The sequence below is a fragment of the Nilaparvata lugens genome, chromosome 14 (genome assembly GCF_014356525.2).
Source record: "Nilaparvata lugens isolate BPH chromosome 14, ASM1435652v1, whole genome shotgun sequence".
In the NCBI taxonomy this organism is placed as follows: Eukaryota; Metazoa; Arthropoda; class Insecta; order Hemiptera; family Delphacidae; genus Nilaparvata; species Nilaparvata lugens.
In genome coordinates this window covers 14,153,539-14,272,478 of record NC_052517.1, presented here as the reverse complement: position 1 = coordinate 14,272,478, position 118,940 = coordinate 14,153,539, and the positions used below count along the sequence as shown (strand labels likewise).

General features: G+C 33.6%; 1 protein-coding gene across 2 annotated transcripts; it reads left to right on the top strand.

The window, feature by feature from the left end:
• The first annotated feature begins 20,191 nt into the window (after positions 1–20,191).
• On the top strand, positions 20,192–108,989 carry LOC111062199 (facilitated trehalose transporter Tret1). Of its 2 annotated transcripts, XM_039440809.1 has the most exons (8): positions 20,192–21,272; positions 43,392–43,596; positions 58,994–59,201; positions 71,816–71,951; positions 87,179–87,387; positions 92,327–92,596; positions 104,897–105,147; positions 108,623–108,989. In XM_039440809.1, the coding sequence occupies exons 2-8, from the start codon at positions 43,583–43,585 to the stop codon at positions 108,972–108,974; spliced, it is 1,440 nt and encodes a 479-aa protein (XP_039296743.1). In that variant the 5' UTR covers positions 20,192–21,272; positions 43,392–43,582; the 3' UTR covers positions 108,975–108,989. The 2 variants fall into 2 exon arrangements, with proteins under 2 accessions (XP_039296743.1, XP_039296744.1); XM_039440810.1 differs by lacking the exons at positions 20,192–21,272; positions 43,392–43,596 and adding an exon at positions 54,663–54,833.
• The last annotated feature ends 9,951 nt before the right edge of the window (positions 108,990–118,940 follow it).

The following is a 118,940-nucleotide window of genomic DNA, read 5'->3' as shown; positions in this document are numbered from 1 at the left end:
TGAGCACAACTTAGTCTACCGTTTCGTTTTCTCATTTTCCCTATGTATTAACTCGTTTTTTAAGACATTCGACAAAACAACAACACCGGCTATAACAATTCCTCCGACATTTTCACGACAACTGGCTTGTCACTTGCCGCTTTTAAAACTAGCAAATCACTTTACACACGGCTAGTTTACTAGCAAGCTCGCTCAAACGCTGGCTAGTAGCGAGTAAAGTTGACCGGTCTTCTACTTTCTCTTCAGCTTTTTTACTCGCCGGCTAGTAGCCAGCGGGTCGGCTAGTATGGGTTTAGACGGGGCGAGTTTACTAGCAACTAGCCGGCGAGTAGCGAGTAAACTCGCCCCGTGTAATCGAGCCTTTAGACCTCACTTCGCTCGGTCAATAACGTGAAAATCGCGTCTCATATTATCTTCTTATGTTGCTGATAACTGTAACAAACATATGATGTTAATTCAATTTATCATCTATCTCACATACATAAACACACAACATGGGTTAGATTGGAGTGAAAAATTTAAATCACTTAAATTTACTCGAAATATTTGAAAAAAAATTGTTGATTTTGATATTATTAGCTGTGAAATTTGACAGTTTAAATACAGATAACTTTTACCGGACTTTATAAACTACGAAGGTTATTCAAAAAGTGAATAGTGGAAACTTTTAGGTTGTGTTTCATATGTTTTGTTGAATCTCTACCAAATTCATGAAGGTTGTCCAAAAAATATCGAGATTGTGTCAAGTGTTTAAAGGTTTTCTCCTAAAAGTTTCAAATTTAAATCAATTTTTTTCAAGTTGTCAAATCTTGTGAAGTTAAGTTTCAAATTAACATAATTTTTCCAAGTTTTGAAGCTGAGGTTTTGTGAGAAGCTGTAAGCCTATAACATCAACAGGGTTTGTACTTTTAAAAGAATCATAAACTCAAGTATTAATCTTGGTAATTTTGGAGACAAATAGATTTAAATTTCAATTTCCGTGTTCCATTTTTGAATCTGAACTTTTAAAATTTTTAGATATGTTTATGCTGATTCAAATTTTAGGTTTCCAAGGAATAAATCAAATACTTTTATCAAGAAGCTCAGTTTGAAACAGAATCTTATAAAAGTGAAGAATAGAAAAGTGATTTCGAGAAAATGAGATTATGTGAATTTGTTGTTGATATTAGAACAATTTGAGAATTTTTTTCTTGAGATGTTTGTAATAGGCCTACCGCAGATTCAGTGATGAGTTAATTAATCATTCATTTCATATTAGAAACTTGTTGTTTCCAAGTTTTTTCAATGAAAATATAATTTTTTAAAATTAAATTCACTATTCTACAAGATTATTTTCGAAAGAGACTTTTAAAAATCAATTCATAAGAGCCAATTGACCTTCAAATCCTTTGTTTTTATTTTTCCAAATAATTTTTGTTAAAAATATGAAGTTTTCAAGTGATCAACTATTGTATGAGGGTTATTTTAGAAGAAACTTTCAAAAATTAATTTATAAGTGCCAACTCAGCTCAAATCCTTTGTAAAGACTTTTAAAACTCAATTTATGATTGCGGACTGAATTCGAAATCCTTTTTATCTGCTTTTCTCGGTTAATTTTGATGAGAATATAAAGTTTCAAAGTGATATCTACTATTGTACGAGGGTTATTTCAAAATAGACTTTCAAAAATCAATTTATGAGTTTCAACTGAACGTCTAATGCTTTGTTTCTGAATTTATCAATAATTTTTCAATGAAAATATGAAGTTTCAAAGTGATATCAACTATTGTACAACGGTTATTTCAAAAGAAACTTTCAGAAATCAATTTATAACCCATGTAGAATGACAACCAATCCACAAACTGTAAACAACACCGATATTTCAAAAATTGGGCCTCTACAAGACAATGTTCCAGTGATAATTTTGGCGGTTTCAGCCGTCATTTTGACCGTGGTTATCTTAATCGCCGATCAACGGAGGAGGAGACGGTTAGCTGAGCGGAGATTCACTGAATCTGATAGGACACAATCCGTTATACGGAGTAGAAGGACAAGAATTAGATTCAACATGGATTAAGTTTAATCAAGGATTAAAGTCATCCGTTAAGTTCAACTTAGGAGAATGCTAGAGAACTATCCTTCATAATGAGTAGAAGAACGAGGATTAGATTCATCGATTAAGTTCAACCGAGGATTGGATTCATTGATTAAGTTTAACCGAGGATTAGAGTCATCAATTGAATTCAACCGAGGATAAGATGCCTCGGTCCAGTCTAACTGAGGATAAAAGTCATCCGTTAAGTTCAACAAGGATAAGATTTTTCAATTGTGTTCAACCAAGGATTAAAGTCATCCATCAAGTTTAACAGAGGTCAAGATTTATCAATTGTGTTCAACCAAGGGTCAAAGTCATCCGTTAAATTAAACCGATCAATCGCTCCAGTCTAACAGAGAATTAGATTCATCGATTGAGCTCAACCAAGAATTATATTCACTAGTTAAGTATTAACTGGAGATTAAATCCGTAAGTTGAGGAGTTAACTAATGTCTATTACACACAATTGACATTTGCTCTCATGCAATAATTCCATGTTCAATAGAGGATTATTATTTGATCAGTTTATACCTGTAAACTCAATAATTCTGATTAAGATACTTCTGATTTAATAACAATCAATGATAACTGTTGTTATCAATATGATAATGATAATTAAATTACGAGTTCTGATTTGTTAGCAATAAGAACAAAATACCTGAGAAATAGATTATTGAATCACATGTAATATCATAAATAAATAAATAAATGATCAGCAATAGAATTTTTGGTTGTGATAATAAACGATGTGAAGAGAATTATGACAATAAAATAAATCAAGTTTTATGATTGAAGAAACTAACCGGTACTCAGTTTTCTTATTTATTGTTGATTTATCTATTCACTAAGATATTCTAATATAATTATAAATAATTGATACAACCTATAATACGTATAATAAATGGAATGGAAGGAATTGGATTATACACGTAGGGGATAGGAAAATCATGAATGACGCATCATCACGTCTCAACAACCACTCAACTGATTTACTTGAAATTTTCCATGAAGATACTCGATTTACCAAGGATTTTTATGGGACTATTTTGAATTCTTCAAAATTTCAGTACGTCATTTTACCAGTTTGTCAAGTTATTTAATTAGAGTTATAGTGACGTCCACGTTATAATGGAAGTGTATGATTAGCAATGGTATTGCTATCCTTGTCTATCATTCAACAAAGCGGATAGTGCTATCTCTTTCTCGCTTTGTTCTGATGCCAGATCGTCTTTCTTTCAACAATGTGGGATTATCAATTAATTAACAAAATATCTCATCTTAATTATATTAAAATTCATTATGAAATTATTGAAAAATATAGTTTCTTGCTTAATAAAATATAATTGATTATTTTTTACGAAAATGAGCCGTTAATATTACAACAATAAACCTGTATCAGCTACCGTCTATAGGAGGCATTGACTGATTGACAAGACAGAGGATCGGCAACGTTGTTCTCATACCTTTCTCCACTGCCATTATAACGTTGGTCTCACTATAGCTGCTACAGTAGTATAAACATATAACAACCAAAGGAAGCTTATTAACTTCTGATTGACCGAAGCGAAGCTGAGGTCTTAGTTTCGACTCGATCAGATTTTGTCTGTTTGTTTGTTTGTTTGTACCGCAGTTACAGTCGCAGTTATTGTCCGATTTGGATGAAATTTGGTATACATGTTCTTTGAAGCAATGTGCAGAAACATATGTGTAACGATCTTCGATAAGACCTCCGGTTTTTTTTGTAATTTGAAAAACCGCAGACCAAACTCCTCCCAGAAAGTTACTTTTTCGTATCTAGCGCCGTTATTTTGCAAGATACAGCAATTTTTATTCTTTTCAAGATGGAAGATCATAACAGTTACAATATGTTAAGAGTGAATCTTGCCCAAAATAAATATAGGTAAAAAAATTGGCTCTCATTTTTTACAATAGATCTTGTGCCGCTCTAAGATGTGCTGTATTTATCAATTGTAGAAAACGTCCCACTTGACTGCACAATTTTTTCCCTTTCCAACACGAAATTTCCCTGTTTCTGGAAGAAAACTATTAGCTTTTGTTTTTCCTTTTAGTATGAGATCGGAAATGGAAACCGAGTTGTGAGCATTTAACATTCTTCGTAGCATAACAAGCCATAACATTAAAACCAGTTTTCATTAAAACCATCATTAGCAACCTCCTGTCATTGACACCAACAAGCCCATCTTATTTAGAATCATTTTCTGTCTCACTATCGCGTGTGAGACCATTCATCGTCTAGAAAATTGCCCACTGCATATTCCATTTTTAAATTATTAAAAAAGTTGTAATATAGGTTGATATTGTAAATATGGAGACGATGTGAAGGTACTACCTCGAAAGACATTATTATAAGTCCGGTGTCCCTGGAAATATTGTCACTAGCATTTTCATTGGAGAAATAATACATGACATTGCTAAATCTTCACAATATACTGTACTTTCATAAAGGTCCTTCTCAATAATTTGAAAGTTGTATTCGTGAGCGAGGTCTACTGTTCGCAGAACTACTAGTATGATATGACTGATTGAATTTTTTTTTTTGTCTAGTTGAGCTTTTTTATAGCTTGGCTTTCTTATACAGATTTGTTGAGAAGTCCGAGAATGACTTAATATCTCATACACGAAGGTAATTTGACGGTGGGTGTGATTGGGGATCCTACTCAAATTGAAAATACTACTTTACTATGACTTTAGAAATCTGGTCCACCATCTTGGATTCGCCATATCGAATACAACTTTGTTTTTCCAAATAGGAAGGTTGTCATGCGATACATGATTTCGATACAGAATTTCATGAAAAAAAGATTGGCGAAAGCCGCACATCGATACCTCAAACCGTTTAGAAGATATTCACATTATTAATCAATACCAAGCAAATCAGAAACGATACATAAGTGGTATTGATTAATAATATGAATATCTTCTAAACGGTTTGAGATATCGATGTGCGGTGTTCCCCATTCATTTTTCCTTAAAATTCCGTATTGAAATCATGTATTGCATGACGACCTTCTCATTTAAAAAAATAAAGTTGCATTCAATATGGCGGATCCAAGATGGCGGACCAGATTTTTAAAGTCATAGTAGAGTTGTATTTTCAAATTGGGTAGGATTCCCAATCACAACCACTTGGAATCACATTTTTTATGAGATACTTAGCCGTTCTTGGACTTTTTTCTCTCCTTTCTGCTTTGAATAGTATCAATCAATAATGTGAATATCTTCAAAACGGTTGGATATATGTGGCTTTCGTCAATCTTTTTTTCATAAAATTCCGTATCAAAATCATGTATCGCATGACCACCTTCTCATTTAAAAAAATAAAGTTGCATTCAATATGGCGAATTTGGATGGCGGACCAGATTTTTAAAGTCATAGTAAAGTAGTATTTCCAATTTGGGTAGGATCCCCAATCACATCCACTGTCAAATAATTACCTTTGTGTATGATATATTAAGCCGTTCTCGGACTTTTCACCCACTATGTATAAGAAAGCCAAGCTATAAAAAAGCATAACTAGACAAAAAAATTCAATCAGTGATATCATATCAGAAGTTGATAAGCTTTCTATGGTTACATGTTTATACTAGCAGCTACAGTAAGACCCACATTATAATGGCAGTTGAGAAAGGTAGGAGAACAACGTTGCCGATCCTCTGTCTGGTCAATGCCTTCTATAGACGGTAGCTTATACAGGTTTATTGATGTAGTAAATAAAATTATTGTAAAATACAAATAAATGACTGAAATTTCTATGACTGAACTTAATCGATAAGAATATTGAAAACAAAATTAAATTAGAACTGATCTTGCAATTTCCCCAGATACATGTGAAATTGATTGTACAATAATAAAGTATGGTTAAACAAACATGGCGAGTTCCTACTTTTGACTCGATTATAACTTTATTTGAATAGTAACTAATAACTCATCACTCTAATAAATTGTGAGTATGATTTTTGTTAAGTTTTAAACCATCATTCATCCAATCATTAAGAGTTACTTAATTTTCAGAAAAGTACACAGACCCCTAAATTGCAATTTCAATTTATTTATTTATACATGATATTACAACAGTAACAACAAATAATAACCCAAATATGCTTACTTAAAATAACAATAAGACACGTATATGGTTTATTCAAAACGGAAAAAAGATTCTAGAACTAATGTTTGAAAAGAAAACAATATAGACTAACATACTAAGAAAACTACTTCTAAAAAAAATTGCATGGTTGCCTGTAAAGTCGGTATATGGGCGAAAGTTTTACGTGACAACGACTTTGAGTGGTAAAATAATTTTAATGTGAATATTCATTCGTATAGTAGGAAGAAGGATGAAATAATAACTCACAATGAGAGTGAGTGAGAGGCACGCGTCCCTTCCACTCGGGCATGGTTAGCCCGCGCCCACCTAAGAGCGAGAGAGACAACCATTGACTTGACATTTTGAAGTAGTGGCACAGTCACAGGAGATTGCTTGCGGCGCCTGCGCAGGTTGACTGCTCCGTTTCACTCTCTCTCCAGGTGAATGCCTTCGGGTTCCTGGGCTTGCTGGTGCGTTGCTCGCCACTGCTCCTATTCGTGCTCTTTCCAGACGACCGTGAACCGAAACGACCGCTCTCACTCGCTCTCATTGTGAGCGCATAACGTGGGTGGGAACGTAATGCAGTTTCTTGAAGTGTCTCCCGGCAAACCAATTTATAAGACGTTGTCACGTCAAAATTTCGGCTATACATTAAATTTTACCTATTTTATTTAATTTTATACAAAATTCAAATTCTATTCGAGGTAAATCTAGAATTGAATTATTAAAATTTATCTTAAGATTGTGAAATTCACAAAATATATTGTACTATATTACATTGGATAATACAATTTTCTTTTGCTGGAATATTTTTTCGAAGTTGATTTGAGAGTCAGGTAAGATGTTTTTAGAATCCATCATATAATTAGAAAAGATATTTTACAATTTTATAGGATACTTGTAGAGTATTCTGAAGATTTTACTGAGGAATAGCAAAGCCTGTTAGATATCCAAGAATGATCAATTTGAAATCTGAAATCTATGAAAATCAAATCAAATTCATCTCCTTAAAAATTACAACAAAAATATCACCGCATATTAAGAATGATGCATTCTCAATATTCATGAATCAATTTTCACCTGATATAAGTTATAAATATCGGGGAACCGATCTCCGCTCTGGAGTACAAAAGCATATAACATTTATTACGGAAGAAAAAATTATGATATATTTATAGTTCATACAGAAAGGTTCTAATCTAATTACAATGGATTGAGGTTTATTCCCAGAGGAATGCAAAAATTTATCTCACAAAAGCATGGTAAATTTTAATCCTGATCAATTTCACGTGAACCAAATCAGAGAAGACCATTTCAAAAAGATAGCTTATCTGATTGGTTCTACTGGAATTAATCAGGATTAAAATTTAACCGGCTTTTGTACAACCGGCACTAAGTACCTGATTGAATGATTACTAAAGTTCAACAGCTGAGTCATAATTTTGTCTCATTCCCACACACATGCACTCGCTCACTCACTTCCATCATCAACAGACGACGTAATTATCAGCTGTTTTTTCAAGGATGAATAAATCCTTTTAATGTCCTTCAGCGAGTTTTCCCAGGGATGACACCTAGTGCAATCGAATTTTCATATTATAAACCTACTATGCTCTGAATTTCGTGAGAATCATTGGAGCCGTTTTCGAGATCTGGAGAAATACAAACATATAAAACATCCTGACATTTAAACATCTGAACATATAAACAGAAATTGCTCGTTCAATATTATAGGATACTACTGTATTGGTATGTAAGTTATTGAGAATTAAATACTCAATTTTATATTTGAAATCATTAGTCTCTGTTGTTCTTGTCACGTGGTGAATTAATACCACCAAATATTTTAAAATGAACCAATGAAATATAATAGAACTATAAAATTGGAAAGAAGGTTAGACCTAGTCAAAGGATGAATCAACTCAAATCAAGTATTATTAGCGATTAGGAGTAATAGCATTATCAAACAAATGATAAGAAAACATGTATAATTGTGATTTAATAATTATGAGAACCCATTGGTAAGATCAAAAAATCATAAAGCGGCTTACTTATTATTGGCGGATTATAAAAAAATAAAATGCATGAACATTGAGGTTAGAGTTACTTGTTTACATTTTGAAAAGAATTAGTCGATCTTGGATAAATCGATAATTATTAGAATCAATATTGAGCAAACCAGCTGATTATTCGATCAACCCATATGACAGGTTGAATTATATAAAATTTACTCATAAAGGATATGTTATGTATACTATAGGAAGTCGATGTGTAGAAATACGAACACCCATTATTTTTGTATAAATATTTATTATAATCTAAAAAAGCATGATAAATCAAGAGTATACAAAACTCATATAAAGACTGAATGTAGTAACATCGCATGTTAGGATTTATTTATGAAATCAATTTAAGATAAACACTCCATACATTTGTATAAGAATTCTTTTTTATTTAATTTTTTCTATTATAAAGCCGAGGAAGCCCTGATTCCCAAGGCAACCAATTGTATTGAGTCTATTAAATTGAAGGCCAATCAGAGAGTAGCTTACAGAATTATTCATGGAAGAGACAAATTTTTCTAAAAAACCTCCTTCTTCTGGCTTAAGATCCCAACCCGAGAGGATGCACATGGAGTTTAGGGTTTTTTCTTCTTCCTTTTAAAAATTTTTAATGAACTATTAAGCCAAACCCTTTTTTAAATGTAATGTATTTGTATTGAATGTTCAATTATATGTGAACTCAGTGCTGTCAAAGAGTTCGTAATTGTAATTGTTCCCTATAAATATATCTGTAATTCGGAAAGAAACTTATAAGAATCTGGATCACGCGCTAGCCCAGCAGAGACGAAAGGAGCCTACCTAATTAATTATTGGAAATAATTAATTCAATCCACGGTTCAGTGGGGTAATTATTAAGAAAAAAAAGCGCTATTCCAATTAATTTGAATTAAAATAAAAAGTCACCATGTGTTGAATAATATCACATAGTTCATAAGAACATTTATAAATTTATTTGATATATGTATGAAGCTTACTTCCATGCACAGCCCGAATTCATGCAAATCCCTGAGATCTCATGTTTGAATAATAATTTATTAAACATTAATTTTGTTAATTGAACAAAGTACATCATATCAAACTTATAGACCAAACAGGTTTTTATCTGCAGAATTTTATATTGATTGGAAGTATAAGTACCATATTAAATATAATATATTTATGAATTGGAAACTCATTATTGGGAGTATTAGCAAAGCCTGTGATAATTATTCAGATTTTAGAAATAGATTATTTAAGTGAATTATAGATATATCGAATATTTTATGCATATCTTTTTTATGGGAATATATTTTGTGTTTTTAGTCAGCATACAAATCGTAGAAATTTATTTTATCCTAGTTCATCTCGTGACATACAGTTTGAGCTGTTTTAATATCAACAAATATTCAGCAGCACTTAAAATTATTGAATCAAGTGATATTAATCTTATTCAGAGCACTCAATATTTATCATCCTTTGATGATACTCATCTCATATACCAGAATAAGTATATTAAGAAATTATATTAATAAGGTTCCAGTTATATCATATAAGGATCCAGAGAGCTTCCAGAACTGGCGTTGTAAGTTCTAAGGAATTTTGGAAGGGTATATTGGTGAATACTTTTATTCACGACGAGCGTTTTAAGAATCAACTAGAAACAACTATAGTTGGTCCTTATTATTCTCTAGTGATGCATGGTTACTGGTAATCAGTCATCAAATATTCTTTTATTTTCCGTATTGGTATTCTTCAAGAACTTCATAGAAGCAGCGGTAAGAATTACCAATCAGCGGTCACTGAACCTTATGGTGATTATTTGTATTTATAAAATTCATGTTTCTACCACTGAGCTAGAGCTGAGGTTTGAACCCAGTAATTTTGCGAGCCGGACGGCCTTAATTTTTTGTGAATTTATTCGCAAAAGAGGGAATTTAGAGACTGCTCTTATAAATATCAGAAACATCGTATTATCTGTGAAGGATTTACAATTAACAACTTCACATTCTTTAATACAAATGAATTTAATTTTAGAGAAAAGGAATCATAACTTTATTTCGTACTTTTTTAATCTTATACAGATTTGGGAGAGAATATAGTGAGCTCCACGTTATAATGGCAGAGGATAAAGATAGAACAACAGTGGTGCCGATTCTCTGACTTGCCACTACCTTCTTTGGAGGGTACCCGATATCCAAGGATACTATATACTCTATATTTATATTCTATACACTATTCTTGCCTAACACCGGTGTATCTAATGTGGTAGCAACTAATAATTCCTCTTTAAAATAACCAATTATCATTTATTCGACAAGAAAATATATTTTTCATTGACAAACTAATAAATTTTCATAATTGAGAGTAAATATTTTGTCAATCAATCATCATATTTATACATTACCTATTGAAAACCGATGTGGCAGAGCTAGTAAAGGATAGCGCTATCTGTTGTGTCGAGTAATAGACAAGAATAGCAACACCAATGTTAATCAAATACTGCAATTATAACGTGGACCTCACTATAGTTCAAGGTATCCTTAGTATTTCTCTCTCTGTCCTTCTTTGTAAAAATAAAATAAATAAATGTGATTAAATTAATTAATTGAATTGAATATATTTGATTATAATGTATTTTTAATTATTAAAATTAATTTGAACCATATGATTCGATATCATTCGATACAATTATGAAATTTTATAAGGTAATGGCCGCTCCAGTCCTCCTCTATGGTAGTGAATCATGGGTTACTACGAAGCCACTTGAAAGTAGAGTCAGAGACAAGAATAATTATAGTTATCCTACTTATCCTTCATCTATGGTAGAGTGCAGGCAGCCGAGATGAGATTTCTCCGAAGAACCAAGGGATGTGATAGAAGAGATCATTTCAGGAATAAAGATATTAGGAAAGAATTGAATATCTGCAGCATGAATGAAAGAGTTATGGAGAATCAGCATCAATGGAGGAAGCATGTTCAAAGAATGTCAGCTGAAAGAATACCATTCATAGTCTATAATTATCAGCCAGTGGACAAAAGAGATGTTGGCAGACCACGCAAGAGGTGGCAATAATAGGATTTTTATGTTTATTTGAATAATTGGCTAGATGTGAGTCGGAACAGGAAGCCCAATCCTTGTTTGTAACACGAAGAAGAAGAAGAAGAAGAAGAAGAAGAAGAAGAAGAGAAGAAGAAGAAGAAGAAGAAGAAGAAGAAGAAGAAGAAGAAGAAGAAGAAGAAGAAGAAGAAGAAGAAGAAGAAGAAGAAGAAGAGAAGAAGAAGAAGAAGAAGAGAAGAGAAGAAGAAGAAGAAGAAGAGAAGAAGAAGAGAAGAAGAAGAAGAAGAAGAAGAAGAAGAAGAAGAAGAAGAAGAAGAAGAAGAAGAAGAAGAAGAAGAAGAAGAAGACGAGCAAAGAAGGAATTTGAATTGAATTGAGTTTATTTCGCCAAATTATACATGATTACAATATTTAAAAAGGGCACAAAATGCAAGCAGCACAATGTAACAATTGTGTAAAATAAAACTTCATGACCTAAGGAGTAATACAGTAGGCTAATTATATTAAATTATAATAGTGATACATTTTATAAGAAATAATAAAGGTTGATATCTATTAATAGTGTTATAAATAGAGAGCTTTAGACTATTATAGTTTATCCTAAGATCTGAGAAAATTGCACTGCAAAGCAAATCTAAACCCTAATATTGAAATAATAATTGCTCACATAGGCCTGATGGGCCTGTTCGTGGGTCAATGAGTTCAGAACTGTATATTATTTATTATTCTACTGATAGTATTATATGTTATTTATAATAAAGACACACACACACACACACACACACACACACACACACACACACACACCCAGACACGTTGAATACGGAGCAATCGCAATGGCATGGGATATATCCATGAGAAAGGGTCTACACTTGACAGTCTGTTGACAAAGAGAGAAAGGGGGAAGAAAGAGGAAATTAGGTAGGCCAATTTAGTGTTGGTAGGCCGATTGTAGCAGCCGCTCACATTGATCTACATCCATAGTCTTCAGCCAGTTTGAGACGATTTTTTTGTATTTGGATATTTTATATATGCCAGGCTGACTAATTTCATGAGGAATATTATTCATAATGGTGTGACACAGAAATGATATATTCCTGTCGCAAACTGAGCGTAAGTTACGCGGGAGACCCGAGTGATGAAATCGCGCATGCCTAGTAAAATGAGGGTGATTGGACTCTGAATTGAAGTGTATTTTATTCTTAAACATGTACAAAAGAACTGCCTTGATGAAGAGTTGCCTAATTCTGAAAACATCAAAAGTCAGGAACAACTGATCAGATGGAAATCTTCTGCAAAGGCCAAGGCCAGCTTTTATAATTGTTTTCTGGGTGACTGATAATTCATCTAGTAAGGTTTTGGGCGCACCTCCCCATAAAACAATACCATAGGACAAGACAGACTGGACATATGCAAAATAAACGGTTCTCAGGTGATTTATACTTAAGATCCCCCTCAGCTGGCTGAACACATAAATCATCTTCCTCAACCTACTATTGAGATATCTAACATGAGTGCTCCATGTCAGTCGACTATCTATGCATATACCTAGGTATTTGTAATCATACACGGTTTCTATCACATCACAGCTGCAATCGTCACACCAATCAGCACCGCATGTATGAACCCTCAGTTTAATGTTGGTAGGAGGAGCACGGCTGTCACGTAGAAAAATAGGCAAACATTTGGTCTTTTTAGTGTTCATACTGAGTATATTTGTATTGAACCAACTTTTCAATTGCCTCAGCTCACTTGAAGCGATTCTGTAGACATGCTCCCAGCTGTCCCCCTCAAAATAGATTGCGGTGTCGTCAGCAAAAAGCATCATTTTCCCAGACATATTTTCCTGAATGATATTGATGTAAACCAGGAATAGAATCGGACCAAGGGTGCTACCTTGGACCACACCATATCTAATGTCTTGTACGTTGCTTTCTACTTCTCCAATGGATACCAATTGGCGGCGGTTCGACAGAAAACTTTTGACCCAATCATGTGCTACACCAGTAATTCCTATGGCCGTTAGTTTATTTATCAGCAAATCATGATCAATAGAGTCAAATGCCTTTGCCAGGTCAATAAATAGTAATAGGATATATTTGTTATTATTTATGCCCTGTCTCAAATAATCACTGAGCTGGAAGAAACAGTTGGAAGAGTTGCGGTCATCCCTAAACCCAAATTGGTTATCTATTAGTATGTTATTATTCTTCAGATATTTGATGAATTGCTTCTTGAAACATTTTTCAATAACCTTAGAAATGAAGCTGAGAAGGCTGATTGGTCTGAAATTATTCAAATCGTCTTTGGCACCAGATTTATAGAGTGGAATGACTTTTGCTAGCTTGAGAACGTCTGGAAAAGTACCCGTAGTGAAGCTTCTATTAATAATGTGTCGGAGGGGAACTATAATAGAGTTAATATTGTTTTTCAAAAGACTTGCTGGTATACCATCGCAGCCGGGTGAAGAACCACCACGCAGCTCTGTAATGCAATTTTCCACATCCAACTCACTTACTTGTTGCAAGACAAAAACCGAGTTGATTGGCGGGTAGTTCATATGAAGTGGGTTATTATTTTGGTTTTCATTTTTTATAACATTTGCTAGAGCTTCTCCAACTTTAGAAAAAATATATTGAATTTATTAGTTATGTCAAAGGTGGTAGAACAACTCTCTGTCTGGGGGTTCCGGTTAGCATAATTACCATTTAGCAATTTTTGAATTGGGAATGAGTTATTTTGAGGATTAATACCCGATATCTCATTAATAGTTCTCCAAAATGATATGGGTTTAGTAGCGGATAGTAATTTTTGCCTGTAGTAGCTATTTTTGGTATTTTTTAATGATCTGTTCAAGTTTTTCTATAGTTATTGTAGTATAATTTTAATTGCAAATTAAATGGTTGTCTGATAACAAGCTTACTCAATTTATTTCTTTTTTTAATGGAGTTAACAAGCGAATCGGTGATCCAGGGTTTTATTTTTTTAGATTTAACGGTTTTTGATTTGTGAGTAGTACAACTATCTTGTACTTCTTTGATTTTTCTAATAAAGGATTCAGTACATTGATTGACGCTATCTATTGTGGTTATATCATCCCAGTTTTGTCGTGAAACAGTCTCTGATAATTTCAAGTAGTCAATGGAAGCATAGAGAGGTGCAGGTCTCATGTTGGGTGAGTAGTTCTTATTTTTAATTAGTATTGATGTCGCATAATGGTCGGTAATGTCAGCACGGAAAACAGCTGGACGGAGGGCCTCCGCATCAACGTGCTTGACAAGGAGGAGAGGAAGAAGAAGAAGAGAAGAAGAAGAAGAAGAAGAAGAAGAAGAAGAAGAAGAAGAAGAGAAGAAGAAGAATTCAAACCATTCAATTTTTGAAAAGTTTGAAAAAATTTTTCAGCATTGAAAAATCTGGCTACTCTAATTGAAAATTCTCACTTTATTATATTCACTTTTAGAATATTAAGTTTGTTTTTTAGTCCTGGAAAATGATTTCTTTTTCATAATAAGTGAATATTTCCTATTTTAGTGATAATAATGTGAAATTAAAATGTTTTATTGGCAGAAATAAAAAAAAATTTCAACATCTTAGAAATGCATAATAAAAGCAATACAAATTTTACAACATGGGAGAATACTATTACAAAATAAAATGAAATGCCAATTGAGTATTTGCATCTCGAGGTACTAGACCTGTTTTGAGATGGTGATATAAAAATTGATTATTACTAGCGCTAAAAAGTAGTTACTGAGGCCGACATTTTAAATATTTCTCCTATGTTTGATCTTGAAGCATCTAAATTTAAAAATCTACTTTGTGAAAATGATTGGGGACTGAACATTTTGTGAAGTGAACAACTACAAGACTTAAGCTGGGTTTACACCAAAGTTATTAACAAATCCTTATAGATTCTATTAGATTGAACATAACTCATCATACACATGATGAACATATGTGTTTGTCAAGTTCCGTTCAATCTAATAGAATCTATAAGGATTGAGTTATTAACATTTTGTAATAACTTTGGTGTAAACCCAGCTTTAGGGTAGTAAGGACTAAATTAGGGAAAACTAAACTTATCTAAATTAGGGAGAGGAATAGCACAAGGTAACATTATTTTTTCTCCCTATATTTCTTATTATGTACTTATTGTATAAAACAATGAAGAATATGAATCAATATAAATAGTTTCCGGTCCATAGACAGAGTTAGACAATCTAGGAATCTCATAAATTATTATTCTTCGTTAATAAATAATTGTAGAATAAATTATTTTTCATCTCCACCTCATAAATTATCCAAGATATCTCCAAGGTTATAACTTGCAAAGCAACTTATAGGAAAGTACTCTAATTAAACAATGAAAGTACAACAATGAAAATATAACTGGCCGTTATGATATATTATTATACATCAGTAACTCATATAATTCAGATAGCCCAATAATTCCTATACAGTGGAATTCATTTCAAAATTTCAGCATAGGCTGGATGGGAAACTATGATTCCATTCAAGCTCTAATTCATGCAATGCTGACAATCTAATGTACATCTCACCATATTAAGTACACAATAAATCATAAAAATTGTGAATGAATTGAAAATTTATCATAATGAATTCCTTGATCAGCCGACCTACATGCCTCTAGACTCTGGATAATTTTGCTAAGTTTGTAATTTAAAAATGGAAATTGACGCATTTAGTGATAAATCATGTATCAAATGAAATGAAAGTTTTTTTTATCGAAAAACTTGCAGAATTTCTAAATGCTTTGTTATTTGTTTTAATTAAAATTGATCCGCTGTTTCTTCTTTCAAATTTCACTTTTATAATTTCTACTTTCCTTGCCCTATTACCATAGGTAAGGAAAGTATTACTTTCCGAAAAAAATTAAGGTACCCCAATTTCTAAATTTCTATACGTTTCAAGGTCCCCTGAGTCCAAAAAACTGGTTTTTGGTATTGGTATGTATGTGTTTGTGTGTGTATGAGTGTATGTGCGTCTGTGTACACGATTGTACACGATTGTACGATATCTCATCTCCCAATTAACGGAATGACTTGAAATTTGGAACTTAAGGTCCTTTCACTATAAGGATCCGACACGAACAATTTCGATCAAATGCAATTCAAGATGGCGGCTAAAATGGCGAGAATGTTGTCAAGAACAGGGTTTTTCGTGATTTTCTCGGAAACGGCTCCAACGATTTTGATCGAATTCATACCTAAAATAGTCATCGATAAGCTCTATCAACTGCCACAAGTCCCATATCTGTAAAAATTTCAGGAGCTTCGCCCCATCAATGCAGATAGATTCCCAATTATCAGGCTTCAGATACAATTGAAACGAAAAAAATCAAGTGGAGTAGATTGATCATGGAAATCTCTACAAATAATGTTCAGTAACATTTTCACCTAAAATTGAAAATAAGCTTTAAATTCGAGAAAATGTGATTATTCAATTGCAAATTATTGTTGATTCTATTAAATCATTCACTATGAAGAGATATCAGACCTCATGTGTGTCTCCAGCGTTATTGCCCTGTCACCAGCTGGCTCAAATCTTTGAATAGTGGACTTAAGATGCGCGGGAACACTAGCGTCAGGTGATCAATTTTCATAACGGCAAGGAAAGTTGTGTGAGTGCGCCACACCAGATTTTTACTCTAATATTGGCGTATGAAGGAGTTTCCTTTTTCCTTCTATATTATCCTTGAAATGCAAAATTTCCAAAAACCTTGTATATACGTTGACGCGCATTTAAAAAAGGAACATACCTGTCAAATTTCATGAAAATCTATTACCGCGTTTCGCCGTAAATGCGCAACATTTATAAGCATTCAAATATTTAAACATTAAGAGAAATGTCAAACCGTCGACTTGAATCTTAGACCTCACTTCGCTCGGTCAACAAACAAAACAAACATTTTGTTAATAACTTTAGTGTAAACGCAGCTTTAGTGTCCAGTTTCACATTAGGGAACTTTGGACTATATATAGGGCGAGTTGGACTGTATCAGATACCCTTCATAGAAGGCATTGACAAGAAAGAGGTTCGGCAACTTTTCTCTCCTATCTTTCTCCGTAGACCTCACTATAGGTTAAACTTTTCAATGGTTCAATCTTCCTGTCTGATGTAATATAGGAAACCAAAACAAAAATTTTAAGATAAAGAGCAACTCAAGTTCGATTTGATAATAGAAAAAAATGTACATATCTGGAGAATGATTCAAACTTATTCTGATAATGCGATCGAAAAAATCCGCGAGAATCTGATGTAACAGCATTAGACGATTAAAAATATCGGAGTCAAATTCAGTGTGAAATTTTAATCGCGGAATTTGTTTTCTTAATGGTCTATCTATTGAGGTCTGCTAGTAAAGATAGCAAAATTTTTCAGTCGTAAATTAAAAGTCTTATCTACCATAGACAACATTTCTTTATACTGACGACCTCTATCTTTAGAGAAATTGAAGAATTATCAATTTTTTTAGAATTTTTCGTTTTTGCACTGAACAAAGGTCGTCTATGTTGAAGTATTGGCGAGAGAGTTACATCTCTTTCTAATTTGATAAAATAGTTGGTAGAGATTTATAGATTGATAGTGCTTTATGTGTTCTCAATACTGTATTATTCATTATATTTTATCTTGATGAACATATTTTTGCTGCATTTCATTCGCTGCATTTTTCAATTAAAAATGAATAGAATAAATCACTACAATAATATGATTTTGTGTGTTTTATGTGTTCTATATACAATATTATTTACTATATTTTATCTTGATGTAGATATTTTCGCTGCATTTCATCTGCTGCGTTTTTATATTAAAAATGAATAAATAAATTACTATAATAATACTGATTTAACACTTCAATACAATTAAAAAAATGAATATAATAAATACTAATATTATTATTACAAAAATGAATATAACTTAAATTGAATTTTACTGACTAGCTGGAAACCCGTGCTTCGCAAGGGTATTTTTTGAAACTTCACGTGATGAAATCTTGAAGAATTGGAAATAGGACTATAACCATCCTCGGTTAATTAAGAATCTATTTATGCAAAAAAGTTGATCAGTTGAGTAGTTGAGACGTGATGATGCGTCAAACATTATTTTCCTTCCCCGTACTGTATAAGCCAGTTCTTTCCTTTATTATAGTATAGATTATTATAATAATGAGTGTTTAAATATTACTGATTATTGTATAGTAAGGTTCAGGTTATTCGATAAACATTGGTTTTGCTATCATTGTATATTATTCGACAGATAGCGTCACCCGTTTGTTGATTGACAAAAAAATTTAATCTCAATGATGGAAATCTATCAATTTACAACTAAGTGTAGCTGAGACGTGATAATGCATCATTCGTGAATTTCCTATCCCCTACGTGTATAAGCCGATTCTTACCTTTATTTTATTATAGATAGAGAGATTAGCCCACTATATTGAGGTCCACTTTATAATGACAGTGAAGAAAGATAGAAGAAAAACGTTGCCGATCCTTTATCTTAGCAATGCCTTCTATAGACAGTAGCTGATACAGGTTCATTGATGTAATATTAACTGTTCTTTCTCGTTTAAAAAACCAAATAACTATATTTATCAAGCAAGAAATTATATTTTTCAATTATTTTAATGAATTTTCATAATTATGATGGAAAATTTTGTTAATTAATTATTAATTCTACATTATTAGAAGACGATCTGGCAAAAGAGCAAAGCGAGAAAGAGATAACGATATCCGCTTTGTTGAATGATAGACAAGGATAGCAATACCATTTCTAATCAAACACTGCTATTATAACGTGGACCTTACTACATAAAACGTTCAAAGTGCACATAGGCCTTTTGAAGAATAGAAAAATATTTAAAACTTTGAGATCACTACCGGTACTTGATAATTTGGATATATTAAAAATTGGATTCTCTATTAGGCCTATGAATGATTCCTTGAATGACTAAATGAATTTGCTATTTCAAGGGAAATAGTTTGAATTTGAAAATTTGAATGAATGAATGAAGGACTAATGGATAAATGACTAATGAATAAATGACTATAATGACTCACTGAATCTCTAAATATCGGGGACTGAGCTTCGCTCTGGAGTACAAAAGCATAGAAAATTTATTATGAAAGAAGAAATTATAATGGTATTCATAGTTCATACAGAAATGTTCTATCTAATCACAGTAAATTGTGATTAATTTTCCCAGAGGAATGCAAAAATTTCCCTCACAAAGGCCCGGTTGCACAAAAGCTGATTAAATTTTAATCCTGATTAATTTCACGTGAACTAAATCAGAGAAGACCATTTCAAAAAGATGGATCTACTGGAATTAATCAGGATTGAAAATAACCCGACTTTTTTGCAACCGGCACTAAGTACCTGATTGAATGATTACAAAAGTTCAACAGCTGAGACATAATTTTGACACAGTCCCACACACATGAACTCGCTCACTCACTTCCATCATCAACAGACGACGAAATAATTATTATCAGTTGTTTTTCCAAGGTTGAATAATAATTATCCTTTTAATGTCCTTCAACGAGTTTTCCCAGGGATGAGACCTTGTGCAATCGAATCTTAATTATTATTAACCTACTATGTTCTGCATTTCGTGAGAATCGTTAGAGCCGTTTTCGAGATCCGGTGAAATACAAACATATAAACATCCAAACATATAAACAGAAATTGCTCTTCTAATAGTATAGGATGATTGTTTTCATCCATGAGCATCCTCTCTACACCCTCCTTACAACAACGCGTATCTTTGTGAGCTTCCTTCCTGCAACTAATCTTTCATCTTTTTGCATCCCTCGCTCCTTATCTATCCCAATAGAGATAATGAATTGATGTGGGCTTAAAATTGCAAGATCTCTTCAGTTATTCAGTTGTTAGTATACTTCTTGCAGTAGTTCAGTTCGGTCTAGCTTCAATAGTTGGTCTTAGTTTAAGTTTAGTTGACATTAGTTACAGATTTTAGGTTAACTACCGTCAAACAGTTGATCTCGGTTAACTTGTTTAACACACTGTCGTCGCAGTCTACAGAACAGTTATAACTAAGTTTAAAATTTTGAACTACGACAAGAACTCATAGTGGTTGCAAAGGGAAGATTTTTGTGTTAACCTTTTTAAATTTCTGTTGATCACGTTTTCAAGTAGTAGACAACCACCGTTAAAAAGTTGACCTCGGTTAACACATTGTCATCGCAGTCTACAGAACCGAAAACTAAGTTTAAAATTTTGAACTACGAGAAGAATTATTATTCATAGTGGTTAGTTGTAAAGGGAACATTTTTGTGTTGACTTTTTCAACATTCGTTGATCACGTTTTCAACTGAATCCACTTTTTAACTCCTCAACATATTCAGAAACGTTTAATAGTTACACAAATGTACTTTTCCACTACGAATATTTATAGTTGAACATGTTTTACTCAGTTCAACTATAATCAACTAGTTAACAACGTTTCAACTGGAATAAGTTTCAACTACCGTACTTAAAACACATTTTTCACAAAGAAATTACAGTATTTTGAAGCAACAGATCGAAGGAACTACAAATTTTCTATATTTTAAAAACTTTTAGAAGATTTTTGCAACAAAAAGTTTTAGAAAAATTTTGAATTCCGAGAGAATGTTTTAGACAAGAAATGTTTCTGTGAAAGTATTTCTACGATACAGTATTGGACCTTAGAAGAATTTTAAGTATTGACAATTTCTTGGGAAACAAACATAAAATTTTCTAAGAATATTTGGGGCAAACTTAAACGGGAAAATAATAAAATTTTATAGAAGTGAACTAGAGATTCAATAACAATTATTATAAGTGACAGTATTTTTTATGTTTTTAATAAGTGCTAATTATACAGAATATTAGTGGTTTAGGCATACATTGATGAAAATACTTTTTAAATAAATAACTCATCGATATTGTGATAAACAGGAGTAACCCGTGCTTCGCTCCATAGATCAGGTATGTTGTATTTTTTTTAGTTTTCATTATGAAGTGAAGTTATATTTGGATATATTACTTTAAAAAAATATAATTTTTACTTCTTCATTATGATGTTAAGTCACATTTTGAAAAAAATGTTTTCCCTGAGGATGAAGCCTATATATGTCCTAGGCTTGTGCGTGAGGGTAATGACAGTGATGATGATGACTATAGTGAGGTCCACGTTATAATGGCAGTGGAGGAAGATTGTAGAACAAACGTTGCCGATCCTCTGTCTTGTCAATGCCTTCTATAGACGGTAGCTGATACAGGTTTATTGATGTAATATTAACTGTCTATTCTAGTTTAAAATAATCAAATATATTTTATTAAGCGAGGAATTATATCTTTCAATAATTTAATCATGAATTTTCATAATTGAGATGAAATATTTGATTTTTAATTCTACATTTTAAAAAAACGATCTGGCAACAGAGCAAAGCGAGAAAGAGATAGCGATAGCCACTTTGTTGAATGATAGACAAGGATAGCAATACCTTTGCTAATCAAATACTGCCATTATAACAGGGACCTTCAATATAGTAGTTGTTTTTTGTAAAGCTATGTGACGCTGGTCGTCTCTCATACTGTGCCGTTCTTACACTCCCAACAAAAAAGTAATAACAGACAGTAGTCAACAGTGATCTACTGTAAATAAATGTTTTATTAAGCAAGAAGTTATAATTTTCAATAATATCATAATGAATCTTCATAATTAAGATGAAATATTTTTTTTATTTATTAATGATTCTACATTGTTACAAGACAATCTGGCAATAGAGCAAAGCGAGAGAAAGATAGCGCTATCCGCTTTGTTGAGTGATAGACAAGGATAGCAATACCATTGCTAATCAAACACTGCCATTATAACGTGCACCTCAATATAGGGATCATTCACGTTAAAAAATAGAATGGAGATGATTGGAACGCATTGTTGTCACTTTTCTGTTTTCACCGTTCTTCTGATTAAAATTATCCTGGTATATGTGATCTGATATTAATATTGAATAACAGCTATCCACTATAGAAAGCGGTAGAAGAAGAGAATTGGCAACCATGTCGTTCTATCATTTCCACATTCTTTATAACATGAAACTCACTACAGGTATATCCATTTCTCATAATCATCCATGCACAAGCCTTTGTCCCATGTGGACATCATAATCAGTAGAGGAAGATACAATATACACTTTACAATGGAAATAATTATTAATTACTTATATTATTACATTAATTGATTACTCATTATTTTATGATAATAATGTGAAATATGTGAGATGCGCATGAACACTAGCGTCAGGTGATGAATTTTCATAATGGCAAGGAAAGAAAGTTGTGTGAGTGCGCCACACCAGATTTTTTGGTTTTGAAGCATCTAAATTTGAAAATCTACTTTGTGAAAATTATTAAAGAATAAACATTTTATGAAGTAAAAGACTTTTGAAAGTGAAATTTAAGTCTTTTGAAGACTTAGGACTGGTTGTACAACAGCCGGTTAAATTTTAACCGAGATTATAATTTCACGAGAACCAATCTCAGAAGGCGTTTTTGAAAAGACGGCTTCTCTGATTGTTTCTCATGGAAATTAATCATAGATAGAATTAACCGGCTTCTGTGCAACCGGCACTTAAATTTCGGACTATAATGTAACCTTATCTAATTCGGGAGAGGGAAAGCACAAGGTTACCTTATTTTGTCTCTCACTATCATTTTTATGATGTACTTATTGTATAAATCAATAAAGAATGAATGAAAGAATTTATTATTATATTATTTTGAAGTTTTGAAAATAATCAATGGTAATTTTAAAGAAAAGCTGAATCAAATTCTTCAGAACTCGATTCACAATGACGTAAACAGCTATAGGTCAATAAACTAGATAAAATTTGACCAACATTTGCATAATGATAGCGAAAAATTGATAAAAATAGAGGAATTTCAAGGTTATGTATCAAAAAGGCATCACATTTTCTAGATTCTAATTGGTTTCTCAACTATTAAATTTTGAACGACTTTCAGAATCAACTAATGGAATGAAAACGTGTGGTATAGTAGGAGGAAGAGGAGGAGGAGGGGGATAAATTGATTGATTGAGTACTTTATTTATGTAGATTACAATATATACTGGCTTATACACTTATATACAATAGCTCACAATACAGCAAAATTAAAGATGAATTTACATAATATAGACTAAGAAAATAATTATTGAACTGTATATAATATGAAAAAGTAATTTGTAATATAATAACTATAGATAATTATATTGTTATGCATCTACATAAATTGGCGGAGCTTTGGGCATATCAATGTCCATTCTTCAGAAACAATATTAAAAATATCCTCCCCGAAGATGAGGGGAGGAGGAGGAGGAGTATGAAGAGGAGGAGGAGTAGGAGGAGGAGGAGGAGGAGGAGGAGGAGGAGGAGGAGGAGGAGAACGAAAAGGGTGAGTAGGAGAAGGAGTGGGAAGAGGAAGAGGAGGAGAAGGAGAGAGTGAATGTGGAGAAGGAGGAGGAGGAGAAGGATGAAGAAGAGGAGGAGGAGGCGGAGGAGCAGGAGGAGGAGGAAGAGTAGAAGGAGGAGATTGGAATAGGAAGGAAGGTGATTGAGAAAAAGCGGAAGACGAAGGTGTAATAGATTATAATATGAATGAATCAAGTAGAAAATAAAAAAAAGATAACGATGGAGAATAATAAAAGTAAGAGGATATGAAAAGACTAAGTGTTGAAAAAAAGATAGGTCAGGATGAAAAAGAGAATAAGAAATAGTAAATAAAGGAGAGCAATATATTCCATCATCTCAATTCTTCTAAAAATCATTTAGGGCCGGTTTCTGACCTCAAGACTTAGTTAAATTCTAGTCTTTAAACAGCTGGAGTCAGAAAATTGGCTTTCTGAAACGGGGCGTACGCGTAATCCACTTTAAAATTGAATTTCGAAAAAACTGGAAAATTGAACACAAAATAAAATAAAGTGAAAATAATGTAAAGTTTCAGCTATTTTGAATTATTTAGGAATTTTCCATTCCAAGGAAAAACGTTTCCAATTATAGAAATGAGAAAATAAAGATTATCTTAAAAATTCGACTGAGTTATTGTCAATATTGTAGAACCATTCCATAATTGAATAAAAACACAAATGTGTTGTCAAATTCTACACAGTTTTATTCAGTACACGACCAAGGTTTCGTGACCACATCGGTCACATTTTCAAGTTGACTAAAGTCTTCAAGTTGACTAGGCTAGTTACACACACATCAATTTTTGGTCGTACGATATTTTGTCGTCACTATGAATTCTATGAGATTAAACGGAACTTGGCAAACATCATATGTTTGAAATCATCTGTTCAATCTAATAGAATTTATAAGATCGGTAAAATATCGTACGACCAAAAATCGATGTGTATGTAACTACTCTACGTCTTTAGTTGACTTTGGTCAGCTTGAAAATGTAACCGGTGTGGTCATGAAACCTTGGTCGTGTACTAAATAGAACAGTGTAGAATTTGACAACAGATTTGTGTTTTTATTCAATTATCTAAGAAATGACGATTACGCCCCGTTTCGGAAAGCCAATTTTCTGACTCCAGCTGTTTTAAGTCTAAAAATTAGCTCAATCTCGAGCACGGAAACCGGCCCTAAATGATTTTTAGCATAATTGAAATGATAGAAAATATTGCTCTCCTTTTTTAACTATTTCTTATTCTATTTTTTTCTTGAACTTAGCTGAATCCCGAGCTTGGAAACTGGCCCTTTATATTGGTTAGAAGAAATACTGTACAACTAAGGAAAATAATCAATCCTAAGGAGGGGAAGATTGATTGATTGATTGATTGAGTACTTTATTTAAGTAGATTACAATAAATACTGGCTTATACACTTATATACAATAGCTTACAATACAGCAAAATTATAGATGAATTTACATAATATAGACTAAGAAAATAATTATTGAACTGTATATGATATGAAAAAGTAAAACTATATATAATTATATTGTTATGCATCTACTTAAATTGGCGGAGCTTTGGACATATCAATGTCCATTCTTCGGAAAGAATATTAAAAATATCCTCCCCACTAACTCTCCACCAAAGAAGAGGTAGATTGAAAGAAAGAATAAGAAGAAGAAGAAGAAATAAATGGTTGACGACCGTGCGTTCTATTTGCGAAAAGGAAGTGATGGTTTTAGAATGCAAATTGTTGTGAATTGTGGGAGGAGGACGATGATAAAGTGGAGGGAGAGAGAAGAAGAAGAAGAATATGTGTTAGTAGTAGTAGTAGTAGGAGGTAGAGGAGTAGGAGGAGGAGGAGGAGGAGTTGGATGAGGAGAGGAAGAAAATCAAAACAAACTGTGTAGATACCAAAGTGGATACTCAAAAATAGAACCTTCAAATTCCTTCCTCCTCCTTTTCCTTCTCTATTTCTCCGTTCCCTCATCACCCAATTCTGTCCCTTGTTTCTCTCTACTCTCTGCACCTCTTCTTCCTCCTTCACCACCTTCTTCTTCTTCATCGTAATCATCTCCACTATTCATGTGTTCTGTACTCTTCTAAAAATAGAAAGTATGTTAGTAAGATAATTTCTGTAAATAGCTTCAAAAGTCTTTCAATTTTCATATTTTCTGAATTTGATTGACTAGCGCCCATATTTATCTTTTCCAATGCATAACCAAATTTAAATTTTGTGTTGATCAAATTGCTGACTCTATAACCTAAATCTCACTAAGACATAGTGTGTACCAATGACCTTAAAGAGATATAGACCCACAATGCCTATGCCTTCCCAATGATAGCTCTTACTTGAAATTGAAGGCCGCCATTGAGGTATTTTAGCACGAGATATTATATCTTTATATATTTGTAATACTATAGATCACAAAGGCATTGGTGGCATTGGTATGTAATAATCTTATGGGTTGCCCCCTCAATGGCGGATTTCAATTCCAAGTACGACACTAGCGCTGCATGTGAGTCTATGCATCTTTAAGGTCTTTGGTGTGTACGTTCTGTATACAGTAAATTGTTCCAGTTCCAATCGTAAATTGTTCCATCACGTGACTAGTGCAAAATGTTCCCATGGAACGCCATTTTAAAATCGTTGGTTCAAGCTTTTGGCGCGCACATATGAAGTTGATTTACACTAAAATGTGTCGTTTACTAGCTGCGTGAATGGAGAAAGGCTGTTTTACAAACCTACCGTCTAGAAAAGTGTAAATTTCTTTTATTCCATTACTATCAAATTTTCTATCGAGAAAAATTCATTCAATGAATGGTTATCAAACATCATTGTTGGTTATGTATTCTATGCTATGCTATGGTGAACAAACTATCAGCGCATGCGCAGAGAAGCAAGCAGACTACAATAATCGACCAATGAGATCTCAGATAGTAGAACTGTACGAGGTCGGACAATTTACCACATTTCGACTGTGGGGCAGGATTTTGGAACTGGAACAGAATCTGTCAAAATTCCTCCCATGGAACGCGGAACTTTTTACTTGGTAAATTGTGAATGGGACAATTTACCACACTCCATGTACACAGAACGGGCTCATTGATTTCACAGCTCAATTTTTTCCTTCGTACTTTTCACTGTTTTTCATGTAAGTAGCTGAAATTTCTCCTCAAATTCCGCTCGATTTTATCATGGAGAAAAAAATAAAGAGATATCCCATGGTACAGGCCGATCATTTTTAAATTTTCAATGTTAACTCAAGCCGATAGACCTATAGTGAATGATCCCTATATTGAGCTGCACGTTATAATGGCAGTGTTTGTTTAGCGATGGTATTGCTATTCTTGTCTATCATTCATCAAAGCGGATAGCGCTATCTCTTTCTCGCTTTGCTCTGTTGCCAGATCGTCTTTTAACAATGTAGAATTCACAATCAATCAACAAAATATTTCATCTTAATTATGAAAATTCATCATGAAATTATTTAAAAATAAAATTTCCTGCTTAATTAAATGTAATTGATTATTTTAAACGATAATGAACAGGTAATTACATCAATAAACCCGTATCAGTCACCGTCTATAGAAGGCATTGACAAGACAGAGAATCGACAACGTTTTTCTCCTATCTTTATCCACTGCCATTATAACGTGGACCTCACTATAGTAGTTTGTTTCCAGTAAATCTATGTGAGGCTGGTTGTCTCTCATACTGTGCCGTTCTTACACTCCCAACAAAACAGTAGTAATTGACAGTAGCCGGTTTGAGTTAACAAAAAATCGGCATTAAATTTTGAACATAAAATGTCTATACCATGGGATATCTTCTTATGCCATCTTCTCTCTATGCTTTTATTGAATGACTTTTTTGTTTCTTCATTCTCTATCAATTCATACAATAAGTACATCATCGAAAATGATAGGGAGAGAAAAAATAAGGTAACCTTGTGCTATTCCTCTCTCAAATTTAGATAAGATTACACATAGTCCAAAATAAGTTAAGTCTTGTAGTTGTTCACCTCACAACATTTTCAGTCCTCAATTATTTTTACGAAGTAGATTTTTAAATTTAGATACTCCAAAACCAAACATTGAAGAGATATTTCACATTATTATCACAGAAATACGTAATATTCACATATCAAAGAAATAATTTCGAAGGACCAAATAACAAACTTGAAATTAATTTAAAATCACGCAGAGAATTTTAACAATAAATGTAACCAATGTATATTGTAACTCGTAGACTTGAAAACCGTTCAATATGAAATTCCTCTATCAGTAAAGACTAAAGATAAGAGTTTTCAAGAGTAAAGTTCAATATTATTAACTCTGTCATAAGCCTATAAATTCACTTTAAAGTGTCAGCATCTTTTGAGTGGTTAATTGAATAGAAATTATACTTTTATTTTGTTCACAAATAATTAAAGTGAATTTTAATATGTATACTGGAAATGAATATACTGAATATTACAGTGAATACGGAATATTATAGACTAGTGTATCTATATAATAAGAGAGAGTAGGGTTGTGTTTGTTTGTTTGTTCGCATCAAAACATGTCAACTTGTGGATTGCATACCGGAAAAACGGGAATGATTTAGATCTCCAAATTTTGCACATAGATTCTAAAAATATCAATCTCGTGCACCTGGAAGCCCAAATTTAATTTTAATTTTCCTTCTACATTTCTCAGAATTAATGTTTGAATTTCATTAATGGTACATTCAATTTCATTAAAGAAATCACCAAATCATACGGTCGAAATTAAAAAAGGAACATCTGCTTCTATATTGCTTTCTACCTGAAAAACATAGTTTTGAAACTTCGTTTTCCTGATGCAATGTTTAGGCCTACACGTGACATGGATTATTAATTTTTCAGCTAGAAAAATTTTTGGGACAAATCTATATATATAAAAGCGAAATGGCACTCACTCACTGACTGACTGACTCACTCACTCACTCACTCACTCACTCACTCACTCGCAGAACTAAAAATCTACTGGACCAAAAACGTTCAAATTTGGTAGGTATGTTCAGTTGGCCCTTTAGAGGCACACTAAGAAATCTTTTGGCAATATTTCAACTCTGAGGGTTGTTTTTAAGGGTTTAAAGTTCGTCTTTTAGCATCTATATTCTTCTTCTCCCAATCTCTTAATTATAATTGAAATTTCCATATCATATGTTACTAAAGAACTATAATCTAGATAGAAGACCTCTTCGAAACAGTTGTTAACTGGCAACTAAATTAATAATTTTGTCAGGTTGGCATTAAGTTGAGTTGACTTTGTTAGGTTGGTACTAAGTTGAAGATTTAAATGCATTTATCGCGGAAAAATTGATTGGGCACTGCTACTTCAATCCTGGGAATATTATATTACTAGCCGTCAGGCTCGCTTCGCTCGCCAGATCCGTTTAGCCAGACGTTTAGTCTGGACCCCCGACTGGATTGTCCTAACATATATGATAAAAATGTTCAAATGAAAAATGCAGGCGAGCGAAGCGAACCTGCTGATCTTATCCATGGACGATCCAGTCGGGGGTCCAGGGGGCGGAGCCCCCTGGCTAGACGGTTATGGCGAGCGAAGCGAGCCTGACGGCTAGTGCTAAATAAACGTCTACAGTTTCATCAATGCTGTATCGGCAATATGAAAACGCATGCAGTTAATATGTCTTTCAATGAAGGTGTTATTTACATGAAGAAATCATATTCTTCCATTGTTATTCAATTAAAATTTCAAAATTATTCGAGGCCTGATAGAATGACTGACTCACTGTACATAGGCCTATTTTGAATTCTTCTAGATTTCATTACGTCAAGTTTTAAGAAAAACCCTTGCGAAGCACGGGTTACCTGCTAGTACGAAATATACAGAGTGAGTCATATTTATGGGAACCCTTCAATAAATTGGAGACTGTTGTAGATATAATACTTTAACTTTCAGGATAAGTTATTGGTCAAATACTCTACCTTTTGACGTACAATTGAATTTTAACCTCTCATAACGGGGTGACTTGGAGGTTGTAACTTGAATATTTTAAATGTAAAATCCCATTGTGTGGTACATAATTTTAAAGGCCTTTTCAAAACGAGAAAGATGGCATCGACAAAAATGTTCTATGATACTTGTATCAAAAATGGCGGCTGATTAAAGTTTTAGTTTTTAAAGAAATGAGGGGTTGCAACTCAAATTTTATGAACGTAAATACCCATTGTGTGATACATCATTTCAAAGGCCTTCTCAAAACTAGAAAGATGATATAAATGAAAATTTTCTATGATACTTTTATTCAAAATGGCGGCTGATTGAAGTTTGATTATATCCAATTCTTCAAGATTTCATCACAAGTTTTCAGTTTGTCAAAGTTTTAAATAGACCCTTGCGGAGCACGGGTTACCTGCTAGTCTATAATCTAATAAAGGAAAGAGCTGGCTTATACACGTAGGGGATAGGAAATTCACGAATGATGCATCATCACGTCTCAACTACTCAACTGATTAACTTGAGATTTTGCATATAGATTATTTATTTACCGAGGATTGTTATAGGCCTATTTTCAATACTTCAAGATTTCTACAAGTCAAGTTTAAGTAGACCCTTGCGAAGCATGGGTTACTTCCTAGTTGATAATATACAAATTTCAAATGTTGAATCATAAATTAATATCCCATAAACCTTGTGTGTTCACACTACGATTAATAGCCTACCAAAGACAAATTAGTTACCTTATCCTATTATATTAAGCGAGCAATTTCTGTATTCATATAACTGGTTATTTTTATATCTGGTTATTTATGTTTAACGGATCTCGAAAACGGCTCTAACGATTTTTACGAGATTCGGAACATAGTAGGTTCATGATATAAAGATTCGATTGAACTATAGTGAGGTCCACGTTATAATGACAGTATTTGATCAACTTTGGTTTTGCTATCCTTGCTTATCATTCGACAAAGACGGTGTTACTATCCTTTTCTAGGTCCACAACGATGGCAATTATGTTTTTAACAGTGTAGAAATATAATTAATTAATTAATGCAGAGAATCGGCATCGCTATTCTTCTATCTTTATCCACTGCCATTATAACATGGACCTCACTATAGGTCTCATCCTTGAGAAAACTAGCTGAACGACATTAAAAGCATAATTCATCCTTGGCTGAAACAGCTGTGGATAGTAAAAAAGTGAGTGAGCGAGTGAGTATGTGAAAAATCAAAATATCGCATCCCCGAAATTCATAAGATGACGTATAGCCAGCTGTGAAATATAAACACGATCATTTTAGAGAATTGTGTTCTGTTTATCAATATTTATAAACAGACTTTTATAAATAAAAATAACTAGCGAAGCTCGGTGCCCCGATATTGACTTATTATTTATGTTTATGATATAAAGCAGAACTATCCTATGATATATTATCTATTTTTTTAAGAAGAAGAAAAAGAAGAAGAAGAAGAAGAAGAAGAAGAAGAACAAGAAGAACAAGAAGAAGAAGAAGAAGAAGAGAAGAAGGATGGATAGGACTAGCAGAAGGAGGAGGAGGAGAAGAAGTAGGAATGGTAGAGGGAGGAGGACAAGATGTATGGAGGAAAATAGAAAGAAGGATAAGGAGAGGAAGTAAAAGAGGAAGAAGGAAAATTGTAAGAAAAATTAGAAGAAAGAAGACTAAGAAGACGGTGAGGAGGAGGAAAAAGAACAAGAAGAAGAAGGAGAAGGAGGAGAAGAGAGAAGAAGAAGAAGGAGAAGAAGAAGTAGAAGGAGAAGAAGAAAAAGAAGAAGAAGAAGAAGAAGAAGAAGGAGAAGAAGAAAAAGAAGAAGAAGAAGGAGAAAAAGAAAAAGAAGAAGAAGAAGAATAAGAAGGTGATGATGATGAAGGGTAAAACCATATTGAGAAGACAGGAATAAGAAGATTGGAGAAGAAGGAATAGAAAAAATGGAGAAGATGAAGATGAAGAATAAAAGAAAAAATAGTGAAGAAGAAAAAAATTTTTCCTTGCACTTTCTTGTCATTATTGACAATAATGAAATATTTTGCATTGCGTGACTTATGATTGAAAGAAATGCATATTATTTTATCATTGACACTTCCATGACAGCGTGAAAATTGAGATAAAAATTTCAAACAAATAACGTTCACTATTAATATTGTTGACAAATAATGCATTTTGTCATTAAAAAGAAAATTTGATGCAGTTTTCCTAGAGGGAAAATTTTAGTTTGATTAAATTTGAAAATTAAGTTGCTCGATAAACTGATGATTGAGTAGGTCAGTTGGGTGACATTGTAGAATAAGAGGGAGAAGAAGAAGACGAAGACGAAGAAGAAGAAGGAGAAGGAATAGGAGGAAAAATTAAAATTAGAATTCGGAGAACTTGATTGAGTGGTGTTTGATAAAGTCCACGTTATAATGACAGTGGAGAAAGATATAAGAACAGCGTTGACTATTCACTGCCTTCCATAGAGAGTAGCTGATACCGGTATATCCGATGTAATATTAATTGTTCAATGTTTCAATTTAATGAGTTGAGTAGTTGAGATGTGATGATGCGTCATTCGTGAATCTCCTATCCCCTACGTGTATAAGCCAGTTATTTCCTTTATAATAATGATTAAAGACTAGAAGGTAACCCGTACTCCGCATGGGTCCATTTTGAAACTTGACAACCTGAAAACTTGACGTGTTGAAATCTTGAATAATTGAAAATAGGCCTATAACCATCCTCAGTAAATAAAGAATCTAAATGCAGAATTTCAAGTTAATCAGTTGAGTAGTTGAGACGTGATGATGCGTCAAACATAATTTTCCTATCCCGTGCATGCAGACTATAACCAGTTCTTTCCTTTATTGCAGTATAGATGAGTGAAAATTCTAACAAAGGAAGGTGGCATATACTGATCAATAGAACTGTAAATTGGAACGAAGAAGAAAAGTAATATAATATCATAGAGAAACGATAGCATTAGTAGATATCCCGTGGTATAGGGCGTTTATGTCGCAACTTTTACTGTTATCCCAAGCCGATAGTTCACTTAGTTCTTTCCTATGCAGCTGTGTGATGCTGGTAGTCTCTCAAATTGTGCCGTTCATACACTATCAACCCAACAAAACAGTGAAAATTGACAATAATCGACAGTAATCGGCTTGAGATAACAGAGAAAGTTGCGACATAAATTCCCTATACCATGGGATATCTACTTGCGCTATTGTTTCTCTATGCCAATATCCTCTTCATATGCGCTCCACATATCAGCCACAAATTTGAGTAACAGAAATATCTGTAAAAATGGGTAAATTTAGAAGTCTGCCATAGCATGACGGATAAAAGTCTTTATTTATTTTTTTAAAAGTTATCAAGAAAGATTAGATCATTGAAATGCATATTACCCGTATATCTATACTATAATAAAGAAAAGAACTGGCTTATACACGTAGGGGATAGGAAATTCACGAATGACGCATCATCACGTCTCAACTACTTAACTCATTAACTTGAAATTTCGCATATAGATTTTTAATTCACCGAGGATTGTTATAGACCTATTTTCAATTCTTCAAGATTTCATTACATCATGCTTTCAGTTTGTCAAGTTTTGAAACAGACCCTTGCGGAGCACGGGTTACCTGCTAGTGAAAAATAAATCGACCAACACGAAAATGTATTTTTTTAGCGATAGATTAGAGATTGGAATGCAAAAAGAAATTTGAACTACGCAGTTCCTTCAAACTTGAAACTACATTTTAGAAACTTTATGTTTAGTTCTAAAACTATCATTCTTCCTTTATTTTTGTCTTCTCACTCCTCTCTTTCTTTCTTTCCAATTCTTACTACCTCTTCTTCTTCTTCGGCTCTTTTTCTAAAATGCTTCCTCTCCGAACGTTTTGAAAATATTAAAACTGTGGCATGGTTTTTGTACAAGTTCCAAAACAGCAGACAATAAAACGTTTTTATTGAACTTTGTTTTTTAACAGCTACTGTCTACTTATTGTATTTTTCTTCTTCTTCTTCTTCTTCTTCTTCTTCATCTCCATCTTATTTATAGCTCAGCACATCTTTAATATTATGTTGTTTACATTCCACACAATTTGACCTCGCAGCTTCGCAGTTTTGAAAGATTTGACAATTTATATGCGCAAAAAACAACCTTGTATAGTGTCACATATGGACTAGAATATATATTTCTCATTCTCACACTTTCGTTAGTATATATTTACTCTTGGAAACACACAGTAGTGATATATATGCTTGCTAGACACATAGTAATTGAGTATATTATTTACTATCACGTAACCCGTGCTTCGCAAGGGTCTCATTAAAAACTTGACTAACTGAAAAATTGAAGTTACGAAATCGTGAAGAATTGAGAATAGGCCTATAACCATCCTTGGTAAATTAAGAATCTATATGCTAAATTATAAGTTAATTAGTTGAGTAGTTGAGACGTGATGATGCGTCATTCGTGAACTCCCTATAGTGAGGTCCACGTTATAATGACAGTATTTGATTTACTTTGGTTCTGCTATCCTTGTCATTCGACAAAGCCGGTTGTACTATCCTTTTCTAGGTGCACAACGATGTCAATTATGTTCTTGAGAATATAGAAATATAATTAATTAATGCAGAGAATCGGCATCGCTATTCTTTTATCTTTATCCACTGCCATTATAACGTGGACCACACTATAGCCCGTACTTGTATAAGCCAATTCTATCCTTTATTACATCATAGATAATAATATATTATGGAATGTCCTACATTTAGAAATCTATTATTCACAGTATATAATTTGGATTTTTGTTTAATAATAATTATTATTTATTATTTGTTTGTGAGACACATAGTAATATTCACTCTCGGGTGATAAATAGTTATAAATATTTCATTTCTAGTAGGGACCACGTTATGATGACAGTGGGGAAAGATAGAGGAACAACGTTGCCGATCCTCTGTCTTGTCAATGCCTATAGACAGTAGCTGATACAAGTTTATTGATTTGATATAACCTGTCCATTCTAGTGTAAAATAATCAATTGTATTTTATTAAGCATGTATTTTCATAATTGAGATTATATATTTTGTTGATTTATTATTAAATTTTCATTCTTAGAGGACGTCTGTTGCCAGACAGAGCAATGCGAGAAAGGAATAGCGCTATCCGCTTTGTTGAATGATAGACAAAGGATAGCAACACCAATGTTATTCAAATACTTCCATTATAAAGTAGAATTCACTTTATTGTTATTTTGTGAATAAAGTTGTTGTAAACGCCAGCTGAATAAATAGATCTATAGCCTACCTAGTATAATAAAGGAAAGAACTGGCTTATACGCGTAGGGGATAGGAAATTCACGAATGACGCATCATCACGTCTCAACTACTCAACTCATTAACTTGAAATTTTGCATACAGATTCTTAAATAACCAAGGATGGTTTATAGGCCTATTTCAAATTCTTCAAAATTTCAGTTTGTCATGTTTTTACTTTCCTTGCCCTATTACCATTGGTAAGGAAAGTATTGCTTTCCGAAAAAGAATTAAGGTACCCACATTTCCAAATTTCTATTCGTTTCAAGGTCCCCTGAGTCCAAAAAAGTGGTTTTTGGGTATTGTCTGTATGTATGTATGTGTGTGTGTGTGTGTGTGTGTGTGTGTGTGTGTGTGTGTGTGTGTGTGTGTGTGTGTGTGTGTGTGTGGTGTGTGTGTGTGTGTGTGTGTGTGTGTATGTGCGTCTGTGTACACGATATCTTATCTCCCAATTAACGGAATGACTTGAAATTTGGAACTTGAGGTCCTTCCCCTATAAGGATCCGACACGAACAATTTCAATGGAATGCAATTCAATATGGCGGCTAAAATGGTGAAAATGTTGTCAAAAACAGGGTTTTTCGCGATTTTCTCGAAAACGGCTCAAACGATTCTGATTAAATTTATACCTAAAATAGTCATTGATAAGCTCTATCAACTGCCACAAGTCCCATATCTGTAAAAATTTCAGGAGCTCCGCCCCATCCATGCAAAGTTTGATTTTAGATTCCCAATTATCAGGCTTTGGATACAAAAAATTCCAAGTGGTAAAGATTGAGCATGAAAATCTCTTCAATCAATGTTCAGTAACATTTTCTCCTAAAATTGAAAATAAGCTTGAAATTCGAGAAAATGTTATTATTTCAATTACAAACTGTTGGCAACTGTTGATTCTATTAAATCATTCACTATGAAGAGATAGCAGACTTCGTGTGTCTCCAGCCTTATTGTCCTGTCACCAGCTGGCTTGGATCTTTGAATAATAGACTTGAGATGCGCGAGTACACTAGCAACAGGTGATCAATTTTCATAACGGCAAGGAAAGTAGTATGAGTGCGCCAAACCAGATTTTTTAAAATATATGTCCCTTGAAAAGCACGGTTTACCTGATAGTAAATAATAGATTCATCTAAGTTTAGATCATGAATAAGTAATCGATTTTTATTTATTATTTTTGAATCGTCTCAGCTCCCAAAAATGTATAGGCCTGAAATGAGATCTTGAAAACTACAGTCAAATAATAGTGAAGTCCACTTTATAATGCCAGTGTTTGATTAGCAATGGTACTGCTATCCTTGTCTACCATTTACAAAGCGGATAGCGCTATCTCTTTCTCGCTTTGCTCTGTTGTTTTCTAACAATGTAGAATTAATAAATTAATTGACAAAGTATTTAATTTTGATTATAAAAAACTAGTAGTTCAATGAACAGTAGAACTCACGCAGTATTCTCATCCACAAGTACCTGATTGAAACAATACACCTTATGGAAATACAGCAATAGACTGGCTTCTCCACACATCTGTGTAATAACTTCTCAGCTGATTTATGATGAATAATACTATAGTCTGATTTTTACTCTAATATTGGCGTATGAAGGAGGCTCCTTTTTCCTTTTATATTATCCTTGAAATGCAAATTTTCAAAAACCTTGTTTATACGTCGACGCGCAATTAAAAAAGGAACATAACTGTAAAATTTCATGAAAATCTATTACCGCGTTTCGCCGTAAATGCGCAACATATAAACATAAATATAAACATTCAAACATCTAAACATTCAAACATTTCAACATATAAGCATTTAAACATTCAAACATTTAAACATTTGAACATTTAAACATTTGAACATTTAAACATTTAAACATTTAAACATTTAAACATTTAAACATTTAAACATTTAACATTTAACATTTAACATTAAACATTTATACATTTAAACATTTAAACATTTATACATTAAATTATTTAAACATTTCAACATTCAAACATTTAATCATTCAAACATTTAAACATTTAAACATCAAATCATTTAATCATTTAAACATTTAAACATTTAAACATTTAAACATTTACATTCAAACATTTAAAATTTAAACATTCAAACATTTAAACATTAACATTCAACATTTAAACATTTAAACATTTAAACATTTAAACATTTAAACTTTAAACATTTAAACATTTAAACATTGAACATTTAAACATTTAAACTTTAAACATTTAAACATTTAAACATTTAAACATTTAAACATTTAAACATTTAAACATTTAAACATTTAAACATTTAACATTTAAACATTTAACATTTAAACATTTAAACATTTAAACATTTAAACATTCAAACATTTAAACTTTAAACATTTAAACATTTAAACATTTATAAATTAAAACATTCAAACATTTAACATTCAAACATTCAAACATTTAAACATTTAAACATTTGAACATTTGAACATTTGAACATTTAAACATTTAAACATTTAAACATCTAACATTTAAACATTTAACATTCAAACATTAACATCAAATCATTTAAACATTTAAACATTTGAACATTTGAACATTTGAACATTTAAACATTTAAACATTTAAACATCTAACATTTAAACATTTAACATTCAAACATTAACATCAAATCATTTAAAACATTAAACATTTAACATTTAAACATTTAAACATTTAACATTTAAACTTTAAACATTTAACATTTAAACATTTAAACATTTAAACATTTAAACATTTACATTTAAACATTTAAACATTTAAACTTTAAACATTAACATTTAAACATTTAAACATTTAAACATTTAAACATTTAACATTTAAACATTTAAACATTAAACATTTAAACATTTAAACATTTAAACATTTAAACATTTAAACATTTAAACATTTAAACATTTAAACATTTAAACATTTAAACATTTAAACATTTAAACATTTAAACATTAAAATTTAAACATTTAAACATTTAAACATTTAAACATTTAACATTTAAACATTTAAACATTTAAACATTTAAACATTTAAACATTTAAACATTTAAACATTAAACATTTAAACATTTAAACATTTAAACATTTAAACATTTAACATTTAACATTTAAACATTTAAACATTAAACATTTAACATTTAAACATTTAACATTTAAACATTTAAAATTTAAACATTTAAACATTTAAACATTTAAACATTTAAACATTTAAACATTAAACATAAACATTTAAACATTTAAACATTAAACATTTAAACATTTAAACATTTAAACATTTAAACATTTAAACATTTAAACATTTAAACATTTAAACATTTAAACATTTGAACATTCAAACATTCAAACATTTAAACATTCAACATTTAAACATGCAAACATTTAACATTGAGAGAAATGCCAAACCGTCGACTTGAATCTTAGACCTCACTTCGCTCGGTCAATAATTTCGAAATCATTGAAAAATATAATTTATTTCTTGATAAAATATAATTGATTATTTTAAACGAGAATAATGATAGACCAATAATAAACTTGTATCAGTTAACGACTATAGAAGGCACTGACAATACAGATGATCGGCAACGTTGTTCTTCTATCCTATCTTTCTCCACTGCCATTAAAACATGGAGCTCACTATGGAGTAGAAAACGTAAACATTGCAATTTCTCAATGACTAATTACTCTATCAACCTATTTACTTACTGTTTTCTGCCTCGTGTGGCAAGTGACGACGCCATATTGGCAACGAGCCAAAAATTCCAACTGAAAAAACTGAAATATTGTGACGTAGAAGCAGTCATAATGTTCCAAGTTTTACAGAAGTGGTCTGTTTATTTTAGTAGGTTAGTAACTTGTTATGCTGTCACGAGAAGAGGAGAATAAAGAAGAGAAGAAGAAGAAGAAGAAGAAGAAGAAGAAGAAGAAGAAGAAGATGATGATAATGATGATAATGATGATGATCCTATGACTAGGACAGTATCTCAGCCTCAATTAAATTTTATTTGTAATTCAATTAGTTAATTCGGTTGAATAGTTCATGGGAATATTTAGGTAATTAGTAATTAATTTGAATAGCTATTAAGTGACTGACAAGGATATATGGTATGAGTCAGACCCATTATCTAATAAATCTTATCTTTGTTCCTATAGTGAGGTCCACGTTATACTGGCAGTGTTCGATTGGCAATGGTATTGCTATCCTTGTCTATCATTCTACAAAGCGGATAGAGCTATCTCTTTCTCGCTTTGCTCTGTTGCCTGATCGTCTCTTAACAATGTAGAATTAATAAACAATTAACATGCTATCCTTGTCTATCATTCTACAAAGCTGATAGCGCTATCTCTTTATTGGTTTGCTCTGTTGCAAGATCGTCTTTTAACAATGTAGAACTAATAATCTATTAACAAAATATCCAATCTTAATTATGAAGATTCATCATGAAATTATTGAAGATAAAATTTCTTTCTCAATAAATTATGATTGATTATTTTAGACGAGAATCAACATTTAGTATTAGGCTACATGAATAAACCTGTATCAGTTACCGTCCACAGAAGGCATTGACAAGACAGAGGATCGGCAACGTTGTTATCCTATCTTTCTCCACTGCCATTATAACGTGGACCTCAATATAGGTAGACAGACGTCTATATAGTGAGATTCAATTAAAATGGCAGAATTCCTTATAAAAAACAGTGATAATTCTCTTCTTTTATGTATTCTTCTTCTTAATTCTTCTGCTTCTGGTCTTTAGTAGTATTCTTCGTCTTATTATTTTTTTTTTCTTCTTATTGGTTCGAGTATTTTCTTTTAGTTTTATGTATTCTTCTTATTATTCTTCGCTCTTCTTCTTCGTCTTCTTCTTTCTTCTTCTGATTCTTCGTATCTTATTCGTAGCTGGTCTATCATTATTCGTCTCTTCTTCGTCGATTATTCTTGCTTATTCTAGTGATTATTCGGCTTATTCGTATGCTTATTAGTCTTCTTCTATCTTCGTATTCTTGATTATTATTCTTCTTGTCTGCTTGATTCGTCTTCTTCTTATTATTCTGGTTCTTCTTACTTCGTCTCGCTTCGTCTTCTTGCATTCTTTATTATTCTTATTCGTCTTCTGGTTATCTAATTCTAAAATCACTCAGACTCATTTTCACCCGATCCTCTTATTCCTCCTAATCTTCTATCTTGTCCTCAGCCTTCCCTTCTTATCTGGTTCTTTCCTCCTACTCACCGTCTTCTTAGTCTTCTTTCTTCTAATTTTTCCCTTTCCTCTTTTACCTCTCCTATCCTCTTTATATTTTATCCATACATCTTGTCCTCCTCCCGCTACCATTCCTATTATTTCTCCTCCTCCTCCTCTTTCTTATTATTCTATTATCTTCCTCTTCTCCTTCTTTTCATTCACCTTGACCTTCCCCTCCTCCACTTCCTCATCATCCTCATTCTCCTCCTCCTCCTCCTTCTCCTCCTGCTCCTCCTCCTCATTATCATACTTCTCCTCCTCCTCCTCCTCATCCTTTTCCTCTTCCTTCTCCTCCTCCTCCTCCTCCTTTTCTTCTTCTCCCTCTTCTTCTTCTTCTTCATCTTCTTCTCCTTTTCCTTCTTACAATAAAATTAAATAAATACAATAAAATTAAAATGTATCTTATCTATTATGTTGTCAGTAATCTGATAACTATAGTGAGGTCCTTGTTATAATGACAGTGGATAAAGATGGAACAATAGCGATGCCGATTCTCTGAATTAATTAATTATATTTCTACACTGTCAAAAACATACTTGGCATCGTTGTGGACCTAGAAAAGGATAGTAGTACTACATGCTTTGTCGAATGATAGACAAGGATAGCAAAACCAAAGTTGAACAAATAATGTCATTATAACGTGGACCTCACTATACACTAATTTTTAAATTAGAGCAGAGAATAGCTAACATAACACAGTGTTCCAAGCTACGGTTAAGTAATTCTAATTAATCCGTATAATTGCAATTAACTCTTCAATTCGTTTGTTTTGATTGATGTAACTGGATGTAAACAAAAACATTGGACGGGCAAAGATGTAGCAGCTGTAGTAGAAGGAGAAAAAGTAAAAGGAGGTGAAGAGAAGAAGGATGGAGAGGAGGAGGAGAAGGATGAGGAGGAAAAGGAGGAGGAAGAGGACAAGGTGAAGGAGAAGAAGGAGAAGAGAAAGAAGTGGAAGGAGAAGGAGGAGGAGGAAGAGGAGGAGGAGGAGGAGGGGAAGAAGAAGAAGAAGAAGAAGAAGAAGAAGTGGGAATGGTAGAGGGAGGAGGACAAGATGTATGGAGAAAAATAGAAAGCAGGAAAAGGAGAGGAAGTAAAAGAGGAAAAAGGAAAATTGTAAGAAAAATTAGAAGAAAGAAGATTAAGAAGACGGTGAGGAGGAGGAAAAGAAGAATAAGAAGAAGAGGCCGCAGAAGAAGAAGAAGAAGAAGAAGAAGGAGAAGAAAACCACTTGTTTGAACATTGTTCTTATCGTTCGAAACTGTATGAACAGATAAAAAACGGTTTGAAAGATAATGCATGCAAACAAAAATGGTGTTACTTCAGAATTGAATGCAAGAATCAACAACATAATACAGAAATTTCTCTACATATTTTTGTGAATTTTATCCTCATCAAATCAACAAAATATTATCTATTTGAATAATATCTCCATTATTTTTATCTTGGTTTCAAATGAAATAATTATTATAAAAGTTTATGGTTTTGTTGGTCTTGTATTTGGAAGTAAATAATTTATCAGATAAATTCAAAATTCCGGTTGATGCATTTTTTTGGACTTGAAATTGTGTGTAAATAAATTTTGAACTCTACATAACCTCTGGGCTGTTTACATCAAACTAGTAGGTAACCCGTGCGCCGCATGGAACTATTTCAAAACTTGATAATCTGGAATCATGACGTAATGGAATCTTGGAGGATTGAAAATAGACCTATAACCATTCTCGGATAATAAAGAATCAATATGCGAAATGTTGAGTTAATCAGTTGAGTAGTTGAGACGTGATGATGCGTCATTCGTGAATTTCCTATCCTGTACATGAATAAAGAAGACATCTTCTCGAATAAGAATGTGTTCTCTATTCACCTCTAGTAAAAACCATTTTTTTACTACAAAAATCTGGTGTAGCGCACTCACACAACTTTCCTTGCCGTTATGAAGATTGATCACCTGATGCTAGTGTTCCCGCGCATCTCAAGTCTACTTATAAACAAAGATCTCAGCCAACTGGTGACAGGACAATAACGCTGGGAACATACGAGCTCTGCTATCTCTTCATAGTATAATGAATAATCTAATAGAATCAACAGTTGCCAACAGTTTGCAATTGGATAATCTCATTTTCTCGAATTTCGAGCTTATTTTCAATTTTAGGTCAAAACGTTACTGAACATTAATTGTAGAGATTTTCATGCTGAATCTTTTCAACTTGAATTTCCTTGTTTAAATTGTATCTGAAGCCTGATAATTGAAAATCTAAAATCAAACTTTGCATAGATGGGGCGGAGCTCCTGAAATTTTTACAGATATGGGACTTGTGGCAGTTGATAGAGCTTATCAATGACTATTCGAGGTATAAATTTAATCAAAATCGTTGGAGCCGTTTTCGAGAAAAACTCGAAAAACCCTGTTTTTGACAACATTTTCTCCAATTTAGCCGCCATTTTGAATTGCATTTCAACGAAATTATTCGTGTCGGATCCTTGTATTGTGAGGACCTTAAGTTTCGAATTTCAAGTCATTCCGTTAATTAGGAGATGAGATATCGTGTACACAGACGCACATACACTCATACACACACAACACAACACACACAACAAACACAACACAACACACACACACACACACACACACACACACACACACACACCACACACACACACACATACAGCCCAATACCCAAAAACCACTTTTTTGGACTCAGGGGACCTTGAAACGTATAGAAATATAGAAATTGGGTACCTTAATTTTTTTCGGAAAGAAATACTTTCCTTACCTATGGTAATAGGGCAAGGAAAGTAAAAAGTGTTTATATTTTGAATTATCAAAGAGAATTATTGATGTGAAGCTAACTTAAATGACACAAAGAGTAATTCAATGCCAAACACACAAATTTTATTCCATAATAATATTCTTACATTTGTATTATAATGACAGATTGGATTTTTCCTGCCAATTCTCTATCATATTCAGTTCTTTCCTCTATTATATAGATTAAGGTTGAATTTGGGTAAATGCCTGCTTTGTCTGCTTACACCTGAATTGTATCTATTGTCTAGAAATAAATGAATAAAATGTTTTCTTTTTTGTTGCAGGCCCTCCACGAATGACAGACTTCAGTTGGAAACTACTTTTGAAAAAATGACTAGAAATATTTCATAAAATGACTCTTTGACATAAGTGATACCACCAGCACCCTATCTGCCTTCGTGTAACTTCGGGAAACATCGGGAAAGTTCAGAAAAACCATCGGAAAACTCAAGATGTCGCAGCTTCTTTAGATCACATGGAGCAGATGAGGTAATTAATATTCAAATCAAAATATTTTTAAAATAGGAAATTCGAATAAAAGTTTTAAGAAATCAATTGAGAAAATTATAAATTCTTTTCGACACTGTCTTGAAAATGGAATAATAACTGAAATTAGCAAGGTCACTTACTAATATGGGACACTAACTTAGATCCAGTTTCTAGGATAATCATTAGAGGTTAGATCTAATGAATCATTAAACCTATATCTTAAATATAGACTACATATAAGATAAGATAGAATAAGAAGATATCCCATGGTTTTTAGAATTCATTCAAAGTTTGGAAGTTTTGTATCAAATTATTGGTGTTGAGTATCAAGTTGAGATGATACTGTATCTTATTATGTTGATACTGTCACATATGCGATGATACAGTATCATATGCGGTGATACTGTATCTTTTTTGGAGATACTGTAACATATGCAGTGATACTGTATCATTTTTGGTGATACTGTATCATTTTTGGTGATACTAGTGGTTCTATGAACAGTAGACATCGCGCATTTATAAATCACAGCCTCTTCTTGTACTGTCCATCAGAGTAAATCCCGTCTATATGTCGTGTCGGCGAGATATCGGTGTGAAAACGGCTTATGGCTGTTGGGGTTGGTGTATCAAAAATGCTAACATGAAGGACCGGTCTCCGAGCTCAGGATATAGCTAAGTTCTAGACTTTGAACAGCTGGGGTCAGAATATTGGCTTTCTGAAACGGGGCGTAACACGGACATACACAACTAGCGCCCAGCGGTCTAATGGGAGTGATACATGGCTCCGATACACACGTACACTGTTTACGTCGTGACGTCATCACTGCCAGTCACATTATTTGTCTGTCTCTCTCTCACACACTCTCTCTCTCTCTCTCTCTCTCTCTCTCTCTCTCTCTCTCTCTCTCTCTCTCTCTCTCTCTCTCTCTCTCTGGAAGTGATAACGGTATATAAACTTTCCGACAACCATCTGCTTTATAACTTCTTATTCGACCTTAAAAGTGTTACATTGATTTATCTCGACTTGTGACGAATTTTGAAATCATGAATACATCGAATTTCCAGCTCTGACAGTATGTTGAAAAGGTTGACGACCGGGAATCCCCCGGTTGTTCAAAGCCACACCACCCCATCAACTTCTCGATAATTAGCACATATTGACTCTTTCAGGCTGTCACCATGAGTGAGAAAATGAACAGTGTTGAATGTTTGCTACGCTGAGTGACGGAGGTTCAAAATTATTAGTGTTTGAAGGTTTCAAGTATTCAAAAAATATATCTTTACCCATCACCCACATTGTCTTTGTCATTAAAACAAAATTCAGAAATGGAAAGTCAAAACATTAGAATTAATGATTGAGACGATGTGTCTGCTAGAACCAATTTGACAGATATTATTCATTGAAGATGATTGGATCTTAATTCAAATTCAAAATCAAATTCAAATCTATTTATTCCACACTCATAACTAAATATACGTACATGAATCAAACAGAGCTCAACATGACAATACAATCCAACCAAAGTGTAATAAATAATAAACGGTGAGTGAAAAAACCACTGGCATAAGATGACTCTTGTTCGCCAGTGGGAGTAGGAGATGAAATTATAATACGCTTAACCTGATTTAAATTGATTTAGCACAGAAGCAAATATTTTTACAGAATAGTAAATTATGAAACAAAGAATCAAAACAAAATTCACAACAAAAAAATTAAAAAATTCTCTCGAGTATCTTAATATACTATATAACTATGGTACTACTCACTTATTCATAAAATAGTGATCCATAAATACAGTGTAAACAGGGTATATGGAACGCATTTCATGGTAAATGGGAAGAGGGAAAATCATAATATTCTTATAAAAAACCAAAAATTCACAAAATATTTAAATTGAAAATAAAAAATTTTATTAAAATTTTAATGAATGATTGTTCGTACAATCATGGTCTAGCCCAATCTTTCAATATCAATTAGAATGTAATTATAGGATGGAAATATGTATCTCATTAACTTGGCTGATATGTTGTCATAATACACTAATGTTTTGCTTGAAGCTTCCTTAGGATACTGTAGTGAATTTAAATTTCGCTCCCTCAGTCGGGGAACGTGATGTCGGCTGCTAGTAAATGCGAAATGGCATCACTGGTGATGACGTCACGGACGTTCACTTTGTTACGTTCAATCTGTGAGTGGCCAAACACATTCTCACCGCTGGGCGCAAGTTGCACATTCCCCAATAGCACTACCTCCGTAAACAAAGCCATAGTGAATGACAGGTGGTTGATGGTGACGTCAGCACAGGTAGGGCTCCTACACCAATGAAAACACTAGCTGATATAGATCAGCTGAAATCAATCACCAATTTTTATTAGTGTAGGAACCCTACCTGTGCTGACGTCACACGAATGCACTACGGCTTTGTTTACGGGGGTATTGGGCATAGTCGTAGTTTTTATGATAACCTTTATTTTCTCATTTCTATGATTGGAAACGTTTCTCCTTGACGAAATGAAACATTCCTAAATAATTTAAAATAGCTGAAACTTTACACTATTTTCTCTTTATTTTATTTTGTGTTCAATTTTCTGTTTTTTTGAAATTTTATTTAAACATGGACTACGACTACGCCCTGTTTCGGGAAGTCAATTTTTTGACTCCAGCTGCTTAAAGTCCAGAAGTTAGCTAAATCCCGAGATCGGAAACCGATAAGAATCTTGATTTCTGATTCAAGATTTGCAGTCTGTTTATTGTCAACTGACAGGTCTTGTGTGCTCCGCAAGCGTCTGTTCAAAACTTGGCGTGATGAAATCTTGAAGAATTGAAAATAGGCCTATAACCATCCTCGGTGAATAAAGAATCTATATGCAAAATGTCAAGTTAATGAGTTGAGTAGTTGAGACGTGATGATGCGTCATTAGTGAATTTCCTTTCCCGTACGTGTATAAACCAGTTCTTTCCTTTATTAGTATACATATTATCAACATTATCTCTTGTACTAAGGTCATTTACTGCTATGCAATAATATCACGTGACTGGAAATAAGAAGTAAAACGAATCTCTCAAGACAATAATAATTCCCTCACATTCAAGAAGTCTTGAACAATAAATCACAGATTTCCAGTTCTATTGCAAATGAGGAAGAAGATTTCACTGCAAAGAAATAAATAAGAGGATTTATAATATATCACTGAACTGTATGCAGGTACCCTGCAGGTAATAAGATGACAAGTAGAAATATTCCTGTATTTCTTCTTTTTTTTCAAAAAAACATCTGGATTTTTCGTGACTTATAAGGCTCCAAAGGTATGTGCGCGCGTGAAATGAAACTGTGGAGGAGGAGGAGGATGAGGAGGAGGAGGATGAGGAGGTGGTGGAGTTGGTGGAGGAGAAGGAGAGGTAGGTGGAGAACGAGGAGAAGGAGAAGGAGGTGGAGGAGAAGGAGTAGATGAAGGAGGAGGAGGAGGAGTGAAGGTGGATGAGGAGGGGGGTAGGTGGTGAAGGGGGAGGAGGAGGAGAAGGAGGAGTAGATGGAGGAGGAGGAGGAGGAGCAGGAAGAGGAGTTGAAGGAGGAGGAGAAGACGAAAAAGAAGAAGAAAAGGAGGAAGGAGAAGAAGAAGTAAAAAAGAAAAGGAGAGGTATGAGGAGAAGAAGGAGAAGATAATTGGGAGGAGGAGGGGAAGGGGAAGAAGAAGAAGATGAAGGAGATGGTGGAGGAGCATGAGTGGCAGGAGGAGAGGAGGAGGAGGAGGAGGAGGAGGATGACGAAGAGGGGTAGGTGGAGAAGGAGGAGGGGGAGGAGGAGCAGGAAGAGGAGTTGGGGAAGGAGGAGGAGAAGACGAAAAAGAAGAAGAAGAGGAGGAAGAAGAAGAAGAAGAGGTAGAAGAAGAAGAAAAGGAAGAAGAAGGAGTAAAAGAAGAAAAGGAGTGGTAGGAGGAGAAGAAGATAATTGAGAGGAGGAGGAGATGAAGAAGAAGAAGAAGATGGTGGAGGAGCAAGAGTGGGAGGTGTAGGAGACAGAGAAGATAATAGTGAAGAATAAGAGGAACAGAATTGTAGGAAAGTCGAAAAATTAATAAAAGAGGGACAAGAGAAAGAGCAATTACGAAAGAGAAAAAAGAAATACATTAAATAGAAACTTTCGCAGAACTGTGCATTAAGCACGTACGATTTGCTTTGCAAAGGGAAATTTAAATAATATTTGACTTGAATCTCTATATCTTCCCGTTCATGAAATCATGATAATTATGACATGATGATCCACGTAGCTTTCAAGTGAATTACAAGTTTGTCAAGTTACAATGATCACTCATTATTATCTGGTGAAATGTTCTATCGATATTCAATTATTTTTACAAATTTATATAATAAATCATTCAGAATAACACAGCTCACACAAAAGTACCACATGCTTAAGCTGGGTTTACACCGAAGCTATCAACAAAATATTAATAACTTAATCCTTAAAGATTCTATTAGATTGAACGGAATTTGACAAACTCATATGTTCATCATGGTTATGATAAGTTATGTTCAATCTATTATAATTTATAATGATAAGTTATTAACATTTTTTATTATATATTATTATTATTATTATATTATTATATTTATTATATATATTATTATATTTGTGTTGTGTGAAGCCACAAATTCTGAGCGGTGCTCAAGTGGCATACAACATGTCATTTTTAGAATGGAGTCACATGAATGCTCTAAAACACTCCTCAATGGTATAAAGACAAGCCTCTACCAGTGTCCTAATTATCTTTGATACGAATAACTTATAGCTGCTACACAACCTTATATCCTCTGGAATACAATTAAAACACTTGAGTCCTGAATAGTACGGTCCCTTTTCGAGAAGAGTCAGTCTATGGATAGGGAACTGGAATAATCCTGTATTTTTACCTCGTGTTTCATAAGTATGACAAATTCTGTTAGCATTAAAAATATTTTTGTTTTTGAAGACAAACGAAACAACTTCAAGGAAGTATATTATAGAACTGTAATCCGTAAGTAGTCGGAACTTTTGAATCTTGAAATCACTGATCAAACTGTCGTCTCAAGTCTAGATTATCTATATATATTATATATATAAAAGCGAAATGGCACTCACTCACTGACTGACTGGCTCACTCACTCGCAGATCTAAAAATCTACACCGGACCAAAAACGTTCAAATTTGGTAGGTATGTTCAGTTGGCCCTTTAGAGGCGCACTAAGAAATCTTTTGGCAATATTTTAACTCTAAGGGTGGTTTTTAAGGGTTTAAAGTTCTTTTAGCATTTATATTCTTCTTATTCCAATATCTTAAAATTATAATTGTAATGTCCATACCATAATGTTAATATAGAACTATAATCTAGAGAGAGTACCTCTTCGAAACAGTTGTTCTGGTAACTAAATTAAAAATTTTGTCAGGTTGGCATAAAGTTGAGTTGACTTTTTCAGGTTGGCACCAAGTTGAAGATTGAAATGCATTTACCGCGGAAAAATTGATTGGGCACTGCTACTTCAATCAGAGCTATTCCTGGGAATATTATATTACTAGCCGTCAGGCTCGCTTCGCTCGCCATATACGTTTAGCCAGACGTTTAGTCTGGACCCTCGACTGGATCGTCCTACAAATGAAAAATGCAGGCAAGCGAAGCGAGCCTGCTGATCTCATTCTTGCACGATCCGGTCGGGGGTCCAGGGGGCGGAGCCCCCTTGCTAGACGGATATGGCGAGCGAAGCGAGCCTGACGGCTAGTGCTTCATATAAACAAGGATATTCGTGGAGGAAAATTGTTTTGTTATTCTTTGAAAAAGTTGTAAAAAACGCACAAAAGATGATGGAAAAGCATCTTTAGAATGTTGAAAAGACTGTAAAAAGTTGAACGATATCAGATATGGTGAAGCAGGTTGAATAAAAATAATTATACTGGTTATTACACAACAGGCCTACGTGTCAAGTACCAATATTGTTCCAATCGATTTTATTTTCCAAGATAATAATAAATTATTGAGAAACTGCCAGGAAAAATGTTGCAGAATATTTCCAATCCGGAAACATGTTTCATTTTCCACACTACTTCTTCTCCTTCTCCTCACTTCTTCTTCTTCTTCTTCTTCTTCTTCTTCTTTTTCGTTTTTTTCTTCTTCTCGTTCTCCTCCTTCTCCTTAACTTTCTTCTTCTTCAACATCTCTTCTTCTTCATCACATAATTTGTTTTGCGATCAAGTAATGTAAATTAAATTCTCACTTCATTCATACGGGTTTGTCAACCGTACATTATGTAATTTCTATTCGATGTAACAGTTATTAATTACATTGATTTCCTTGTAAATAATGAAGAATGAATTTAATATGATGATAACGTACAGCACTCAGTTCAAAAACCTTTGTCTAATAGGGAAACTTTTTCGGAATTTTGTTTCATATCATAATTCGAATTTTTATAATAAATTATTATGATTGGTAATTGACGTAAATAGCAGAATACACACACCTCTTTTTCAAACTTGATTTCTTATTTTCTTCCTGCTCCTCCTCTTCCTCCTTCTTTTCCTCCTCCTCATCCTCCTTCTTCTCACTATTCTTCTTCTTCTTCTTCTTATAGTAATTATTATTAACGAAAATCCTAAATAAATGTTGTAAATCACCCCGAAGACTTCTGCTACTGCAGACATTGACAACAGGGTTAACAGCTAGATGGAAATTCGATGAGAACTACTATCCAAAAATTAGTGGCCAGCCCGGGAATCGAACCCGGTATTGATTTGCATTTGAATAAATGCATTCTCTATTTAATTCCATCTGTCTTCTTATAGTCTTCTCCCCCTCCTCATCCTCCTCCTCCTTTCTTATCCACTTCCTGCTCCCCCTTCTCTACTTGGTTCTGTTTTTACCTCCTTTTCTACTTCATTCTCTTCCTCCTTCTTCAATTCTTGCCTTCCTTTTCACCTTTCTCTGCAATGAAACTATATAATTTTTATTATAATTAAATCTATAAATTCAATCTAAAATATAATAATGGAAAGAATCGGCTTATAGACGTGGGGATGGGAAATTCACGAATGACGCATCATCACGTCTCAACTACTCAACTCATTAACTTGAAATTTTTCATAATGGATTCTTAATTCACCGAGGATGGTTGTAGGCCTATAGTGAGGGTCCACATTATAATGGCAGTGTACGATTGACAATACTGTTGCTGTCCTTTTCTATCATACAACAAAACAGATAGCACTATCTCTCTCTCTCGCATTTGCCAGAATATTTTATATTTACTTTTGACAGTGACTGTACAAAACTGAACAAACAATATTCTCAGCCGCCATTTTTTTTCTTCATTCTATCAAAATACTTGAGTAAGCTTACACATGTCGTATAATTGATTTAAAATGTATTTTTGAAACAATGAAATAATTTTTAAACATTACCTTATGAGAAACGCAAATTAAAATACCTGGAATGACATTTTTAAAGTTGATAACTAACCATCCTAGACTTCATCCATGCTTAAGTTAGCCTACCCGTATAGGTTAGACCTACTCGTACCGGTATAAATAATATTGAAAAGTTATTTCAGAATTAATCCATTGAAATTATTCATTTTCAAATAGGACTTCTATTATTTTTAAAAGAAAATGGAATAGAATACCTACCAAATAGCTCAATTTCTGTTGTTTTGAAATTCAGATTGTTGTATCACAGCTTTTTAAATTAGCCGCCATTTCAGGTTTGTATAAAAATAAAAATCTGATCTCAGTCATGAAAGCAAATTTTTGAATCAAATTATGAAAAAAAAATATTTTCTTGATCAATTTGACATTGAATTGATTATTTTATTGAGGGAATGATAATTATTATTAGATTAAATTTAATGGTATGAATTGAGTAACAGCTGTGTACAGTCAGTGGCAAAATGGAGAGACTTGGCAACGTTTTTCTCCTATCTTTCTTCACTGCCATTATAACGTGGACCTCACTATACCTATTTTGATTCTCCAAGGTTCCAGTACGTCAAGTTTCTAGTTTGTCAAGTTTTCAATTGGACCCTTGAAGAGCACGGGTTACCTGCTAGTCTATATTGATAAAGGAAAGAATCGGTTTATACACGTAGGGGACAGGAAATTCACGAATCAATCACTCAACTGATTAACTTGAAATTTCGCTTACTCAATTTACCAAGGATGGTTGTAGGCTTATTCTGAAATCTACAAGATTTTAGCACGTCAAGTTTTCAGTTTGTCAATGTTTCAATTGGACCCTTGCCGAGCACGGCTTGAACAGAATTACAAATTAGTCTGTGAGAGAAGTTGTGTGTATTTTTGGGTTCAAAATTTTATAAAATAGCTTGATTAATTCAATATGAAGTGATAATTAAGTGTATCTATTTAAATAATAGTTTGGTGTTTTAATTTATCTAAATTCAAAATGTTCAGCTTATATATATTTTTGGACGATAATTGAACTTGAACGTTTTACAGTAGAAACATAACCTATTTTTTGGACATTTTTTTAATTTATCAAAATTAAAATTAATTTATCAAGCCTGTTTTTTCTTCCCAATCATATTTATATGATTTGTGATTGTATCCACGAATAAATAAATAAATAAACATTATTCAGGTAACACTATGAGAGGCAGACTCGCAATAACAGGGGGACAGAGATAATTTTGAAGGAGGAAAAAGAAGTAGAAGAAGAATAAAAAGATGGAGAAGAGGAAAAGAAAGTAGGTTGAGAAATAGGATGAAAGAAAAAAGAAAATGTAATGAACATAGAATTTTGAATAGGAGGAGAAGGTGGATGTGGTGGTGGAGGAGGAGGTGGTGGAGGAAGTGGGGTAGAAGGAGGAGAAGAAAAATAGGATGGAGCAGGGGAAGAGAAGGAGGAGGAAAAGAAGGAGAAGAAAAAGGAGATAAATAATGTGAAAATTGGGCTAGAAGAAGAAGGGGAAGAAAAAGAAGAGAAACAAGATAAATAATGTCTAAATAGAAGGAGAAGAAGAAGGAGGTGATGGGGAAGAGGAAGGAGGAGGAGGAGGAGGAGAAGAATAAGATGAAGATTAGAGAGAAAAAGGAGGGAAGAGAAGAAAAATAATGAGAAGAAACGAAAAGAGGAGGAGAAGAAGAGAGAGGAAGAAGGAGTGAGTGGAAGAAGAACAAAGAAGAAGAGAGAAGGAGAAGAAAAAAAAAGAAGTAGAATGAGAAGAAGAAGAAGAAGAAGAAGAAGAAGGAGGAGGAGAAGGAGAAGAAAAAAGAAGTAGAATGAGAGAAGATAGAAGAAGAAGAGAGGAAGAATAATGAGGAGGAGGAGAATAAGAATAAGAAGAAGATAAAAGAGAATAAGGAGGGAAGAGAAGAAAAATAACGAAGAAACGAGAAGATTGATTGAGTACTTATTTATGTAGATTACAATTATACTGGCTTATACACTTATATACAATAGCTTACAATACAGCAACATTATAGATGAATTTACATAATATAGACTAAGATAATAATTTTTCATACATGACATCAGAACCTATTCAATTTTTTAAATATTATTTTGTGAATTGGAAATCTGGTCGCGGATTAATTATTAAATATAATGGATAAAGCGAGAAGATCTCCAATGTACAAAGATGAAACGTGTGTTTTATCACGTTTCGTGAAGGCAGGTCTTGAGAATTCAATTATAGGCTGTCGCAGTCCGGGCAGTTTAAACCTACATAATTGTATTTTTCAGGATTTGAATCTTGTAGGGAAAGCTGGTGTTTTGGATTCGTCAACTGAAGAGTTTTTCATTTATATTTTTTTTTATTTAAATTCGGGAGTGTTTTAACTGGACCTTGAAGAACCCTAAAGGATTTGTTAAGGTATAGTAAGATCCATAATTCTAAATGGTAATTTTAGTTTTTTTATGTTATTATTATCATAAACTGAACGACCACAGATCAGCAAAGGCGAGTAGCCCCTGAAATATTCATCTGGTTATTATTATTTCGTAATTTCTAATTATAATTATTATAATTTTGTGTGATAATAATTTATTGATTTGTTTAAAATATCAAAAACCTGTACGATCTTTTCTTGTTGTTCATTTTCCACCCTTACATATTTGGTAATGTAAAATTGTGATTACAAATTATTGAACTGTATATGATATGAAAAAGCAATTTGTGAATAATAACTATAGATAATTTATATTGTTATGCATGTACATAAATTGGCGGAGCTTTGGACATATCAATGTCATTCTCCGAAAGAATATTAGGAGAAGGAGGTGAAGAAGAATAAGATGAAGATTAAAGAGAAAAAGGAGGGGAGAGAGGAAAAATAATAAGAAGAAACGAAAAGAGGTGGAGAAGAAGAGAGAGGAAGAAGGAGGAAGAAGGAGTGAGTGGAAGAAGAACAAAGAAGAAGAAGAAGAAGGAAGAGAAGAAGAAGAAGAAAGAAGAAAGTAGAAGAAAAATAAGATGAACAACAAGAAAAACAAAAAGAAAAAGGAAAATAAGAAAGATTATGTGAAAATAGAAGAAGAAGAAGAAGAGAAGAAGAAGAGAAGAAGAAGAAGAAGAAGAAGAAGAAGAAGAAGAGAAGAAGAAGAAGAAGAAGAAGACGAGCAAAGAAGGAGGAGAGGAAGAAAACCAAAATGAAGAAAATGAAGAAAAGTCATGTTTATTCACGTAATACAGTCACGGACGTTTTTCTTATCAGCTGGTCTGTGTACTGTGGGAGGTAGGGTAGCAATAGGCAGCACTTGGCTGTCACTTAAATTAAAAACATTTCCTCAAACCAATCACAACTGTTTTGCTAGTCATTCGGTCATGTCCCACTTGTTCTAACCCAACTTCTAACTGTTAGACCAGACCTGTTACATGCATTATTAGATCCAACGCAAATCGGTTTATTTAGTGTTAGAGTGTGTTTAGAATAGTAGACACCGTACCGAGAAAATTTTAAAAGTGTTGAAATTTTTAGGGTCGAGAATTTTTTATAAAACCAGACCTGTTACATGCATTATTAGATCGAACGAAAATCGGTTTATTTAGTGTTAGAGTGTGTTTAGAATAGTAGACACCGTACCGAGAAAATTTAAAGAAGTGCTGGAATTTTTAGGGTCGAGAATTTTTTGTAAAAAGTGCTGAACATTTTTAGGTTTTGACATTTTTTGTTACAGTGTTTCTATTATTTTTGTTTAGCTGCTTTTTTGGTATCTTCTCTTCATCTAGCTTCTCCTGTTTCTTATTAGATTTGGTTAGTGTTATTTTTATACTGTACCGAAATTACTGTACTATTATACTGTATATACTGTATAAAATTAGTGTTAAAAGTTTAAGGGTTTGAAAAATTTTGTTATAGTAGCTATATTATTTTCGTTCTATAGTGAGGTCCACATTATAATGGCAGTTTTTGATTGGCTTTTTGTATTGCTATCCTTGATTATCATTCAACAAAGTGGATAATGCTATCTCTTTCTCGCTTTGCTCTGTTGCCAGATCATCTCTCAACAATGTAGAATTAATAGAATCAATAACAATGTAGGAAAATAATTATTTCAAAATATTTCATCTTAACATGAAAATTCATTATGAAATTATTGAAAAATATAATTCCCTGCTTAATAAGATATAATTGATAATTTTAGATGAGAATGAACAATTAATATTACATTAATAAACCTGTATCAGCTACCGCCAAGAAGGCATTTGACCTGTTACATGCATTATTAGATCGAACGCAAATCGGTTTTATTTAGTGTTAGAGTGTGTTTAGAATAGTAGACAACGTACCGTGAAACTTTAAAAAAGTGCTGAAATTTTTAGGATTCGAAAACTTTTTGTAGAAAAGTGCTGAACATTTTCAGGTTTTGACATTTTTTGTTACAGTGTTTCTATTATTTTTGTTTAGCTGCTTTTTTGGTATCTTCTCTTCTTTTTTTCCTTAGTAGATTTGGTTAATGTTATTTTTATACCGTACTGATAAAATTAGTGTTAATTTAGGTCGAAAACTTTTTGTAGGAAAGTGCTGAACATTTTTTGTTTCAGTGCTTCTATTATTTTTGTTTAGCTGCATTTTTGGTATCTCATCTTCTTCTTTTCCTTAGTAGATTTGGTTAGTGTTATTTTTATACCGTACTGATAAAATTAGTGTTAAAAGTTTGAGGGGTCAAAATTTTATTATTCTGAGGTTCCATTATTTTTTGTTCTAGCAGTTTTTTAGTGTATTTTTCATCAATTATCTGGTTACTGTTATTTTTATGCCGTACTGTTAAAATTAGTATTAAAAGTTGTGGGAAAAATTTTAGGGTTTGTAAGTTTTTTGTTGTTGTGGTTCTACCAATTTTATTCTAGCTGTTTTTGGTATCTTCTCTTCTTGTAGCTTTTCCTTTTTCTAAGCAGATTTGGTTAGTGATATTTGTATACTGTACCGATAAAATTAGTGTTAAAAGTTTGAGGGGTCAAAATTTTGTTGTTCTGAGGTTCCATTATTTTTTGTTCTAGCAGTTTTTTAGTGTATTTTTCATCAATATATCTGGTTACTGTTATTTTCATGCCGTACTGATAAAATTAGTTTTGAATGTTTTAGGGAACATTTTTAGGGTTTGAAAATTGTTTGTTATAGTGGTTCTAATATTCTCGTTCTATAGTGAGGTCCACGTTTTAATGGCAGTGGATAAAGATAAGAGAACAACGTTGCCGATCCTCTGTCTTGTCTATGCCTTCTTTAGACGGTAGCTGATACAGGTTTATTGATGTAATATTAACTGTTCATTCTCGTTTAAATAATCAATTATATTTCATTAAGCAAGAAATTATATTTTCATGATGAATTTTAATGATTAGGATGAAATATTTTGATAATTTATTATATTTCTACATTGTTGAAAGAGCAAAGCGAGAAAGAGATAGCGCTATCCGCTTTGTTGAATGATAGACAAGGCTAGCAATACCATTGCTAATCAAACACTGCCTTTATAACGTTGACCTCACTCAAGCTGTTTTTTGTTTGTTTTTTTATATTTTTTCTTCTTCCTTTAGCTTCTTCTTTTCCTCGGTAGATTTGGATGGTGTTATTTTTATACCGTACTGATAAAATTAGTGTTGAAAGCTCCAGGGTTTCAGGGAATATTTTTAGGGTTTAAAAATTTTCCGTCACAGTGGTTTTATTGCTTTTATTCTAGGGTACACAAAATTTTGTGTTTCTGTGGTTCTATTTTTTGCTCTAGTGGTTTTCTAGTATATTTTCCATCAGTAGATTTGATCAGTGTTATTTTTAAAACGTACTGTTGAAAGTTATAACTGTTAAAGTTATTTTAATTATTACTAAATGAAAATCCCAATTCTGTAAATCACCCCGAAGACTTCTGCTACTGCAAATATTGACAACAGGGTAGACAACTAGATGCAAATTCGATGAGTGCTACTATACAAAAATTATTTTTCAGCCCGGGAATTTTATTACTTATTTAATTTTTTCGATTATTTTCCCTGGCTGACGAATAATTTTTGTATATAGTGATATCCACGTTATAATGACAGTGGATTGAGATGGAATAACAGTTTTGCCTATTATCTGCCTTAATTAATTATATTTCTACTATCTTATTATATTTATATTTTTTTAAATTATATTTCAAAAAAATATTCAGCTGGAAAAGGATAGTACTACCTGCTTTGTCAAACGATAGACAAGGATAGCAACATTGAAGTTTATCAAATACTGTCATTATAACGTGAACCCAACTATAGTAGCACTCATCAAATTTCCATTAAGCTTATCTCTTTTCTTTATAGGGCTACTTTTATAGAAATAGAAAGAAAAATAAAAATCTTAGTACCCTTTTTGAAATATTTTATCACAACATGTTTCGGACATGTTGATCACTGTGATCAAGTGATCACTTGAAAATGGCATCAATGTGCGAAACATGTTGTGATAAAATATTTCAAAAAGGGTACTAAGATTTTTATTTTTCTTTCTATTTCTATAAAAGTAGCCCTATAAAGAAAAGAGATAAGCTTAATGGAAATTTGATGAGTGCTACTATAGTTGGGTCCACGTTATAATGACAGTATTTGATAAACTTCAATGTTGCTATCCTTGTCTATCGTTCGACAAAGCAGGTAGTACTATCCTTTTCCAGCTAAATCTATTTTTGAAATATAACTTAAAAAAATATAAATATAATAAGATAGTAGAAATATAATTAATTAAGGCAGATAATAGGCAAAACTGTTATTCCATCTCTATCCACTGCCATTACAACGTGGACCTCACTATATACAAAAACTATTCGTCAGCCCGGGAAAATAATCGAAAAAATTAAATAAATAATCAAATTCTTGGGCTGACAAATAATTTTTGTATAGTAGTACTCATCGAATTTCCATCTAGCTGTTTACCCTGTTGTCAATATTTGCAGTTGCAGGAGTCTTCGGGGTGATTTACAGCATTATCAAATTGGGATTTCGTTTAATAATTATAATTCATTAATTAGCATTTGAATCAAATGCAACTTCCAATTTATTTACATCTGTAAAGCTATTTTTATTATGTGTAATTAGTGTTTAGAGTTTTTAGGGTATACAAATTTGTGTTTCCACGTTTCTCTAGTATTTTTTCTAGCAGTTTTTTAGTATATTTTTCTCAGTACATTTGGTTGGTGATACTTTCATCAATATTTTACTTGTGTGTTAAATACTACCAAAAACGTTTTTTAGTAGATTTTTCTCATAAGATTTGAATATCGGGGCACCGAGCTTCGCTCGTCATTTTATTTATTGATAAACAAAACACAATTATTTAAATGATCGTGTTTATATTTTACAGCTGGCTATACGTCAGCTTATGAATTTCGGGGATGCGATATTTTGATATTCAACAGAATCACTCGCTCACTTTTTACTATCCACAGACGACGAAAGTCTCACCTGTTCTTCAAATGATGAATTATCCTTTTAATGTCGTTCAGCGAGTTTTCCCAAGAATGAGAACTGGTGCAATCCAATATTCATACCATAAAGATACTATGTTCCAAGTTTCGTGAAAATCGTTAGAGCCGTTTTCGAGATCTGTTGGACATAAATAACCAGATTATATAACCAGATATAAAAATAGCCAGATTTATAAATATATAAAGATATATATAAAGATATAACTGATTATTTTAAACGAGAATAAACAATTAATATTACATCAATAAACCTGTATCAGCTACCGTCCATAGAAAAGTCATTGACAGATCAGAGGATCAGCAACGTTGTTCTGCTATCTTTCTTCACTGCCATTATAACGTGGACCTCACCATAAAGAACCGATAGAAAGGAAACATTCTTCCGTTTTTTTGATATAGTATTCCTACAAAAATATTGACAAAATTGTAATTTTTATCGTTTTTTTTTTTCTTTTCCCAGGATAGAGCAGTCTCAGCCATTCGTAAGCCAAGAGGAGATACGAGAAGAAGAAGAGGGTGACGAAGGAGAGGAGAATTCGATAGAAAGGAAAATCGATCTATCAGCTGTGGCGATCACATCTGTGAAGGAGAGGAGAAAACCTCCGTTGAAGGAGGAGGAGGCAAAATGCGCGATAAAGAAGGCAGAGAGAAAAGGACTGATAGCTCAGGTAAGTTTTGAAAAAAATTTTTTATTCTCCTTGCCCTATTACCTAGCGTCAGGTACACTAGCGTCAGGCGATCAATTTTCATAACAAGGAAAGTTGTGTGAGTGTGCCACACCAGATATTTTTGGCTTTTTGAGGCTGTGCAAAGGCTACAATAGCTACTTATGTAGAGCGTAGTGCGCGGCTTTATCGCTCGCGCAAAACAGTTATCACGCGACGCAAGCAGAGCGTGATAATTTTGCAAGAGCGATAAAGAAGCATTACGCGCGAATTACATACAATTTTTTTCTACAACTGCGCAAACCTGTTAAATCACTTATATCTGGCGGAGTTTATAATAATTCGTCTACACTGATATCCATCATGGCTGTAGAATTGGTACAATTACCGACTTTTTAGGTTAAGATCTGACCGAGAGTGGTTTATCTTTCGCGAGCTGCTTATCATCAGCTGATTAGCGAGCGTAAAGAAACTCTTCTGCGCATGCGCATTCCCGATCGTTACTTTTTTAGATATGTGCGCTTAAAGTTTAAATTTCTGGGACAGAACATATCTAATTCGGTGAGAGATAAATCTATGATATTCAGAGAATAAATTCTTCATGGTATTTTTGATTGAGTAAAACAAAAAAAAATTTGAAAAAATCTATTTTTGAGTAAGTTATTCAATTTATCAAAAATAAAAGTTATTTTCAGTCATTTTTAGTTAATTGAATAACTTTCTCAAAAATTTATATTTTAGGAAACTTTTGTTTCACTCAATCAAAAAATACCATGAAGAATTTATGCTCTGAATCTCCTGGATTTATCTCTTACCGAATATGAAATGTTCTGTCCCAAAAACTTAAACTTTGAGCACCCATATCTCAAAAAAGAGGCCTACTAATCAGAAAAAAATGTTTTTCTGAGAAAACTCTTTTATTTTGATAGCTTCATGATATTCAAATCGAAAAACCTTCAAAAGTATCACCAGTAGAAAGTTTGTTTATTTTCAGCCTTTGCACACCCTTAAATAGAGATTGTCTTGTCAAGAAACTCTTAGAAATTTTATTTTTTACATATGGTGATTATTTACTTTACAAAGTGAAATTTACGTTACAAAGTTATACTTACAAGACATGACATTCACTGCATCAAGATCTCAGATAATCAAGAATCAGCCCGGGTAGGTTATATAGTGAGGTCCACGTTATAATGGCAGTGTTTGATTATCCTTGTCTATCATTTAACAAAGCGGATAGCGCTATCTCTTTCTCGCTTTGCTCTGTTGCCAGATCGTCTTTTGACAATGTAGAGTTGATAATTATTATCAATTAACAAAAGATTTGATTTTAATTATGGAAATTCATTATGAAAAATGTAAATTATTGCTTAATAGAATATAATATAGTGAAGTCCACATTATAATGGCAATGCACAATTGACAATACTGTTGCTGTCTTTTTCTCTCATACAACAAAACAGATAGCACTATCTCTGTCTCGCTTTGCAATGTTGTCTATTTGCCAGAATATTTTATATTTACTTTTGACAGTGACTGTACAAAACTGAACAAACCATATTCTCAGCCGCCATTTTTTTCATAATGCTATCAAAATACTTGAGTACAAAATTCGTATAATTGATTTAAAATGTATTTTTGAACCAATGAAATGATTTTTTCGCCACACTTGGATGTAATGAGCTGGTTTACGTGCGTCATATGGAGGCCGAAAGTGATTGTTTTCCGACCAGGCCGGTAAAACTTTACGGCCCTAGGGCTGTAAAATGACCTTGAATAACAGCTGATCGTGTCCGATCTCACAAAAATCATAGAGAGATAATCTCATAACGACTGTAATAATCTCTATAATTATGTATCGTGAATCGCGGTATTATGTCTATAATATATTTTATAAATTACTGTTTCATAATTTAATATTTATTATTGTGTTTTTGATATCAAACAATAGAATACGATGATATATCTCCATAGCCTCAACAATATAATGTTGGCTACATTGTCCATTGTCAGAAAGGTACGTATCGCAAGTATTTAAAAGTGAAGAATCGAATTTGAAATCAAAGTACAATAATTGTATCAATATTTAAAAGTGAGGTAGAGTAATAATTGTTTCTTTTTTATTATCGAATTCCACTTCTTAATGCAATACAATCAACAATAATAATAAGCAAATACAGCACAGATCTGAAGTTTAAGGTAAGCCTACTGGTGAAACTCAGCCTTGACTGAAAAATTCCTAGTAATTTTTCCGTAATTCATTATTAAAACTTTTAGATAATTTTTCTTCAATATTGAACCATATAGAGAAAACATTAGGCCCACTCAAGATTGAATCTTTGAATGTTTTCTCTATGATTTTAATATTATAAGTCATGAGCCAAAGTCTGTTGTACGGTAGCCTACGCTTTTTAGGATTGAAGTAAACTTTTTTAGAAGTCTAGTATTACAGTATTACGTGTGTGCTAAGGGTTATCAGTCAGGCCCTAACGTTCAACAGTATCAAATGGCCGAGAGCGTAAAGGCGTAATACATCAGAACTGAAAACCCAGTGAATAACAAACATGATCTAGGTTTGAATCTCGGCTATGACATTTTTTTTGTCGATGAATTTCGACTTTTATTAGCTATTTTTTATATTAGTTACCGTAATTTAAATTTCAATCAATTTTTTAGATATATTTTGAGACAAAACTGTGAAATATGCAATTATATTAACTTTTTCATCACATTATTTCAAAATAATTCACCGGGCGCAAAGCGCGAGCTATAAAAATTCAAACAATTATTTGAAATATTAATAGTATAAAAATATGGTCACTATTGTAAATTATTAATTAGTAATATTGAAATTAATTGACAGTAAAAGTTGTCATAACCAAGATTCAAACTATCAAAATAGGCTGTTTGAATTTTATTTATTTTATCATTCAATTTTTCAATTTCTTATATATTGGGAAGTTTTTTTTGGTGTGGCGAAAAATAGCGTTCGCAACTCGGGCAAAAATGTTTTTCCGGCTCTTGAACGCTTCAAGTTCTCGACTTCGTCTCGAACTTGAAAACCGCAATCTCGAGCCGGAAAACGTACATTTTCGACCCTAGGTGCGAAATATACTATTAAACATTACCTTATGAGAAACACAAATTAAAATACCTGAAATGAAATTTTAAAAGTTGATAACTAATTATCCTAGACTTCATCCATGCTTAAGTTAGCCTACCCGTATAGGTAAGACCTACTCATACCGGTATAAATAATATTGAAAAGTTATTTCAGAATTAATCCATTGAAATTACTTATTTTTAAATAGGATTTCTATTTTTCTATCATTTTTAAAAGAAATTGGAATAGAATACCTACCAAATAACTCAATTTCTGTTGTTTTGGAATTCAGATTGGTGTATCACAGCTTTTTAAATTAGCCGCCATTTCAGGTTTATATAAAAATAAAAATCTGATCTCAGTCATGAAAGCAAATTTTTGAATCAAATTATGAAAAATATATTTTCTTGATCAATTTGACATTAAATTGATTATTTTATCAAGGAAATGATAATTATTATTAGATTAAATTTAATGAGATGAATTGAGTAACAACTGTGTACAGTCAGTGGCAAAATGGAGAGACTTGGCAACGTTTTTCTCCTATCTTTCTTCACTGCCATTATAACGTGGATCTCACTATAGATAATGAGAAAGAACAGTTAACATTACATCAATAAACCTGTATCTGCTACCGTCTATAGAAGGCGTTGAGAAAACAGAGGATCGGCAACGGGTTTCTCCTATCTTTCTCCACTGCCATTATAACGTGAACCTCACTATATATATGCAAAATTTCAAGTTAATCAGTTGAGTAGTTGAGACTTGATGATGCGTCATTCATAAATTTCCTATCCTCTACGTGCCTAGCCTTGAACAAGTGAAAAGAAATTAAATTTTTGAAGAGAAAATGCAGAATCCTTATCTGGAAATGAATCTTTATCTTTCATCAATAAAACTTTTTCACTCCGAGTTCAATCATTCACGACCTTAGAGTAGTCTACTTGGTATTCTGCAAACGATAAAAATGATCATAAATCTTGTCATTAAAATTATCATATCGTGATATTTGCTATGTTAGCTAAGTTAAGCTAGAGATTAGCTTAATCTTGAGCTCGGAGACGGGCCCATATTCTAAACTAGCATGTAACCCGTGCTCCGCAAGGATCGAATAAAAACTTGACAAACTACAAACTGGATGTACTGAAATCTTGAAGATTTGAAAATAGGCCTGTAACCTTCCTCGGTAAATAAAGAATCTAATACCGGGGACTGAGCTTCGCTCTGGAGTACAAATCATAAAGTACATAAATCACTATCTACCAATAGATAGATAATCTCGTGAGAATCGTTAGAGCCGTTTTCGAGATCTGGTGAAATACAAACATATAAACATCTAAACATAATTATAAACAGAAGCTGTTCGTTTAATAGTATAGGATAGACAAAAGTTAATCGGACGTTATGATGCGTCATTCGTGTACATAAAAAATGTATTAAAAAAGAAGAAATTATAAAAACATTTATAACATTCATACAGAGATGCTCTATCTAATCACAGTAAATTGAGATAAATTCCCAGAGGAATGCAAAAAATTCTCTCAGAAAGGCCAAGTTGCACAAAAGCCGGATAAATTTTAATCCTGATTAACTTCACGTGAACCAAATCAGAGAAGGCCATTTCAGAAAGATGGATCTACTGGAATTAATTAGGATTGAAAACACCCGGCTTTTTTGCAACCGGAACTAAAATTCAAACCAGAAATAAAATGCACAAAAAACTACAGAAGCAACCACATAATAATGAAATGAAACAATGCTACACTCGCTATAGAAACGTCCTAAACAAATTACTGAAAGAAACCAAGATTAGGTATTACAGAAATAAATTGGAGCAAAGTAGAGGTAACTCCAGGAAGACATGGAATACCATAAATGAAATACTTGATGTAGAAAAGAAAAATTCAAATCCAAAAAAAATCAAATTTCAATCCTGAAATTTTAAATAAACATTTTTCGTCTATCGGGAGAGTACTCGCAGAAGAACTGAATAAAGAAAATAAAAACATCCCTCCTCCAACTGGTCAAAATTCCCGTTTTTCACGAATAGGTTTCCCAAATTCCTTTTTCCTTTTCCCGACAAATGAGGAAGAAATTATCAAAACAATTGAAGACCTCAAATCCAGCTCAGCACCAGGAATTAATAACATAAATAATAGCTGTCTAAAAATCATTGCCCACTATATTGCTAAACCTTTAAAAATTATAATTAATAAATGCTTTGAAGAAGGTTTCTTTCCGGAGGAGTTCAAGGTGGCTAAAGTCATACCTTTACATAAATCGGGAGATGTTGACGATCCCAATAACTACCGCCCAATAAGCTTGCTAAGTGGATTTTCAAAGATCATGGAAAAGCTTATTAAAAAGCGGCTAGTACAATACATGGTTGTGAGAAAGGTGATTCACCCTAACCAGTTTGGATTTCAAGAAGGAAAAAACACAGAAGACGCTATTTCGTTATTAGTAAAAACTTTAACTGAAAATTTTAGTAATAATAAAAAATCTATTGCAATTTTTTTTGACTTGAAAAAAGCATTCGATACTGTCCCACACACCAAACTGTTGGAAAAGCTCAATAGAATTGGAATTCGAGGTTTGCCCCTGAAACTTTTTACAAGCTACCTTGAAGGTCGCTCTCAAATATTATCAATTGAAAATAAATCCAGTACTGAAAATCTTTTAGATTACGGCTTACCGCAGGGGACTGTACTCTCACCAATTTTATTCATACTATACATTAATGACCTCCTGAATCTCGACTTGCAAAATGGTCAAACAATCTCATTTGCCGACGACACCACTTTAGTTTTTTCGGGTGATAACTGGGAGAGTACTAAAATATCAGCTGAGAAGGGTATTTCCGGGGTCAAGAACTGGCTTGACTATCATACCCTGACTCTGAATCATAAAAAATCTTCATTCATGACCTTCACACCAAATGCTGCTACTCAACCTGTAAACCGAATAAACTTCAAAATTCATAATATCAAATGTAATAAAATAGGTTTGAATGATTGTGACTGTCCTAAACTAGAGGACTCTAAAACCGTTAAATACCTGGGAATAATTGTTGACCGTCATCTGAGATGGGATTCCCAGATCCAATCTCTATGTCACAAGGTCAAGTATCTAACAAATAAATTTTACAAAATGAGCCAGTTGAAAATGCAACAAATTACTAGAATGGCCTACTTTGCTTACGCACAATCTGTGTTGCAATATGGAATTAGGGTATGGGGGGTACTGCTGAATGTCATATAAACAAGATCTTCAATGTTCAAAAACATATAATAAAAGTGGCACTAAGCAAACCAAGGCTGTATCCTACTAGAATTCTCTTCCAGGAATCTAACATACTTACAATCAAACAGCTCTACTTGAAAAATTTAATTTCATATTTATTAAAAACAAAAATCTTTTCAATACCCGAATTACTCCATATAACACGCGCCAAACTTACAGGAGATCTGACTTACCTGAAACTAATCTAACAGTATGTAGAATGCAATTTCCGTATAGATGTGACAAACTAGTAAATATTATACCACAAGACTTCATATCAGACAATCAAAATTGCTATAAGAGAAAAGAAATCTTATCATGGATCAAAACATCACCTGACGTTTTCAGTAATCAAAGGCAGTAGCTTATAACAAATTCTAAATTTACGTTTCTCCACTCACCTCTTCTCATCACCAGTTGACTTGTGCATTCACTGTGCTTCTTCTCTTTCTCAGGTTTTCCCTCTTATATTGTAAAAAAAAATCTGTTCTTCATTTCACTCTGTATTTCAATTTTTTTTTACCATTAGGCTATTCTTAGTCATTTATTATATTCTATTTTATAAATATTTTTTCTTTTCTACGTTTCTCAATCTTTATATTCTCTTACTCATGCTCGCGAACAGACGAAAGTCTTGCGAGCTACACATTCTTTTGTACTCTTTATTTATTTTGTATTTTTGTGTATTTAAACTATGTAAAATGTGCAAAGAATGAATAAATTGAATTGAATTGAATTGAATGATTACAAAAGTTCAACAGCTGAGTCATAATTTTGACACAGTCACACACACATGAACTTCGCTCACTCACGTCCATCACCAACAGACGATGAAATAATTATTATCAGCTGTTTTTCCAAGGATGAATAATAATTATCCTTTTAATGTCCTTCACCGAGTATTCCCAGGGATGAGACCTAGTGCAATCGAATCTTTATATTATAAACCTACTATGCTCTGAATTTCGTGAGAATCGTTAGAGCCGTATTCGAGATCCGGTGAAATACAAACATATAAACATTTAAACATCCAAACATCTGAACATATAAATATATAATAGTATATTTCGCACCTAGGGCCGAAAATGAGACTTTTCCGGCTCGAAATCGGTTTTCAATCTAGAAAAGATTGAGAGCCGGAAAAACATTTTTGCCCGTGGTGTGAACGCTATTTTTCGCCAAACAGAAAAATATACAATATATATATATATGAGATTAATTGTTCATTAAGCACTTCTGAAAGCAAAAGTGGATGATCATAGCTCTAGCAAATCTGAGGTAATCTGAATATCAGGAAATTGTCCAAGTATTTTTATTTTTCATTCTGATTTGTCTAAATAACCTAAAAGATTATGTTCAATTATGTGGGAGGTTGAGTTTATACTTTTTTATTCTTTCATATGACAATAAGATGATATTATTATAAATGTTTTAATTATTGAATAATAAACAAAAATAATGAAAAGTATTTTGATCAGCTGTTTTAGTACAGTTGAAATTTGGCCAATCTGAATGTCAACGTCAACAATGCTTGTTGTCATCGACTTGGGAAGTTTTGGTTAGAAGTTCTATCCTACTCTGAAATAAAATTTGGATAGTTTATAATATATATCTTATCTGTATTTCATTCATCCAAATAAAATGATAGTATATTATTGCAGAATACTTTATTCAATTCTAGAAGCATAAACTGATTCCGTTTCATAAATTATTTGTAAAAACGTTCAGCACCATGGATATTGCCCAAGTAGTTCCAAAATTATTCACCATGTTTCCTGATAAACCAAGTACTATGAGGTTTGAGGTTAGATTCTATTATACTCTGAAAATTGAATTTGAATAGTTTATAATATCTTATTTGTATTTCATTCATCCAGATAAAATGATAGTATCTTATTGCAAAATACTTTATTCAATTCTAGAAGCATAAACTGATTCCGTTTTATAAACTATTTTGTTAACACGTTCACATCAAATCAGAATCAGCTGACTTCAAGGTTACTTTACAGCCCTAGGGCCGTAAAAATTTTACTGGCCTGGTCAGAAAACAATCATTTTTGGCCTCCATATGACACACGTAAACCAGCTCATTACATCCAAGTGGGGCGAAAACATATAAAAAGAAGTTGCTCGTTTAATAGTATAGGATATGCAAAATTTCAAGTTAATCGGACGTTATGATGCGTCATTCGTGTTTTTCCTATCCCGTACGTGTCTAGTCTTGAACAAGTGAAAAGAAATTACATTCATGAAGAGAAATGTAGAATCATTATCTGTTAATAAATCTTCATCTTTCATCAATAAAACTTTTTCACTCGGAGTTCAATCATTCACGACCTTATAGATGCGTAGTATTCTGCAAACGATAAAAATTATCATACATTTCCACATTAAAATTATCATATTGTGACTCATGAGTTGAAATCACTTTCTTTGTTAGTACAGTAATTGTGGATTATTTCAATGACATTCACTTCTGATAAAAGATGCATTAATAGATTAATATTCGTCAAATTCTGGGTCATGGATGTAAATCTGTTCTATTAGTCTTTTGTTCTCTAACTCATTTTTCGTCAAGGGTGGAGATGGATAGACAAAAAGATTATAGAGAAAGGTTATAAGGTTATAGTGTGATTCAATTTATAACTACAGCATTCCTTAATATGAATTATTTCTACCCTACAGTGAGGTCCACGTTATAATGGCAATGTTTGATTAGCAATGGTATTGCTATCCTTGTCCATCATTCAACAAAAGCAGATAGCGCTATCTCTTTTCTCGCTTTGCTGTGTTGCCAGGTCTTTTAACAATGTAGAATTAATAATCAATCAATAAAATATTTCATCATAATTATGAAAAGTCATTATGAGATTATTATTGAAAAATATAATTTCTGGCTTAATAAAATAGAATTTATTATTTTAAACGAGAATGAACAGTGAAATATCAATAAACCCGTATTAGTTAACGTCTATAGAAGGCATTGACAAGACAGAGGATCGGCAACGTTGTCTCCTACCTTTCTCCACTGCCATTATAACATGGATCTCACTATAAACGTTCCCGCTCCTCTGTCTTGTCAATGCCTTCTATAGACGGTAGCTGATACAGGTTTATTGATGTAATATTAACTGTTCATTCTCGTTAAAAATAATCAATTATATTTTACTAAGCCAGACATAATATTTTTCAATAATATCATAATGAATTTTCATAAATTAAGATAGGATATTTTGTTAATTAATTATTAATTGTACATTGTTAAAAGACGATCTGGCAACAGAGCAGAGGAAGGAAGAGATAGTACTATCCGATTTACAGATGGCATTAAATAGAGAATGCATTTATTCAAATGCTAATTAATATATAATTATTATTTAACGAAAATCCTAAATAAATGCTGTAAATCCCCCCGAAGACTTCTGCTACTGCAGACATTGACAACAGGGTTAACAGCTAGATGGAAAATCGATGAGAACTACTATCCAAAAATTATTCGCCAGCCCGGGAATCTAACCCGGTACCTCCCTATTGCCAGCCAGGAATGCTTAGGTACCCTTACACCAAACTATCTCTGGATAGCAGCGCTCATTTCATACGAAGCCATAGCGGTCAACCAGTTTACAGATGGAATTAAATAGAGAATGAATTTATTTTAATGCTAATTAATATATAATTATTACTTAACAAAAATTCTAAATAAATGCTGTAAATAGGATTTTATCAATCCTACAATAGGAAATGCTGTAGAGTTTTAAGAGCAAATTATAATATACTAGCAGGTGACCCAAGCTCTGCAAGGGTCTATTTTGAAACTAGACTTAATGAAATCTTGGTGAATTGAAAATAGGCCTATAACCATCCTCGCTTAATTAAGAATCTATATGCGAAATTTCAATTTAATCAGTTGAGTAGTTGAGACGTGATGATACGTCATTCATGAATCTCCAATCCTGTCAGTGTATAAGCATAGAGAAACAATAGTATAAGTAGATATCCCATGGTATAGGGCGTTTATGTCGCAACTTTTACTATTATTTCAAACTGACAGTCCACGTAGTTCTTTCCTGTGAAGCTTTATGACGCTGGTAGTCTCTCATATTGTGCCGTTCATACACTCTTTCCCCGTCAAAACAGTAAAAATCGACAATAATAGACAGTAATCGGCTTGAGATAACAGTAAAAGTAGCGACATAAACGCCCTATAACATGGGATATCTACGTACGCTATTGTTTCTCTATGGTATAAGCCAGCTCTTTACTTTATTAAAATATAGATTTATAGTTCATACAGAAAGGTTCTATCTAATAACAGTGAATTGAGATTAATTTCCAGTGGAATGCAAAAGTCTCTCTCACAAAGGCCCGGTTGCACAAAAGCCGGTTAAATTTTAATCCTGATTAATTTGAACCAAATTAGAGATGGCCATTTTAAAAAGATGGCTATCTAAAACTCTTCCTCAGGGTTTTTTACTTGGTTCCAATTCGTTCTATTTTTCTTCTGACTCAATTCTCAACAACTTCTTTATAATCGATTGTTTTATTCTGATATAATTTGTTTTGTTCATCTTGTGATTCGATTATCTACAACTCTTATATTTTCTGTTGTTTTATTTTTCTTTGATGATGTTTTGTTTATCTTGTGGTATCGGGGGACTGAGCATCGCTCTGTTGTAAAAAAGCATAGAAAATGTATTACCAAAAAGAGAAAATTATATATTAATATAGTTTATACAGAAAGGTTCTACCTAATGACAGTGGATTGAGATTAATTTCTAGTGAAATGCAAAAATCTCTGTCACAAAGGCCAAGTTATTTGGTTCAAGTAAAATTAATCAGGATTAAAATTGAACCGGCTTTTGTGCAACCGGTACTTGATTGAATGATTGCAATAGCTCAGCCATAATTTTGTCTCAGTCCCACACACATGCACTCGCTCACTCACTTCCATTATCGACTGACGACGAAATTATCAACTGTTTTCTCAAGGATGAATAATTGTTATCCTTCTCATGTCCTCCAGAGAGTTTCCCCAGGGATGAGACCTAGTGCAACCGAATTTTTATATTATGAACCTACTATGTTCCAAATTTCATGAAAAGCGATAGAGCCGTTTTCGAGATCTGTTGGACATAAATAACCATATAGCCATATATCAATACAGTATAACCATATAACCATATACCCATATACCCATATACCCATATACTCATAAACCCAAATAAATATCCTATACTATTAAAGGAGCAACTTCTGTTTAAATGTTTATATGCTTAGATGTTTGGATGTTTAGATGTTTATATGTTTGTATTTCACCGGAATACGCCTCTAAAGGGTCAACTGAACATACCTACCAAATTTGAACGTTTTTGGTCCGGTAGATTTTTAGTTCTGCGAGTGAGTGAGTCAGTCAGTCAGTCAGTGAGTGCCATTTCGCTTTTATATTTATATAGATGTTTGGATGTTTAGAAGTGTATATGTTTGTATTTCACCGGATCTCGAAAACGGCTCTAACGATTCTCACGAAATTCAGAACATAGTAGGTTTATAATAAAAAAATTCGATTGCACTAGGTCTCATCCCTGGGAAAACTCGCTGAAGGACATTAAAAGGATATCATCCTTGGAAAAACAGCTGATAATAATTATTTTTTCGCCTGTTGGTGATGGAAGTGAGTGAGCGAGCTCATGTGTGTGGGACTGTGTCATATTATGACTCAGCTGTTGAACTTTTGTAATCATTCAATCAGGTACATAGTGCCGGTTGCAAAAAAGCCGGGTTATTTTCAATCCTGATTAATTCCAGTAATTCCATCTTTCTGAAATGGCCTTCTCTGATTTGGTTCACGTGAAGTTAATAAGGATTAAAATGTAACCGGCTTTTGTGCAACTGGGCCTTTGTGAGGGAAATGTTTGCATTCCACTGGGAATTAATTCCAATTAACTGTTATTAGATAGAACATTTCTGTATGAATGTTATTATAATTTCTCCTTTCGTTATGAACTCTTTAAGCTTTTGTACTCCAGAGCAAAGCTCGGTCCCCGTTATTGTAAATTTAGACAGAATTGCTTGCTTAATATAATAGGATTATTATCCACAGCTTCTATAAAATGTTGTTTCATTTTTCTACAGTTATGTTTTGTTTATCTCGTGATTTAGTTATATATAACTCTTTCAAATATACTCAATTGATTTATTTTATTATAATTTCTGATTTTTTGTTGATTTTCAGTCGATAACCAACGCAGTTGTGATAGTTCTAGTGACATCATGTGGGATGCCCATTGGATATTCAGCAGTTCTATTACCCCAGTTACAATCCACAAATTCCACCTTACCAACAGATGATGAATGGGCCTCTTGGATAGGTGAGTAAATTTAAAAAGTTATGAAACTCCATAAAGTTAGCTCCACGTTAGCCAGTATTTGATAAACATTGGTGTTGCTATCCTTGTCTATCATTCAACAAAGCACTATCCTTTTCTAGCTCCTCAAAGTTGCCAGATCGTTATTTAACAATGTAGTAGTATAATTAATATTAGAATGATATTTAGGGCCGATTTCGAGCTCGGGATTTAGCTAAGTTCTAGACTTTAAACAGCTGGAAAATTGGCTTTCCAAAACGGGGCGTAGTCGCAGTTTTTATAACAGTAGTCACAGTTTTTTTGTTCTCTATAATTGGAAACGTTTTTCCTTGACGAAATTAAACATTTCTTAATGATCAATATAGCTGAAACTTTACAATATTTTCTTTTTATTTTATTATGTGTTTAATTTTCCAGTTTTTTGAAATTTAATTCAAACGTTACTCTGACAATGACTACGACTACGCCCCGTTTCGGAAAGCCAATTTTCTTACTCCAGCTGTTTAAAGTCTAGAACTTAGCTAAATCCCGAGCTCGAAAACCGATCCTTAGTCTGTATTTATTATCAAATTATTGAGGAATATTTCCTTCACGAAAAGAATATAATATTGATTACCTTCAACAAGGATGAACAGGTAATATAGCATCAAATAATACGGCCAGTTTCACACGGCAGAGTCCTCGCTCCTGGAAGATCATATTACTGAAGATCATATTTCATATTTTGCAGCTCTCCTGTGCTTTCACATGGGGATCTTACGAATAAGCCGACAGATCTAACAACTACGACGACATTTGCTCAAAGTATGACTCATCACTTTTTCTGAAAGTCTAACTTCTTTGAAAATATAGATAGAAGATTTCTGATTTCGGATTTGGATTCAGCGACCCCAAATTCTTTAAAGTGTAAGTCCCATTTTCAAAAATACCCGAAAACAAGGGAGTTATAGCTGTTTTTAATATAGCTTTCCATTATCATATGATCATATTGTAAATGTACTAAGATAATATAGATATACGGTAAAAACGAACAGGTACTGTACTATACAGTACGTATGTACTGTAGCTATTATAATACAACTTACTCTGTATTCGTAAAGGAAATATGGTGAGATATTTATCTTGATTTCTGAAAATATCCAAAAATAAGGGAGTAAGATAACATAACATCATATAATTATATGGTAAAAACGAGCAGGTACTGTACTATACAGTACGTATGTACTGTAGCTATTATAATACAACTTACTCTGTATTCGTGTAGGAGATTTGGTGGGATATTTATCTTGGTAGCCATGGTAACCAACTGAATCCTGTTTGTTTATTCCTTGCTGCTTGTTGTGAAGTTCAAGTTGAAGGTTTTTTCCTACGTTAATGATATTTTTTCAAGTTATTATTATAATTATGGCAGAGAAACGAGACCGGGGCAAGAATTTTGCAGAGGTTGAAAAAGAACAATTAGTAGAGATCTGCCTAAAGTATAAAAATGTGATAGAAAATAAAAAGACACATAAATATTCAATAAAAGATAAAAGCAAGGCATGGGATGCAGTGAGAGAAGAATATAATTCTATTCAAATCTAACTCAAACACTCCATCATCTGAACTGCTGCTGTACCTAATTATATCTAGATCCATTTCAATATATTAAAATAACAGAACATCGAACACAAAACATTCCAACATAACCTTTAAACAAAATTATCGATTCGATATAAATAATTATTATTATAGGCTTGATTTTGGCATTATTTCGTTCAATAAACAAATCTATAGCTTATCCCATATGATTGTGATTAGGCGTACGGTAGTCAAAGAAGAAGAAGAAACAACGCTATAGCTATTGATTCAATAACTTTATCCAATCAATAAATTTTTATTGGTTTCTCAAACATATTTATAGAATCCATAGCTATGGAACGATTTATCTGTTCAATGAATCTGGCAACATGGCATGATCCAAAACTAGCACTTTCGTAAACAAACTTTATACATGGTTCCTATGGTAACCAACCAAATCTTGGATGTTTATTCCATGCTTCCTGTTGTGAGGTAATTTCCTACAGTACTGACATCTTTTGGCTGATGTCTCCAAAACAAGATGGCTGACACCAAATGAGGGCTATCAATGCTAAACATAGTGCAACTTTGATTCTGTTTTGTTTTTAAAATACTGGTGATCTACACTAATTTTAATTTTATTTTGTAATTTAATTTTACTAACTTAATTTTTTGATTGCCACCAAAAATTTGAGAAATTTATCCATTCCATAAATATTTATAGGCTGGATTTTGGCACTATAGTTTATCGATAGATTTATAGATTCAATAAGTTTAAGGAACGTTCTAGAAACGCAATTTTCATATTTATCGGTTCAATAAAGTTATTGAATGGATAAACAGCTTATGGAACGACTGAGAAACCAGGCATATAGTGTTTATCGAGAGATTTAAGGATTCAATAAGTTTAGGGAGCGTTCTAGAAACGCATTTCTCATGTTTATCGATTCAATAAAGTTATTGAATGGATAAACAGTTTATGGAACGACTGAAAAACCGGGCATAAGACATATTATGTCTTAGACAAAAACGTGTAACAAATATCAGATCACTATTCAAGCTATCAAGCTTTTCATAAATTTATTTGTCTCCCCATGGCAGTAGGTTTGCGCCCAACGTTTTCACTTGAACATTTCTGTGATAATTATTAAATTATGATAGAACACATTATCGTATTGATCTTCTAAATCCAGTTACATGTACATCGATACCCGTAAAATTGATTTTTACCATTCCTATGAATTCTACCACGTTCAGCGCAACTTCTTAAATATCATTATGTTTGATTCAACAGAATTCATAAGAACGGCAAAAAATCGAACAACAAAAATGCCGAAGTTTGTGTTGACGGTATACAACATAGAAAGCAAAAGCTTGCTCGCGCTTGGTCCATAGTTCTACGACTGAGGATTCAGCTCAGCGACTAAAATCGACAAGCCATGATTATGTTAATCAATACTCATATAATAATACAAAGCATAGAACTGCTTTTCACTATGATACATGGTTTTCATTCTTTATTAAAAATAGAACGAGATTCCGGTGTCAAAAGCATCAAAGTCGTCAGGCTGGTCTGGACTATTCATGACTTTCTCAGTATGCATTATCCACTCAGCAGTTCCAATACAAACACAGACATCAGTTTCGTTTAAGTTCGAATGGAATGAAATTTTCTATTCTTTCAGTTCCTATTTCTCATAGATCGATTCAGATCACCACAATGTTTATACTGTATCTTCATAATAGATTTTTCTGATAGTTGCAAAGAAATATTTACTGGTATTTTGGAGTTAGGCTATATTCAATTATTTGAAACTGATAAATTAGATTGTTGAATGACAATTTATTAAGATTCAGTGAAGTTTACTTGTCCTTTTCCTCATATTTTATTGGGTGATGAGTGGAGATGATTTATGAGCTCATAATTGGATTCATCTTTTTAAAGTTTAATTTTTTTTGAAATTTTAAAAATTGAAAATGTTCATGTTTAAACTTTTTAGGTGTTTGAAACCTTTGCCTGTCCCTTTGTGAGGCAGGAGTATTATTATCTTAGTACATTTACAATATGATCATATGATAATGGAAAGCCATATTAAAAACAGCTATAACTCCCTTGTTTTCGGGTATTTTTGAAAATGGGACTTACGCTTTAAAGAATTTGGGGTCGCTGAATCCAAATCCGAATTAGAAATCTCCTATCTATATTTTCAAGGAAGTTATACTTTGAGAAAAAGTGATGAGTCATACTTTGAGCAAACGTCGTCGTAGTTGTTAGATCTGTCGGCTTGTTTGTAAGATCCCCATGTGAAAGCACAGGAGAGCTGCAAAATATGAAATATGATCTTCAGTAATATGATCTTCCAGGAGCGAGGACTCTGCCGTGTGAAACTGGCCTTCAGTGTTCAAGTTGCACGTCTCCTATCGTGTGAAAGTGGCCTACCGGTATTGGCTGCTTATTTATTTTTTTGGCATATGGCGCCAGGACACAAATATTCATGTTATCTAACACAAGTCACATCACAGTCATCTTAGTCACAAGTATTAAAAAAGGTGGAACACAAAAAATAAATTTATGAATTGCATATACATATATATCCAGTCGATTTAAATATGCCACTGCATCTGGCGTAGCTATCCTCTATAGAAGGCAGTGGCAAGGCAGAAAGTCGACAACACTGTTTCCCTAACTTCCTCCACTGCCATTATATCGTTGACCTGCCAGCACCTGATTAACATTGGTGTTGCTATCCTTGTCCGTCATTAGACAAAGAGAATAGCTCCATCCTTTTACAACTCCACACTGTTGCCAAATCGTTTGTTGGCTATGTAAAGCCCTAGAGAAAGTAGATATCCCATAGTAAAGGGCGTTTATGTCGCAACTTTTACTGTTATCCCAAGCCGATAGTTCACATAGTTCTTTCCTATGCAGCTGTGTGACGCTGGTAGTCTCTCAAATTGTGCCGTTCCTACACTCTCACTCCAACAAAACAGTGAAAATTGTCAATAATCGATAGTAATCGGCTTGAGATAACAGTAAAAGTTGCGACATAAATTCCCTATACCATGGGATATCTACTTACGCTATTGTTTCTCTATGGTGAAACTATCAGAATTCATTATAAATCATAATTATATTTCTACATTGTTAGAAAACGATCTGGCAACGTTGCGGAGCTAGAAACGAATAGCGCTATATGCTTTGTCGAATTATAAGCAACATCAATGTTAATCAAATACTGCCTTTATAACGTTATAACGTGGACCTTATTGTAGCTGAGATTTCAAACTCCTTCAAAGGCAATTGAGTAGTTTTATTTTGTCTGAAAAAATCACTTCAAATTATTTTTCAAGTACTCAACATTTTAACAAATCTCCAAGCACAAAAAATTGTCTGGCCACTTTACTTCGAAAGAAACATGTTTCTCCTAATTTTAGAAAGGTGTTGTAAAGATTTAAAGAAATCTCATCATAGTCAGATACTCTTCAAACTGTCAGAATCTCGTGAAAGGGTTGCATAATTATGTTATTCATAATGAATGCTAACATAAATAAAAAATCTGGTGTGGCGCACTCACACAACTTTCCTTGCCGTTATGAAAAATTGATCACCTGACGTTAGAGTTCACGCGCACCTCAAGTCAACTACTCAAATATCTGAGTCAGCTGGTGAAAGCACTATAACGCTGGAGGCACACAAAGTCTGCAATCTCTCTTCATAGTGAAGGATTCAATTAATAGTATCAACAGTTGCCAACAGTTTGCAATTGAATAATCACATTTTATCGAATTTAGAGCTTATTTCCAATTTTAGGTGAAAATGTTACAAACCATTAATTGTAGAGATTTTCATTCTGAATCTTTTCCACTTGAAACTTTTTGTTTAAATTGTATCTGAAGCCTGATAATTGGGAATCTAAAATCAAACTTTGCATAGATGGGGCGGAGCTCCTGAAATTTTCACAGATATGGGACTTGTGGCAGTTGATAGAGCTTATCAAAGGTATGAATTTGATCGGAATTGTTGGGGCCATTTTTGAGAAAATCGTGAAAAACTCTGTTTTTGACAACATTTTTGCCATTTGATCGAAATTGTTTGTGTTGAATCCTTATATTGTAAGGACCTTAAGTTCTAAATTTCAAGTCATTCCGTTTATTGGGAGATGAGATATCGTGTACACAGACACACATATTTCGGCTATATGATGTCATTATCAAGTTCATTATCTTTTTTTATAAAGAAAAAAAACAATTTGGAATGATAACAGTTTGGCGTGAATGTAGGATATTAAATGTAGAATGCAATATAGTGAGGTCCACGTTATAATGGCAGTGTTTGATTAGCAATTGTATTGCTATCCTCGTCTATCATTCAACAAAGCTGATAGCGCTATCTCTTTCTCGCTTTGCTCTGTTGCCAGATATTCTTTCAACAATGTAGAAGTGATAATTATTCAACAATATATTTCATCTTGATTATAAAGTTATTGAAAAATACTAGTAGTTCTGTGAACAGTAGACCTCACGCAGTATTCTCATCCACAAGTACCTGATTGAAACTATAGACCTTATTCAAATACAGCAATAGACTGGCTTCTCCACACATCTGTGTAATCACTTGTCAGCTGATTTATGATGAATAATTCTATAGTCTAGTTTTTACTCCAATATTGGCGTATGAAGGAGGCTCCTTTTTCCTTTTATATTATCCTTGAAATGCAAAATTTCCAAAAACCTTGTATATACGTCGACGCGCAATTAAAAATGAACATACCTGTCAAATTTCATGAAAATCTATTACCGCGTTTCGCCGTAAATACGCAACATATAAACATTAAAACATTTAAACATTAAGAGAAATGCCAAACAGTCGACTTGAATCTTAGACCTCACTTCGCTCGGTCAATAATACCTTGCTTCATAAAATATATTTGATTATTTTAAACGAGAATGAACATTTGATTTTACATCAATAAACGTAAATAGCCAAATAGCCAGATACAAAAATAACCAGATATATAAATACAGAAATTGCTCGCTTAATATAATAGGATAATTGATTTTTTGAACGAGAAAGAAAAGTTAATATTACATCAATAAACCTTTATCAGCTACCGTCTATAGAAGGCATTGACAAGACAGAGGATCGGCAACGTTTCTCTCCCATCTTTCTACCTGTCATTATAACGTGGACCTCACTATAGAAGAATGATTGAAGAACTTGCACACATTCTTACTTTATTTTAAGTGTTGTGCATCTACTTGAGATACTTTACACTTTTTTGTAATTGAGATAATTTCACAAATATTTCAATTGTCTCTTACTATTAAGTGATTAAGTGAAAACTTATCAAGTGATTAAATAACTCTTTAAAAATGTATGGAAATAAAAATCAGTTTAAAATTAAGCATTTCAATAAGTACAAAGTTGAGATATCGGTGCATGTTCCAATCTGTTACCATTGCAATACCTATAGTGCGGTCCACGTTATAATGACAGTATTTGATCAACTTTGGTTTTGCTATCCTTGTCTATTACTCAACAAAGCTGGTGGTGCTATCCTTTTATAGGTCCACAACGATGCCATTTACGTTTTTTACAGTGTAGAAATATAATTAATTAATGCAGAGAATCGGCATCGCTATTCTTCTATCTTTATCCACTGCCATTATAACGTGGACCTCACTATATCCATCCCAATATAATAGAAAACTTTTCATTCTTCATCATCATCTTCTTCTTCTTCTTCTTCTCCCACTCATTTTTATTTTTCAACGTTCTGTTTCCTTCTTCCTCGCCGTCTTCCGCTTCTCCTTCTTCTTCTTCTTCTTCTTCTTCTTCATCTTCTTCTTCATCATCATCATCATCTTCTTCTTCTTCTTCTTCTTCTTCTTCTTCTTCTTCTTCTCTTCTTCTTCTTCTTCTTCTTCTTCTTCTTCTTCTTCTTCTCCTTCTTCATCATCATCATCTTCTTCTTCTTCTTCTTCTACTTCTTCATCTTCATCTTCTTCTTCATTTTTACCTTCTTCATGTTCTTCTTCCTCCTTTTTTCTTTCTTCTCCTCCTCGTCCTTTTCATCCTCTATCTACTTTTTCTTCTTCACGTCATCTTCTTCTCCTCCTTATCCCTTTTTCTCCGTCCTCTTTTTCGCCCCTCCTTCTCCTCCTCCTTCTTTTTCTCTTCTTCCTCCTCAGCCTCGTACTCTTCATCCTTTATCTACCTCTTTTTCTTCTTCTTCTTCTTTTCCTCCTCCTTCTTCTTCATCTCCTTCTCTCCATCCCCTTTATCGCCATCCTCTCCTTCTCCTCTTCCTCCTCATCCTCATAATTATTAAGATTAAATATTCCAGTAGTTTTAAATATTTCTTCCACAATCTACAAACGATTTGGCAATGCGCGGAGTTGGAAAATGATAGAACTATCTGCTTTGTCCAACGACAGACAAGGATAGCAACACCAATGCTGATCAGGTGCTGACTTAGAAATGTAAATCTCACTATAAGCAGAGATTGAATGTTATAAGTATTTTAGTAAATACTGGCAGGTAACCCGTGCTTTGCAAGGGTTTATTTTAAAACTAGACAAACTGAAAACTTGACCTAGTGGAATCTTGAAGAATTGAAAATGGGCCTTAAACCATCCTCGGTTAATCTATATGCAAAGTTTCAAGTTAATCAGTTGAGTAGTTGAGACGTGATGATGCTTCTCCTTCTTCTTCTTCTTCTTCTTCTTCTTCTTCTTCTTCTTCTTCTTCTTCTTCTTCTTCTTCTTCTTCTCTCTTCTTCTTCTTCTTCTTCTTCTTCTTCTTCTTCTTCTTCTTCTTCTTCTTCTTCTTCTTCTTCTTCTCCTTCTTCATCATCATCATCTTCTTCTTCTTCTTCTTCTACTTCTTCATCTTCATCTTCTTCTTCATTTTTACCTTCTTCATGTTCTTCTTCCTCCTTTTTTCTTTCTTCTCCTCCTCGTCCTTTTCATCCTCTATCTACTTTTTCTTCTTCACGTCATCTTCTTCTCCTCCTTATCCCTTTTTCTCCGTCCTCTTTTTCGCCCCTCCTTCTCCTCCTCCTTCTTTTTCTCTTCTTCCTCCTCAGCCTCGTACTCTTCATCCTTTATCTACCTCTTTTTCTTCTTCTTCTTCTTTTCCTCCTCCTTCTTCTTCATCTCCTTCTCTCCATCCCCTTTATCGCCATCCTCTCCTTCTCCTCTTCCTCCTCATCCTCATAATTATTAAGATTAAATATTCCAGTAGTTTTAAATATTTCTTCCACAATCTACAAACGATTTGGCAATGCGCGGAGTTGGAAAATGATAGAACTATCTGCTTTGTCCAACGACAGACAAGGATAGCAACACCAATGCTGATCAGGTGCTGACTTAGAAATGTAAATCTCACTATAAGCAGAGATTGAATGTTATAAGTATTTTAGTAAATACTGGCAGGTAACCCGTGCTTTGCAAGGGTTTATTTTAAAACTAGACAAACTGAAAACTTGACCTAGTGGAATCTTGAAGAATTGAAAATGGGCCTTAAACCATCCTCGGTTAATCTATATGCAAAGTTTCAAGTTAATCAGTTGAGTAGTTGAGACGTGATGATGCTTCTCCTTCTTCTTCTCTTCTTCTTCTTCTTCTTCTTCTTCTTCTTCTTCTTCTTCTTCTTCTTCTTCTTCTTCTTCTTCTTCTTCTTCTTCTTCTTCTCCTTCTTCTTCTTCTTCTTCTCCTTCTCCACCTCCCCATCCTATCTTTCCTATCTCGTACGTGTATAAGCCAGCTCTTTCCTATTATATTATATAGATTACTATAGTGAGGATTGCCGATCCTCTCTTGTCAATGCCTTCTATAGACGGTAGCTGATACAGGTTTATTGATGTAATATCAACTTTTCATTCTCGTTTAGAAAATCAATAATCCTATCATATTAAGCAAGCAATTTCTGTATTTATATATCAGGCTATTTTTATATCTGGTTATTTTTGTATCTGGCTATTTTTATATCTGATTATTCATGTTTAACGGATCTCGAAAACGGCTCTAACGATTTTCACGAAATTTATCAGAACATAGTAGGTTTATGATATAAAGATTCGATTGCACTAGGTCTCATCCTTGGGAAAACTCGCTGAACGACATTATAAGGATAATTCATCCTTGGCTGGAACAGCTGTGAATAGTAAAAAAGTGAGTATGTGAAAAATCAAAATATCGCATCCCCGAGGTTCATAAGATGACGTATAGCCAGCTGTGAAATATAAACACGATAATTTTAGAGAATCGTGTTCTGTTTATCAATAAATAATAAAATCTGGTGTGGTACACTCACACAACTTTCCTTGCTCATATTTGAAACTACGATCTGACTTCTGTAAATTATGTGTATCTATAATTGTTTTCAGAGTACTTTTTTCTTTGTGTAAATTGTGAAATTCGATGGATTTTTTTAAAGTCGTCAAAACAGCTGTTCTACAGATGAAATATCTCGACTATGGGGTTTTTTATGAACTGCGCTACCTACCTACCTCATACACGAGAAGGAGGTTACTGAGTCCATTTCTCAAGGATGGGGTGGCCCCCTATTAGTTCCCCTGAAAGGAGACTCGGTCAAGTTAAGAAAAAAAAAATCGGTCAAGTTATTTCTGAGAAAATCGTGAAAAACATGGTTTTTTAGTAATTATCCGCCATTTTTCTCAAGAATATTATGGAGCTCCTGCAATTTTCCCAGAAATGAGACTCATGTCAGTTGATAGGGCTAGGGCTTATGAATGGTATCCATGGTATGAATTTTAAGAAAATCGTTACAGCCGTTTTCGAGAAAACCGTGAATAACATGGTTATTTAGTGATTATCCGTCATTTTTCTCAAGAATATTACGGAGCTCCTGCAATTTTCCCAGAAATGAGACTCATGTCAGTTGATAGGGCTTAAAAATAGCTATCCATGGTATAAATTTGAAGAAAATCGTTATAGCCGTTTTCGAGAAAACCGTGAAAAACATGGTTTTTTAGTGATTATCCGCCATTTTTCTCGAGAACACTACGCAGCTCCTGCAATTTTCCCAGAAATGAGACTCATGTCAGTTGATAGGGCTTATAAATAGCTATCCATGGTATAAATTTGAAGAAAATCGTTAGAGCCGTTTTCGAGAAAACCGTGAAAAACATGGTTTTTTAGTAATTATCCGTCGTTTTTTCAGCCATTTTGAATTGAATTTTATTGAATTTCTTATTGTCGGATCCTCATGGTATAAAGACCTTGAGTTAAAAATTTCAAGTCAATCTGTTGATTAGGAATGGAGTTATCGTGTTCACAGACATACACACATACACACACACACACACACACACACACACACACACACACACACACACACACACACACACACACACACACACACACACACACACACACACACACACACACACACACACACACACCAACACCCAAAAATCATGTTTTTGGACTCAGGGGACCTTGAAACGTATAGAAAACTTGAAATTAGGGTACCTTAATTTTTTTTGGAAAGCAATACTTTCCTTACCTATGGTAATAGGGCAAGCAAAGTAAAGTAAAAATAACTAGCGAAGCTCTGTGCCCCGATATTATTTTATTATGCAAGAAATAATATTTTTCAATTATTTCATAATGGATTTCCATAATTAAGATGAAATATTTAGTCGATTATTAATTCTACATAGTTAAAAGACGATCTGGCAACAGAGCAAAGCAAGAAAGAGATAGCGCTATTCGCTTTGTGGAATGATAGACAAGGATAGCAACACTAATGATAATCAAATACTGTCATTATAAACTAGATATCTCACTATTGTGGATATTATCATTATTTTTGTAATCTTTCCTCTATATGCTATGAGTGAGTATGAACTTCATATTATTTGAAAAAGTGCATAAAAAATTCCTTAATTATCAAAATGTTGCATCAAAATCTGTGACACGTGCCAAAGTAATGATATTGATGCACTCTTTGAAAACGTTTCTGCTGATAAAAACTGAGAAATATTTGTCTAGGTTACATAATTTTTTCGCGGATTCTTGAGTGGTTTATTAAACTTTTTCGCCACACTTGGATGTAATGAGCTGGTTTACGTGCGTCATATGGTGGCCGAAAGTGATTGTTTTCCGACCAGGCCGGTAAAACTTTACGGCCCTAGGGCTGTAAAATGACCTTGAATAACAGCTGATTCTGATTTGATATGAACGGGTTTACAAAATAGTTTATGAAACAGAATCAGTTTATGCTTCTAGAATTGAATAAAGTATTCTGCAGTAATATACTATCATTTTATTTGGATGAATGAAATAGAGGTAAGATATCTTCTTCTTCTATATAATAAGAGAGAGTGGGGTTGTGTTTGTTCGCATCAAAACATGTCAACTTGTGGATTGCATACCGGAAAAACGGGAATGATTTAGATCTCCAAATTTTGAACATAGATTCTAAAAATATCAATCTCGTGCACCTGGAAGCCCAAATTTCTATTTTCCTTCTAGATTTTTCAGAATATTAATGTTCAAATTCATCTATGCTACCATAGGCTAATTGAAGTTCCATAGCCCAAAGTGTGTATTTTATCAGCAGGTTATAAGACCACCATTTACGAACGTCTATGTAGCGCAGCGGTAAGGAGCTTGCTTACGGAGCGATGGTACCTCGGTTCAAATCCCCCGATGCTTCCCATTTTTTTGTTCTTAATTTTTCCCTCGAAACGTATTATTATCAATTATTTTTTGAAGGAATTTGTTTTCATTACTATTGAACTTGGATTTTATCAAATAATTATTTTCAATGTAAAATTTTGCCACCAGTACAAATGAATTGGACATAGTATTCATGCTGTAGGCCTATAATTTATTGAATTTCATAAGAAAAACATGAATAGATCACAATAAAATGAGTAATAATTTATATTCTTCAGTTATAATGTAGGCTACTATCAGACACGAATTCCCAGTGAAACGAATATTTTAGGTATTTTTTTTTGGAATTGGGAAAACAAAAGGCTGCCTGATTCAAATTGAGGAGGATCCTAATAGAACTAAAATTTATTGATGTATTGGAAAAATCAATATGATTCTGTGAGGTTTCCAAGTATTATGTATTCTTCAGTTTTCTATACTTTAATAACTAGATACTAATAACTATACTAATAGCTAGAGCTATGACCTTCCACTTTTGTTTTCGGAACTGCTTAATAAACAATTATTCTCATATATATTGTTTATTTCTCTGTGTGGCGAAAAATAGCGTTCGCACCACGGGCAAAAATGTTTTTCCGGCTCTCAATCTTTTCTAGTCCTCGGCCTACGGCCTCGGACTTGAAAACCGATTTCGAGCCGGAAAAGTCTCATTTTCGGCCCTAGGTGCGAAATATACTATTTCAGCCACTCACTTGACATCGAGTACTTTTTTCTCAACAGGTTTATTTTCATCAACAGCTATTTTTCTAATTTCTCATCAGAAACTGATTTGACCTACAGTGTAACATGCCGGAATCACTGTAAATCTGTGATATATAAATATAATGACAAATTAATTATAAAATATCGGAGCACCGCAACGCTCGTTATTTATTTATTGATAAGCAGAACACAATTCTTCAAAATGATTGGGGAAGGACTAACAGGCACATCCCAAAACTGTTTCTTCCCCGAATTTTGATTTATACACTATAAATATTCCAAAAAGTAAGTTATGTTCCATGCACTTGAATTCAGGTCCAATTTTCAGTCCAAAGATTTGAAAACAGAAACGTTCTGATTTAGAATGTTTACAAACCAAATTGTGTAACAAAATAACACTCACTAATCACTCAAAACTGTAGAAAAATGATTAGTTTTGAATATTATGATATACCATGTCATGTCAACAAATCAGATTATTTTGAAATAGTCTATTAAAATTTCTATAGTGAGGTCCACGTTATATGAATATACTATCCTTGTCTATAATTCGACAAAGCAGGTAGTACTATCCTTTTCTAGCTCCTCAACGATGCCAAATCTGTTTTTGACAGTGTAGAAATGTAATTAATTGAGGCAGAGAAGAGGCAACGCTGTTCTTTTATCTCTATTTACTGTCATTATAACGTGGACCTCACTATAGATAATATTTCTCGTGAGATACGGTAAGCCGATTGATTACACAGCTGATCTCCCACACAGGCACACGCATCTTCTGTTATCGACAGACGACGAAATTATCAGCTGTTTTTCCAAGGATGAATAATCATTATCATTTTCAGCGAGTTTTCCCAGGGATGAGACCTAGTGCAATCGAGTTTTTATATTATAAACCTACTATGTTCCAAATTTTGTGAAAATCGTTGAAGCCGTTTTCGAGATCCGTTGAACATAAATAACCATATAAATGACCATATAAATAACCTGATATAAAAATAGCCATATATAAAAATATAATACGTAAATGAATGAAAATGAAGAGCGAAGCTAAGGGCTCCGAGCTTCGCTCGTCATCTTTATTTATTGATAAAGAGAACACAATTCTTTAAAAAGATCGTGTTTATATTTTACAGCTATACGTCAGTTTATGAATTGCGGGGATGCGATATTTTGATTTTCCACAGAATCACTCGCTCACTTGCTACTATCCACAGACGACAAAAGTCTCAGCTGTTTCAGCCAAAGATGAATTATCCTTTTAATGTCGTGCAGCGAGTTTTCCCAGGGATGAGACCTAGTGCAATTGAATTTTTATATCATAAACCTACTATGTTCCAAATTTCGTAGAAGTTGTTGGAGCCGTTTTCGACATCTGTTGGACATAAATAACCATAAATATAGATAACCAGATATAAAAATATATACAGAAATTGCTCGCTTAATATGATAGTGGCTTATCTATGAATCTATGAATCGTGATAGATTCTCACGATAGAGGACTTCCTCCTCTCCATCTTCCTCTTACTCCTCGTCCCCCCAAAATCACATCTCTCTCCTCTTCTTCCTCCTACTCTTCCTCTTAATGCTCCTCCTCCTTTTCTTCCTTATTTCTCATCATCTTCCACCTTTTCGTCCTCCTCCTTCTATTTCTCCCACTCATTTTTTCTTTTTCCAACTTTCTGTTTCCTTCTTTTCTTCTTCTTCTTCTTCTTCTTCTTCTTCTTCTTCTTTTTTTCTTCTTCTTCTTCTTCTTCTTCTTCTTCTTCTTCTCCCCACTCTCTCTCACACTCTCACTCTCTCTCTCTCTCTTGAGATTTTGAATTTTTTTGGTAGAGAGTTAGTGGGGAGGATATTTTTAATATTCTTTCCGAAGAATGGACATTGATATGTCCAAAGCTCCGGCAATTTATGTCGATGCATAACAATATAATTATCTATAGTTATTATATTACAAATTGCTTTTTCATATCATATACAGTTAAATAATTATTTTCTTAGTCTATATTATGTTAATTCATAAGTGTATATTGTAATCTACATAAATAAAGTACTCAATCAATCAATCAATCTCTTTGCCCTTCTCTAGTTCTCTTCTTCTTTCTTCTTTTTTATGTTCTCTTTCTTCCCCTGTATCATTCACGATTTTCTATTATTAGCTTTTCATCGTGTCTAGCAGTTTCTGTAATCTATAAAATTATCTTTTCTCCAATTTTATCTATTTTTCTATAATTATTCTTTTCCCTTTTGTTCGTTTACAGCCAGCGTGCATTCAATAGCCACCCCCATTGGGGCTATCCTAGCTGGTCCTATGATGGACAACTGGGGTCGCAGGTTGACCCTGCAGCTCTCCCTCATCCCTGTCATCTTCGGCTGGCTCAGCATGTCTGTTTGGCCCAACCACTTCTTGCTCCTCATTGGGAGGGTGCTTGGCGGATTCTCGGTCGGCATGGGCCTCGGAACTAGTCAGGTATTCTGATTTGTCTAGATAACCTAAAAGATGATGTTCAATAATTGTGTGGAGGTTGAGTTTATACTTTTTTATTCTTTCAAATGACAGAAAGATGACATTATTATAAATTTTTCAATTATTGAATAATGAACACAAATAATGAAAATTTTTTGATCACCGTTCTTAGTTCCATGTTAGCGGCTGGAAAGGGTACTCTTTCCGGCCTAGGCCGGAAAGAAACCTGTTCTGACGTCAGACGAGAGTCGTCTGCAAACAATGTCTTTCAGATCTACGTAGGGACTGGAAAACAGCTGCTTTCTGTGCAGTGTGGCGAAAATAAATAAATACTGCTGGAAGATTCTTATTTTGATCATAATGTTAGTGTATTCATATGATTTTATGAACAAGGACTGTAAATTTTGTACCTTTTTACTTTCCTTGCCCAATTACCATAGGTAAGAAAAGTATTGCTTTCCGAAAAGAATTAAGGTACCCAAATTTCTAAATTTTTTATACGTTTCAAGTCCCCTGAGTCCAAAAAAGTGATTTTTGGGTATTGGTCTGTGTGTGTGTGTGTGTGTGTGTGGTGTGTGTGTGTGTGTGTGTGTGTGTGTGTGTGTGTGTGTGTGTGTGTGTGTGTGTGTGTTGTGTGTGTGGTGTGTGTGTGTGTGTGTGTGTGGTGTGTGTGTGTGTGTGTGTGGTGTGTGTGTGTGTGTGTGTGTGTGTGTGTGTGGTGTGTGTGTGTGTGTGTGTGTGTGTGTGGTGTGTGTGTGTGTGTGTGTGTGTGTGTGTGTGTGTGTGTGTGTGTGTGTACACGATATCTCATCTCCCAATTAAAGGAATGACTTGGAATTTGAAACTTGAGGTCCTTACAATGTAAGGATCCGACACGAACAATTTCGGTCTAATGCAATTAAAGATGGCGGTCAACGGTGAAAATGTTGTCAAAAACAGGGTTTTTCGCGATTTTCTCGAAAACGGCTCCAACGATTTTGATCAAATTTATCCCTGAAATAGTCATTAATGAGCTCTATCAACTGCCACAAGACCCATAACTGTAAAAATTCCAGGAGCTCTGCCCCATCTATGCAAAGTTTGATTTCAGATTCCCAATTATCAGGCTTCAGATACAATATAAACAAAAAATTCCAAGTGGAAAATGTTGAGCATGATAATCTCTATAATTAATGTTTTGTAACATTTTCACCTAAAATTGAAAATAAGCTCGAAATTCGAGAGAATATTACTATTTCAATTGCAAACTGTTGATTCTATTAAATCATTCACTATGAAGAGATAGCAGACTTCGCGTGTCTCCAGCGTTATTGTCCGGTCACCAGCTGACTTGAGATGCGCGTGAACACTAGCGTCAGTTGATCAATTTTCATAACGGCAAGGAAAGTTGTGTGAGTGCGCCACACCAGATTTTTCAAATTATGCTCAAATTGAATTCGAAACTGAATCTTTTTGTACCATTGCATATACAACAATAAAATGATGATGGATATGAATATGGGCTATGAATAAGGGATGAATATGAGTATGAAGAAAAATAAAAATCTCACTACCCTTTTTGAATTATTTTATCACAACATGTTTCAACATTGATGCCATTTTCAAGTGATATGAAGTAAATAAATAAATAAATACTGCTGGAAGATTCTCTTTTTTGATCATAATGTTAGTGTATTCATATGATTTTATGAACTAGGACTGTGAATTTTGTACCTTTTTTTAAAGGGTACTGCGATTTTTATTTTTTATATATTTATATTACAAGTAGCCCTATACAGGAAAGAGATAGATGAATATGGGATATGAATGAGGGATATAAGAATAAGTAGCCTACACTCAGCAATAAATTTTCCATTTTTCGACCGAATTATACTTATGATGCATGATTTTGGACCACCTGACGAGTCGAGAAGAATGAAGTGTAGTATGATGAAATCCTAGCATTGTGTCAAAAGTTATTAGTATTTGAAATTTTGATCCTTGAGGTGTCCTTATGCGCGCCTCTCCACTAGGAAATACTGGAATGAAGTGCACCTAACGGGTGATTCTCATAGAACATAATATCATGAACTTATGTCATTGTGCGAAATATCAATGTGAGGGCAATGTAATTGGTGTTGATGGTTGAAGCTTAAAATTAGGTGTTTTCACAATACAAGGAGCATTATTGTCAGGTGTACCTGGGAATCTATATGAGATAGAGCGCTCTACCTAGTCTCAGATGTTAGAGCACAAAATTGCGCCCAGAGGGATTTCGAATTATACATCTAAATGGTAACAATCGGAAGATATTGGCCCATATGAATAAAAACAAAGCAAATGCTCATGAGCAAAAGCATTGAACATAAGGTTTTGCTCATGAGCAAAAGGTAGAAGCAAAAGCATTTGCTCATTTTGATATGAATAAGCTTTACCTTATACTCTTACCTTATGCTCCTGAACTCTGGAGCAAATGCTCATGTATTTTTGAAGATGTTTCATCAGCTGATTCACTTTTGTAGCCTTACTTTGTTTTTATAGCTCACGGAACCCTAAATATGCAAGTAGGGTGCACCGCTTGTGTTTGTGTCGTCTGCTCTGTTTTCTATTAAATCTATGAATAGGGTTTTAGGTTAGTTGAGTTTAGAATTTTGAAATAATAGCATGAAAGAATGTCATCTCTATAATAATCTTCAGCATATTCTTATAATATCAATAGCCTTCTTGTAATCGTCTACACTCTCATCTTCTTAAATGCCTATTTCATATTTTGTGATGGCTATCTTTATGACAGGTAGCTTTTGTATTTATTCTTTTGTAGGAATAATGGTGATATATATCAATCATGGTTGAATCTAAAGGGTTTTAAAGTTCTCAACTATTGGTTGTGATCGTATCTGGTATAGTTTCCTCTTCCTCATATGAATTAGTTGAGCCATTTTACTATGAGCAAAAGGTGATAAGCTGCTCTAGACTAGACTCACCTTTTTTGAAGCATTTGCTTCAAAAGTTGAGCAAATGCTCTAGTTTATTCATACAATTTTGAGCGAAAGCTTTTACTTTTGAGCAAATGCTCAAACTATTTTTTTGATGAGCATGAGCAAAAGGTTTTGCTAACGTTTATTCATAGAAAATGAAGCAAATGCTCCATATTTTAGAAGTATAAGCAAATGTTCAACTTTATTCATATGGCCCAATGTTTATCAAAAAATAAAATTCATCAGAATTGAGTTTTCCTTTACATTTGACTCATTTTTGAAAAATCATAACTCAGTACTCATTAGAGATATAGAGTTGCGAATGATCTCATTTTATTCAAAAAATTTTAATCTTAAAAAACGGCCATAGCAAATTTTTCTGTCAGATCAACGGATATGGCGGAAATAGCTGAAACCTAGAAAATGAACCGAAAATACGAGTATGAAATAATGTATGAAATAATCACAACTACAATATATATTGCAAGCATCAATGTATATAGTAACTGGACTATATCCCGTTCGTGTATAAGCCATTTCTTTACTTTATTATAGTATCCTATCCTATACTATTAAACGAGCATTTTCTGTTTATATGTTTATCTGTTCGATTTTAATATCATTGAGCTATAAAAATGAAAAAGATTTCACAAGAAAATATTTTTTCCGATCATTACTTTTTGAGATATGAGCGCCTAAAATTTAAATTTTTGGGACAGAACATTCCAAATTCGGTAACAGATAAATCCATGAGATTTGAAGGATAGATTCTTCATAGTATTGTTGATCTAGTAAAACAAAAAGTTTCTAAAAATATCAATTTTTAAGATAGTTATTCAATTTACTAAAAATAACCAAAAACAACTTTTAGTCGAGTTATTTTTGGTAAATTAAATAACTTTTTCAAAAATTGATATTTTCAGAAAATGTTTGCTTTAATAAATCAACAATACCATGAAGAATATATCCTCTGAATCTCATCGATTTACATCTTACCGAATTTGAAGTGCTCTGTCCCAAAAAATCAAACTTCAGGCGCTCATATCTCGAAAAGTAATGATCGGAAAAAAAATGTTTTCCCGAAAAAACTTTTTCATTTTCATAGCTCAATGATATAAAAATCGAAAAACTTTGAAAAATATCATGAGTAGAAAGTTTATTTTTAGCCTCTGCCTTAATCATCTAATATCGGGGCAACGAGTTCCGCTCTGGAGTACAAAATCATGTTAAATTTATTACGAAAGAAGAAATTATAATATATTTATATTTCTTACAGAAAGGTTGGTTCTTTCTAATCACAGTGGATAGAGATTAATTCTCAGAGGAATGAAAAAATTCCACTCACAAAAGCATGTTAAATTTCAATCCAAATCAGAGAAGACCATTTCAAAAAGATAGCTTATCAGATTGGTTCCACTGGAATTAATCAGGATTAACATTTAACCGGCTCTTGTACAACCGGCACTGATTGAATGATTACAAAAGTTCAACGGCTGAGTCATGATTTTGTTTCAGTTCCACACACATACACTCGCTCACTCACTTCCATCATCAACAGACAACAAAATTTCCAGCTGTTTTTCTAAGGATTTATTTATCCTTTTAATGTCTTTCAGCGAGTTATCCCAGGGCTGAGAACTAGTGCAATCAATTTTTTATATCATATACCCACTTTCTTCCAAATTCCGTGAGAATCATTAGAGCAGTTTTCAAGATACGGTCAGATACAGATAAACATATAAACAGAAATAATTATAATTCAACGATAATCCCTTATAAATTCTGTAAATGCATTCTCCATTTAATTCCATCTATTAACAGAAATTTCTCGTTCAATAGTATAGGATAGGATACCATGATAAAGTAAAGAAATGGCTTATACACGAACGGGATATAGTCCAGTCACTATATATGTATCTATGGTAGACCTATTGTAATTCTTTATCAATATATTAAATTTGAATGATTTTAATTAATATTTTCAGGTGCTGATAGGCGAAATCTCAGAGCCAACCCTGCGTGGCTTCTTCATGAGTACCCCAGGAGCTGCCTATGCCCTGGGCATCCTACTGGTCTACGCCCTGGGGAGTCGTTTACACTGGAGGCTAGTGGCATGCTTTGGCCTGGTGCTTCCCTCCATTGCAGCGGTCGCATTGCTATTCCTCCCTGAGAGTCCTGTCTGGTTGGTGAACAAGGATAGAGCCGACGACGCAAGGAAGTCGCTGCTTTGGTTGAGGGGTGGACATCAGGCTAAGGTAGGTTTCATTTTATTCTTTATTGACCGAGCGAAGTGAGGTCATAAGGTGCGTACAGATTTACGCGCCGCGAACATGAGCAATTCACTTTTAATACGCTGATACCAAACTTTTTATATCTGTATTTTACCGTTTCTGTAAAAATACAGATATATGTATTCAAGATGTTCGATGTTTTTGAACGGGTAGTATTGTAGTCCACTACACAGCTGATTTATATCTGTATTTTACCGTTTCTGTAAAAATACAGATATAATCAGCTGATTAAAAGTGAATTGCTCATGTTCGCGGCGCGTATATCTGACGCACTTTAAGACTCAAGTCGACGATTTTGCATTTCTCTTTATGTTTTTCTGTTTATATTTATGTTCCGCATTTACAGCGAAACGCATCAATAGATTCTCATGAAATTTGACAGGTATGTTCCTTTTTGAATTTCGTGGCCACTTATACATACGGTTTTTAGAAATTTCGGTTTTTAGAAAAAGGATAATACAAAAGGAAAAGGAGTCTCCTTCGAACGCCAATATTACCGTAAAAATCATACTTTAGAATTATTCATCATAAATCAGCTATCTAGTGGACTATAATACTACCCATTCAAAAACATCGAACATCTTGAAAATGTATCTTTCCATCAACGTTAGTAGAGGCTATGATTGTCAACTGTCTACTAACGTTGATGGAAGGATACATTTTCAAGATGTTCGATGTTTTTGAACGGGTAGTATTGTAGTCCACTACACAGCTGATTTATGATGAATAATTCTAGAGTCTGATTTTTACGGTAATATTGGCGTCTTATTAGTGGTGGCTATGCTTAAATGCTATAATACTACCCGTTCAAAAACATTGAACTTCTTGAAAATGTAATAAATATTATTCTATCAACGTTGTAGACAGTTGCAGCCAGACCTGATAACAGCGCTCACACTCACATTCCGGGACGACACGTCACGGTACAATAGGACAGAAAGCTCTATGTCTATTTGGGATTTTTTCTAGACATTTTAAATTGATAAATTATCTATTGATTTTTGAGAAAACATAGCAACAGGTCAATGTAACTTACTGAGCGCGACGTCTACTGTTCACAGAAATACAGTACTAGTTCATTTATTTCTGTTTCAACTCTGATTGTCTTTTTTGTCTGTATGTAACGCGATTACGGCCAAACGTGTTGATAGAATTCGATGAGATTTGGCAGGAATAACCCTTTTTCAACTTTGCTACGATGTATACACAAGAAAATTGAGATTTGAAATTTTGAATTTTTTCCTGCTATATAGTAGAACCATATTAAATTTGAGCTACATATTTAGCTCAGTCAGCTACATATAGATACATATAGTAAGAGAACTCCCTAATGCTCGTTCAATGTTAATCTCAGTAAAAGAATTGAAAGAAGAAGGGAGACTATAGCTGGGTTTACAAACTCAAGCCATTAGCGCAAACTGGCTTGCGCAAGCCAAATTTGCGCAAACAAGCGAAATAAAATTCTTCTGTTCACACGCTCAGTTCAGTTTGTGCAATTTGCCTTGTGAATTTCACTGATACTAACCTAAAAACCAGAAGTATCAGTAGCAGTTATCTATGGAAGCAGTAGCTATCCAAATCAGTTTTGATCTATATCAGATTGTTATCCAGATCACTCATAGTATCCATATAACACTCCATAGTCTCCCTGTCAGCTTCTTGGTCAACTGATCGCATTTTTTCTATTAGGGCATCATAAGCATGAGATTTAGCCTAGCGATCACTGAATTCTTTGGACTAAATTTGCCATACACAAGGAAAAGATTTATAAACTTCTATTAAATCACTCAGGAAATCTTTTTAATTTGCCATATTTATTAATTATCATGATATACTAATATTATAGACACTATTAATTATGAAACACTTGAGAACTTAACACTAATATATTTAGCATGAAAACTTGAATAGGTAATAATGAATAAAAATCACGAGACAGACAAACTAGAGGTTCAGTTGCGGCACAGAGAAGAGATTAGACACTATTAATAGTATTAATTAACAACCTCTTCTCTGTGGTGCGGTCAGGATTCGCGTGCGCATGCGCGAAAACGTACTTTTGACCTGCCAGTTTGCGCAAATTGCATGAGCAGTGTTTAAACGCTCATTCCAATATTCCAACCCCGCAAGTCGATTTTCTGTCAGAACAGAATTTTCTCAAGCCAGATTTTTTGGCTTGCACAAGCCTCAAGCCACCGTTCAGTCGTTCACACACACACATTCAACTGCGCAAACTGGCTTGCGCAAGGAAGGTCCAAAACCCGGCTTAACTTTGATTGAGATAATCTTTGATGGAATCACCGTGAAAGTAATCAATAAGTTACTCTGAGTCACAATGATCCTCCAAAAAAATATAACCTATAGAAAATTATTTAGCATAATTGAGGATTCCTAAAGTGAAGTGCGTTTCCATTCCATTCGCACAAAACTCTGGCGAGAGGCAGCACCTTTGAAGTCAGTTACAGTGATTATTTATGTACCAATTGCATTGAAATTCATTTTCTAAGCTCTCCACCCATCAAAGAAGGTTTCTTGTTAGTAAAAATTTCAAAACTCATCCCCAAATTTGATGAAAAGCAGTGATCAAAGTTGCACCGACGGAAAAACGAGTAGAGAAAAGCTTAATGTAGTTGTAAAGTGTGACGCTAGAAAGCGCTGGCAGCGAACATGATACAAACTACCGTGATACTGTATCATTCGACATGCAACAAAATGCAACACGGGAACAGCCAAGGAAACTATAGTGAGGTCCACGTTATAATGACAGGCAGGAAGATGGGAGAAAAACATTGCCGATCCTCTGTCTTGTCAATGCCTTCTATAGACGGTAGCTGATGCAGGTTTATTGATGTAATATTAACTGTTCATTCTTGAATATGAAAAAAAAATATTCACATATTAAACATATTTACATATTATCGTACTTTTCCTTCCTTTCGTCCTCGCTCATCCTTCTTCTCCTCCTCCTCCTCCTCTTCCTCCTCAGACCCCTTTCAGACCTCCTTCTCCTCCTGCTCTTACTTCTGCTTCTCCTTCTTCTCCACCACCGCCTCCCCCTCTCAAACCCACTTCTCTTCTTCCTCAGCACCATCTTCTCCTCCTTCTTCTACTACTCCTGCTCTTTCTCCTTCCCCTTTTAGTCCTCTTTCTCTTCCACCTCCTTCTACTCCTGTTTCTCCTTCTACTCCTCCTCCCCATCTCCATTCTATTGCTCTTCTTCTTCAGTTCCTTCTCTTCTTACTTCTGTTCCTCCTTCTTCTCCTCCTTCAACTCCTCTTCCTACTTCTCCTACTCTTCCTTTCCCTTCCACTTCTATTACTCTCCCTTCTACTTCTCCTCCTCCCCCTTTCAAACTCCTCATCCTTCTCCATATTTTACTGCTTATTCTCCTCTTTTCTACTCATCCTCCTCCTCTTCTTCCTTTTCCTTCTCCTCCTCCTCCTTCTCCTACTCGCACCCCTCATCCACCTCCTCCTTCTCCTCCTCCTCTTCCTTTACTTCCTTCACTTCCTCCTTCTCCATCTCCACCTTCTCCTCCTTCTCCTAACTTGATAGGGTCATCTTTCCGCCTTGTCAGCACCTTATCACTATTTAGCCACAAATAGTTCTTACCCATTCCTCTCCCACTACCTTTTCCTCTTCCTCTTTCTCAACCTTTTCCTCTACCTCTTCCTCTTCCTCTTCCTCTTACTCTTCCTCTTCTACTACCTCCTCCTCTTCCTCTTCCTCTTCCTCTTCCTCTTCCTCTTCCTCTTCCACTACCCCTTCCTCTTCCTCTTCCTCTTCCTCTTTCACTACCCCTTCCTTTTCCTCTTCCTCTTTCACTACCCCTTCCTCTTCCTCTTCCTCTTCCTCTTCCTCTTTTACTACCTCTTCCTCATCCTCTTCCTCTTCCTCTTCCACTACCCCTTTCCTCTTCCTCTTCATCTTCCACTACCCCTTCCACTTCCTCTTCCCCTTCCACTACCCCTTCCTCTTCCTCCTGCACTACCTCTTCCTCTTCTTCTTCCTCTTCCTCTTCCTCTTCCTCTTCCTCTTCCTCTTCCTCTTCCTCTTCCTCTATCGGGAATTCACCGATTGTGCCCAGCGGTCTGTATGTGTTTGGCCACTCCCATATTGATTGTAACAAGTTGAACGTCCGTGACGTCATCACAAGTGACGTCATTCCGCTCTCACTATAGTGAGGTCCACGTTATAATGACAGTATTTGATCAACTTTGGTTTTGCTATCCTTGTCTATCATTCGACAAAGCCGGTGGTACTATCCTTTTCTAGGTCCACAACGATGCCAATTATGTTTTTGACAGTGTAGAAATATAATTAATTAATGCAGAGAATCGGCATCGCTATTCTTATATCTTTATTCACTGCCATTATAACGTGAACCTCACAATAGCAGCCGACATCACGTTCCCGGCTGAAAGAGCCAACTTCAAATTCACTCCAGTATCCTAGGGAAGCTTCAAGCAAAACACTACTGTATTATGGCAACATATCAGCCAAGTTAAGATTCTACTTTACATGCACTAAGCAAGCTGAAAAACCAGCATTTTTCCTGTTTTCTGCTCATTAAAATCTCAAGAATGGAAACAGATATTGACTTGAAAATTCACATGGTTCATCATTATAGTTTTTCCAAAGATGAACACTTTTTAATAATTTGTTTTTTCTTTTAGTTTTTCTCATTTTGGGAATTTAGCGTGATGATGTCATATTTGAAGAGAAGCATCAGCCAGTGTAATTAAAAATTTCAGCATATCGAGATTAACAACATGAATTCAAATCAGTTGGAATTTTATTTTAATTCCTTACAGTTTTAGTTTTTATTCCTCATAATTATTATTATTATTATTAGTCGTAGAGCTCCCGAAGTGGAAGACGCTGAGTAAAATCATGATCATCGATTTTTATTAGACTTGGCGGTTTTCTTGTTCGCCCACCAGCTTTTCATTCTCTGAGAAAATGCAGCTTCACTTTCTTCACTCCATCTTGTGCCAACTCTTGGTGCTTTTATCTCTGGAATAATTTCCCATTTGTTCACTTTTGTTTTGAAATTATTTCTATTTTCAATTTCATCATCAGTAATTCCTGCCAAAACTAGATCTTTCTTAACATTCCTAATCCATTCTCTCCCATAGGCAAGCGAAGCTACATATTTTACTATTTTTTTGTGATTCTATGGTCAGGGAGCCTCATGATATGACCATAGAATTTTAGACGTCTTTTTCTCATGTCTGTTACAATATTTGAATGTTGCTCAACTGTGCTATTTTTCTGTAATCTATAACCATTCTCAGTTAATCTCGGACCTAGAATTTTTCTAATTATTTTCCTTTCTTCTTCCTTCAAATCTTCTAGATCAGCTATCCTGTTGAGATTTAGGGTCTCACTGGCATATAGCATTGATGGCTTTATAACTGTATTATAATGACTCATTTTAGTGTGAAGAGACAAGCATTTTTTATTGTAAATGGATTGCACCAGCCCTAGGCCTTTACGAGCTTTCTTTATTCTATCCTGCTGTGATAATCTCTCCTTATAATTATTATTGTCAATTTCAAATTTCACTTACAATTTGTTAATTGTGAATCAACTGTGCTGATGTTATGATAGAATGAATGGAAAAACTGTTGTAATTGCATCCAATTAATTCCAGATGACCAATAATGATAAATCAAAACATTTTGTTTCTTATTCACTTTTATTATATCCTGAAAAAGGACGAAGGAGTGAGTTAATTTTGTTGTCCAACGAATTTGACCTTAAGAAAGGTTCGAAGAATACATGTTCAAAATTTGAAGCTGATTGATCAATTCTTTCTAAAGTATTTGTAGAACATACAAATACAACGACTTTGACTTCTTGTAGGTCAAAAGCAAGAATTCCCTCATAGAGATGTGTCGTTTGGTCATGACCCATTCAAATAGAACAGTGATCCGGGAACAGTAGGACGGAATGAGTGATCCGGATCACACTTATTCAAAAGACCCGTTCATCAACTGGGGTAAAAGTCTTTGCTTTTACCCAACAACTGGGGTAAACTTTTTTTTGGCTTGTCTATAGGAAAGCTGATAGTCAATTGAACGGGTCGCGGCAATGAAGGAGTAAAGGAGGAGACCGATGCAATGTAAGGAGACTGATACTTGACACTGTAGAGCGACCCAGCAAACAGCAACGGCGCATGCGCTTTGTATTCAATCGTTGTACAATGCTCTACCTCATCCGCTCTTTCATGAGCTGTCTCATGGTCTCATAGATACAGCACGAATTCGAGCGTGACTACTACTACTACACCTCAGAATTTTGCAATCATTCGTTCATTCTGCATTCATAAACTGATGCTCTAATGTGTGTATATGGCATACCTATTGCTTTCTCTCTTAAATAAATGAGTCTTCCACAAGTTGAATAGGCTAATAATTATCATTGAACCTGATAAACTGAAAAATCAGTCGAAAAATAACTAAAATAACTGATAATTCAGAATAAAAGAACAGTCTTTAGTCTACAACTAAAATAGTTGTTGATTCATTTTTATTTTGATGTATTGTAATCTTTGAAACCCGCCAATTTGAATTATACAGAATTCCTGAAAATTAAACTAAATATTTCTTTTACGATTAAAATTCAACCGGCTGTTGTGCAACCGGCACTAACACTTTGGAAGCAACAGAATTTGAATCTGAATTTTATTTCATCCTGCAAACTTCAATTTCATATTTTTATTTTACGTTTAGTATATTATTGAACATCAAATGTAATGCCCAAATCAGTAAAGTGATTCGAACATCCCATCTCTAATCCCTATTGGCTATTGCTCAATCGAGATTAATCGGTGGGAGTAGAGAGATCAAAATGATCGAGGTATGGAATCATCATGAAAGTAATTAAGAAACAATTACTCTAAATCACAATGATCCTCCAAAAAAGTATTTATATATAGCATATACACTTAGATGTACAGTATAGCCATCTCACTTCACAGAGTGAAGGGCGTTGTCACAACTCTGGCGAGAGGCAGCACATATAAAGTCAGTTACAGAGATATATTCTGTACCAATTGCATTGAAATTCATTTTGTAAGCTCTCCACGTATCAAAGAAGGTTTCTTGATAGTAAAATTTTCAAAACTCATCCCCAAATTTGATGAAAAGCAGTGATCAAAGTTACACCGACGGAAAAACGAGTAGAGAAAAGCTTAATGTAGTTGTAAAATGTGACGCTAGAAAGCGCTGGCAGCGAACATGATACAAACCACCGTGATACTGTATCATTCGACATGCAACAGAATGCAACACGGGAACAGCCAAGGAAACTAAAGTGAGGTCCACGTTATAATGACAGTATTTGATCAACTTTGGTTTTGCTATCCTCGTCTATCATTTGACAAAGGTGGTACTATCCTTTTCTAGGTCCACAACGATGGCAATTATGTTTTTGACAGTGTAGAAATATAATTAATTAATGCAGAGAATCGGCATCGCTATTCTTCTATCCTCATCCACTGCCATTATAAGGTGGACCACACTATATCCTTGTCTATCATACAACAAAGCGGAAATCGCTATCTCTTTCTCGCTTTGATCTGTTGCCAGGTCGGTATTTTAACAATGTAGAATTAATAATTGATCAACAAAATATTCCATCTTTATTATGAAAATTCATTATGAAAAATATAATTTCATGCTTGTTAAAATATAATTGATTATTTTAAACGATAATGAACAGTTAATATTGCATCAATAAACCTGTATCAGCTACCGTCTATAGAAGGCATTGACAAGATCGGCAAAGTTGTTCTCCTATCTTTCTTCACTGCCATTATAATTTTGTCCTCACTACAGAGTCACAGGAAAAAGAAGCAATAGATAAATTTGCCTATGACAATAGTTTCATCATAAACACTTTTGTCTCCAATATCTTTGAAACTACCATTACTGTATTGAAAGTTATTTTATATTTACTATGTTCTTAACCTTAATCTTCGATCATTAATATTATTGTCAATTCCAAATTTCACATACAATTTGTTAATTGTGAATTAACTGTGCTGATGTTATCCTATCATATTAAGCGAGCGATTTCTGTAAATATGTATATTTATATATATTTGACCGAGCGAAGTGAGGTCTAAGATTCAAGTCGACGGTTTGGCATTTCTCTTCATGTTTGAATGTTTGAATGTTTGAATGTTTGAATGTTTGAATGTTGAATGTTTGAATGTTTGAATGTTTGAATGTTTGAATGTTTGAATGTTTAAATGTTTAAATGTTTAAATGTTTGAAAGTTTAAATGTTTGAATGTTTGAAGGTTTAAATGTTCAAATGTTTAAATGTTTAAATGTTTGAATGTTTAAATGTTTAAATGTTTAAATGTTTGACTGGTATGTTCCTTTTTGAATTGTGCGTCGACGTATATACAAGGTTTTTGGAAATTCTGCATCTCAAGGATAATAAAAAAGGAAAAAGGAGCCTCCTTCATACGTCAATATTAGAGTAAAAATCAGACTATAGAATTATTCATCATAAATCAGCAGTTGAGTTGATTATAAATTGCATGCTATGACGCATGCAATGCAATATCTCAATGTAACTTGGTAAAAATTCAACAGCTGAGTAGACTATAAAATTACATGCCTCATTGAATGCAATTTTTATGCACTATTAAATAATAGGATGCAAAGAACTTATAACAGCCATGAACAATTTCAAATTTCACTTACAATTTGTTAATTATTGTGAATCAACTGTGCTGATGTTATTATAGAATGAATGGAAAAACTGTTGTAATTGCATGCAATTAATTCCAGCTGACCAATAATGATAAATCAAAACATTTTGTTTCTTATTCACTTTTATTATATCCTGAAAAAGGACGAAGGAGTGAGTTAATTTTGTTGTCCAACGAATTTGACCTTAAGAAAGGTTCGAAGAATACATGTTCAAAATTTGAAGCTGATTGATCAATTCTTTCTAAAGTATTTGTAGAACATACAAATACAACGACTTTGACTTCTTGTAGGTCAAAAGCAAGAATTCCCTCATAGAGATGTGTCGTTTGGTCATGACCCATTCAAATAGAACAGTGATCCGGGAACAGTAGGACGGAATGAGTGATCCGGATCACACTTATTCAAAAGACCCGTTCATCAACTGGGGTAAAAGTCTTTGCTTTTACCCAACAACTGGGGTAAACTTTTTTTTTGGCTTGTCTATAGGAAAGCTGATAGTCAATTGAACGGGTCGCGGCAATGAAGGAGTAAAGGAGGAGACCGATGCAATGTAAGGAGACTGATACTTGACACTGTAGAGCGACCCAGCAAACAGCAACGGCGCATGCGCTTTGTATTCAATCGTTGTACAATGCTCTACCTCATCCGCTCTTTCATGAGCTGTCTCATGGTCTCATAGATACAGCACGAATTCGAGCGAGACTACTACTACTACACCTCAGAATTTTGCAATCATTCGTTCATTCTGCATTCATAAACTGATGCTCTAATGTGTGTATATGGCATACCTATTGCTTTCTCTCTTAAATAAATGAGTCTTCCACAAGTTGAATAGGCTAATTATCATTGAACCTGATAAACTGAAAAATCAGTCGAAAAATAACTAAAATAACTGATAATTCAGAATAAAAGAACAGTCTTTAGTCTACAACTAAAATAGTTGTTGATTCATTTTTATTTTGATGTATTGTAATCTTTGAAACCCGCCAATTTGAATTATACAGAATTCCTGAAAATTAAACTAAATATTTCTTTTACGATTAAAATTCAACCGGCTGTTGTGCAACCGGCACTAACACTTTGGAAGCAACAGAATTTGAATCTGAATTTTATTTCATCCTGCAAACTTCAATTTCATATTTTTATTTTACGTTTAGTATATTATTGAACATCAAATGTAATGCCCAAATCAGTAAAGTGATTCGAACATCCCATCTCTAATCCCTATTGGCTATTGCTCAATCGAGATTAATCGGTGGGAGTAGAGAGATCAAAATGATCGAGGTATGGAATCATCATGAAAGTAATTAAGAAACAATTACTCTAAATCACAATGATCCTCCAAAAAAGTATTTATATATAGCATATACACTTAGATGTACAGTATAGCCATCTCACTTCACAGAGTGAAGGGCGTTGTCACAACTCTGGCGAGAGGCAGCACATATAAAGTCAGTTACAGAGATATATTCTGTACCAATTGCATTGAAATTCATTTTGTAAGCTCTCCACGCATCAAAGAAGGTTTCTTGGTGATAAAATTTACTAAATTCATCTTCAAATTCGATAAAAATCAGTGATCAAAGTTGCACCGACGGAAAATCGAGTAGAGAAAAGCTTAATGTAGTTGAAAAATGTGAGGCTAGATAGCGCTGGCAGCGAGCCTGATACAAAGCACCGTGATACTGTATCATTCGACATGCAACAGATGGGAACAGCCAAGGAAACTAGAATCACCAAAAAAATTTGGTGTGGCGCACTCACACAACTTTCCTTACCGTTATGAAAATTGATCACCTGACGCTAGTGTTCACGTGCATCTCAAGTCTACTATTCAAAGATCTGAGCCAGCTGATGACAGGACAATAATGCTGGATACGCACGAGATATGCTATATCTTCATAGTGAATGATTTAATAGAATCAACAGTTGCCAACAGTATGCAATTGAATGATCACTTTTTCTCGAATTTCGAGTTTATTTTAAATTTTAGGTGAAAATAATACTAAACATAAGTTGTAGAGATTTTCATGCTTAATCTTTCCCACTTGAAATTTTTTGTTTGAATTGTATCTGAAGCCTGATAATTGGGAATCTAAAATGAAACTTTGCAGAAACTTTGCTGGAATTTTTACAGATATAGGACTTGTGGCAGTTGATAGAGCTTATCAATGACAATTTTAGGTATAAATTTGATAAAAATCGTTGGAGCCATTCTCAAGAAAATCGCGAAAACCCTGTTTTTGACAACATTTCAATGTTCCGGCTTGTCAATGCTTTTGACAAGCCAATAGTGAGAACTCGCTAACAACGAGCGTTAATAATCAATTATTCAATTTGATTTTTGAACAATTTTAAATCCAAAATCACATTCATGTATTTTTACTGAATATTGGACTCAAAATCAAAATTAAATGGAACATAACCTACTTTTTAGACTCTAGTGTGGTCCACGTTATAATGGCAGGGAAGAAAGATAAGAGATCAATGTTGCCGATCCTCTGTCTTGTCAATTCCTTCTACAGACGGTAGCTGATACAGGTATATTGATGTAATATTAACTGTTCATTCTCGTTTAAAATAATCAATTATATTTTTTTAAATAAGAAATTATATTTTTCAATAATTTTATTTAATGCATTTTCATAATTAAGATGAAGCATTTTGTTAATTAATTAATGATTATATATAATGTTAAAAGACGATCTGGAAACAGAGCAAGAAAGAGCGAGAAAGAGATAGCGCTATCTGCTTTGTTGAATGATAGACAAGGATAGCAATACCACTGCTAATGAAACACTGTCATTATAACATGGACCTGACTTTAGTGTATGAATCAAAATTCAGGGAAGGAGCTGTTTTGGGCTGTGCCAGTTAGTCCATCTCCTTCCCGAATTGGATTGGGTTTTGTGTATCTACAATGATACAGTAAATAAATACATAAATAGATTGACTTTTTATTTGATGACTTGGCGAGATTTGAACAGTAATGTTCACTCTATAGCGAGCTCCAATTTATAATGGCAGTGTTTGATTAGCAATGGTATTGCTATCCTTGTCTATCATTCAACAAAGTGGATAGCGCTATCTCTTTCTCGCTTAGATCTGTTGCCAGATTGTCTTTTAACAATGTAGAATTGATAATTCATTAATAAAATATTTCATCCTAATATTATGAAAATGCATTATGAAATAATTGAAAAATATAATTTCCTGTTTAAAAATATTAATTGATTATTTTAAACGAGAATGAACAATTGATCTGATATCTATAAACCTGTTCCAGAGAAAACTTCTATAATTGTATAATGCTATATTTGTATTATGTGCCTTTATCAGCTACCGTCTATAGAAAGCATTGACAAGACAGAAGTTCGGCAACGTTGATCTGCTATCTTTCTCTACTGCCATTATAACGTGGACCTCACTATAGACTACCACCCTACCACAATGATATGGATGATTTTTAATTTTAAATAAGAAGTCCAAGAAATTGTCTTTGAATTGCTGATTTTTAATTTTTTTTTCGACAGGTCAACCACGAATTGCACATGCTCATTGGTCATTCGAAGACAGAGAGGGATAAAGAGGAAGCACTGAAACAGGAGACACGTGACGTCACATGCGCCCCGGTTCCAAGATGGTGGCACATCATGACGCGGCCTCAGGTCTTCAAACCATTCTTCATTCTGTTGACATTTTGTCTGCTGCAGATTCTGACGGGGTCATATGTGGCCATTTTCTACGGGGTTACGTTGATAGCTAGTGCTAGTAATACACCAAGGTAAGATTTTTAAAGATTTATTAGAAACAGATGAAAATAAGCTGGAAGTTGCTTATATTCAAGGGCTAATTAATGAATAATTATTATCAAACAAAAATTTTCCATCTAGCTGTTTACCCTATTGTCAATATTTGCAATTGCAGAAGTCCTCGGGGTGATTTACAGCATTCAATAGGAATTTTCGTTTAATAGTAATTAATTATTAGAGACTAACAGACGTATAACTTGGCTTCACACTCCAAATACCACTTCATCAAACTGATATTTTTCCTTGCCCTATTACCATAGCTGAGGAAAGTATTGCTTTCCCAAAAAAATTGAGGTAGGCCTATCCCAATTTCTAAATTTCTATACGTTCCAAGGTCCCCTGAGTTCAAAAGAGTGGTTTTCGGGTATTGGAATGTTTGTGTGTATGTCTGTGTAGGACATAGGGATAATTCGTACCATTTGTTTTGATTGTATTGTTAAAGATTTTCGATCTACAAAACCTTGATTTTGTGGGTTCTAGATGAAACAATTCACTCTATAGAATAACAGATAATCGCTGTTCCTCCTTCATACTGGGTATCCTCATAACCTGGCTCCTGATATCCTGATATCCTGGCTCCTAATATTGGGTATCAATAAATCAGTGTTTAAAAACATCGATGTTTACTGATCGATGTTTCTCACTTATCGATGGTTTTACCTAGACATTGGTCATCCAATGTTTTTCCCAACTAAGATGTGAAACCCATTTCTAATTTTTTAATTCAAGTTTTTTTTTTTGAAGAGTATTATCTACCAATGTGTAAAGTATAATATACTGTACATTATATAATTTTCACTGTATTAATATTAATACCAATAAAACATCCATTGTTTTGCATTTCATCATGTCTTTTGAGTATTTATTCATTATTTTATTTACATTCAATTATTTGATCATTCCTATAATTCATTAAATAAAAAAAATCAGTTCAACTTTATTTTCTTCACAAAATTTGGACGAAAAAATGATGCTGTCTCAATTGACTTTATATCAAGCAAATATTCAAATATTTTAAAAAATATTTTAGTATATTGGATTTTCTTTTTTAAATTTGATTAAATATCAACCTCCGTTGCTGAAAGTCAAGTCTGATTACCTTCAAACAATTCATAAACTTTCAGTTTGGCTGCTGCCAATCAATACTGTAATATTTCTTTATTGTTAACTATCTTTATTCTAACTTTCTTTCTTTAATCGTCAACTCTCTTCCTTTCTAATTTTTCTTTATTGTTATGCTGTATACTCTTCAATAGCTATGTTCCTTTCTAATACATGTACATGAAAAAGGAAATTTATTTTCACTATCTGAGTCACTCTAAGCATAATAGTCTTCATAGTATCATAGCCACCTCTATGATCCAGGTGGCTCTGGTAGTATCATCCATGAAAACGTAGGCTGATACATCAATGTTTTTCACCTATCGATGTGAAAAAAAGTCGATGTTTTGTCTTTCGATACCACTACATCATACCAGTGAGAGCTTTTTCATATCAGGATAGTGTATGCCAACGTTAGTAGACTGTCTACTAACTTTGAGTGTATGCTACATCTGGATTTGACGTCATCGTTCAATGAATACTAATCTATCGAGATATAATTATATTGATTATCGATGTATCGATTTGTTCTTGGTATTATTATAATTAATTGTTCAGATTTATTTGATTGCATTTGACCATTTTTAACTTAAGGAAAAGGTACTTCAGTCCTGATTTAGAACTCCTGAACTTTCAAAGACAAAAACTACGAAATTATTTAGCAAAGTTAACCTCAAATTCTACATCTCTGCCTCTGCTCCAAACTAGTAACTGTCGACTACGACTACATCTCGATACCGATTAACATGTAGGCCTATTTTGTTTAAATTTAAATGCAAGAAGATAACTCACATATTTTGTGAAAAAATATGAAAGTGTAAGGTTTGACAAACACAGAAAAGTTAGTTCAGATTGAAGCTGATTATATTTGCATGTTGTTTCCACTTCGTGTGCCCTTAATTTGTCTTCAAATACTTGTAAAGTATTGGTGAATAGCATTATTAACGCGGTTATAGATAGCTAATTGACCGAGCGAAGTGAGGTCTAAGATTCAAGTCGACGGTTTGGCATTTCTCTTAATGTTTAAATGTTTGAATGTTCATATGTTTATATGCTGCGCATTTACGGCGAAACGCGGTAATAGATTTTCATGAAATTTGACAGGTATGTTCCTTTTTTAATTGAGCCTCGACGTATATACAAGGTTTTTTGAAATTTTGCATTTCAAGGATAATATAAAAGGAAAAAGGAGCCTCCTCCTTCATACGCCAATATTAGAGTGAAAATTAGACTATAGAATTATTCATCATAAATAAGCTGACAAGTGATTACACAGATGTGTGGAAAAGCCGCAGTCTATTGCTGTATTTTCATAAGGTCTATAGTTTCAATCAGGTACTTGTGTATGATTATACTGCGTTAGGTCTACTATTCACAGAATTACTGGTAATAATTATTTATTTATTTATTTATTTATTTATTTATTTATTTATTTATTTATTTATTTATTTATTTACCACATTGTGTACACATACTTAACATGAGGAAAGGCACAACAGGCTCATGCCCAAAACTGTCCCATTTCCAATTTATACTATATACTGTCCAAATCAAAAAGTTGGTTATGTCACTCTCACTTTTCAAAATACAATTTACGCTCTTCAATACTCAGATAAACGAGCAAATTTTGAATCAAATAGATACTATTAGAGTAATGTAATTGAACAAATCGATACATCAATATAATCAATATATATCTGGTTAGATTAGTATTAATTTGAACGATGACGTCAAATCCAGACGTAGTGTAAAAAGTGCTATATAAAAAAAAAAAAATGATATGAAAAAGTTTGTGTAGTTGAGAAGTTGATATTGTGGTAATTATTCATATTGAATGAAAAAGACTAAGAAATTGTCAAAAAACCACTGATTTATTGATAATTAGAAAGACCGGTTTCGGTTATTACACCATTGTCAATCTCTGATAAACTTTAAGTTTAACTTTAAGAGATTGACAATGGTGTAATAACCGAAACCGGTCTTTCTAATTATCAATAAATCAGTGGTTTTTTGACAATTTCTTAGTCTTTTTCATTCAATATGGAAAAGTGCTATAGTGTGGTCCACGTTATAATGGCAGTGGATAAAGATAGAAATATAGCGATGCCGATTCTCTGCATTAATTAATTATATTCCTTAAACATAATTGTCATTGTTGTGAACCTAGAAAAGGATAGTACCACCGGCTTTGTCGAATGATAGACAAGGATAGCAAAACTAAAGTTGATCAAATACTGTCATTATAACGTGGACCTCACTTGAAAGTGCTCACCCTTCATACCACTTGAGAACATAATTACAATGTCATTGTGTGAATTCCATAACAGTATTGTCCTTCTGTTGCAGCCAAGAATATGACTGTCTAAGCATAGCGGTGATGACAGCCCTGGTCCGATTTGTGGTCTCGATCATCACATCGTGGTGCCTTCTGAGGCATGGCAGGCGCAGAATCGGTCTGATATCAGGTGTTGGAACGGCTATGGCCACCTCTTGTCTGGTGGCATTTCTCTACTACAAAAGTCTGCCCGGCGTTCAGCCTTTGCCCAACACACGTGACACCAAAATCATAGCAGGTCTCATCATGGTCTATGTTGCCATGAACACGTTCGGCATTTTCAGTCTGCCTTGTCTCATGATTGGAGAGGTGAGTCATTCATTAGAAACTAATATCGGGGGACCGAGCAGTGTAAAAGCATAGAAAATTTGTAACGAAAGATTGAATTTATAGTTTATTGATTTTTTCAGTCGTACAATTATTTTTACAGTTATATGAGGAGGTACAACAGGATTATGCCTAAAACTGTCCACTTTCAAATTTATACTACAGTCCAAATCAAAATCTACGTTAAGCTACTATGACTCAAAGTTAGTAGACAGAAGTTTGGTCACTCATTAGTCCAGTCACATTGTACATGCATTGGTGCATGCAATTTATATTGTAGTTCTGATTTTTTAAAATATTATCCGGGTACATAAGAGAAGTCCAGAACCAATTTCTTCATGCAAAATTTCCTTGTGCTAGATACAAGATGGCCCAAAAACCTCATATTTCCAGCTCATTTTCCAGTTTTCAGCTATTTCTGCCAAATCTCGTAATCGGACAGAAAAATTTGCTCCTGCTTTTTTTTAGATTATGAGATTCTGTATGAAATGAGATCATTCGGAACTCTTTATCTCCAATGAAAACTGAGTTATGATTTTTCAAAAATGAGTGTAATTTGAAGGAAAAAATCAATTTTGATGAATTTTAGTTTTTGATCAACAATATCTTACGATTGTGACCATTGTGATGTATAATTCAAAATCTCTCTGGGCGTATTTTTATGCTCTACAATCTGAGATCAGGTAGAGCGCTCTATCCCATATATATTTCCAGGTACACCTGACAACAATGCTCCTTGTATTGTGAAAAACACCTAGTTTTCAGCTTCAACCATCATCACCAACTACATTGTCCTCACATTAATATTTCACACAATGACATACGTTCATGATATTATGATCTATGAGAATCACCCGTTAGATGTACTTCATTTCAGTATTTCCTAGTGGAGAGGCGCGCTTAAGGACACCTCAAGGATCAACATTTCAAACACTTATAACTTTCGACTTAATGCTCAGATTTCATCGTACTACACCTTATTCTTCTCGGCTCGTCAAGGCGGTCTAAAATCATGCATCATAAGTCAAATTTGGTCAAAAAATGAAAAATTTATTGTTGAGTGTACTTAAGCCCATATTCCAATATACAAAAAATGACCAATTTCTATATTCAAAGTAATTTTGAATTAATTTCAAAGAGCAGGCAAGCGCCTGCTCGTGTGATTGAGTAGGGCGCGACTACCGGAAGGTTAAATAATTAATTTTAATTTATTAGGCAAGATATTATATTCTCCAATAATTCTATAATGAATTTACATAATCTACATTCAATATTTTGTTGATTAATCATTGATTCTAAATTGTAAAAGACGATCTGGCAACAGAGCAAAGCGAGAAAGAGATAGCGCTATCTGCTTTGTTGAATGATAGACAAGGATAGCAATACAAACACTGCTAGGATAGCTAAACAAACAAACACTGCCATTATTACGTGGACCTCACTATAGAAATGATTCAAAGGAAAAAAAAAATTTCATCTTAGTACCCGTTTTTGATATTGTTTGTTTACCCTCAGTAAACTTGTTGTAATGGCAGTGTTTGTTTAGCAATGGTATTGCTATCCTTGTCTATCATTCAACAAAGCAGATAGCGCTATCTCTTTCTCGATGTGCACTGTTGGTAGATCTGTTGATGTGGCGATTCTGTTGCTTAAGCCGCCATTTTGTCACACCGTTGAGTGGGAGGAGACTGTCTAGCTGGGCCAATGGTAGGCGTTCATGCCCTTGACCAATAGCAGTACTCGCCTACTAGTATAAATTCTGCTGCTCTTGTATTCAGTTTTAGTTTATCAGAGATTGACAATGGTGTAATAACCGAAACCGGTCTTTCTAATTATCAATATAAATCAGTGGTTTTTGACAATTTCTCAGTCTTTTTCATTCAATGTGAATAATTGCCACAATATCAACTTCTCAACTACACAACAAGTGTTGCCAGATCGTCTTTCAAAAATGTAGAACTAATAATTAATTAACAAAATAATTCATCTTAATCATTAGAATGCATTATGGAATTATTGAAAAATATAATTTCTTGCTTGATTAAATATAATTGATTATTTTAAACGAGAATGAACAGTTAATATTACATCAATAAACCTGTATTAGCTACCGTCTATAGAGGGCATTGACAAGACAGAGGGTTGGCAACGTTGTTCTGCTATCTTTCTCCACTGCCATTATAACGTTGGCTACACTATAGCAGGTAACCCGCGCTTCGCAAGGGTCTAAAATTAAAAACTTTACAAACTGAAAACTTGACGTAATGGAATCTTGAAGAATTGGAAATAGGCCTATAACCATCCTCAAATAATTAAGAATCTATATGCAAAATTTCAAGTTAATCAGTTGAGTAAGCCTAGTTCAGACGTGATGATGCGTCATTAGTGAATTTCCTATCCTGTACATGTATAACCAGTTCTTTACGTTATTATATTACTAGCAGGTAACCCGTGCTCTGCAATGGTCTGTTTCAAAACTTGACAAACTGAAAACTTGACTGAGTGGAATATTAAAGAATTTGAAGTAGGCCAAGAACCATCCTGGGTTAATTAAGAATCTATATGTAGAATATCATATTTTTCTTTCAGTCCAGTAGTTTAGACGTGATGTGTCAAACATAATTTTTCTATCCTGTTCGTGTATAAGCCAGTTCTTTTCTCTCAGTATAGAGTATAGATAAGTTCTTCAACTTGGTACTAACATTTAATAGAATGACAGAAATCAAATCTTGTTCAGAGACCTTCCTCAACTTAATGCCAACCTAAAATTGGAATGGTTATTAATAAATTTAGTTACCTATTTTAAGCATCTGTTTCGAAGAGGTAGTCTTTAGATTATTGTCCTATGGTAGCCTACATTAATTTCAATTATAATAATACTCACTAGATTATAGTTCTACAGAGTGGGTGAAAAGTCCGAGAACGGCTTAATATCTCATACACAAAGGTAATTTGATGGTGGGTGTGATTGAGGATTCTACTCAAATTGAAAAAAACTACTTTACAATGAATGACCTTAAAAATCTGGTCCACCATCTTGGATCCGCCATATTAAATGCAACTTCATTTTTTTAAATAGGAAGGTGGTCATTCGATACATGATTTCTATAGGGAATTTCAAGAAAAAAAGAATGGCGGAAACCGCATATCGATATCTCAAACCATTTCAAAGATATTCACATTATTAATTAATACTATTCAAAGCAGAAAAGAGAGAAATAAGTTTGAGAACGGCTTAGTATCTCATAAAAAGAATTGATTCAAAGGTGGTTGTGATTGGGGATGTTACTCAAATTGAAAATACTACTTTACTATGACTTTAAAAATCTGGTCCGCCATCTTTGAACGGCCATTTTGAATGCAACTTTATTTTTTTAAATAGTAAGGTGATCATGCAATACATAATTTCGATACGGAATTTCAAGAGAAAATGGATGGCAAAGCCGCACATCGATATCTCAAACCGTTCAGGAGATATTCAATACCACTCATGTATTTCATTTTTGATTTGCATGGTACTGATTGATAATATGAATATCTTCTGAACGGTTTGTGATATCGATGTGCGGTTTTCGCCATTCATTTTTTATTGAAATTCCGTATCGAAATCATGTATTGCATGATCACCTTACTATTTAAAAAAAAATAAAGTTGCATTAAAAATGGCAGATCCAAGATGGCGGACCAGATTTTTAAAGACATAGTAAAGTAGTATTTTCAATTCGAGTAGCATCCCCAATCACACCCACCTTGAATCACTTCTTTTCATGAGATGCTAAGCCGTTCTCAGACTTTTTTCTCTCTTTTCTGCTTTGAATAGTATTGATTAATAATGTGAGTATCTTCAAAACGGTTTGAGATATCAATATACAGTTTCCACTATTCATGTTTTGATGCAAACAAACGAACAAACACAACCCTACTCTCTCTTACTGTATAGAACATAATATTATACAAGGTGCGGCAGGAACGATTAAGCAGTTTGTTTCCATTGTCACATCAGCTGTGATAAAGTTACAAATTTCCACATGGTCTGTTTTTGTTTCTTAGTTAACCCCATTTCAGTAGCCAACATGATTTGGACCGGTGCTCATCGTGGTTTTGCCGTTCGCGCTTATTATGAGAACAATAAATCTGTGATCGCTACACAACGAGCTTTTCGACGACAGTTCAACATTCCACGCAACAACGCCGTTCCGAATGCAAACACAATTCGGTCATGGATTCGGCAGATGGAGGAAACTGGTAGTACACTGAAAACAAATACACATTGTCGTCGCAAGTCCATTAGAACGCCAGAAAATGTGCAGAGGGTAAGAACAGCATTCGAACAATCACCGGAACGCTCTGCTCGACGACATTCTCTTGCATTGGGGATTTCAGACCGCAGTTTAAGAAGGATTTTACATTTCGATTTAAAGTTTCATCCTTTTAAAATAATGATTGCTCAAGAATTACGCCCAGTAGACTACGCCAACCGACAAAATTTGTGTGAGCAAATGCTTGCTCAAATCCCTCCACATGCAGCTTTTTTTAGTAGTGACGAGGCACATTTTCATCTTAGTGGGTGCGTGAATAAGCAAAATTTTCGCTACTGGGCTGAAGAAAACCCTCGAATTATTCATGAAAGACCTCAACATTCTCCTAAAGTGACGGTGTGGTGTGCCATATCACAATTTGGCGTGGTTGGCCCCTACTTTTTTGAGGAGGAAGAAGTGACCGTGACAGTGAATTCCCAACGTTATGTTTCGATGTTGAGAAACTTTCTGCAACCCAAATTAGAAGAGATGGTTGAAGAACACGGGCTGGCGGATTTGTGGTTCCAACAAGATGGAGCTACTGCTCACACAGCTCGAATTTCACTAGACGTTTTGAGAGAGATGTTTCCGGGACGCCTAGTCTCTTTGAGAGGTGATGTTGGGTGGCCTGCGCGGTCACCAGATCTGAGCATTTGCGACTTTTTTCTTTGGGGATATCTGAAGGAAAGGGTTTTCAAAGGCCGCCCTCACACTCTAGCAATGTTGAAACAGCGGATTATTGACGAAGTGAATGCCATTCCCCGCGATATGTGTGCAAGAGCTGCTGAAAACTTCAGAGATCGCCTTCAACAATGTATTGATGCTAACGGTCGCCATCTTCAGGACATAATTTTCAAAAACTAAGTAATATAAAATGGTATATTGAACCGCTTCAGAAAATAAAAACATGTTTCCATTATATATCCTGAGTCACTTTTTATTACTCCTAAAAAATGCTTAATCGTAGCTGCCGCACCCTGTAATTTGGAAATATACAATGTATTATCTAGGCATTCGAGACTCATGAGCTATATATGTATTGTGTATCTGCCATACGCTAAATAATCTATATAATAAAGAGAGAGTAGGGTTGTGTTTGTTCGCATCAAAACATGTCAACTTGTGGATTGCATACCGGAGAAACGGGAATGATTTAGATCTCCAAATTTTCCACATAGATTATAACTAGTAGTTCTGTGAACAGTAGACCTCACGCAGTATTCTCATCCACAAGAGTACCTTATGGAAATACAGCAATAGACTGGCTTCTCCACACATCTGTGTAATCACTTGTCAGCTGATTATGATGAGGGGTCGGTGGGAGAGGAATGAAAGGGTGTTGTGGCGGAGGAGAAGAAGGTAGAGGGAGAGGTGGGAGAGGAATGAAAGGGTGTTGTGAATGAGTATGAGGAGGGAGTAATGAAGGAGGAGGTGTAGGAGGAGGAGAAGGAGGGGGAGGAGGAATAAGATGAGGTGGAAGAGGTGGAGGTGGCGGAGGAGAAGGAGGAGGAGGAGGGGTAGTGTGTCGGTGAGGAGAATGAAGAAGAATAAGAAGAAGAAAAAAGAGAAAGGGAAAGAAAAAGAAGAAGAAGAAGAAGATGATGATGGTGAAGGAAAAGGAGACGTTATGAGAGTAAGGAGGAGAATATGGTTTGTTGTGATGAAGAAGGAAAAAGGCAAATGCAAAAACTTGATCCAGAGAAATTAACAAATAAATGTTGAAAAATTGAGAAGATAAAGAAATATTCAAAGATGAATAAATATATATATAGTGAAAAAGTAGTGAGAGAAATCACAAAATGGAGGAGTATGATGGAAGAAAGAAGAGAGACAAAAGATAGAGCTGAAAAGCAAGAAAGAACAAGATGTAAAAATGACGAATGAAGGACAAAAAGTGATGAGAAGAGTATAGAAAGTTCGATTATGAACAAAATATTGACCTATTATCAATTATCTCCAATTATAAATTGATTTTCACTGCTTTGATACAAATAAAATTGTCAATGATCAATTATTGGTACATTTTCACCAGCATAATATTATTTGGTTATAGATTGACCAAAAAACAAGTTTATAGCTTTGAAAAAAATGAAAATTTAATTTTAATAAAATTGAAAATTTATAAGTCCCCCTGTTAATAACAATAAAATTAAAATAACTATTCAACTCGTCATATCAAGATAAGATAGCATGTTGTTCTCATCAACCCATGTAAAAACTGTTTTAAATTATTTCAGTTAGTTCTAACCTCAAATTTGATACTCTAGTTTCGAATTCAAAATGAATATTGAAACAGGAATTCTAAACTCTGTACACATAAAAGTTAACCCCAAATATGAACCTGATAATCTAAATTCCTAACAGAATTATTAGAATAAAGTTTATTTCCACTTTGTAAATGAATTCATAATATTACAATACATATTATTAATAAGAATTATTCTCACAATTCGTATAGTTGTAATAATTATTACTGTGTTATGATCGATAAAATTGTATTTTTTTATAGGATTTATCAATTGAACTAATTTCTTCGTTTCTGAGGCTGTGATACTAGATTTTATATTGTTTTGTTGGTGTCAGAAATTTATGTACAAAATATTTTAGTTCAATTATTGTGAAAAATATGTTCATTTTAGTCTATGAGTAGTTAGATAGTACATTAATTAACAATTACTGGAGTCTATTAGATAGTACTTTATGACAACTAATTATTTTGCAGTGTGGAATAAAATGTGTACATAGATTTTATGAATATTATTTGTGAATCAATAAAAAAAATTTATTAATAACGATATTGGAAGCAAAATGTGGTATTGATTTTTTATTAGCTTCAGATGTACTTGATCAACAAAATCTGTATATGTAAGAATGAATGTCTGTTTGTTTGAATGTCTGTTTGTTCCCTACAGACTTGAAAACTACTTGACAGAACGGCATGAAACTTTAGGAATATGTTGAGTGGATATTGGGAATGGTTCCTGAACAAAAATTTCAATAGGGGGCTGATAATAGTTATTTATAATCAATTTTACAGACCTACGTTTTCGAAATTGTCGGCCGAGCGGCTACCGAAGAACGGAAAGATGATCATGATTCAAGATCATGTTGTGATAATATTATGATTTGGCATCTAAAGTTACCAGCTGTAATAAACACGTCACTCTGTGATAAATATTGTATACTGGTATTAAAACCTTAGACCAGATTTAGAATATATCTATATCTATATCTGTTCTGAGATTTGAACGGTAGTTTGGAGTTAAAGTGTAGTTGATTGGTACTACAGTAACTATATTACCCACAGTATGGCCATTGGATTTTTTTTTCCCGCCGCCGCCATGAAGATTCCAAATATTTGAATTTTACAATGGAGCTTATAGGCGATTATAAGTAAAATCGCTTGCCTTTACTCATTAAAGCATATTTTTGTAATTATTAACTCCGATATAATTTCTTTAATGTTTTTTCTATATTCCCAATATGATTTTGGAACTTGAAATAGAGATTCGTAGATAATAGCGAGTGAAAATGAAAGGTAGGTAACGTAATCTAAAAGCTGAATCTCCAAAAAACTTTTGAAATATGTCATGATATTGTAATAAATTTTGTTCCGTTGTCAAAGAATAATGAAGTTCTCATATCTATTTGTAGAAATTTGATGGAATTCTCATCACAATAGATTCCATAACATTCAAATATCTTGTTTTATTAGTTGACAGCTAATAAGTCTGACAAAAATATTGTAAACACATTGAATATAAATATTGGATATTGGATATAAACTGTTGAAAAGCCAATTGTTCTAGCCATAGTTCAACTTAATGATTCAAAAACATGTAAGCAATTCAAAAAGAAAACACATAATCCATAACCATTATTATTCATATTTAGTGATATTTCAAATCTTAAGCTCGTGGTAATGCAACTCTAAATCCATATTTTATCAATAACTATTGACCAATTATTGAACATGTTATGGACTGGGTACTCAGTACTGAAGAGAATCAATAATAGAAGTCAAGACGTACTAATTTTAATCAGCAGTTAATCACGGTTAAAAATTTCATAAAATGTTATATTTAATTGAGCCGCAATAAATATTTTGAAATTGGATTATTTGAAGTTCGGTCCAATAAATTGAGGAATGAGGATGAGGAAATACAATAAAATTGAAATTTATCTTTCTGCATATTTAGCTAGATTACTGGTTCCCAATAAGTAATCCGCGAAAGCTCTAGAAGTGGTCTGCGATGAGTCCAAAGGAAGGAAAATTAATGTTTGAAGTTTTATTAGTGTTTTTGAAATTTTCTTCATTGCCTATATTAAAGTATAATCAATTTCCCTTCGAAAATGATATATCAAACTCATCGTGAGTTCAAAATATGTTTACAATCGGTAAAAGAAGTGATAATAAGTTCCAAATTTCCAATGCTATAAGATAGGACTTAAAAGTTTTTTTGGAATCTTAATGGCGGATTTGTACCATGTGACCGAGCTAACCAATCAGAAGCATGACAGTCAATGGCCATACTGTGGGTAATATAGTTACTGTATTGGTACCAGCTGTAGATAATGGCTCCTTGAAAGACCTATACAAATAATTATCACTCCCCTATTGAGAAAATGGAAAATGTTGGAAAAAATTATTCACCTCAAAGAAAGAGAGTTGTTCATATTGCATTCATTAATTACTAAAGAATAACAGAATAATTAACATTTTTTTAAATTTAGCTTAGCTTATATTCATCCTAAATGGGAGATGGAAAGAATATGGAATTGAATGAAAAAGACTAAGAAATTGTCAAAAAACCACTGATTTATTGATAATTAGAAAGACAGGTTTCGGTTATCAGAGATTCATCAGAGATTGACAATGGTGTAATAACCGAAACCGGTCTCTCTAATTATCAATAAATCAGGTGTTTTTTTGACAATTTCTTAGTCTTTTTTCATTCAATATGAATAATTACCACAATATCAACTTCTCAACTACACAAAAAGTGAAGAATATGGAATTCTGTGTGATTCATCGGACATCACATATTTTCTGGACCAATCTATTGACAATTAACAACTATGAACACATTAAATTCATCTTTGAAACACTGATTTAACCTACCTATTTTTTTAATTCAACACTTTACTGATGGATATTACTACCAATTGAATGAGAAGAATATGTTTACGGAATAATAAATGCAGCATGACTAAGCACTAAGGCGGGATGCACACCGGAGAAACGCGTTTCATGAAAAAAGTTTCAGGAAACGTGAAACGAAAGCTGCTCGCAATCGACTGATAAGATTAAGCAGGGAACGTTTCTTTTGTATGCATGCGCGAGTGAAACGGATTGCATGAAACAAGTTTCATGAAAGAGGGCTTCACGAAATGCGTTTCTCCGGTGTGCATCCCGCCTAAGCACATAGGAAGTCCGTATTGAAATATAAATGAAAATATTAATTGTCAGATAAATTGTATGATTCACCAAATGAAGTCAAGTGTGACAGAAGATACATTGACTTTTGGCGGTACGAAGTTCGCCGGGTAAGCTGGTAGTTAATCATAAGAAATTATTATTATTTTCTTTTGCAATTAAATATAATGCAGTACACATCATAGTGTCAGTATTTTATTAGCACTAGTGTCTATCATTCGAGAAAGCAGGTAGCGCTATCCATGTCCAGCACCACAACATTGCCAG

Bases quoted from the DNA above. Each gene is read 5' to 3' on its own strand.
- LOC111062199 (XM_039440809.1), top strand. The intron at 59,202-71,815 runs GTAAGTTTTGAA...GTTGATTTTCAG, and splicing joins GAAAAGGACTGATAGCTCAG to TCGATAACCAACGCAGTTGT. The intron at 105,148-108,622 runs GTAAGATTTTTA...CTTCTGTTGCAG, and splicing joins AGTGCTAGTAATACACCAAG to CCAAGAATATGACTGTCTAA.